General features: G+C 39.2%; 1 protein-coding gene and 4 long non-coding RNA genes across 7 annotated transcripts in view; 3 read left to right on the top strand and 2 right to left on the bottom strand.

Annotated features, from left to right (window-relative positions):
* Nucleotides 1-5,563: 5,563 nt before the first annotated feature.
* On the top strand, nucleotides 5,564-53,439 carry LOC120802189. Its single transcript, XR_005709206.1, has 4 exons — nucleotides 5,564-5,910; nucleotides 37,947-38,010; nucleotides 52,248-52,285; nucleotides 52,817-53,439. It is a non-coding gene; the product is annotated as an uncharacterized LOC120802189 (long non-coding RNA).
* A 9,095-nt stretch (nucleotides 53,440-62,534) lies between these two features.
* Nucleotides 62,535-75,761, top strand: LOC120802770. The gene is made up of 5 exons (XR_005709265.1): nucleotides 62,535-62,636; nucleotides 65,619-65,664; nucleotides 72,068-72,175; nucleotides 75,009-75,099; nucleotides 75,526-75,761. It is a non-coding gene; the product is annotated as an uncharacterized LOC120802770 (long non-coding RNA).
* Nucleotides 75,762-79,490: 3,729 nt separating this feature from the next.
* Nucleotides 79,491-92,757, bottom strand: wscd1b (WSC domain containing 1b). Its single transcript, XM_040150907.1, has 8 exons — nucleotides 92,367-92,757; nucleotides 86,425-86,539; nucleotides 85,144-85,328; nucleotides 83,243-83,364; nucleotides 82,439-82,628; nucleotides 81,692-81,856; nucleotides 81,385-81,585; nucleotides 79,491-80,391 (listed from the first exon to the last, which is right to left on the bottom strand). Exons 1-8 carry the CDS (start codon nucleotides 92,755-92,757, stop codon nucleotides 80,039-80,041), a joined length of 1,722 nt encoding a protein of 573 aa, XP_040006841.1. The 3' UTR covers nucleotides 79,491-80,038.
* Nucleotides 92,758-122,253: 29,496 nt separating this feature from the next.
* Nucleotides 122,254-125,580, bottom strand: LOC120802975. Its single transcript, XR_005709276.1, has 3 exons — nucleotides 125,477-125,580; nucleotides 123,312-123,386; nucleotides 122,254-123,188 (listed from the first exon to the last, which is right to left on the bottom strand). It is a non-coding gene; the product is annotated as an uncharacterized LOC120802975 (long non-coding RNA).
* Nucleotides 125,581-136,008: 10,428 nt separating this feature from the next.
* The window catches only part of LOC120802938, an 11,453-nt gene continuing 3,282 nt past the window's right edge, over nucleotides 136,009-144,179 (top strand). The window contains exons 1-5 of one of the 3 annotated variants that reach the window (XR_005709271.1): nucleotides 136,009-136,043; nucleotides 137,860-137,902; nucleotides 139,192-139,293; nucleotides 140,641-140,803; nucleotides 142,520-143,107. This is a non-coding gene — a long non-coding RNA (uncharacterized LOC120802938). Of the gene's footprint in view, nucleotides 136,044-137,859; nucleotides 137,903-139,191; nucleotides 139,294-140,640; nucleotides 140,804-142,519; nucleotides 143,108-144,179 lie in introns of those variants that run through there. The other 2 variants (XR_005709273.1, XR_005709272.1) reach the window with 2 other exon arrangements.

Genomic DNA, 144,179 nt, shown 5'->3' on the forward strand with positions numbered 1-144,179 from the left:
ACCTTCCCTTCTCTTTTAAATAAGCACATAAGTTATTCTCTAATGTGCTTAATCTCAATAAGGTTAGATGTGAAACAGTGCGACATCAAGCATGACATGAGCATATTTGGTAGAGAGTGCCTATCCTGCCAATGTAAGATCACATGTATGTCCATTTATGCCCCAAATTTAAAGTCTTCTCAAAACACGAATTCTTAGAAGCATGCCAATAGGACTGAAGCTGCTACTTAATGTTTTTTTTAAATAACTGATCTCACAGAGAAAATACACTGATTCTGAAATGCTTTGAGTTTTCACAATTTGGTACCCACTGAACAGTAACTGAATAGGTATGTCTGTTTATTACCTGTGGAGGGCAGCAGCAAGCCTGGGATGCATCTAGGCTGTCTGTGGTGTTAAAAGAAGAATAAGAATAGGAAGGAGAACAACAACACACCAGCCCATTTGTATAGACTGAAGCTGAAAACCTCATTGCACATCTACTGTACCTCAAGCTCAGCCCTCGCTGACCAGGCTTTATAGAGTCATATTAGCCAGTTTTGAAGTTATAGAGCTTGAGAGGATTTATTTTAGGCAGACTCTGAGCAGATTGAGATTTAACATTAGACTATATATAAGTGTCTTGATCTAAATGAAGTTCAAAAGGAGTGGTAGAACGATAAACACATTTTGAGGAGCAGCATTCAGTAGAAACAGTATGAAAATGAGAACTTAAAAGAGATTGCTAAAGAAGTATTTTCCAATAATCTTTAGTTGAAGTATGATGGGACTGGATCATGGTCAGATTAAAGTGTCAAGCCTTTCTGTTAATTTTATTGGGTAAATTGTTGTATGTACAACTTCAGTGTCTTTCGTGATGCGATCATTGACATCAAGTTTAAATTATGACTGGTGCTGTTTATTGTAGGCACTGTAACAAAAGTTTTTTGTACAGAGGTTGATGAGAAAGACTTCTTACAGTTACAACATTGTAAGCTAGGTTTATTTAAATTATTATTTCAGCATTTGTAAATATTTAATTTTTAAGGCTCCTGAATTTCTAATCGGTTAACATCAGGCTGGTTTTAAAACAGCCTATTAAGATTATCAAAGTAGCCACTGGGCAGATAATGATTTTCAAATTAAAAACCATTTTGCAATTTAAAGCATACAAATATAAAACAACCACAGGTGTAGCTAATAACATTAATGATGTTCCTATTTTATCTGAGTGCCCTAGTAAGCCATGCCAGTATGCAAATATGCATATTTTGTCACAGAAGACATTTTCCCTTGTCGTGGTAGGAAAAGCACAAGTATAAATAATAAAATTAATTTTAACTATTTTTTTAAATAATAATTAACAATAATAATAATAATTACTTAACAGTCATTTTAATTAACAGATACAAGACTTTTGAGGCCAGTACTGATATCGATAATTGGTAGTTTAAAAAAATAGACTAATAGTATAACATGAATATATAAGATAAGCAACTATGTTTATGCAGATGCCTTAGATTAAAAATTGTGACCAAAATGCAAATTCAGTGAGACATCTTACAGTTAAGAAATTAGCTTCCTCTGTGGTGGACGAACCATGTAATGTTTTTCAAAGTTTCCAAATGACCTCAAACCTAGTTTGGCATCCCTGTACTGCAGTTTCTTTTTTACTTATCCGCCAACATATATACTGATATATCTGCAATAAGCTAATTTTAGCCACTTTGTCGATCTAGCTCTAGTATGATAGCCTCATTCCACTTAATGAGTGGACACAGGTTGTGTTCCCACATCATTTATTTCCCAAAAAGACATTTGTAGAATACTGCCAGCTTTCCCAGATGCTGGTCTAGTGAAAAGGATAATCAGAAGTCATGCCCATAATTCACGCAAGATATCATGAGGCTATTAAAAAGCTAAGGAACAGCCAAATAAAATGTATCCATCGTTAATAACACCTGCGCTTTCCTGCTTTGATATGACAAAATTTGAATTGTGAAAAAGAACTATAGCTAACAGGAGTTAAACTTAGAACTGAGTTTTTTCCTAGCAATGCAGTTACAGTGAAACAGACCTGATACTGTATATTAATATGGTAAAGTTTATCTCTGAAGGAGATATAATATTAAAAGAAATAGCATGATCTGCACTGTTGTGGTCAGTGGCCAAAGCATGATAGTTTTTTAAGTTGAACAGAGTATTTGCACACATTGTTTGCAAGCTAAGTTTTTAAATGTTTACATGCAGAAAATTCAGGAACTAAACACTGAGCGTGTTGTGAATGACTTGATTAATAAACAAGAGATGGAGCTAGTAGGTTTTACTAACAATGAGATTAATATGTTTTTTTCCATTAGGTTTCTGGTAAAATGCATTGTAATTTGCATTGTAAAAAGCAAACCTTTTTTATCAAGAACTTTCCCTCTGTAACAAACATGGTGCATCCCAAAGCCCTTTACCAGAAAGGAATGGAGAGCTTTGTTGTTGTCTGATATAGGTATGAGAGTCTGTCCATTCATTCAGTTTCCATGGTTCATGGTTGTCAGTTTGGTTTATAGGTGAATAGAAGTGACTGTCAGCAGAACAATACAGGAAAAACACATGCTTTTTGTGAACAAAATAACCTAGAGGAAGCAGCTAAAGTCAGGACAGAATGAGGCCCAAGATGGAACCCTGAGGAATTCCCCCCTCACTTGTGGCAACTCTGGTTTTCTAAATGAATTTTTAAAAGTTAGTCGGGTAGAATAACCAAATTGGAAATTTGATCCAAAAGAATCACAGATAATCATTATTGGTGAAGAATGTATTAACTACTCTTAAATATCAGTGAAGTGATATGACTTGAAATTCAAATAAAAAAGCATGTATTTCTGTGAGAAGACTCACTAACAGTGTAGTTACATATAATATATATGTATGCTTATACATCAGATAACTACTTATATTTTTAGACATTGCAAAAACTTAAGAGTAGTAATAGGAGGGGACTAGCTTGTTATGAGATCATATAAATGAAATTTAGTAGCATGGCTCTTAATACTCAGTGAATGGCAAATTTAGAAAGAGTTATTAGTAATTAACTGGCAGACAGCCCTTTGCCCTGTGTGGCTAATACTTTAGCCACACAATTTATTTATTTTATAAATACATTTTATATCTTTTAAGTAGTCATTATTCCCTTGAGATGAGAAAAGAAACATTAAAATATATTTACAAATATATTAGTACTGCATAGTTTTACAAATTTTAAAATAAATCTTCAACAACTGCATCCAATCGCAAAATACAAAGCATATACTAAATTTAAACATGATCTATTTTTTAAACATTGAAAAATACATATCTAAACATACATCTTCTATCTTCCGTCACTAAAACAACATCTAAGTCTCTGTGTTATACAAGCTTAATCACAAATGCAAATATATGGAAGCTTGGTTTTATGTAAGCAATTGGGAGTCCATTTGACAAGGTATCTCCTTTTTTGTGGGGTCTATCACCTCATTATATCTCATTTCATGATATAAGCACAGCTGGGTCCTGGAAGTGGATGCATAATGTATATTATTCCTTTAACAGGATCTTCCTGTCAGAACTGCCCTGCTGGCTGGAGACCGACTGAATTTCCAACTGGTAAGTGATCTGGGTTTTTGGTTTACTTTTTACTGCCATATTATTGAGTTTTTAAAGCGGATGTGAAAGAGTGCTTGTTTTCTTAATGTTATTTTTTGTAACAAAATGCCTAGGTATAAATTTAGGCATTTCATTGATTTAAAATGCCTAAATGCTGTGAACATGGAGGCATGATTTCAAACTTAAAATAAAATATATATATATAAATCTGACTTGCAAAATAAAATGACATAATATATTAAGTCAGTTGAATCTATATTTCAAGTATAGGTCATAGAAAAACAAAGGCCAGAAGGTATAGTGTAATTGTAGGTAAAGAGCTCACTTTGCTGAAAGTTAAGTACTGATGGGGAGTTTGTGTGTGTGTGAGTAGGAGAGAGAGACAGACAGAGAGCAGGAGGGACCCGTATTAGCTGAAACACTTGAATGAATTTGAAGAATAGGTTTTTACATGCAGAGCAGTTACAATACTGGGCCCTGACTGGCAGACAGCACCAGCTTCTCTGATTCGAATGACGCACACCTGCCTGATTTGAGAGATTTAAACACTTGTTTCAGGCGAGTGGCCTAACAAAACCAAGTCTAGTCGCATTGCTTTAACTGCCACAAATTTGAAATCTGGACCCCCACCCCCTGCCCAAAAAAAACAAAAAAAAACAAAACATGGATAAACATTTGAAAGCTTGGCAACTTAAGCTCTAGTTGTGTCTGACATTATGTCTGAAATGCTAAAATGGACCCTGTTAAAATTTCTTTTTTCATAGTATATTGAATGCAGTGTTTGAATGCATCAACTACATCATATGACACAAATGATGTTAGATGGTGTTAGTGATGTCCTCAATCTATTGATCTATAACAGTATTATTTTATTTTTCCTGATATTTTTCTTGTGTAGCTCATTTCCTACAAAATCATTACATAAACGTAAAGAAAATCCCTCAGCAAGGCAGCACAGAGAGTTTTTGTAAAAGAGTATGATCGGGCATACCTCTATAATGTTGCACACACTGCAAGCTTCCTCTGAGTCTCTATATTGTGGCACATTTACATAGGATGACTTCAGATTAATTCAATCAAACAACTGCTTTAGCAAACCACCACAAATGAATAACATAAAACCACAAACAAACAGAAAATACATTTTAAAAGTGAAGAATGAGGGTAAGTTAACTTAATATTCCTTCCCCGACAAAACCAGTTTAGTACAAATACTCTTATGGAGGGAAGGCGGCCATTGTGTGCATGTAACAGCAGTCTGTAATAGATTGATTGTGACTTACTACAGCGGTGTGAATGTCCGACAGCATTAACTCTGTCAAGTGGCTGTCCGGGTATGGTTATGTGATCTTATGAGTCAAAGCTGGCCCCACAAATTTTAGTATAAACAGACACAACTAAAGCTCCCCACCTCTCCTGCACACGCACACACACACACACACACACACACACACACACACACACACACACACACAGACAGACATACACACTGTGTCTGACCCAGGGGTCAAGGTGCAGTGACTCTGAGGGTTGTCTAACTGGGCCTCCTGAAACTCTTGCCTTGCATTCCATCGCCCCAAAGGAGGGGGTTGTTGCAGCCAGGCTTATTACCAGAGAGAGAGAGAGAGAGAGACGGAGAGAAAGAGTGATAGAGAGTGAGAGAAAAGAAAGAGAGAGAGGGTGGGAGGGAGAAGTGGGGGTAGAAAGAAGCTGGAAGGTATTATGCACTATTTCCTTGCCTTCCTAGAAGCTCCCACTTGTTCCCTCCCATTCAGCCGGCAGACTTCTCAGACAAAGTAAAGGAAACACTGAAAACTTCAACCTGCTTTTCTCCAGCTGCTTCGGCCCTCTAACTAGCTTGCTTGTTTTCTTTCCCTGCCGGTTCCTATGCATGTTACTCTCTCTCTCTCCCTCTCTCTCTCTCTCTCTCTCTCTTTCTCCCTCCCTCGCCCTCTCCCTGTTCGTCTCTCTCTTTCTCTGGGCTGTGTGTAAGAGGATCACTTTGTTTCCGTTGCCTTTTTCTGCGGTACTGCAGACACATTGAGGGGAGGATTGGATTTGAGGAGATACTGACGGGGCTGCACAGCTGCAACAGTCCCTTCCATCTCCACACCAGGACTAATGCCCCCCTCTCTCTCTCTCTCCCTGTGTATTTGACTCTTCCTCTGTCACACTCTCTACTTCTGCCTCTCGGAGAGGTGGGGGTGCCATATGGGAGTTCAGAAAAATGGAAGTGGATCGGAGATAGACAAGAGAGGAATCTTTCATTCTTGGGCTCGAAGTGGGATCTTTGTGGTAAGTGTTTCTCTCTTCTCTCTTAGCACTTTTTGGAAGTTCTGTGCTCCCAAAGAATCCCCAAATGCCTGAATTTTCTGCAGTGTGTTTGTTTCCTCTTTGCTTTTGATTCATATATTCCCAACTGTTACCTATTATGAGTTTTTATTGTTGGACTCGCAGTGTTGTTTTTTCTTCTACTTCTCTTCAAAGGGTTCAAGTTCATGGTTCATTGTTACATTTAATTTGTAGCTGTAGTGATAAGAAAGGCTTTGTGCTTTTGAATTTGTAAATTTTGAGGGTCAAGGTAAAACGAAAAGGGAGGTAGAGTGGAGGCCGACTGGGGGAAGGGAATTTGGAGGGGTCAAAGAGAATGGCACTTGGCCCAGGCAGCACAATGGCTCAGAAAACTTTCTTAGTATGACATTGTCACTGGGAAACTTGTGCATGTTTCAAATCCTGGCAACTGCTACACATTTCAGCTGTCTTGCTATGGCCTTTTATTTCATGAGCTTGGAATTTTTAAGTTTGGGTGGAGTGCAGTTTGGAGACATTGAACATTGAAGTTTTACTTACCATCACCCTCACCATCTGACAAAACAGATTGATTACTGTCTCAAAACAGTCTTATTATATATTTAAAATGTACTGTTTTTTACAGAAATAACAGAAATAGCATAAAATAACAAGAAATTTGATAACTTAGTTTCGATAAAGAAATCTGACAGAACTTTAAGACTCCAAGTTCACATTGTATCTTGTAAACTAAGCTTTGATACAGATTACTTCAGCCTAGTATATTTTGCTTCATGAATTCAGATTATGTAGATAGTGTTGTTGAAAGGGCACTTGCTGCAGATTATTAGCCGTTGGCTCATCTACGTAGAATTTTTAAACAGTTCATTGAAGAGGTTGCTGCTAGTGTAAACTAATGCATTACTGCAGGCTCACTGAATAACTCCATTATATTCTAAATGTGAGATTACCTCTTGAGCACTAGACTTTCATATGGATGTTAGAGCTACACTTTTGCATTTCTTTCTATTGCTGTAGCTATGTTAAACTGTACAATAATGTAGGTGATGAGGAAATGTTTCAAGTAAGTTTTCCCACGAATTTTAGTTAATCAAACAATTAATAATAATTCATTTATTATGTCTTGAATAGTTTGTACAGGCAAATCATTGTATATTCTAATTGACCCTGTCTATTCTGGAGATAAATCTAGACAAAAGAAGTAACCAATCACTCTAATTGCTTAACAAACTTCAACATAAAATACCATTTTCTTTCATTTAAATATACTTGTATGTCTCTTCCATAAACCACAATTTTCAGAGGGACAAAGGTTATTTACAATTAAGTGGTATTAACTCTGAGAAACTGCAAATAGTTTTTTCACTGGAAGTTAAAACATATTTGCACCCAAAACAAACTTGGTGTTTAACTCTGGGAAATGAGCTGACTTAACTAAGTGAGTGAACTCCTTTTAGGAAGCTATTGAGCTTCAGAGCTGTGAAATCTTTATGTGTCTCACCTTGATGGTTCATTGGCAGGTTGGGGTTTTGACCTCACTCCCTCGTCTCTTTGAGGAAATCAAAACCCGTCTCTCTGAATTACTTATTCTGTGCCTCCCTCGATCCCTCCGTTCATTACACATCTCAGTAACATGGGAATAAAGTGTGTCAACCAGCATTAATGGACTTATTTCTCCTGTGAAAGGTGGTTTTAAAGCAAGATTTTAAAGGGATGAAGAAAACGTTGAGTTGTGCTTGTATGAATATATTTTTGGACTGCTCTCTGTGCAGCATAATGTCTGTTTAACTGATAGTATGTGGGGAAGCTTTGCTGAATTTCAGTCACTACTAGTGCACTACTAGACACACAAACTGTGTCTGCTGCAGAATCTAGTTCTCTATTTTGGGCATGTGGGTCACACTCTAATGAAGCACCAGAACTGCACACGTTAATGAGGACTCATAAAGTTTCTGTCAATAATTTGGATTCTTTGTAAAGGTGGCTTCTGTTTCAGCGTCTATAATATAATACTACTGCATATAGAAATATAAATTGCCTGCTCAGCACTGGGACCTAGAGGATGAACTTGTGGATTACTTCCTTGTGGATCAACAGCTCATTCACATCTTTTCTCTCATAGTCTCAGCACTTTTTAGAATAATTAAAAAAAAAGATTTAGAACAATCTAAAGATTTGAATTGAACTCATCAACATATTTGTGGTCTGCTGTGTGTGCTTTGTTCTGCTATAAGAGGTTGATAACAGTTTTTTTGTGTTTTCATTTTGAGCACCAGAATTTGCTGTTGTGTATATAATTTAGTTGCAGTGATATTCATCTTTTACACCACTATATATCACACTATAAAACACTATTGTTAAATGACAAAGTTATTTGTGAGCCTGAATAAAAACAACATATTTTTAATGAGTTAAAAAGATTCTGAATTCTTAGTAGTACACGCTCCTAAACAAAGGCTACAGTGTTTTGTGGGTCACTATTAAGTCAGTTGGTATGGTACAGTTCATCCTCTCATCAAGGACCATGGATTATTTGAGTCTGGGAGGTATTTCATGTTTTTATTAATAGTGCTCATCTGGTGTATGTCTATAGATGATCTAAGTTGTTTGTCGTCCTTTATGCCAGGTGAAGACATGTCGTCAGATAACCTGCCTGACCTCCAGAGCCAATTTTAGCCTCTCCCTCATGCCTACTCTGGTTATAAATTAGCCCGGTTGTTGTTTCCAAGCAGTGAAAGGAAAAGCTCACTTAGTAGCAGTGATTTATTAGTTGTGAGCCTGATGCTGCCATGTGACTGACAGAGGTGCCAGTTTGGATGAAAACAGAAACTCAGAATGCCTGCAGGATTGGACTGCTTCGGGGAATAGGAGGTGGTTTCTCTTTCTGCCACTCAACTAGGAGAGGAGTTGCATGATTTAACTTTTAGTATTCCTTCCAGGGTAGTTTTTCATCGTTCAGAGAGCTACTAATTAATAATGCCATGTAATTAATCTACTATTTACCAGATTTTTAATAGGGGTATATCTGTATCACTCCCTACTCCACAAGTTGTTTGATAGTTAACTATCAAGTACACTAGGATCTGTGAAGACCTATAGTGAACCAGGAAATAGGAATGTAAAAGTAAAATTGCAGCATTTATGTGTTGATTATTTTACACATCACCTCAATGCAACTTGTGTTACATGCAGTGGGACTTGTAATTAGAAATCTGTTTGCTGTTGTCCCAAAAAGAATGTTTCATTTTTCCACACCTGCTCACCTGGTGGCTCTTTCTTCAAACACATCTGGTTCCCTCTGTATTTTATGTGGCATATGTGGAAAATCAAAAAAGCAAAAAGCAGGCTATATTGAGTATGCATGCTGAGTCATTTGAAAGATCAGTGAGCAATCAATCTCTGTAAATTGAGTTGTGCTTACTTCGATTATGACCTAAATGCAAGGAAGATAACTTTGTTAAGATGTTTGTATGACAGTCACAATAACCTGAGTATTGCCTTACTCGGGTTATGATCAAATTACCAGAGTGCATGTAAACACAATGAGTGGCAAACCTGTTTGCCTCTCCTCTTCTGTTCGCAACACTCTCTGTAGAAAACATACACCGATCACCCACAATATTAAAACCAGTTAAGAGTTTTGATATATTTTTATAAAATACATATATACTGTATATATACAACGGGGCCCAAAAATCTGAGACCACTTTCCCATATATATACAGTATGTGTGTGTGTGTGTGTGTGTGTGTGTGTGTGTGTGTGTGTGTGTGTGTGTGTGTGTGTGTGTGTGTGTGTGTGTGTGTGTTTGTATATAATATATATGTATCCATCCGAGAGGCTTTTTCTTATGTGAAAGTGAAGAAAATGTGAGGTACCCTTAATGATTCACCTCAGTTCCTTGCTTACTGTAGGCCGATGACAAACAGAAGTTACACTCTTGAGACTGGGCAAAGGACTATGCCTCTAGTTGAATTTTGCTGACTAATGTTGGCACACTGAATGTCTATGAATCCATGCTGTTCCAGTAGGAAATATGATGTGGGTTGTTATCAGAATTACTGCTCCAACAATGCAGCTGTTCTTACAGCCCCCCCATAACCCTGGGGGCCAAGAAAACAGAAGCCTGATTGACTACATCTTGTCTCAGCACCCTTGCCCCTTTCAGTGCTTAGACAGATATGAGTGGCACAATTATTACTTCTGTAGAAAAATCTCTTCAGTTTGTTGAACAAGCTTGGATGGTGGCTCCTTCATTATCCTGACAATATCCTGCATTAAGATGAGTGTGCAGGTAATCTCAAACAGGAGGTCCAGCTCCAATTTGGATGGTTCAGCCCCAAAATGAATGGCTAACTCTGTCTGTCATGAGGGAGGAGAAACTGTCATGTTGTGCATGTAACTGTTAGTGGTACAGTTAATTAACATAATGTGCTATTTCAGTCTGGTTTTATTCTGCTCAAAGCTAGTATAATCTTCTGTAGTTTAGATCGTTGACAGCAGCTCCATGGAAGTTTTAGCTGATCGAAGATCACGTCGTCATGTCTCTTCAGAGAGTTTTTACTCCTAACAAGCTGTGTCAAGTACATGAATGAACTACATATGTTCTCTGTGGTTAATTAAGTGGAAAACTGGTTGTGTATTTTTTCCTAAAATACTGTGCAACTATGCAAGAAATAATGATTTTGAGAATAGGTTTGTTCACTTTTTGGCCAGTCAGAACTCTCCAGTTTTCCATCATGTACCCAAACTCTGGTATGCACTCCCACTTAGTTTTTGTGTACCATGCAGATAATAAACTAAAATTCTTTCCCACTGACTTGTTAACATTTTTACAAGCTTCCCTGGCCAAAGCTCTCAAGTCCTGAGCGGTTCTGTGGCTCACTCCACCAGGATGGAGGCCTCTTTGTGTACTGAGGATTCTCCATAGATGCAACATATATGCAACCTCTGAATAAATCACTTATGGCCCTTCACAATTTTGGACATTGTGGCACCACCACTGAGCTGCCATGATTTGAATTCAGATGTCAAGTGATATCCTGAAGACAGAGACTTAATTTTTCACTCATCATCCTGTTGGCAGTGATTATCACAAGACAGTAACCTGGTGTAACCTCAACATGAATCTTGAAGCTGTGCATGGAGCTTTGAACCTGACACCCAGGGATGACCAAGGGAAAGTGACTAGGTGGAAGTAATAGAAACAGCTTAAACTTTGTTCATATAGTGAAAGAAAGTCAAGACTTCATGGGCCATTATCATGGCTTATTTTGATGAATATTATGAAGGCCACATGGATGCCATTCAACACTTAAGATAATGATGACAAATTACATGCATCATAAGTCAAATTCTTGAATTCTTGAATTATTAATGACTTGCGCTAAGTCTTGGGCCTTGCTGGTGGAAAATAACACAGATGTTTAGTGTTCATTGTTTGCAGTAACAAATTAATACTCATCGCTACATTTTCAGTTTAACTTATTATTACCATATGAATAAAAAAACTAGGAAAACATGTGGGTCTTTGAACTCAAAGTAATATAAAACAAGATATTGCAAAGACAGCTAGGTTACAGCTTGCATGCATGAATCCGCACACATACACACAAACACTCATACACACACAGAATTGAATTCTAGCACAAATGGCCCCCAATGGGTTGGTTATAAAGGGGGTGATGTCATGTCTGTGATGGAGACTTTGTGTCCCTTTACCAGTGATCCATTTCTTATCCAGCTGTCCTTACTGATGCAACACAGTGAGAAAGAAAGAAAGAAAGAACAAAGGAATGAAAGACAGAAAGAAAGTACAAAAGTGGGCTTTTTTTTTCTTTTCTTTTTTTTCCCCATCCATGTCCAGCCAACTTTATATCTGCCATTAAAATGTCCCTTTCATTAGCTGAAGTTGCTGAGACTAAAATTGGTTTCGGCTCTTTAAACACCTTATTTCAAAAAGTGCTGATCTTTGTTTGTACTTTGATGCATCCAGTTTACATATTATTGCCTGTAAGTAATTATCTTATTTTATGTTTCATTAATTGTAGAGCAGTCCATTTTGTAGAGTCACCAGCTTCTCAGGTCAAGAGATCATAGGCAATTTTTTCTGCTTGTCTTTGAGCTTACAGGAGCTCATCCTCCCCGCAAGCAAAGAGGGAGCAGGATGTCTTTGTGGAATCAGCTGTGTGCTCGCATGTGCGTAGGACCCAGTGTTTCTAGCCACATGACACCATTTTAAACAATTTGGCTTCTTTAACCATCTCAGCCTGTCAGTGGTCACACAGATGTGGGGGGTGGGGGTCACGGGGGAGGGGAATCCATACAGAGCTCAGGGGCACAATGGGAAATGGCTTCCATACATTTAGTATTTCCTCTTTGGTGGCAGTCCAGTGTGGTGCAGTGGGGTTGTCGCGTCAAAGCTGTGCTGCGAGGAGGGGTGGAGGCTCTGGATAATGCAGACACAATGGGCTAAGGCAAACATTAGGAGTGAGACAAAGGACACTCCACTCAGGTCACAGGGGGGGCAACTTTTCCCATTATCAGAGGGAAGTGTTCTTAACTGAGGGACTTTTTAAACCCATCAGCGAATTAGGGGCTGTGCTGAGTTGCTGCTGTGCATTGGTTCATGATCAAAGCCTTGACAGTGCGTCTGTTTACAGAGGAAGGCTGTAAAGCATAGGACAGCAGTCACAACAAGACACAACATGGGGCTGGGTTAGCACTGAGCATGCTATCATGACCATGTTATCATTGTCACAGCCAGGGTATTTACTCATGGGAAGCAGAGGATAAGTTCTTTCTCATCTACATTAAAAACACCACAAGCACCATATGTCATAGGGTCAGCTGAGGGTTCCTACACCATATGCATCCACTTCTGTTTTCAAATTAGCCAAAATACAATCATGGTATCTCTGGATTCAGAATTACAGTTAAGGCTAAGTTTTGGAGGAAATCATTATCTTTTTAAATCTGCCCGTTAATATTCTGCACTCATTTTAAATGAATAACCAACTTACATTTTGGTTCCCGTGGGAAAAATGATCACTAACATTGTTGTACTTGTGTTTTCATCAGTTATGAAACAATATTAGGTTTTAACTATCAGGCATGACTTTTTTGAATTTGCTCTCGGGGCTGCAAATAACAATTATTTTCATCATCAATTAATCTGCCAGTTATTTTCTCAATTCAGCGATAAATCATTTGGACCATAAAATGTCAAAAAATACTGAAAAATATCATTCACAGTTTCCTATTTGATGTCATCGTTTTGCTTGATCAATAGTCCAAAATTCAAAGATGTTCAGTTTACAGTGATATAAAACAGAGAAAAGCAGTCTTGCCATCGGAGAAACAGGAAACAGAGAATCTTTGGTATTTTTCCTTTAAAATGGCTTAAATCATTAATCAATTATCAAAACATTTGCAGATTAATTTTATGTTGATCAACTATCTATTAAGTGATTGTTCATTTTAGCTCTACAAATCACTGTAGAGCTCAGATGAAGGTTAGCTTTTAGCAGTTTTTTATTAGCTTAACAGCTTGTCAAGTTGTGCTCTAATTTATTACTTGAAACAAGGTGTCAATTACATGGTAATTACACCCTCTTACAGCTACTGTCTAACTGCTAGACATTATGAACATTATTGTTGTTCTCTCTTAGTAGACATACAATTTACTTTAGGGTTGTTTAATCACTAGGAAACAGTATAATCAAAACAATTAACCATTCTGCATCAAAAAAGAAAAGATCACTTAACATACCACTGAAGAGAAAAACTAGAAAACAAATGTGGGTAGGCAAACAAACAGAACTCTCTAGTTTTTTTTAGGGATTCCTCAAAATGGCTCAAGCCAATGTCTATATATTCACATGTGGTTGTCCAACTGTGTGTGATGTCCAACTGCTTTTCTCTATGAAACCTTATGCGTGTTTGTGTGACTGAAGGGCCATTATGGGACAGGCTTTTAAGAGAGATCTGGGAAGTGGAAACCTAATACTGCCTGACTGCTGCTCTTGTGTACATGAACCCCACAGCTGCTGGAGAGAGAGAGGAACGAAGAAGAGAAAAAGGGAGGAAGAAGGGAGGAGGGGGTAGAGGAGAGTGTGGTGTGCTCTGTAATTAGTTGTCTGGTTTTGTATTGACCAGTCTGGTGCTTAGACCTCAGGGACTGTTAAATTTGCTATTGAAACTGAAAGGATTATGCACCCAAAAGAAATTAAACGGGAGCAATGAATAGATTGTTGGCCACATGGTCGACTACTGTTTTTTTATTTCCCTCTTTTTCCTTCTCCTTCTTCCACCAACCTTCACTCTTCTTTGGTTAGACAAGGTTGTATTTTTCTCACCAGAAACTGTTGTTTTTTTTATGTTATCGGTAAATTGAAAAATGCACCACAGGGTCATGACAGTTTTATGTTGTGATAATGATACCCCATTTTGAGACCGACCCATTAAAAAAACTATACACTTGTGTTTGCCCTTTGCCAGCTGTAGATTCTAGAGTGTTTGTTGGGGTCCGTTTATTAAACAGAGACAAAAACCAAAATCATTTCCGCATGTTAGCTGTTGAAGGGTGTGATGTCGCGATGGTGTAATGAAATCTGTTTGAATGTAGACGTGGTGATTGCAAGCAGGAATTGATGTCTCCTGCCTGGGCAGCTTCGCTAAGAGTGAAGAGGGATTTGTGTCTTTGTTTACTCCTGCGGAGGTTGGCTGTACATATTACAGTGGGCACAGTCAGGAGGGAATATCCTCCACATGCCTGCAGAGGCATGTGGTTTTCTTTCCCTCTGTCATCAGTTTAGTGTCTTTTAGGATGGGTGTAAGGACAGAAAAAAAATCTACTTCAGACCAAACCGTAACACAATCCCCTTGTAATGACTTCCAGCATCTGTTAAGCAGGCCAGTACTTCGGGGAAAGTTTTAAAAAGGTGGCTGTAATACGAAGGATCTCTTGCTTCAGTGAGTTAACATTAGCCTCCATCCACATCAAGCATTTGAACCTGCTGAACTGTGAGCCTCAAGTGTATCTACTGGATGATAGAGGGGTGATGTCATGTTCTCTCTCACTGTTTGTGTAGCTGGCAGAGGCCAGCATGCTGCTGGAGAGGGTCACACACTATGACTCAGTCAGGACCAGAACAGCCCAGTGGGACATTGTCCAAAAACTAGGGTAAAATCGAGTCTCCTTTTTTTTAAAACCCTGCTGCCACAAAAACCCATAGTCTTTTTATGAGTTTCTCGTTTTTTCCTTGATTTTATTTTGACATGATGATTTGAAATGTTGTACCAACAATTCATCTTTTTAATCTGTTTCAGTTTCTTGTAACTTTTTGATCTGGACGGGAGTGAGCACTCTTTGTAGATAAGACATGCAATCTGGTCGAGATCCCCCTTTGTGATTATCAAAACATAAATACAGAAGGGCCTGTGCACAGGTGGCTGGTGCTGGGCTGATGTTAACCAGACCAGACTGATGTCTGCACGCAGAAAACAAATCACTGCTATATCACAGAAAGCATGACAGTTTAGATTTTTTAAACTATGCCAGGGTCACACACACATACAAGAGAAGTTTTTCACAGTAGATATCACAGTAGAAAACAATGAGCCAACTCCAATGTAGCAGCATAGTTAAACTTTGTTAAATATCATCAGGTTGTGTACACTGCAAATCAAAAGTTCTCACAGTGGTCCTGACAAATACTGCCTGTGTCTTTCGAGGGGTAACAAGGGGAGGCAAAGTCCTTGCTGTCTGATTGGCTCTTTCTAAATAAAATCATGCACTTACACGTCTTTCTGTCCCCCATTGATTAGCTGTGACAGATATTTATGAGTAGCATGATTCACTTTTCAGGAGACCCCAACAATTTGTAACGGAACAGCGTTAGTCCCCAAAAGAGGACAAAGTCAGGAAAAAGGAAAAGAAAATGCCCAATGAAGGAAAGCTGGAGTGAGAATCGTCATTCTGCCAGGACGGTTGGACTGACTGTCACTGACTGAATTTACATTAATGCAGTTAACTTGCACATGGGATGGTTATAATTAAATTACTGTGCAATGTTGTTGCAAAAGAGCGGGCTGTTTGCCTTCCTCTGTGTCGTAGAGTTAGGGTTTGAGTTTGTTTCTGGTGTTTTTATTATGATTACTGCACCGCAGCTAGCAATGACATTAATAAAACTGATTTGGGATATTTTTACAAAGCTTACACAAATAGTAATTTTACATGCACATTACTGGTAATAAATATAGGCAGAAACACATTTCCCTCATGCTCTTCACATGAGAGTGGTTTCCTCTGCAGTTTCTCTTTTTGTTTTGTGACTGTTTTATTAACATCACTGTAACTCCTTTAACTAGTGCATGATTGCATACAAAAAAAATCTACATATCCTTTGTAATGTTTTTCAAAATTTAATACTGTTTCAGTTTTTTAGCGTTTTTATTTATGTTGTTTTTATCAAGACTTAGCTGGTTACTGTTATCAGTAATAACTACAAAATGGATTTGATAACCAGAAGGCAAAGAACCAACAATAGAAACAGAAAATTATTATGATTATGTTTAATGTAAAATAATCTATCTGCTGAATTATCCTTTTACGTGAGTTAAATTTGTTTGATTCCCCCTACCATGTTTTTCCATTTGTAATTAGTTTATATAAGGAATTTTTCTGATAGCCTAAAAAGGTTGGTAAAAGCTATTCTGATAATGTAAAAGGTAATCTTCCATCACATCCCTGACTCTACAGCTGAATTAATGTGAAAATATGGGATATATTGTGTTTTTATTTCTGGCCTCTACGCAGTAAAAAGCAGTAAATCTGAAAAATTGTTTTGACGTTCATTGTATCTCTGTGTTGCTGTAGACGCCATAGACGTCCTCAGAATGCGGCAGGAGGCTATGGACTCCCGGTGCTCACCGACAGTTATAAACCTAGCTGACTGAGCTTTCCCCCCATTTAGGGGTCTCTTTCTCCCCTCCCCTCATCCCTCCTGGTAATAGATGGCCTCATCGCTCTGGGTTTGAGTCCACCTTTAAACATTTAGACAGGACTGGGGTTTGTCTCCGGTCAAATGATGGAGTGGAACAATGGGAGCGTGTGACATTGTCTGTGTGTATTAGGAGGCCAATGTCTGTCCGAAAAACATGTATAAGCAGGTGATAGCATGGTTTTGATGCTTCAGCCAGCTACAGCCTGGGCCTGCCAGGTAGCAGAGAGGATACAGGACATCCAGGGTATGCAGATCTTTGCTATTTGTTCATTTTTACTCTCACATCTTTTCAATCCACAGCAGTTTCTCCAACATGGCTTAATGGGTCTGGAGGTTGCTTGATGCATATGTCTGTGCATCACATTCTTTACTGTGTCTGTGCTTCCTGCTGTTTGTCTTTCAGGACAAACCCTTTGTCTGGCTAAACCCTTTATACAGAGGGGCTGGGATCTAGCCTTCACAGAGCTGTTATTGTGTATGTGTATGTGTGTATGTGTCCAGTCATGATAAAGAATCTCTATATATGAGTATGCAATTGTATTTTGATGTCATAAGGTGCTAGGCTGATAGCAACATTGACCTTGGCTGGGTTCAAATGTGTGTGAGTAGATGGAGAGAAAGAGTTTGTGTGTGTGTGAAAGCTTTTCCCTTTTTTATTATTCTATCTGAATGTGCTTATGATGCCAATATTTCTGTTATTTGCCATGGAGGAGAATGTACAGTCCTCTTTGCAAATGGGTTTTTTCTCACCCTGCGGTGGCTCTCTGGGACAAGGATCTTGCTTGTTTTTTTTCTTTAGCATATTCCACATTCATATGGAAATGGAGGGCAGAGGAGGTACAGAATCTCACATCAACTTGATCTGGTCATGAATAGCTGCCAGTGTTTGGTCTGACCCAGAGCTGGCTTAAAGATACTGCCCAGCCTCTGCCCTCAGACCACGGAGCTGAGAACCGAGAACAGTTTCAGCTGCAAGACAAGTGTATATGTCTTCAAATACATCCGCTTACACTAAAAATGAAAAAAACAGATGCTCATAATTGCACTCATGCAATTAGATACACTTGAGCACCTGGGAACACTGAACGCCATCTCATTCTCTGTCACTTTCTCTGTCTTACACATACACAGACAGCCATGCTAAGTCCCAGGGAGACGCCAGGGTTGCAATATGCTCTTCTTTTTTTCTCTCAAATTTTTTCTTTATTTTTTTAACCCTCACTTCCCTCTTTTGCCCACCCAAACTGTCACCATAACCCGATGATGGTGCTCCTATAGATATAAGGAGGAATTTAGACTTTTAGGTTTAATTTATGATGTTGTTGTTGTTGTTGTTTTTTTTTTAATACAGTTTAATTGTTGAACTGGCCAAGAAATGATGTAATACTCAAATAATGAATTGCTTAAAATTTAAAGAGTGTTTAGTGTTTGAGTTTTATTTTATTTATTCTTTCATTACTTTCATTTTCATATTTCAATCACATTTAACAATTAAATGTGACTATTATTTTTTTATATCTGCATTTGGGTTAAAAAGAGAATGTGTTACCAGAATGCACAGTCATGAAAGAATTTCTATATTATATTAGAATAGCTGCAATTAAAATAGAAATTTTTGTGTGAAACAAAAAATGTTTGATATGAGAAAACCAAAGAATTAAAAAAAACATTTAGGTTGTTTGTGCTTTTGTGTGAGAATACTGTAATGAGAATATTCAAATTGTGCTTCACCACTGAGAGAATGCACGGACCTAGGTTGGATTAAGATAATTTGCTTTTACTATACTCTGGGAATTAATATTGTATTTGAGGAGTCCCATTTCTAATAAATTTTTAGTGTGTTTCCTTCTGAAGCGCCTCTTATACAATGGGCTTCCCAGACCGGACCGCTGCGGTTGGATCTAGCAGCAGGGATCCATCAAACAAGATTTGTCTTGGTGGATATGCTGGTTTTGTCCTTCAGGATTAGAGCCCACCACCCGAATTCAGCGCTGGTCTGAGTTACTTTGTCTTTTATACATCTAGACAGTTACCAAAAGTGTGCCTATAGAGTTTTAATTGATTTAGTAACAAATCATCCTTTTTTTTGTTTGTTTCCAAGCATTTCATAATTAAGTCTGTAATTTCGTTTATTTCAGTGATCCCAAACATTCCAAAAAATTGAAAATATAAAATATGATTAAAATGTAGATACAAATTTTAAATAAATAATAAAATATAAAGTGCAAAAATTAACTTCTTATTCAGTCTAATTAAATACCAAACTGCTGTTTAAAAATTCGAAAGAGTATTTCAAAAAACAGATTTTTGTTTATTTATTTGTTTTATTTTTTTTGTTTATTAACAAAGATTGCAGGACTTTTTTTTTTTACATGTATTATAGTAATATATTGAATAATATTAAATATTGAATTCAACACTATTTTTCTAGCAAATTTCTCTTCATTGTTTTTGATATTATTTTCATTTTAATTTAACATTTATATTTGCTATTTTTCTGTTAGCTGTTTTGTTACATTTTAATTGCTCATTGTTAAATTCAGTTACACTATACAATCTAACAAGCTGAAGCATGGTATGTCGTCCCTCAACTTAAACACAGTGTCCAGTCTCTGTCTATAAAAAGAGCAGTGTGTTGCAGGAGGGCCTCAGTGTGTGTGTGCTGTTTTGTCTCTCCATTAGCACCCATTCAAGAGACAATGAGTTAGAGAAGCAGACGATGGGCTTGTTAACACACAGGCATTAGTGAATCAGTGTGTGTCTTTGTGAGGGAGGGGACACTCCTCTAGTGTTATGACGGGAGTCTTTCACCAACGATACACTCCCCTCCAACACCACAAGTGTCCAGCCACTGAATAGAGAGGATTTGTTGCTCTACACCTAATTAAACAGCGCTTTGAGTAGCAGTTATGGTGAGGGGCCCTTTGTTCCAATTCACCTTATAAAGCACCTTGGAAAGCTTAAAGTTTGACTTTGGTCAGAGTGATGGTGTGCGCCTGAAACCCAGCCTTGCTGTGAAAAATTTAGGAACTGCTTTTCATACAAAATGATCATAGCTCTTCACACTGTTTGTGATCTACAGGGGCGTTCAATGTTGTATTTTTCATAGAGAGTTTCATATAGAGATAGTCTTCTTAAAATCATCACTCATGTCCACAATTATTATCAAAACTGACCCATTTAGTTATGCTTTCATAGTCGAAAACATTATTTTAATTAGTAGCCATAATTAAAATGTGAGTTTTTTTTAAAAAAGAAGTCAAATTCTAGTCAGTATGAGGTAGATAATATAGTGAAGATGTTTGGGATCTGCTTAGCATTGTGGATTTTGAGCAGGGCCAACTCCAGGGGGTTTAGGAGATTATGATGCTCTCTGTGCTTTGTGCAGCAGCCTATGGGCTTGACCTGAGGGAGGGAGACACATGCCTTTGTCGCCCTGAGACGGGACAACAGATCATGAGTAATGGTGTCTAAGTTAATTCAACTCAGAGTTTTTTGTGTGTGTCAAGGACGTTAGTAGCAGTGTTAGACTGGTCTGTTGGTGCAGCGGTAGCCTGGGATGAGATTTGCCTTTTATATTGCCTTTTAAATTTATTTTAGCCTGTCATTGTATCCAGAGGATCCTCCTTGACTACAGCTACATTAGATCAATTTGTAAAGACTGCAATGAAATTTTATTTTCTTCTCACATTTCTTTATTTTGTTTAATCATTTATTTTGTAAATTAGTTCTTAATTAAAGGCATAATATCTCCAAGGATTTTCACACCTTTGAGGACTGCCAAGGGACGCTTAGTATCTCATGATGGTCTAAATACAGTTTGAGAGGCCTTTAATAGATTTATATATTTATATTTATATCTATATTATACATATATGTGTATATATTATATATATATAAATGTATATATATGTGTGTGTATATAAATATGTATATATATATACATATTTATATATATATGTGTGTGTGTGTGTGTGTATACCCACACATATACAGTATATAATTTAGTTTTTTTTTTTGTTGTTGTTTTTTTTTACATAAGGGATATTGATTATTGTCAGAAATGTAACTGCTGACTTTAGAGTCACTAAAGTTTATTCCTATATTCATAGCAGTCAAACTCTAATTACCAAGAGCAGTGACTTGGTCTTCTCCTATGCTCAGCTAGCATTAAAATGAATGGTAGTTGCTCAGATATGTCACATGTAAGCTGTAGTCACACGGTTTGCTGGCTGCTCAATCTGCGTTCAGGAAGCCGGGACAGGATCAGTTCAGACACAAGGGGAAAAAATCAGAAATCAGAGAGTGAGAGCTGGAACTTCTCATCCCTTGCAAACTCTCCCTTGTATTCGGTTAGCTTCGCTGCCTTGTAATGATGCGTGTGTGCTGCTGACACTGGGTCGTGTCTTTGCGGCAGGGAGAGCAGACGTTGTGGAGCTGCACTTGGCATTCGGCTGCCACTGTTTCCAGGCAGGATGATGGTGATGATGGGACGCTGGTTTACTTGTATGTCCCAGGGAACATCTGCCAGAGCTGTCGTTCGAGGGTGTGTGTGTCTGTGGGTCTGAGGTGCAGAGACAGTGAGTGGTGCAGTGAAATCCAACACTGTTCCAAAATGTGGTTGTGCTAATATGAACAATACCAGATCTTTCTTTCTGTTCCACTCCTCTGCAGTACTCAGGGATCATTTGAGATGATGAAAAAAGACATATTTCATTCAAAGAAATTAAAATTTTATTTCTGTATTTATTTTACCATATGGTATTTTACAACACATTCAAGAAATAAGAACATTTTGGAATTGGTTTAAAGAGGTAAAAATGATTTGAGCTAGAAACTGTAAATATATAAAAGTCTTCCCTGCTGTATTTTATTTACCACACATAACACATCATTTTATAATTTTATTTTGTATATTGTATGTCTGTAAAATACTGGCTTGTGCTAGTGTGTAATATGAGACAGAAAGGTTGAACGTGTCTTTGTGGCAGATTTTGCCAGCCCGTCCCTGTCAGTTTGTTGTATGTTGGTTCAGTTGAGACCCCCCCCGCCCCAGCCACCCACCTACCCCCAACCCCCATCCCTGCCATTGTTCCTGTTCAAATCAGCTAGCTCTATTTCAACATGCTACTTCTGTTGTTATTATATCACAGGTCTGTTTTTTTTGTAACCAAAAGAATTAATGATGTTCTGCAATCTTTTGGGGACTTTATTTTATATATTATCTTTATTTTTAGATGTTTCCTTTTAAGTAGAGGAGATTGCATTAAAAGTATATTCATGTTAAACAATCTCACCATATTCAGTATGTTTCTTACTCTTATTAATTTTTATTAATATTTTTGTTCCAAATCTGCATATAAAATGGTAAAAATGATAATTTCATGATTTTCTGGTTTTATGACACTGTATGTACACGACATAACGGCACTGATACCGTCAGTATTATTTAGATCAAGATTTGTCAGAATTATTATTTTGTGAACATGTTTCTCACATTATAATCTTACTGATTTTTAATCTCATAAAACCCAAAGTAATTAAATACTAATGTTAAACTGTTGCAAAAGTGGCGTTGATTGGCTGTTGGCGACACTGCTTTCTTGTCTATTTAATTACATAATTTATTTTTACGTAAGACACATTTTCTAAAACAAGTAGCAGAGCTCCTGCCGCAGCCCTTTGGTTTTGTACTGTTTGGATGTGGGTTATGGCATTAGCAATACGTTCGGAGGCAGGCCTGGTACTCACTGTGAGAGCAGCCTTGATTGTTGTGCGAACACAATGCCTTTGCCTTCTTACCTCACTGGTTCCTTTGCTTTCCTCCTCTGCCTTTGAATTTGCTCATTTTCTGCCCTGTTTTGTTCCCCCTCCAGCCCCCTTTGATTGGCCCCTGCATAGCAACTTGTCACATGGAGCATGGAAGCTATAACTGCTCTTCTTTGCAGACTTTGCTTTCTACATTTTATTCTAAGTAGTACGTATGCAATCTTAACAATTTGTTTTTCACCTCATTTGTTTGTGTGTTTTATTTTTAACCTTCATCATGCAACTAAACACTTTTGAAATATAACTGTTTACCTCTGGCTGTTAGAATGCATTAGATTAATTTAATTTTCTTTTGTCAACATATTTAAAATATTATCAAGATTACATTGAATTCATTCACTGTTTTTTTGAGTACTTAGTAATTAGAATCTGTACATTTACAGAATTTAATGTATAAAATAAATCCTGAAAAACATATCAGGGAAGAATTTAGCTTTTTCTTTCCACACCAATTTAAAAAAGATGTTTATGAGAAACAAGTGGGTGCCAAGTCATAAAATCATTTGTCAATTTAACAACGGGAAGAGTTTTGCTTTATGAATCAGACTGAAAAAAAATACTCACCTTATCTGTGAGCCTGTCCCTGATCGAACATTATTGATATGTAGACATTGATCGTTTCACCTTTTACTAAAACTGTCATCGAAGCTCTCGCCTGCCTTCTCTCTCTGTCGTCCTGTCAAATGCACCTATTCTCGCCCGTAACCATTTACTGCAAGAGGTCAATATGTAAACACACACACTTTATGTGTGTATATAATTTTAGCTGCCCTGAAGTAATGATTATATCTAAGTAATTGTTGTCGATTGTCATGACATGACAAATCATATTCTGATTTACAAGGATTATTTATGTGAAATATTGTCTACACTGTAAAATATTAGTTTGGATCAGATAATCCAATAATTTAAGCATTAATCTCAATTTATTTATAAAATGATGAAATGTTGCTTAGGAAAATAAGGAAATAACAAAGCACTTGAGAATTTTCTACCACAAACAGAAACTTTTCGAGCTTCACTTTAAGATTTTTTATCTGTTTAGCTTTTGTCCCCCCAAAATTATTTCAGTATTTAATACAAAGGGTTTAGATTTATTTTAGGAGTGTAGCAAATGCATTCAAAATTAAATACATAATTGCTTTACACTTCTGGTTGCATATAATGTCATCTAATGCTCATTTCTTGATCCATTATAATTCTCAAAAAAATTGTTGTTGTTGAATTTATTGCACAATTACACGATTTGAGTTTTTTTTCCACACATTTGGAAATGTGTTTAATCAATAAATAAAACATCAAAAATGTACTCTAGAGTCAAGCTCATTAGATTATTCAGTGATCAGTGAAGATTGATGAAATCTACTAAACCTAATTTCTGCATTAATAACTTATCAAGATATCAGACCACATTAAAATCGAACTTAGCAGGAATTATTAAAGAGGAAAAAAATTTTTTTTAACCAAACTGAAATTCTTACAAATAGTGAGAAAAGGAATCACAGCTCTGGGCCCACAACACAGACCTGAGAAGAGAGAGGGAAAAAAATGCTTGCTAAGCTATCCGTTTCACACACACAGGGACAGAAGGTTCGATATTCATTCGATCGATGAATGAAAAGGCACAATGGCAAAATCGGACGGGCTCCTTTTCAAATCCACGTCTCCAATGTCCCCCCCGCCACCCCTCCACAGTCTGCAGTCGCTGGGCGGCTGGTGTGGCAGGCAGAGAGAGAAAGAGAGAGAGAGGAGAGCAAGGGTTACATCAAGGCTGCTCCCTGGACCGTGCAAACAAGTCTAGACCAGTGACCTGTTCAATGGCTCCTTTTGAGGAGCGGGGCAAGTTCGGTCAGAGCGAGGAGAAAGGCAGGCATAGCCTCTTTTCACTGCCGAAGCAGCTCACAGCCCGCGATCGACAGGAGGTAAGGAGGGCCGGGAGGGCAGGCATCTGCTTCCATGGTTACGGGCCGGGTATGGGGACCCTACTATTGAGGAAGCTCCGTTCTCATGCTCCCACAGAGGCAATGTCACGCATTTTAAAAATGCGTCAGGCCGGGGCGAGGACCATATCCACCAGCGGCCGAGTCGCTCTTTGAGAGGGGAAATAAAATGATGCACATCAGTTTGAGGAGGGAAAAAGGGTAGGGAGAACGCTTTGGGATGGGGGTGGCAGCATGTGCTAGAGAAAGAAAGAAATGCGTCACATGATCTTGGCAAATCCTAATTCAAAGTAAAATAATTTTTCAACGAACCTCAATGATGTTCTCAAATTTGCTGGGTCTACATTTTGGGCTGCTCTTGTGTGAAGTTGTATTATTCTGTGGAAGTCAGTGGCTTAGATGATTTATTCTTGGAGGGAGCAAAGGTCAAGGTTTATGTGGTGAACTCTTTTGTTGAGAGGCAGAGATATCATCTTAATGAGGGTTCTCCCCAATCAGCAACATTCATGTTTGAAGCATAAAAAGAGGAAGGAAGGAATGGAAACAATGCAATGAACACATTTGACTTTTTCTCAGGAATTTATTCTTTACATTTATTGCTTTTAATAAGCAGAACACTAACCTGGTAAAAATGTTGGTATTTATAGGCAGGTGTTAACAGATCAGTTGTGGAAAACTGTGCATAATTGTTACAATAACAGAGAATGTCTGTGAGGGTTTTGGATTAAAAAATCTGTCGAATGTGAGGAGTCTGTTTGTTTGTTGATTTGTTTGTGTTTGGGCACAAGCTGTGTGTGTGTTGAGATGAATGGATGCTTTGGGCTTCTCTTCATGAAGGAGGGGTGTGTTGGAACGTTGAATTTGGTCATGCAGCTGACGCTTTACCCCCTAACATACTCCAAACAGAATGGACAGATGGCCGGCCCTCAGGAAGGGCTCGGGGCGTTGGATTTGCTCTCAGACCGTGGGAAAGTCTTTGGCTGACTTCACCTGCTCAGGGAGCTGATGTGACTGGATTAAACGGCAATGAAAGAAGTGAGAAATGACAACTAACATGGACTATGGTGCACAAGGCTTTGTGCAAGTGCGAGAATCTTCTCATATCTTGTTTAAGAGAGAAAATGGCACAAAAAGAGACCGATAAAAATGATTTACAATTAGAATTTTTTTCCTCTTTTGTATTTATTGTTTTTATGTTGTACATTCAAAATAAAACAAGTACATAAAATCAGAGCATACAACTGCAAAGAGAGGGGTTACATTATAAAACTAGTAATTTTGTTTACAGTAATGTTTTCTTATTAAAGCTCTTATACAATAGTTTTCTTTTTTATCAATAAAAATCATATGCTGCTGATGTCTTTATTTCTAAAATTAATCAATTTTTCCCATTTTCTGTTAAACTCATTCTTCCTTCACCCTTAGAGAATAAGTCATTTTCTCCATCCTCCTTTCCTGTGCTATATCTAACCACTGTCCATGTCTGTGTGGATCCGCATCAAGCCAGTTTCTTGTAATGGCCTTCCGACCAGCTGTGAGTAGAATTTTAACCAAACGATTTATTATTTGAATTTATTTTTTTTTGCAAAATATTATTTTTTGTGTGTGTGCAAACGGAGACAGGGTGGATGGGTTCATTCTGTTTTTTTGCATGTGTCTTTGTAATCCTAATTGGAAACAGTTGATCCTCAAGTTTGTTGGGACATTAGACATGATGTTTGACTATCTCACTCTCTGCTTTTGATTATCTCAGTCTCAGAGAGTCGGCCATGTGCGCACTTTGATTTATTGTTATTAAAAAAGAATGGGTCATTTGTCAGGCTTTCATCTGATTGATGCTAAGATGCATGCATACTTCAAATTAATACTCATAAGAAACTACGGGCCATGCATTTAATGGGTCATTAATTATGAGTTTGAGTGTGCGATAAAGTTAGATAGATTACGTGCATTGAAACATTGTGTTTTGCTCATTTCATTTAGCATCTGGATGTTGGAGTTTATGAAGATGCCACTTAAAGGGATGCTGACAAGTGTGAAACTCCATTGTAAACCATTCAAATGAATCATCAGAAACAAAAACAAAGATCGCTGTCATAGCTGGGATAATGTCAGTGTAGCATGAAGTCCAGACAGGTAGATCCTTATGCACAACTCAGGATTCCCTTCTGTGATCTGGGTGCAGATTTCAGCAATAGGAACAGAAAAAACACAGATATTCACATTCAAACACCATCAGCTGTACTGCTGATATAGCAACTCATATTCGGCTTTAATTTGATATTATTTTTGAAGGCTAGAAATTCCTGTAACCATGTCAGTATACTCACTTTTAACATTTTGAGGATGGCGGTGTGTGTGGTTCTGTGTATGTTGGTGATTAGTTACTGGCGGTATTGTCCAGTTAATTTGTGCTCACTTTATGATCTGTTACACATTTTAGAAATAAGAAAAAAGCTATTTTTTTCCATTGTTTTAGATTGTTATAAGTGGTTTAACTCTAGCGGAGACTTAGTGAAAATGCATAAAATAAATTTGGCAAGTGTCTTTGTACACTGGCAAATCACTTAGTTGTTATGTTTATGACACCAGCTCAGGCGTCTCCAAATGTTGATTCATAACCACAAGAATCCCTGATTGCTGCTACTCTGAGTGCCATTCTCTCAATGAAATACTCCATCGCAGTTTGACTACAAAAAGGCATTATCTTTCATAGAAGTAGAGTGCATAAGAGTTCAATTTGGGTACCAGTCAAGTGCTCTCCATCTGAGTAGGGTGTGTGTGTGTTTGTGTGTGTGTGTGTGTGTGTGTGTGTGTGTGTGTGTTGTTGCGTGGAGGGGGCTGTGGAGAACTAATCAAATGTGGTTATATGCGGAGCAGTGTACTTGGTGTTTGACAAGAAATGTGAACTTGACTCTACAGTGCTTAATAGACCCTTCAGGAATTTTGTGTGGAGCCGATTAGTCATAGGTGTATTTTGATCTTCAGATTCAGCCAAAGCTGCCTTATTTCTGGGAATGGTTTGTGCCTAAAGGATTAGGCCATAACATCGTACATTTGATATTTATTTGCACCGCATTCTCCACCAGAGCAGGGACAATGGTAAACATGTCTTTTTTTTCTCTTTTTCTTCCTCCCTCAGCTGTAATGGCGTTACTCAGACTAACTAAGCACTTCATTCAAAGAGACATGATTTTCCAACTTTGCCTTTTTTTTTCCTTCTAATTTTGTGTCTGATTTCAAAAACAGACTTTTTTGTATGACTGCAGAACTGTGTAACATTGATATAGTTGGAGCTGGTGTCTGACAGTGGACGAAGACTAATTGGGTTACTAGAGCTTGTTACCCATTCACTCATACAATGTATATAAATACACACTAAGAGACATTTTGTGCTCTGGCCTCGCTGACCTGTTCACATCATGGTTTATTTTTATAGTGGTAATTTGCTATTGGCCCGGTGGTTTGGTTTCAGAGGCCAACATCGTTAATCATAGAGGGCATTACTGCTGTATAATTACGCTTTCTCTCAGTGAACCCACAACATTTCCCGCGTGTGCGCTCTCTGTCTCTGTCTATAGTTCAAAAACATACACATTTTAGGAAATAAGTCGGGACATAGTCAGCTGTAAATTATGCTCAACACAACAGCAAAAGAGAAGTGCCTGGTCTGTAATGCTGAAATACTACATACCAGTGTGTATCCAGAGAGTAATAAGAAGTATAATATCCTCATATAAAATGCAAAAATCATTATCCATATTAACCACATCTGTGAAGAAGGGCTGAAAGAGTTGTTTTAACAGTGTGTTGTTGTTGACTGACTACACTGGGACCTCCTCTTAAAGTATGTCGTCTGAAGGTGTTTGCAAGAACTTAAGACAAGAGTTGACAATAATTGAAAGTACAAACACCCCAGGAAACAAATGAGTGTGTGTGTGTGTGTGTGTGTGTGTGTGTGTGTGTGTGTGTGTGTTTGGGGGGGGGTTCATTGGAATCATGGGCAATGCTGTGTAACCTCTTTAAGATGATTATTCCACACAAAATGCACCCCCGGGGTGTGTGACACATTTCTGAATGGGCTCTTCCGCGGGATTTAACGGGTTAACAGCAGACAAAGGGAGCTGGGACCATGTAGCCCAGCAGGGGAGACCCCAGTGGAAACACCAGGCTGCCTTATAATCCCTGCTCTGTCCCATCCTGCTTGCTCTGCCTGCAATCACGGCTGAGTGACATGTGCTGTGTAAGGCTACATGGCTGTGGGGTGAGAGGAGCCACATGTTTTCAACTGGAGCGCATCTCTGCAGAATTACGTTCAAGACCTCATACACAAACACACATACACAGACACATACACACACACCCCTCCAGGCCATGTGAGGATATTTCATGCTTTTGTACAAGATGGCTAGAGAAATGATAATCTAAGACACATGGTTTAATTTAGAATTTGATGGACATGAATTTTGGACACGTGCCCGACTTTACTTTCCTGGCCAGCTGCATGTGATTTCATGTTGTACGTCCTGCTCTATACATTTAGAAGTACCATACAGTAAACTGTAGGTCTATGCGTGTCACATGGATATGGGTGTATGCTGGAGATCAGAGAGGTCCAGCAGAATAAAACCAGTACATAATATAGTGTTGCACAGTTGTCAGCTGCACTGGTGTCTGCAGTAAGTCTTTCATCTGTGTTGTACTTGGCCAGTCACAATCTGGCTTGCCATTTTGTTTTATGTAATATCATAGTCATATTCTCTGAATTAGCAGTTGCATTATTTTAAAAAATAAATCAAAGCAGTTTTATTTTCTGTCATCAGAGTTGACCCTTGAGCTCTTTCTGTATATCAGTAAAGGATTTGTTCATTTCATCCAGTCGTTTAGGTTCAAAGCCATATTCAAGCTAATAAAATATTTTTATGTTACTTGATTTAGATATTCAAAAGTATGCCATGTTCATATTTTTACTTCCCTGTGGGAGTCTGAAACAGTTTAGGTCGGCACACAATTTAAATTGCACATGAAATCCAAATAAGCTTTTGCTTTTTTCTTCAAAATATTTCCTTTAATTCAGGCACATTGTAATGAAAACTCATTACACGGAATATAACTCAATGATATTTGTGGGAAGGCTGGCGTAACATCAACATGTACAGGTGTTCAGTTACAAATCTTCTACTTCGATAGCCATCACTTTTTGTGTTTGAAAATGAAAGGTTCAGAGCAGTTTTTAGATATCAAGTATTATCAAAACTAATGTGATAATATTTTTTTAAAAACACAATTAATTATTCTAAATAACAAATTACCATAAAGCAACATCATGAATATACATTCCCTCTTTTTTAATTAAAATTGATGTATAGATAGAAACTAACAGTGCTCCAGGGTTGTCTTCTAAAGTATAATAGTTAGATCAGCACTAACTTTGCCAGTTAGGGTTTGTCTTCTACTTAAGCCAGTCTTGGGTAAAACTTTTGCTAAAACATTTAAGTATTTGTGGGTCTTCTTCATGATCATCATGTTTTCTGCATGTAAGAAGAAGATAAAACTGAATTTGGGGCAGTAAAAAAACACACGGCAGTAGTTTGAAAAGGCAAGAAATCATTTCCTCAGTGGCCCTTCTTGTGCACAGCCGTGTGTTTTAAGTGGGAAAAATGCATAATAATAATGCATAATAATAAACAACTGTTCAGCTTGTAATGGTCGCTCATTTTGGGATTATTCTTGACATCAACATGAATGGATGGAAACAGTTTTATTACATCTGACAGTTTACCAGGTTTGGGTATAACCCAAAACGGTTTGGTTCTATGAAAAGTTTAATCTTTAAAGTTGTTGTTTGACCTCGCTGACATCTGTACAGTGCACTGTGGATTTCTTAAGGATTCAGAGCAAGTTTCTAGACCTGCTCAGACAGTGCTTAAGAAGTCAATTAAAAGCTAACGGTTGTTTTCATTTGAAGGCAGTGCTGATTCACCTGCTGATTTACCTACAAGTCACCTGCTTTATTAGCTGCAATAAGAGATGTGGAGACTTTCCGCTATCTAGTACCCAACTGTGAGCGAAAGGCATCTGAGCTCAAATAGCCATTTAAAAATCATCAAATATTAATTCATCTCCACTTGCTTATGAGTTTTAGCTTATTGACTGGTACCTCCTAATTGTGTCTGATTGTTTTGAAAGAGCCCAATTAAAGTCTTCAATCGGCAGTCATTTTTTTCATATTCATACACTAATTCACGCAATTTCAAGTGTTCTTCTTCCCATTGTCAGGCGATTGCTTTGATAATGAGAGGTTGTGCAGAGGCATTATCTTTGGGAAAGCATTTGGTAAGGACACGCTGAGAAAAGGTATCATTATGATAACTACTTTCTCTGCCTCCTAAATGAGAAGTCATCCTTAACGTTGTCAATTACGCGCCGCTTCTCCAGAGATAGCCTGTGGAAAATGATTTGTGCCATGTAGTGTTTCTTAACTTTTTTCGAAATTTACACACCTGTCATTAAGATCTTAGATGGCAGACGTAAGCATAAAACTGTCTTTTAGCTTGGCTTCATTACTGATGTTGGGTATAACTAGAGAACAGTATTGAATGTGTACTGATTCCTCAAATAACCTTTAGCGATGAACCAGATTCAAACTGAAGGTATTTTTTGGAACCTTTTACTAACGACTTTTTTTTTTGCTGCATAAGGCTGTTTAAAGAATAGTTCCTTGTACTCTTTAGGTAATAATAAAATGGAAAAGAATTTTATGCAGAATAATCACATAAACTCAACCTACGTGTTGAGCATTTGTAGTTGAGTTGTATTTCTGAGCACCTTAAGTTTTAGCTCACTTGCACTACTATGCTGTTTTATCCTATCCTGGTTTATTATTTATTATTTAAAATGAAGTACTAGCAGTAATGCACTGTTCTGTAACAGCTTCCAGATTAAATATTGTTTTGCTTTATAATGTCAAGACCATTTTTCAGTTCTTTCCGCAAGTATTTCTTCTAATGGCAGACCACATGAATAAAAGCAAATGTGAAACCAAAACCATGCATCTACCTACTCGCATCACCAATGATCAGAGAATTTATCTAAATATCACGGAAATATTTTTAAAGCGGTTCTGTCTGTTTGAATCATATTTTAGCTTGTTAGGTGTTAATGTGGCAAATTATAATATTAAAGCACCTTAAAACAACTATCTCCTTCTAAGAAAATAATCATGTAGGCAGCTCCTAAAGGCAGCATTCTGGTATCCATATTTTTTAAAACTGACTCAGCCATGAAAACATATAAAAAGTTTTTACGAGATCAAACAAAATGTTTTAAATGTTGACAAAGATTCATCCCTGGTTTCTGTTTACCTTTAGTTAAAATTTCTGTAAAGTAGCTGTGTACTTTAAGTACATTTGATTTGATGACAATACTAACCTTTGTTTGGTGCTAATTCTATCACTATGTAAATGCTAAACTAAGCCTTTCATTCCACCATTGTTTTTGTCGTATTGCCTGAGCTGCCTGATAGGAGACAGTGGTAATTAAAACACAAGGCCAGGTCAGAAGGTGAGCTGAACACACAATAAAAATCTCTCCAAGATTCCAGGACGAAGGTGCCACACAGTCCAATCCATTTTAATTGTTGTTTGAATTAATTTGAAAATGCTCTGGTCAATTAAGAAGATGCATTCCTCTGGCTGTGTTTAATGTCATATCCATCGATCCATAGAGGTTACTTTATGCACTCATGTGTAGGATACATTTACGTTTCTGAAACTCCACCGTTTGGAATTCATTAGGTATTGATCCCTTTTAGCGACGGTAAAAGCACAGTCTGATAGTAGCCTTGTCTGAAGCCAGGTAATCAATTCAGTGCCATTCAGAAACAGATGCCATTTTGCTTTGCTATTGTTTTGCATCAACATTTGATATCTCAGCAAAAACCGCCAATATCTCTATCGCCAAGTGTCTTTGAATTAAGATACAGCATTTTTGTCTATTTACCCCAAAAGACACTCTTTGTGTTCGATGATAGAAAATGATGAGATTTTTCTGTGGAAAAAGTATCGACAGTTGAACTTGTTGTGTCTAGCTTGTGCACTTTTTGCCTTGGCGTCCTTTCATGTTCAGAGTTGGTTGTCTCTGCACAGTTTCTTCCTCTCCCTTCTATTCTCACAATCCGATTCTTGCCCTCCCTCCAATCCTCCCTGTGTGCTGATTGGCTGTTGGTTAGTCAGCTGCAGCCAATAAGCCTTGTTGAAAATCTCAGTGTTTAGTCTGGTGCTAGGCAGCAGGATCAACAGACAGGTGGGTCAGGCAAAGTCATCGCCCCGGTTGGCTGCACGGCAAAGCTCTGTTAGCTTTTAAAGCAACATTACACCCTGGGTTAGCAGTCACAAAACATTATGTCTGTCATCTTTAGTCAATATTTGTGAGCATCAAAAACTCTCTTCCAAAACCAGAATACTGAGAAGCATCGCTGTCATTTTGTCAAATGCTCAACAGGACGGACGTGGCTCTGTTCTCATGACTGAATTTCTATTTTGGCCTTTGCACCCAATTAAGCTGTATTTTATTGTACTGTTTACACATAAAACCTTGTATGCCTGTGACACTCCTCTGTGTACATCAAAGGGCTCAGAAGTAGATTTCCAAAATTAATGTTAATAGTACAACAACAGAATTTATCTTGTGCAATGTCTGCGAGTGTCATGACTTCCTTGTTTTGAAATTACCTGTTCCTGATGAGAAGTTATATTTGTTCTCGCACTAAAGTAATATTATTTCTTGGTGAATCATTTTTTGCAAGTGGATGAACACTAAGAAAGAGGGGCCAGACCAGGGCACAGTAAGACTAGGCCTCTCTACAGGGGAAGCAGAATAAATCGTATGTGCAGCCTCAGCTCTCTCTTTCATGGCCAATCGTAGTCTGCAGTTTCTTTCCAGTATGCACAGTAACTCAGGAAACTGACTTATCCCAAATATTCTGTGCAGAATGTCAAATTTCAGCATTTAGGGTTTTTATTGTGTTATTCTATCCTTGGCAAATCAAGTCACATACCCAAACACTACGAAATGGCTGGGTGGCTATGTCTCTCATTAGACGGAACTGTATTAAATTCTGTCTGGATAAACCTGTTGACTGTTTTTCTGTCATGGCTTGAGGCAACATTAAATTAATGGAGATAAGAGCTTTGAGCCAAAAATAACACCCTGTCTCTAGTGTGCCTGTGGAGAATAAAATAGCACAAATTATCTTCCTTCAGACTTTTGGCTGCCAGTATGCAGACTTTTGGTAAAGATAACAAAATGTGTAATGTGTTATACTTTTAAAAATGCCAATTGTCAAATGAGCAACTCCCAGTTGATACATAATTTATTGTAATTTTTTTTAAAAAGGGGTGCCTTCAAAGAACTACTGTGCATAGTTTTTTCTTTCACATTGTTATTGTTTCCGGATATATCGTTCCCTCCCCCACTGACTATAAATATTTATCGCGTCCTATGTATTACCAGGTTGAGAAGTCTGTCTGATTTTTCCATCCCTGTCTGGTTCATAATGGTATATCCCATCCCCAAGGGAAGTCCTTTACCCCACCACCCCAAACCCACACCACCCCCACCCTCTAATTTGAACTTTGACCCTGGCCTCCTGCCTTTCAGGATATGAAATGACCCTCTCAGTGGGGGAATGTTTTGGAACTGTTTTAGCTGAGTATGTTTAATGTAGGCTAATGTAGCAGAGGAGCTCAGAGGGATTCATGGTCATTTTGTTTAGAGGTCTAGTTCAACTATGTGATCACAATGACTAGCACAAAGTAACTTATTGTATATATAGTGAGGATGTATGTAATTGCACTTCACTGTCTTATATACAGTGTGCTATATGCAAAAGGGTTGTGTGACGTGGCATATAAAGTGGGTGTGGTGGTTAATCTTTGTCTTCTCAGCCAGTAATAGCACTCACCTTATATTTAATAAGCAGATGTGCCAATCATGGACGAAAATGGCTCATCATTGGAGAGTACAGAATGGTTTCTCCAAGTAAAATTACTTTTATTGTTGGGGAGTGCAGAGCGGCAGTGTATACCTGGGATGTCACTGTTTCCTAAACCTGCTGATTTGCAGTACATAGATATACAAGTCGTAACTGACCAGTCTGATGTGCAGGATAGCACGGACATTTGTGTTGCTATATTGCAGCAGGAAGGTGTTGAATGCATATGAGTTCCTCAATGTAACCACAGTGGATTTTCCCTTGTGTTGGCACTGTGCTTTGGTACAACACTTCTAGGCCGCGGGTTTAACACGCATGTCTGTCCCGCTGCCTTCAAATGGCTGCAGGGATTTAATCAATTTAAGGTGAAAGTTTTGTTACAAGCAGTTGCTGATGATAGATAATAGTAAGAATCAGCCATTAATCCTCAGGTCAGTGTGGACTGCTTTACTGGAATTATAATCACATTAGGCCTGTATCTTTTATGCCGATCTAAATGTGTCTACTGGTTGGAGAATGTGTTTATTTACATTATTCATTATTATTGTGTACTGTAAAAGCCGTGCATTTCTGTCCTGGTTTCATTTGCCTGTGGGATTACCAGATTATCAAATGAGTGACACTGAAGACTAAATCATCTCTTGGTATTTTGATGATTTGCATACGTCTCCAAACTTTATGCACCTCTCCGCCCACCTTTGTACTTATGTAATTTTGCATCATGAAGAAAAAACAATTTTACTACCAAGATGTAGTAATGCTGTTTGCACTATTCCTTCTACCACCATGAAAAATAGATCTTACTCTGCTTGTCCTGGCCACTACACCAGCCTGACAAACTGGCCACAGTTAATATTGGATAAATATTCTATGTTTTTTGTATTTGATTGACTATATTTTATTGTCTTCTCTAACCAGTATTATGTGACGGAAGTGCTTAATATACATAAAGTTATGCTATTATTGTACTATCATTATACTATTATTAAGTTTGGAAAAAAAATATGATTTGATTGTCAGCTATCAAAAAACCTTTCTACACATGCTATATAGACACACACAAATGTAATAAAACACACACAAAAAAAAAAATCCCCCAAAAAACCAAAGAAACACAAAAGCCTGTGTCACAAAACCATCAAAAAGCCCTTGCCATAGCTTCCTGCTCCAGTCACAAATTGAGCATCTTCTTATTTAATCATGAACAGAGTTGAGCAAGCACGGCAGATGCTCAACAGTTAGGTGTTAAATTAAGTGAGAGCTGGTGTATGAAAGGCTTTCGGGGCAGAACTCTAATCTTGTGTCTGGTGGATACCTTGCTCTTTAGTGAGTCACAGGTTCCCGACATACGCTTGTGTTATTGTAACAAACCACCTGACTGTGTTTGGCTACTGTTCTGGCTAAATTGCAGAAGTATGCAGCGTGGGAAAACAGGTTTGTTCACTGTTGATGAATGAGAAATTCATACTCAAATTCTGGTTGGAAGTCAGAGCTTATCTACCTGAAATGAATCTCTCTATCGTATTTATTCCGTCACTGAAGAAACAGGACTTCAATGGGAATTTAATTTTTTAATTATTGCTTATACAACATACACATGAAGTTCCTTATTTCCTCAGTACACCCATTTTTAGACTCTTCAACAAAGCCACATTACGTGACTTATGTGGTATATCATAAATCTGGCCCACTGTTTGTGTTAGCTGAATGGGCTCACATGGTTTAGATGAACTGTATTTAAGGAAAGAAGCATATAAACTTTATTTCAGTCACATTTGAATCAGGAGGTAAAGTACGAGTTTATCATTATTTTGTCATGCATCCAGTCTTTTGTATTTACTTTGTCAAAAAAATTCTGGCATCTGAGCTGAAATCTTAGGCAACCACCACGCCCATAGAGTTGACTTTGGAAGGCTCTAAGCATTCCTGCTCGACACCACATTGGCCCCTACTTCTCCCCACCTCGGGGTGCTGGGCAGCTTGCCAGGTAGAGGTTGCCATGACTCCTAACACCACCCTTTGCACTGCCTCCCCCCCAGAAGGTGCCAGATTCTGGGAGGGGGCAGGCCGGGCTAACGTTTTGATTTAGACAAAAGATGTCAGCAGATGTCACAATGTCAGCAGAATACTTACTGGGAATGCTGTGGCTTTCTGGTAGGAAATCATGTGATCTTTTCTGCCAAGATTTTGTAATGGTGCTAGGCGAGAGAGAGAAAGACAAAGAGGGAGAAAAGGGGGAAACTTTGAATAAAACAAATCTTTTTTATCCAGTTTTCCTTTTCCTGTTCTTGTTTGTTTGGTAGAAAATGGCGGACAGCGCATCGCTGAAATGAACCCGTATTGTCAGTGAGCTCAGTTTAGAAGTGCCCGTCGGTCTTTTCATCATTCCTCTCATTACCAAAAGAAAAAACAAAAACGGTTTTAACGCTTGTAGCGCATTGCTCACATCCAGGTAGACAGTGTGGATTGAGATAAATAGAGATGATGAATCAGATCGGACAGTAGAAATCTGGGTAAGTGGCTTTTTCACTGTCTTCTCACTTCAGACTTTCCTTTTTCGTACTGCAGCCATAGGAATATTCCGTTGTTTGTGGCTCTCTGGCACTGGCACAGTTAATGGTAGCTGACCGTGGCATGCTTGATTACACTGGCATCCCTCTCAGGCTCTGCTCTCTGCTATCTGTGGTCTTGGCTAAGTTGAGCTAACCTCTCACCACAGCCACATTGCTGCTGGCCAGGAAGAGGACTGCTATGGCAATTCTGTGGGCTAGCTTGGGATAGCAGTCCACAACAGAGTTTTGGTTATTATTATGGACTTAATTTCATATTTAGGGACTGCTGAGGCATGTGATGCTCCCAAACCGCGGCACAGCAACTTAAGAATGTACAGTAATTTGTGCGGAAATATTTTTCCCCATGTGGATCTGATGTTGTCAGAACACTTACTGGTGCGTTTTGTAATGTAATCCTCCTCTTTTTCTTCTCTCACCATCATACCATCATACCACTCATTGGGTCTGTGAAGATTCTCAGTCATCCAGGTCATGGTATTCTGTAGTATTTACAGGATACCACGCATTGGTTACTTATGCAGTGTAGTGATGTAGTGTAGTGTTGCTAGTATTTCATAAAGCACTGTAGCTGTTCATCCAGTGTTACAAGCAAATTTAAATATGCACTAATAGCTTAAAAAACAGCGATTACCTAACATTGTGTGGTATTTAAAAACAATTCTCTTTGTCCTGTTTTTAGAGAGGCGAACTAAAAATTGACCCCAGGCAACAAAAGCCCCATAAGCAAGACACATCCATGAAGGGTAAGTATCACAATTCTCTCACCATCTGTGTGAAGAACTTTCATTTTTTCGGGTGAATCTCTAAAAAACCATTGCTGCAGTTTCTCTAAATGCCAACTGAACTGAACCTACAATCCTTTAATTCCAGACTTTCAATTCACTGTTACTGTCATGCTCTGCATGAACACTGAGAGACACAGGGGAAGTTTTGAGATCAAGTCTTATGTTTTTTGATTGGAATCTCTCTTTAAATTACATCATCTGAGACTCATCACACATACATAGTTCTTTGTTGCATTATATGAAACTACAGCGCACAGATTTTATTTAATATTTTTAGCCCTTTATTCGATTGTTTTGGTACTTTGGCCATAACCATTTGGCACAAACCCGTAGATCCGATCTTGTGGCAAATCTGACAGCACAAGCTCGCCTCTGTGGGTCTTTGTCACTGTGGTGTGAACGTCGTCTTTTAACTTTTTTTCTTTTTGTTTTAGAAACTTTGGTTGTATAGGTGATACGTATAGGTTTTTTATACACAATATAATCCGATGGCAGTATTTATTAAAAAAAGTTTTGTTGCTCTGATGTCCCAGCAATTCACAAGTTTTCTATTACTTGTAAAACTTTTTGTTAGCTTAAACTGAAATATGATGATGGTGATGAGGCTTTGTGTTAGATAAGGAGGACAAGGAGTAAATTAAGCTAGAGGATGATACGCTTTGCTTAATAAATAGAGGAGAGGAACCCTAGTTGAAAATGTGTGCATCCGGGTTGAGGTAGTAGGTTGTATGGTTTAGAATTACACCCTGGGAGTTAACTGTACAACCTTCTAGCTTTCCTTGGAGTACACGTATGACATCAGTCTGTACAGAAAAGTGCTTTGCTTATAGTGCAGCATACAGTATCGAACTTTTCAGTAGCATTTAATTTTATAGTGGCTCTATGCAGTGTTAATGGTCTTCATATAAATGTAATTTTTGCCCACCTGCGGTTCTCATTTTATAACTGACCTTGAGCAATGGTCAGCCAGCCTGCTGCAGCTTAAGACCTTCAGTTAGTTTTAGCTTGATGTATGCTGTATTTTTAGACGTAATGCACTGTGGTTAGTCACAGTAACCGCTCTGCATCGATTGTAATATGGTGTCCCTTTAACGGCAAAACATACAGCGCAAAAAAATGAGCAGTCAGCTGTTTTCCTCTATCTGTTTCTAAGTTCTGATATATCGAGCCGTGTTAATGACAAATCTTTGGAATAAGCGCAGGTTTATGCTACTAAATAGGCCCAATGACATGTTAAACTCTTGAATCAACACTGTGGCACTTTAATAATTAAAATGTTTTAAATATTCTTTAGTTATTGTGTTATTTGGGATTTCCATTATCTCGCTAAGGTGTATTGTGTGGTGGAGCTTATTTCACACAGTGATGGCTTCACTTTTTAAACTGCCGCTCCATCTTTGCAGCCTGGAATTACACCTAAGCCTGTTTAGTCAGCATGGGGCCGTGGCGTCTTCCTATTCAGTCGCATGTGCCAAACATTATGATGCACAGATGGTTCGACATAATCACAAAATATGAAATATACTAATCAGAATAAATCTGACTTGTTCTGTTCAACAGATTCTTCCTGGTGACTGTCATACCCTGTGGTTTAACAGCATTGCCATTTGCACATTACATTTTAATATTTTTCGGCAGCTGACTCTGGTTAGATACATTTCTCAGGGATTTAGAGGTTTGATTATCATACCTAAGATTATTTAAAGCTGTTTGCCCCAAGCTGCCTCCGTAGACCTCAGTAATATTCCAGGTTTCCCAGCATGGGAAACGATGAATGTTTTTACTTTGCTTCTGAGCTTTGTGATATATTGTCTGCAGTTCCATACAATGAGCATTTGTGATACGAGGTTTTATGTTCAGGTCAAGGCTTGGCTCGGTCACACTGAAGTCTCTGCTTACTGTCGAGTTGTCCACTAGGCTGAATGCATCTGACTTCATCTCTGTCTGGCACTAAGCCACGGCTTGTAAAATGACTCCAAAGCAGCACACAAGAGAAAAATGGCCTGGCAGATCAGCTCAAGATTTACCACAGTTTGTTACTCTCCAGCACAACTTGATTTGAAATGCAGCTTGAATAGGGAGCTTTTGTTGTAATTTCTGCTGTAGTTCTTTATCACTGTGATAGTTTTTTTTCGGTTTGATGGATGACACTCCTTTTGCTGGGTTTAGGGCCAGGGCTGAGTGGACCACCTTTCTCCAACCTTTGTCATTTATGCAATTAGCTCTTTGTTTTCATGTGGTTAGGATTGCATATTTTTCAGTGGTCTTTGATTCTTAGAGTTTCCATTGAACTGGCCTCATACTAAGTCAGATGTGTTTTTATACTTTAAAATTGATATTATGCTTTGAATAATTTACAATAATCTCTGATGGCTGTATTTGTTCTTTTGATTCCCTTTGTCTTAATAATTGTGTATACATTAGATTTATAATAATAAATCTATTATTCATTTTACAGAAAAAGTTAGATATTTAGACCACAGTGCCAAAGCTGTACAAAGAGAGTAATTTAATAGACAGAGTAGTCTTTGAGTTTTTTTAAGTTTACAGAGGTATTCAATTTCCCCAAATCATCTTGGACATGTAGAGGACACTGGAAAATCCCTTACCTGTTTCCTATCCATACAGATATTGAATGGGATTAATTGGAAACAGCTATTTTTAGATCATCACTAATTAAATCTGGAGTGATACTAAGACACTAAGGCCAGAGATCCTGTTTAGCTTTGCATTGGCAACAGAGTCACTGTCATCAAACAGGTTTCTTTGAGGGAATGGGACCCTGGTAAATCCCTTGAAACTCAAGAACCCCTTTTATCTCCTATTGTGTAACCCCAGTGTCAGGAAGATCATACCTTCTCATTCTACCAAACATTACCAGGGTTCACACCACTGCTGTTCTAACCCACTCACAGAAAATAATCGGAATAACTCCTGAAAAGTGTACAGTGTACAGAGCAATACAGAGAGGATGTAATGCTTGTCAGCTTGAAATGAAGAATTACTTGAGGCAAGCTGAAATCTAACTGCTTTATTTAATCAGAAATATATACTTTATTTTACTGTTTAGCTAAAAAGAAGTCTTTCCTCTTCCTTAGCTTTCACAAATTTAACAGAGCATGGAGAGTCAAGATGTGCCTTGCTAGAGTTTATTTTAAGAACTGCGATTTTCTCATCTTTCCTCACCTCTGAGCCCCAATCGTTCAACCAGATGTGTAGAGGAAAGCGTCGCTGCTGAGAATCATGCTGCCTCAGCACTCCCCTCTCCAGCTGCCCCAGCAGCACAGCTAAAAGTCATTGGTTCCAGCTGGGCCTTCATTTATGGGATGGTTGAACAAATAAATTATGGGATTAGACAGTTCAGGCCACTGATTTTTATTTTTTTTATTTTTTTTTGGGGGGGGGGGTCCCCATTGCTATAACAGCCTCTGTGAGAGGTCAGTTGGCCAGGGGACTTTAAGAATTAATAAAATAAAGATTCTCTGTATTGAATTTGTTATGCTGCAGTCCAAATTATGTATAGCAGAAAGTGCTGGCAATGCCATGTAGTTTGACAGTGACTCAGTTTCAACTTTACACCAAATTCTATCAGTGAAAAACAACAATAGCAGCAAATTATATACCTAAACTCTGTCTATTTTGGGCAAGCAATTATAGTATCTATCACAAAGTTATCATATCATATCTGCCTCATTTCAACACTTTCTTGTTTTAAAAAAACTTCTTAAAAACACAAAGCTTTGAATCAATCATTTGAAATCCTTTGCCAGTTTAAAATGCATTAGTCAGCCTTGAAATTAATTGAATGCTGTTTTTACTACCAAAGCCAAAAATGCTGATTCTGTTTCCTATCGTGTACAGCTAAACAGAGAGAGATAAAAAAATTGTTGATACTTCAGAGCTCTTTATATCTGCAGTTCAAGGTAAATCGTACTGAGTTAGAAAGCCAAAAACACACAGCCCCCATTGTCAGTGGAGTGGATCCAGTATATACATTATGATCAGATTGCAGATTTTGTTTAGAGATCTAGGAAACAGTGTATACAGAGGAATTGGCCAAGTGCACAGGGGCAATATACTTTGATACTTTCTCTTTCTCAAGTTTTTAAGAGCCACCCTAATCTATCACAGGGAGTGAAACTCAGGCACAAAATACTGGTTAAATCAGCCAACTGCATCTGTAACCACTCTGAGAGCAGTGATTGGCCTTTTTTTTCTTGACGTCACTGACGGGTAGAGACCTTAGTAACAAATCGTCTGAGAACAGAACACTGTCAGTTCTGGCCAGACTGGTACTTTAGCTCCCCAACTCATAAAATCCCACTTCCCTATAAAAACGAGCAGCCTCGAGCACTATTTCTTCCCTAGGAAACATATTCCCTTAATGTGGTCGGGTTAATGGCAAATGAATAATCATAACACACCGATGGCAGACGGGGGGTGTCATTGATCTGTCTGGAGTCAGCCCTTCTCCGCCTGCTGCATCAGCCACTCTCCTCCTATTGATACGCTCTTGCCCTTTGACCCCTGGGACAGATCAATGCCATTGATTGGAGAAGGGCAGGGACAAGGGCAGGATCTGCTGACTGGCCCGACAGCTAGTGTGACAAGACATGATCGTCATTAATGTCCCGCTGGCATGCTGGCTGGCTGGCTGGCTGGCTGGCTGGCCAGGCGCTGTGCATCGCATATTCCCTGCATCCTGCTTCCCCCCACCCCCACCCCTCCTCCTCCACTCTCCTCCTTATTCCCTCCTACTTTGCAGCTCCATGTTCACATTCTGTGCTGCTTGCTCTGACTGAGATAAGTCCATTGTATGCATACCTGTCTGATGCTTGCCTGGCATCTTTGGTACAGATATGCATCTCTGGGCTGGATGGAGATATTTTGAGCTTATTGTAGAAAAATGAATGGTGTCATTACAAGTGTCTGCCACTTAATGTCTTTTAGCTCATTCTGCGTGCTACTTAACAATCACAATGGAGCCGGTCCTATTTTTGCATGCTTTGTAAAGCTTTTTCTTGGCACAAATCAAAGAGAGTGAATTAGAATCTGCTTCAGCTCTGTCACAACAACTTGGTTCTGTATTCTCTGATCAGTGGCAAATCCCACCCTAATAAGACACCTACATGCCCTGATTCCCACCGATTCTCTGAAAATGTGTCATTGGTCCATAACAGCGACTGGATTGTTTATCTGCCATTGTATCCAGTTTGCTCCTGTGGACTAATTTCATCACGCCAGTGGGTTCTATTTCCAGTCTAGACTAGAAACTAAGCAAGAAACGTTTGTGTGCGTGTGTACAAAGAGGGGTGATGGGCGGGATGCGGCAACAGCTCCACACTCTGCGGTGACATGGCTGTAATGGAGCTGATTGATCACCTATATGGCCGCCTGCTGGCCCTGCTGGCTTTAACATACAGAACATTCCCAACCCCCCGCCTCTGCGTCACCACCGCCATCACTAAGCCAATCTGAGAAAACAGACCATCCCCCATAGACTTCAACCTGGCCACGGTTTTGACATTGGCTGCAGGATTTACTTCTACACCTCTTCGGCTCTTGGCTCGCCCTGCTTCTGTATGTTTCTGTAGGATAGAAAGGTAGTGACACATTCGCCATTGATGAAGTGACATTTTCCAGTTCAGCCTTTTCTGTATTGCAGCAGAGTTGAAAAGCTGCTGTTTTCCATTTGAATTAAAGGGCATAATCAATCAGTGATAAGATTTGCAGATCTCTTTCCCTGCCCCCTCTGTCACACGGGGTCATAACCCTAATCTATCCAGGGTGTTGAAGGTGATTAAGGTCTGAGATTAGAGCAAGCTGTCAAGGGCAGATCTCGTTCAGACAGAAAAATGATGAGAAAAATGTCTTCTTTAAATTTTTTTTTCTCCTGCCTTGACCCACAGTTTCATAGCATTCATCATATAAAGTATCTCATACTCTAAAAATGAAAACATTTGTAGTGTTTACAATATCTGAAAATAATAATAATGATCTGAAAATAAGGGATTGTTGCTATATCCGTAAGTGAAGCAGTTGTTAAACATTAAAACCTCAAATTGATATTCCCGCTGGGGTTGTCCATCTGGAACACGTTTGATTTACAGGACAAGAATATTTACTCCTGAAAAGTAAATTAAATTCGAAATGAACATATTTCACTTACCGTGACCCTGCAAAAATTTTTCGATACAAGTTTAAACACTTTTGCTTTAAATTGTGATTGCAGAGTTCAAATGCATATTACAGTATATTTAATAGTTGGATGTCTACATATAAAGTATGTATAAGTATATATGATAAGTATAGAGCTGGTAGTCCACAGCAGGTGACATCTTTCTATATGTGAAGGTCATTAGTGTGTCTCTGTGCTGCTTAACTGGCAGAGAGACACAGGGGGACTGGATGAGTACATGTAGATAGTTTAGAGGAAGATACTTTGTGCGTTTGTACTGTATGTCTGCAAATGTGGAACCATGCAACCATACTTTAAAAATCCAATGCTTGACAAGCAGAAATTATAAGACCACTCTCCAGTGATGGAGCAGTTCTTTGACACAATATTAGCCATTGCTTTCCCATCTGACCTGGGCAAACATGTGCCTTACGCTGCTACTCGCTGCTTTTAAGTCTCAGTCACAATATTGTGACAGTGACTGTTTGTGTTCATGACCACTTCGCTGTCTGTTTGACAGTTTGTGTGTGTGTTAACTGATCTGAGCCGCTGTAGTGTCACTGATTCCTGTGTCTTGTCTTTCCATTCATGCCATGTTCGGTATCTCTGTCCTTTTTTAGGGGGTCTTGCCAGTTTTTTTGCTGTCACCTGTGCATTCGCTTGTAGTTCTGTCCGTCTGAGGGTACCTGTTCGTGTGTCGTCTGTCTCAAATGACTGTTTGCACTCAATTTTGTATCAGCGGTTGTATCTGTTGATTAGTGTTTTTTTTGTTTGTGTTTGCACAAAAGAGTGCAAGCTGCATTCATGTTACAGTCCATGTTACAAGACAGCGGGATTGCTACAGTGCAACCACAGCCATCCAGTTCACTGCAGTGTGTGTGTGTGTGTGTGTGTGTGTGTGTGTGTGTGTTTGTGTGTGCGTGCGCCACTGGAAAAAAAGAAGAAATTGATCAGCACAGGGAGGAACGTGTTCACAAGCAAAGGCTGGATGGAGGGTGTGAGAGAGAGAGAGGGAGAGGGAGAGAAAGAGCGAAGGCTGTCGCTGCAGACTCCTGCTGCAGTATCTCACTTTGGGCAAGCAGATGCAGACAGGGAGTAACAGACAAGCGAGACAAGCAGACAGGTACAGACCTGGTGTGATGGGATGGGATGGGTGGGGGTTGGGGATGTGGAGGTAAGGGCAGCAGATGCTGGAGAGGTAGGGCTTGGGGAGTGGAAGGGTCAAATGGGGGGGGGGGGGGGTGCACGATAGCAAGTTGCGGTGGCAGCTGGAGGAAGCAAATGTTTTTTTTTTTTTTGTTTTTCGGTGATGGCAGCCTATCGTGTTGGACCTGTGATGGTAGAGAAAAGAGGGAAAGGTGGAAAAATAAAAGTAGAGGGTGTAGATGACAGTGTCACGACATGGCTGATGTCCCAGTGTCTGGAGCAAAGAGGAGGAGGAGTGCTGCTGGTGGTTGGTGGGTGGGTGGGGGGGGTAAGATGCTGAGGTGGAGCTGACAATGCAAACGCTGAGATGGAGTTATGGTCTGTGCTGGGGGGGGGGGCTCCTACCTCGCTGACCTGCGTCTGACTGCAGCTTCCCCCAGACATCTAGGCTTGGTACCCCCCACCATCTCTTTTCTTTCACCCCCTTTTTTCCCTTCTTCTACTGCTGCCCTTTTTTCCCTCTGTTCTTCCTCATCCTCAGCTCAGAGGCGGATCACAAAAGGCGTAGTCGGTGGCAGACAGAAGAGTGAGCATGCGAGGCAACGCGTCGGGTGGCGCGGAGCATTCATTTCCGGAAGCCTCCACTTTGCCTGGCGTTCCCCAAAGAGAAGGAGACAGTCAGAGACATCTATCCGATTTTTTTTTTTTTTTTTTTTTTTTTTTTAGTCTGAGGGGAGGAGTTGTGAGGTGGGTGTTGGGATGGGAGACAGGGTGGAGGGGGTGGGGGCAGTCAGTGGTGTGTTTGGGTACATGACAGGCAAAAATGACATGGCAATGTTTTTATTATTACTCGGTTAATCTTTACTGCAGTTTGGTATTTTATGCTCCAGCTGTGCCTGGAGCTTTTTGTTAGTTAAATAGAAGCTGTTTTATTTCTGACTGAAGCTTGTTGCCTTTAACACTGACAACTTATTGCGTGCCAAGCTTGCCGCCATGGCGGCAGAGTTCGGCAGGTGGGTGGAAGGATCTGGCGTCGAGGGTGTTGCAGTCAGTGGTGGAGAGTTTGGGGGGGGGCGTGGAGGGGGGGTCATCTTGCAAACCTGTACCTGCATCTTGCAAACCTGTACCTGTGCTGGAGACAAGCCTGTTCTATTCTGATCCTGCTTTTGTAAAAAGCTTTTTATGTGGAATTTTATCTGCGCTCTCATCAGTGCCGAACATGCACAGAGCAGAGCCACAAAGCTCTGTGGTTTTTTATTAATTTATTAATATCTGACCGAACACTATCAGTGCTTGCCCCTGTGGTGGAAAGCCAGAGGCTGAGGCTGCTAGGTGGCTCTGTGCCTCCATCAGTCAGTACAAATGGACGGATGGTCTAACAGACGGATCTGGGTCCTGCCATCCTGGATGAGAGAAATGTAGACTGATGATCAGCCGACGCTCTTTAGGACAAAGAGGCGAGCCCGGCTGCTTGGCTGGGGGGCTTTTCCTTTTCCAGCACAAAGGCTAGTTAGCACAGAGCAGGCAGTGCAGGCTTGTCTGTTTGTCTGATCCTCTGCTTCTGCTTCTGTCTGGGTGCTGCGATGAAGATAATTTAAGTCTGGCTGTCTCCACCAAATTTACCGCTATGTCCAACTAATTTACCTCTTTGTCTTCCTTTGTTATCTCTGTTCTCTTCTGATGCTGCTGTTGTTGTCTAGTGTTTTGCGGTATTTAGCGCATGTAAGCGTTTGTCTGAAAATGTTTCTACCCTTGCATGTCTTTGTGTGCACAGGAATCAAAATGAGCCTTCTGAACAAAATAAGTTATCCGCGTCGGGGGAAAGGAGGAACATGGGAACCTTTTTCTCTGTTCAGGGCACAGAGCTGTTTTGTTTTTTGACTGCAGCCCATGCCTCACAAGATAGACACTTTGTGGCTATGGGTGCCTTTGGGAAGAAATTGGGTACTTTTAAGAGGCAGCGGTTGAGGAATAGCTAGTGTATGTGTATGTGTGTGAGGGAGTGAGCGAGGGAAGGTCGTGAGTGACACTCAGTACCCTGCAGCTGACTGCGGCTCCTCAGTAGACTCTGTCGTACTTCACCTGCTCCCTGAGACCCTAACTTGTGAGCTCTCTTGATAAAAAATCACGGGTTAGGCTCTTGGGACGCGGGCGGAGGGCACAATCAACTTTCTACCGAATGTTCCCAGGGTACAGTCGGAAAGAAGCAGCGACTGATTTATTGTTAAAAAAAAATACATACATGGTAGGGATGGTGTAGATAAAGGAAGAGAGGTTGACACATGAAAAGGAAGTTGTTGAGTACAATAAAGAGCAAATGTTCTTAGGATTTTTGTTCAGTCTGCTCCTCCATCACATCATTTATAAGTGTTAACTAAACTAAAGCATTGATGAAACTGCGTATGCAGAAGTGTGCATTTGGTATAGCCAGAATTTTTTTGTTTTCAGATAAATTAATCAAGAACACCTTATGTGATCGCAGCAGTGTCATTGGCATAAAACTGAAATACCCGTCAACACTGCACTGCGTTGTCATCCAACATTATAATGGCTCTTTGTTTGAATACCATTCAAGTAACACATGATCTGATTAGAAATGAAACAACACCAACCACTCCAAACCACCACACCCCAGACCCGTGATGATTAACCTCTGTCACCACCACAGCACAGTATCGCAGAGACCCAGCCAATATATTTGATCCACCATTACCAAGACAGTCGCTCTGAATTTGATAACTCCAGCTTCATTTTGACGCTATAGCGGCAGTCTGAGACTAATGCCACATCTGCTACTGCTGTTTTCTGATTTTAATACACCTATTTTATAGTTTTGTTTTTATCAGATCGTTAACTTAATCGTTTGTCAACAGCAAACTCATTTATTTACTCCTTAATCCTTTTTTAAAGACATACATGATCTGTAATTTCAGTTATACTGCTTCATATGTTTCTATATTTCTGCGCCAACTATCAGCAGGTGTTAAAATATTTTACAGTTATAATATTGATTTTCAAAATCAATATCAGAATATGATATCTGATAACAATAAGAAACAGAGTAATTTAAAAAAGCAAGTTCTAACGATTTTACCCGCTAATTTATAAATATATGCATACCCCAGACATGAAAGCCAAATACATTGTTTTCTACGTCATAGTAACTGGAATGGTTCAAATAATTTCACATGCATTATGTCTATGATTAAAAAAAATGCATTTAAATTGTCAGTGAATCAGAGAACAGAAGAAAGATATCTTACAGTATGTTAAAGAAAAATCACTGAACACACTTTTTAAATATGTAATTAGTTCCACAGGAATCTTGTCGCTTTCTTAATTTGATCATTTCTGTCAAAATTTGCCATTGTCATGAGATGTCACAACCAAATTGGTTAATGGTCTAAATCAGTATTTAAAGTGGAGGCGCAGTACAAATCAGTCAGACATTGTAATTCAGCAAGACGGCATGGTAAAAAGACGGACTGAACATTTAATAGAAATTGAAAACATTGGACTGGTCTCTTAAGAACATGACTATAGAAGTGCAATTACAATAAATTAGGCCTGCTAAAAAAATGTGTTCTTTCCCTTTATGCTATTGAAAGGTATGAATTCATTCACCATTACAGCTTGACCTGGTTTTTAAACTTTCAGTTTTACCCAAGGCAGCATGCTTTTCTGAAAACCTAATTTCTGCTAAATTACCCATATTAGGAATGCAGTTCAAAACAATTGATTTTCTCCCTAATACCCTCCTCTCCATCTTTCTCCCAGTCTCCAGTCTCCAGTCTCCCTGTCTTCCTAATTATGTTTTTTTTCTTCCCGTCCCCCCATTTGGTTTCATAGTGAACAATGCCGATGCCAACTAATCAGTCTGTGCCTATGCCACAGAGCCCCCAGCAACAGCTGAAGGAGTGCTGTGCCCCATGAATACCAAACAGCCAGGCACAGTGCGACAAGTGCTGAACAGTCAGACGCAGCACAGCCAGAGCAGAGCTGGTGCCCACAAAACAGCCAGACAGTTTTATTAGGGTCTGTCTGACACGCAGCAAAGTCTGGCAGCACCCAAGCCCACTGATGAAATCCTCACCGCTCTCCCAACAGTAACAAAGCAGCATGCTCAGAGCAATCCGCCAAGGATCCAATAAATATCACCCCGTAAAAATCAGCTCCCGGCTAGTTTGTAACTCCACCGAATGGGGAATAAAAACTTTCTTCAAAGTCAAACCAGTTCTCAATGAGCAACTTCTAAATTGATCTCTTTTGTGCCATCTAAACATTACACTGCTTCTGACAGAACAGGGAAAAAAGAAAAAATATCCTTCAGGGAAATTCTGAGAAAAGCTTTTTCTGTAAAAGCTGATTTTTATTGACGTAGAAAAAACGGCAGCTTAATGCACTTCTGCATCATGACCTTTTGAATACAATTTTTATGTTGCTAAGGTTAAGTTTTTTGTTTTCTTTCCTACCAAGTTGATAATTAATATTTTCAAAGGAAATGCAGATTGAGAAACCTGCTTAATTTTTTTTATCATTGGCTATGAATTACTGAAGTGTATGAAATATGAAAATATTTGAGATAAGAATTCATTTAAAGTAAGAGCATTGCTTTTAATTTGGTTTGATTCTGAAAATGCTCATTTGATCTTTTAATTTTGATATAATAAGATGCAATCATAATAAATCTGGAAGTGGTTGTCAAGGTCAAGTTACGTGATAGCAATGTGCAATATTAGCTTTTTTGGTCTTTCAATAAAAGCATTTATGTACTGTGTTTACATAGTGAAGGGCCCATCTCACTATTTTACTAAAGTAAGAATTATAAATCAGTGACAATTTAGACAGAAAAAATGTGAGATGTTAGAATTTGTTTAAAAACTGAATTCATGAAACTGATCAAAAAGCAGAAATCCAGCTTTTGCTTTTTATTTTGTGCATAAGTAACCAATGCAGTGCCTCAGCAAAATGCTGAACATAAATATGGTGTAGTATGTTTTTATCAAGACTTGTCCTAAATAAACAACATTCAATATGTGCTTTCTATACTCAGCTGGTCTTCAAGTTCCTGCGGCAAAGATTGATTCAGACCTTGAATAGATTTAGATAAACCAAAGGCTCCAGCTGATGGACCCAAGTGTGTGCAAGAGATTACACTCCATTGTTCAGAGGTGGTCTTGTAACACACTGCACCGCCACATCGCTCCCCGATAAAAGTAATAAGAACAGATTAACATTTATCCGCCACATTTGGATTTGGGCTGACGTGGAAATCAGATGGATTTAGTGAATTAGAGGGCCTGTTTTTTTTTTTTTTTTGTATTGATTGTCAGGTTGTGTTGTCTGGTGAAGCAGCTCAGTGTTCAGTGGATCTCTTATCACAGCGGGGTGGGGGAAGAGGTGCAGGTGTATGTGTGTGGTTTGGGGCGTCAGGTATGCCCGATAGTTGAGCAGCTTGGAATGGAGGGGGGCGGGGGGCGTCTGAGTTTCCAGACACTGCGGCAGGAGGCCAGACAGTCACCTGAACACACTCACATAAAAGCGTGCCAATGACACCACACAAATGCACCTGTGCAAAAACATGCAGACGCATTTTATACACAAAGCCCCCCCCCTTATAGTCTGCACTGAAGCCAAATTAGTTTTGTTTTTAATTCAATCGAGAGTATAAATCGTATTGCCACTTGTAATGTAATTATCCCTGTGCATCAAAAGCACAAAAGTTTCTCTGTTATTCTCAGGGCAACAGGGATGAGAGATAAACTCCATTAACTTTTTCGGATTACAGTAAGTGCTGTGGGAGGTGGGGGTGTCTATTGAAAGGACCGTCAAGCTGCACTGAGACTGGAGGATTTTCACATTGGGCCTGTGGGCACAGAGCAGGAGTCTGGAAAGTGAGGCTGATGATTGAAAACCAAACAACAAAGCTCAAAGGGAGCAGACTGACGGCCTGGCAGGCCAGAGGTCTCAGCACAGCCAACTGGAATGCTCTCAGACCTGTTTTGTTGTGTGTGTTTGTGTGTGTGTATGTGTGTTTGTATTGTCTAAAGGTCCACAGTATTTGAGGGTGTATCCCCCCTCAGTCCTCTTGGCCTTCCACGGGTCCCGTGTTATCTCCCCTTCTCTTTCTGATCTGTGAGTCACTTCAGAGGCGTTGCCAGGGAAACCTGGTATCTGGCTAGCAGCTTGATGGAGTTATTGAACTGTAACAGGCTGGGATAATTATGCTCTGTCTTGCAGGTTGGCTATCCAGTGGCTGGGACTTGAATGTGACCTATAGCTGGCCTAGCATTGTTGCCACAAGCAGAAGCTTTTAACCCATTGGCCACCAGATAGTTAGACTTCTGTCAATTTAGCAGAGCTGTCCAATGAGAGTTCAGACTTTCAGCCAGTCTTTGACCCATCCTTTTATACGCCAATGCTGCAGTAGTGCCAGACTCCGTTATGTTGTAAACTGAAGACTCAAATGATTTGACTTCTGGTTAAACTTCTCACTTTAGCTCACGCATGACACACGTGCACCTACGCATACTCACATGTTCAGCTAGCTAAGTCACATTCAGGTTTGCTTTGTGTCCTTGCTGAAACGGGTCATGACCACAAATTCCTAGTGTGTCCTCAAGTGCATCCACTGGTCTCCTGGGCAGGTGGACACTTGGATAAATCGCAAGTGACTTGAGTGATTTCACCTTTGATATTGCACCACGAAAGAGTTGATGTGTCATGGATTCTGCTACATTTAGTTTTTTAGTTTCAACTTTTCCTGAGGCTCTTCCCATCCTTGTAAAGGCAGTGGTAATGGTCAACCCCTCTCTATTATCTGTTTTCCCACATTTATGCTAAATTGCTATTATTATCTCTTTTTGTCTAGGAGCCCTGGCAATTGTCTGTCATTCCCCGTGCTCAGAGGTAAGACAAATCGCAACATGCATTTGTAATACAACAACAAAATCCCAAACCTTACTTTCTAGTATTTTTCAGTGTGATACATTTTGTTACCAGACAATAGAAGGGGATGGTGTTTGGGTGTATGACTGCCTTGTTTTGCTTGCGCACTTGCACTAGAGGAGTGAGTCCGTAAAAGTGTCAGACTGCCGTAACAGACGGCCTGTGCAAGATAATTAGCCTGGAGTCATTTGGAAGCAGCTCAGCTCTGCCCAGGTGCCCACTGTGCATAGAAAGAGACCAGATGACCTTTTACTCAGCTCCATCCCACTGTAGTCACTTAAAACAGTGATGGATGTTTCCCTTAACACCCTGCTCCCTACCAGCCCTCTTCCTCCTTTTCCCTTCTCCCTCCCTCTTTCTCATTTCACCATTTTTCCACTCCTTCTCTCTTCTCTGCACCGCTCCAACACCACTCTCGCCATATTTGCCCCCTCTCGTCTCCTTGTTTTCCTACCATCTTTTTACAGCTTCCCATTCTCTCTGTTCCTCCAGAGTGATGAGGAGGAAGAAGAAGAAGAAAAGTGAGGGGGGGCTGAAGTGAAGTATAGGAGGCGTTTCCTTCCAGCGCAGAGCAGAGCAGAGTCAAGCTACCCCCCACTACCCCCTCACTCCCTTCCCGCAGCTCCTCATTAGTATGCAGCGGCTGTTGCTCAGGTGACATGGCCGCTGGATTCGGTCCCGACTGCAGGAACATCAGCAGCATGGCGGAGGGCAGGATTGCAGGTAAGGACAATGAGAATAGGAGGGAGAAAAGGAGGCGAGAGATAGGGAGACGGGCAGGGGGGAGGACGAGAGAGGCAAGGAATGGACTTAACACCCCCACACATACACACACTTACACACTTTATACTGCTTTTTTATTGTGTAAAACATACAAGTTCAAGTCCAGCATCCCTCCCAAAGCCATACAGTTAAGGACAGTGGAAGTGTGTGTTTTATATCAACCATCACTATGTGTTGAGCTGTACTAGTTGAGTTATTGTAGTAATTGTAGTAAACTTTGTCTTGTGCAGTATTATCTGTGTTAATAATATGTTATGTATTTTACACGGTGTACTCTCCAAAATGCATTAATAAAATTTTCCCCCTGCATTTCATGTCTTAAAAGAAAATGTAATAATTGTGAATTCTACAGTTTCTACTTTTTCATATTGTAAATACTGATTTCAATAAATGTCTCTGTTGAGTATGTTCTGTGTGTTTGGTTATTTCATAATATGTTTTATTCCATGTAAGCAAACAATGAAGGAATCCTGCAGTTTCCCCTCACAACATTTTCATTGTTTTCACTTGTGAGGTTTTCATTCCCCTTGATATGTAGGATATTGGTTTTGTTGCCAAAGGCAACAAAGGGAGAGGTGTATTAGACAAATACTCGTACTCTCTGTAAGTGAGTGTGTGTGTGTGTTAGAGGAAAAGAGAATACAAGGAAAGGGAGCGAAAGGGAGGAAAGAGAGTCTATGTGTAGGTGTGTTTTTGTTTGCTCTATTTGTGTGTGTGTGTGTGAGTTGTGTGTGAGAACTAGAGACGGACTGTGTGTGTTTGTGTGCTTTGGGGGAGCAGTGCGGCCAGGCTGCAGATATCATCCATCTCCCTGTCACCGGCCCAAGGGCTGCTGGGAAAGTGGCAGACAGCTCCCCGGCTCTGACAACAGAGGCTGCATCCTAATTTTCCGACACAGAATGCTTGAAAAACCTGCGCTGCTCCTCCCTCGCCACCCAGTATGGAAAACCATTAACCTCACGATCTGGGAACAAAGCACGGAACTCAGCCCGAGCCTCCACTTGCTGCGAGTCATATCAGCTCCCATCATCCCCCAGCCGTAACTCTGAGCAGCAACACTTTGCATGAACTCCACTCTACAAAACATTCATTCAACACCTCAAAGACTGCGGAGGCAATGTTGGACGTATCAAGGAACACCTCAAAATGAGATCATTTCTTAAATCACATCGAACTAGGAGGTCATATTATGGACTGATACTTCATGACATTGCAGTGATTTCATTTGTGAAGCGCCTTTTTTTAAAATAACAGTCCTCCTTGCGATAGCTGTAATAAGTGGATTACATGCTGTCTGCTTAGCCATGACTAATTGTGTTATAAAGCTGTTGTCAGACATTCTACAGCTTTTGTTATATATGCAGGAGCTTTGAGTTGCCGTCTCTCCAAGTGTTTTTATTTCTCGTCTCTGGTTCCAGGCATCAGATAAGCGTTGGCATGAGGATTAAATTAGTACTCATTAATGTGTCGTGTGTTGCAGTTACAAATTTCGTGCTCAGACTTTTACAATTGTGCTATAAGCCAGAAATCATGTACGTTTTGCCGATTAAGTTATTTGAGTTTTGTAGTTTCACTAAAGTAAGGAAATTAAAAAGCCTTGAAAAAACTTACAGGCATGAAGTTCTCATATAGACATGAAATCAAAAATGCGCATAATTTTCCTGAGCACTCATTACAGTCTAACACAATATAGAATAGTGGAAAAATTCCATAAATAAATGAATATGGATACTTATGGGAATAACCATTTCCCAGTGGGGGTAAAATAATATATGATCAAATTTATATGTAATCAAAATATTTTCAGTGTAAAACATTATATTTGGTGTCAAGTTACATGTAAATGGAACAATAGATTAATTAAATCGTTAAATAACATTTTTAACAGATTACAGAAATTAGGGCTCCAATTAACAATTTTTATTATCGATTAATCTGATTATTGTCTCGAATAGTCATTAGAGAAAATAATCATAACACATCACAGACTGCAGAGGCATTGATATATCTGTAAACCAACAGGTTTATGGGATATCAGAAAACAGCCCAACAATATTCATTTTATTATATTGTTGACCCAACAAAAAGCAACAAATTGTGAGTTGTTGGCATTTTTTTGATTGGAAAATTAATCTAGTCTTAAATGATTAATCAATCATCAAAATAGTTGATTAGTTAATTTCCTGTCTATCAACTACTCAATTAATCAACAATTGTAACAGAAATGCATACAGAAACTACTGACTTATGAACACAACCCTTAAAGGTTTGACTGGTATAAACCTGAATGGATATATTAATGATGAATGAAGCTTTTTATATCAATTTCAGCTATTTCAATTTGCTCATTGATCTTGGAATTAAATTATCACATTCTACTGTCAAAAACTGAGCTGATACTTTACTTTCTGGCAGATGATTACACTTGAATCCTGCTCCCAAATTCAGCAGTACAAACATCTGTTCATTGTAAGGAACGTAATTGTTGGAAATAGTCCACCAAACAGTAATTTTCCTCTCATAAAATGACAACGCAATAGAGCTGTTACTAACACAGAAGTCAATTTATGATTGCTTTTCCACATTTTGTGCAAAGGCAAGTAGTAGAATCTTCTTCCCAAACGCATGAAGCTGTGTAGGTCATGCTGTTTTGGCATACAGAGGTACCATCTTTTGAATAAAGCCGATTAGGCCATAAAAATGGTTTGCTGTCATAAATAATGTTTATCCTGCCAAAAGAAAAAAAAATCTAGATATATTGACAGAAGACTGCACCTGAGTTTGTAATAGGATGGTAACAAACAATGTAAAATTTGAGACAGTACAACACTTTTTTCAAGGTGTCAATACAGACGGGGTTTCATTTTGTCCCAGATTAGGGCTGATATGGGAACAACTGCTGTCAGGGCATTAAAACCCATGAATTTATGATCAAAGCTGTGTGGACAAGGCCTGCTTTAAACCTTTGATCATTGTTAACAAATCAGTAGAACACACCGGTGGGATCAAACAAATTCAGTACTGAGCAAAGCATCCACATGTTGGGTGGGAGGTAATGTATGGTACACAGGGGAATTACACTCTTCTGCATACTTATGGAAACATTAAAGCAGAAAACAATCCACTGAAAAACATGAACATCTACTGATTATTATAGTGTCTTGAATGTGGAAACTGAATACGTGCAAAGTGTGACATAACAGAATCTGTTTCAGTCAGTGACTTAACCCAGTACTGCAAGACAATGTTATCACACTCTCAATGCAGAATAATGTAGAAAATTTAGCTTTTATTGTCAGAAGTAGTTAGCTAATTGGTAACACTTTATTTTAACCCCACTATTTAGAATTTATAAGCCGTATATAACTATGATGTATTTGTAACATCTGAGCAAACTTCATCTGCTGACGAAGGCCACCGGATGCAGCTGAAAGCCCCAGAAGAAATTTGGTAAGTGTTCCTTGAGTTAAGAATTTTTCGCCAAAACTGAATGTTAGAGCTCCTCATGTCTTCATGAGTTTTGAACACATTTATAAACACGTCTAAACTTGCCTATGGATGATTTGTACACGTCTTAACAATTAATAAATATTTTAACACAAAAGGATTTGTTTGAAATCATATCTCAGTAAATGTGGTTAAAGCTGTATTATCCTCTGTTATCAATCATTCATTAACTGTTGATACACCAGTTACAGAAGGCAAAGGTGTCCTTATATCGTCTGTGTTATAGACAAGTAATTAATTCTTAATGTGATGTCAATAAATAAATGCTAAATAGGGATTGAAGTAAAGTGTTTGTTGAACAAAATAAATTCAAATATGCTGTTTTTTGGAGGGTCACTGGTCAAAAATAGTACTGCTAAGTGGTCTACCGTGAAATCCTCTTCAGCATTGATGCTACATTTGTTAAATGGTAAATACAAGTCTCCTACAGTTGTCGATAATACCATTCAGCTGAGCTTTTGAGTCATGTGAAATTAGTTTCGGGCAAGCACACTGATACTCTCCTGGTGTCACCAAGAAGGAAAGCACAACGTGATACATTCACCTTCAAATAAACCAAAAGAACTGCATGACCTCAGTCTTTTTTTTTTTTTTTTTGCTGACATGTAAAAATACCACAAGAGCATACAACTTGCTGGATTTGTCATTTGTGGTTTACAATACTATGTTTGGCTTGCTGTAAAACATGAACTCCATAACCAAGTGCACATGTGAAAAAGATTATGTGGAGAAACTAAAATCTACAGACAGCTGCAATCACTGTGTCATTATGGCTTCAAAGTACATCACATAGGAACTCTACCACTTCTTTGCCTTTTACAGAGAAGTAATTTCTTCAATTATTCCCACATGACATGAACACAGCATGGTGCTGAGGGATAGTTGTGGATGAGGTGGTGTCTTTAGGCCAACATGTCAAAGAAACAAATAATCAAGAACAATTATGAATATAGTTCAGTTCATGTGTTCTTGCCTTTTCAAGAACATTAAAAACATCAATGGCAAACAGCACCTAATAAATGAACTGTAATCAAAAAACATGTCAGGACTGAAAAACTAGTGATCTTTGATTAACCCTTCTGCCACACTGTGTATGAGGGTTTTGAATGGAGCTTCCCAGCTGTTTTGAAATCCCTGTGCCTGTGATTCAGCCACAGCTTGGAAACGCTATGCTGAACCCAAAGAGTACCTCTCTGAAACCTGGGAATCCAACCCTTGCTCGGCACAAAGACGACTTTGATTTCTGATGAGTAAAATAAACATCATGCTCTTACATGTTATCAGAATCTGCTGACTGTGCCTCTGTTAAGTGGCCTCCGGGAATCTCACACTAAGGGGGGGAAAAAAAAAAAAAAAAACAAGCTTCTCAAATGTTGCAAATGAGGCTTGAAAACACATAAACTCAGTCACCACTATGGCTGAAAGTATGTGTGTGAGTGGTGTGTGTGTGTGTATTTGTTTACAGCCCACAAATTCATGTTAGTGTGTGTGCGGTTTCAGCAGTAAACGTATCAACAGATGGATAAATGCACTTTGTAGTTTTTATGCCTTTAAATATTCACATGCAAAAGAAATGTATATGTATATATTGTTGAAATATAGTTTGTTGTAGTTCATATCCAACTAATTTTGAAATGAATTCATTGATATTTTTTCATTTTCGCTTCAAACCAACATGTGTCCATACCACATGGGACACACACTAGCGCCACATACACAAAGATCTCCATTGGTTCAAATTCATGTTCCAAAGAAAAACAAATCATTTCTGCACATCACAAATGCTAGAGGTTGTTCCTAATCCACAGAGAAGAAGGTAAAACATGCTTTAGAAAAACAGTATAAAAGCTACCTGTACAGCACAGACATAGACATACATGCTAGCTGCATGGGTCTATACTTGGCAATGTTGATCCATCACTTCGGTCCAGGCTGAAATATCCCAACATATATACAGGATGAATGGCTATGAATTCATTCATTCATGGTCCCCAGAGGATGGATAATAATGACTTTGATGTTCCCCTGACATTTCCTGTAGACCCAACATGAGGTTTGACACATTTTTTGTTCTTGGGTTAAATGTCTAGTTAGTGACATTCCCATCAGCCTCAGCTGTACTTTGTTTTTAGTGCTAATTTGCAAATGTCTACATGGTAATATGCTTACAAAGATGGTTAACACGTTAAACATTATACCTGCATAGCATCAGCATTTTAGCATTATCATTGTGAGCATGTTAGTATACTGATGTTAGCACAGCATGTTCTGAGAGACCATAAACCGAGCCTTAGTCTTGATTCTTAATAGCAAGGCACTGTCTGTTTCAATAGTCTCACTTTCATCGAGGCTTTTTGCACAATTTCAGTATCTTCTGGTAAAAATAATCTTTTTTAGTTCTACTATGTTACCTCATTCTTCTATCGTGAGACAAATGGCAACGTCAAATAAAATACACGTCATTTTTTTTTAGGTCATTAAATTCACATACCCTATTTTGTTCATCAGTTCTAACATTGCGTACTGTTTTCAGATAGTACAATACCACACCTGGGCATCCAGGCAGACATATGCTTCCTCACACCCTACTCAATGAAATTAAGTGAGCATACTCTGCCCAAGCACCACAGGAGGATTTTCTTACAGAGTCCACTGTTGTTCAGTCATACTAGTCTGTGCCACAGTCTGCTAATACAAACAGCCCAACGTACTCACTGGGTTCCCATCACGTCCCTTGTCACAGCTATTGTTGCAGCATATTTATTTATTCCTAGAAAGTACCTCATGACTTAATTGTGGACCTGCTCACATCCTTTGTTTGCTTTAAATCCCCACACCCAAGCAGCATAGTCTAACACAGGACAAAGAGAGTTTAATGTATGTATATCAATGAATTTAGTTTTAACTATGACTCTTCTAGCTGCTATTTGACTGCTTATGCCCATTATATTTGTTTTCTTGATGTTTATCCTGATAGATTTTTTTCCCTTTTTACAACATTAACAAGTTGACTTAAAATACATTGACTACCAGTCATTAACTCCTTCTTCTCAAACTTCCTCAAATGTGTTAGGCCTCTGTATGCCCTGGTACAATAAACTGCCTATAGGTCTCTACACTGAACACACACACACACACACACACACACACACACACACACACACACACACACACACACACACACACATATATGTATATATATATGTGTGTGTGTATTTATATACATATATATACATATACACATATGTGTGTATGTGTGTGTAGTTTATTGATTCATCTTTATTTCACAGTCTTAAACAACAATAATGGCAGCTACGGCTCACCACGCAGCCAAGCGAGCATGTACCTCCTCATGTCCTGCCATATACCCTAAGCAGCGCGTTGCAGGAGTAGAAAACCTGAATATACAGATGTCTCCGTCCCTCACGGGCTCAGTGGTGCCTGCGCACAAGACAGCAAACATACAGGGCTGCCGCTGCTGCTGCTGCTGCTCAGGCCTGTCAGACAGACTTCCATCAGCGCAGAGACGGAGGATACAGCCATTTCACTGCGGCTCCGTCTCAGGGATGTAAATGACCGGAGAGGACAGGCTTGTGTCAGAGTTAGCTGCTAGAACAGAGACTGCGGAAGCTGCTCCGTTCTCAGCGTGTTAAGGTGCCAGTGTATCATCTGTGAGAAGCTAGTTCAAGTCCAAGCATAGAGATTGAAACTGACTGGCAGCTCCTCAGAGGCCTATGTAATAACTAAACACATGTATAGTTTGTAAACCTCTGAAAATACATTTTGAATAAGACAATTGTTGACCACATTCAGTGTCCTGTCTAGATGTTACTCCACTTTATCTAATTAGAAATATCACAGTAACAATGAGTCAGAAATGTATCTCTCTGGTCCAACATCCTCAGGTCTGGTACTCTTCAAGCAGACTGCACTGTTAGATCAAAGACCTGCAGTGCTGTCTTCTAGCCAGAGAGTGCTCTGGTGCCATCTTGTGGGTAGACTTGAGGGCATCGACAGTTAAATGCCACATGTCCTATCACCTACATCATGACCGTTTAACCACAATTATACACCATTATTTATCTGCTTCCCTCCTTTTGAAGTCTTTTATAAAGGAGACCCATCTTGCAGTTATTCCACATAATTTACAGTTTAATTCTAAATGGAAAAAAAAGGCTAAAACATTCATCTTTTTTGAGAAAAAAAAGACATTTTTCCAGAACGTGAAATTATTCTTTTTACAAATGACCACAAATTGAGCATTCTGCTGTTTAAATGAATAGTTTGACAATGTGGGATACATGCTTATTCACTTTCTCAGCAAGAGTTAGCTGAGAAGTTCAGTACCACTGTCCTGTAGTTTAGTTTAGCATAAAGACTGGAAATGGGGGAAACAGCTAACCCGGACCTGTCCAAAGGCAACAAAATCCACCTCTGAAGCTCACTAATTTCTTGGCCAGCTGTAGTAACTTCCAGTTTCCAGTCCTTGTGCTACACTAAGCTAATCAGCTGCTGGCTGTACCTTTAGTGCACAAACACGAAAGTGGTATCATCTAACTCTCAGGAAGAAAACCAAATAATTATATTTCCCAAAGATGTCGAGCTGTTCCTTTAACATGACAGAACATGCAGAATTGTTAGACAGAATTAAAACATTCGTCTTCGTTGCGCAGAGTTTGACAGTTTTTTTTCCCCAGTTTTTTCTCATCATGTCTTTCTTAGGACTATTTATTAGGAAGAGTAATTGTATAAGCTCTAATCAATACTGCTCTCTGGACAGACCTTTTCCACAGCAGATATTTTGACTTGTCGTAGTAGGAAAAGTACATGTGTTACTAATAACATTAAGAATGGCTCCGTTCTATTCAGGTGTCTTTGTAAGTCATGACAGTGTGACACTGAGCCAGAAACTGAAGCAGCTAAATGGAATTCAGCCATCATTCATTTTATTATTTACACATGTGCTTTTCCTGCTGTGACAAGTCAGTATGCCTTCAGTGAAAAATACCTTCCATCCAGAGTCAGGGGGGTTGCTGATTCTGGACAGATATCTTGCTTTAGAATTTGTTTGCTTTGTTTGTTGTGGGCCTTGCCCTCACACAGGTGTTTTTATTTGTCCTCATCAGTCTACATGACATCACCACATTTTTTTTAAGTATTAATAATGTAACAATAAATATGATTATATGACAAACTTTATTTATACAGCATCCTCCAAAGCAAAGTTACTAGCTACTACTCAAGTTCAGTAATCGAGTTTAGGACAATTATTATATAAATACTATGAATTATTTCAGCAAAATAATTCAATAAAATCAGGCGATGAAATGTACAAAAAAATGACATAGAGCATGGAGCTGTAGGTTGTTTAGTCCAGTGGTTCCGAACCTAAGGGCCACCCCTCCTCAAAGTGTCACAAAAGAAATCTGAGGGGTTATGAGATGATTAATGGGAGAGGAAAGAAGCAAAAACAAAGTTCTGATACACAAATGTCTGTTCAGTTTGGACTTTGGGATGAATCTTTGCTTTTATAGGAAATATAGAATCATTTTACCTAATTTTGGCCTCAAATGTTACTTAATGAACCCATCTGACAAGTTTAAAGAGGAAATCTCTCCTTAGTTGAAACATGACTTGGGACCCCAGTCACACACTGCTTTTTTGTAAGGGGTCATAAACAAGCCAATGCAGTTAGTAAAAAATACATCATTCCCCTCTGAAATGTAGTGTAGTACAAGTGGCATAATGTGGAACTACTGAAGTGAAGTAAAAATATTAAAGTAACTCAAAAATGTACTGAAGTAAAGTACTCTAATCAATGCATCTAGCTACTTTCCACCACTGCCTGAGATGAAGTGAAAACACCTGTGGGGCTTTTAAATGTAATTGTCCAATGCTGTGGGCAACACAAACAAAATGCTGCTCAGTTCCACTGTTTTGTGGTGGAGGCGGAAAAGACAGATATCTCAAGGCCTTTTACAAATATAACCAAAACTATCTGCGTGGCTACAAACCACTAGAAGTGAGTGTGTTTTTCTATAATGTGTTAGTCACTAAATATTGTCTGCTCTGCTCCTCCTTACATATCATCAGTAAACACTGCAGTGCTGACATTTTCTCTCATATAAATCAAGCTACATTATCATATAGCAAACAGTTCCTGTTATTATGAAACAGCTGAAATTTGGTGACTGCCAAACAGAAAATATGCAACACATCCCTGCATTAAAATGTGGCAGAGTGAGCAAACAAACATGGTGAGATTATAACCTGTTGTGGGCTGAAGTGAGCAACCCCAAAAACCTTTAAGACGTAAATGAGGTTAATGTTCAGAAAGACTGTGTTTTCAAGTTTAGACGAAGAACAAGCTCCACTGGCTGCCATGCTGCCATGCCATGTCAGTATGAATTACTGACATTACCCACAGAGATCTACCAGCAGGTGCCAGTAATGCACTTTTGTGTATCTTTCCTTTTTTTTTGGTAAATATATTTTATTGATTTTCAAATTTTCTATTATACACAATTAGAAGATACAAAACACATATATTTGACTTCCAGTCACCTACTCTAAATACAAAGAGGCACTATTCATCAAATATGCTGACAAACTGAAGTCCCCATTCCCATCCCTACCACCCTGCACAACCACTCAGGTGCCCAACCACCAAGGATTATAGGATTACAGGTTATGATCAAATAATTGCATTAATTATTCAAACTAGAGGAAGAAGAGAGAAGAGGAGAAAGGGGCCTTTAAGGGGTCCACTCTACTCTTTAGAGTAGAGAGTTATTAAAAGAGTTATTAAAATCCAAAAAGGGCCTCCATATCTTAACAAAGGTTTGAGAGGACCCTTTGAGTGTGTATTTAAATTTTCTAGCTTTAAGAAATACACAACATCTTTGAGATGTCTAGCATGTTATGTATAACATCTTTGAGATGTATGGAAATACATTTGTTTTGAGAAAAGTATGGAGGAGTGCACTGCTTCCATTTTAAAAGAATCGAACATCTCGCAAGGAGTGCAATGAAAGTTATGACCACATAGGCTTTATCTGGTAAGAGAGCATGGGATTCCTTTTGTGTTAAACAAAAGTGGGCACAGACTGAGTCAGGGTTAAATTGGATTCCAAACATCTCACTAAAGGTTTTAAAAATACTTATCCAGAAGGTGGACAGATTTGGACACAGTCAGAACATGTGCATAAAGTCTGCTAGCTGGCCTCTACATCAAGGGTATGACGGCTCAGTGTTCAGATAAATCTGTGCCAATTTAGCATTAGTTAAATGAACTCTTTATACCACTTTGAGCTGTATTATGTCTAGCGGGCATAGATGTGTACAAAGTCTAAGACAGAATCCCACTGGTCATCTGTTAAATCTACTCCAAGATCCGAGTCCCAGGTCATTTTTACAGTGGAGTGTGGATTGATGTTGTTAATGAGCTCATAAATCTGGGAAATCAGTCCTTTACAGTCTGAATTAAATTCAGGGATATGGTCAACATGTGATATTATGGGCTTATCTGGAAATGAATTGAATGTACAAAGCTCCTGATCTGAAGGTAACAAAAGAAATGGTTCTTAGGTAGGTTATCAATTTGGGATAGTCAAGAGAAAGATGCAAATATGTCCTCTATGTATAGATTGTGGATTACTCTAATCCCTGTATTAAAACATTAAGTAAATATGAAGTGTGTACAGGAGGCAATGAACATGTGATTTGACTTAATGGGGGAGTGAGTAGAAGCCCCTTGCAGCCCAAAATATCTTCTAAACTGAGACCACATTCTTACTGAGTGACTAGTATATTTGAACTCAAATTATTGGCAAGAAGGGGCAAGGCTGCAGAAACCACTGAGCCCAAATGGTATTGACATGATGATAACTAATTGCACTTTATTCTGCCTTTCCTGCAATTGGTAGGTCTTCGAACCAGTGAATTAACTTCTGAATGTTGCATGGCCAGTAATAAAAAAGGAAATCAGGCGATCTCCTGACCACTTTGGTCTTTGAAGATGAGTCTTGCTGATCCAACTACATTTATAATGCTTTTGTCAAGTGTTTCAAGAAAACTTTTTTTTAATTAGAATGGGTTTTGGAGGAGATATAAAAACTTGGGCAACACTATCATTTTTATTAGGATAAGACGCCCTGCTACTGATAATGGTAAGGAGGCACAACGATTCATAGCCTGTCTACACTTATTAAGTAGAGTGGTGAAGTTTTTGTAAAATCAGTTAGGAAAGAGTGAGTGACCTCGATACCCAAGTATTTAAAACAATCTTGGACCATTAGAAAGGGGAAAAGGCTAGAAGGAAGTCAATCTTCTTCAGAATTTAAAGTAAAAAGTTCCCTCTTTTGTACTTTTAATTTATACCCTGAGATTTTTTTCAGGATTTCTAGAATAGAGGGGAGTGATGAAGCTGGATCAGAGACATACAAAAGCAGATTATCTGCATAAAGAGATACTTTAAACTCTAGTCCAGTCCGATGTCTACCTTTAAAGTCCTTACAAAGTCGCAGTGCTATCGCTACGGGTTCAATGGCCAGTGCAAACAAGAGAGGGGAGAGGGAGCACCCCTGTCTTGTCCCCCTTGCAACAGAGAGGTAACCAGACTGATTATTATTAGAGATTGCAGCTGCGAGGGGGGAGGAATAAAGCAGTTTCATCCAGGCAATGAATTGATCTTTAACGCCAAACTTTTGAAGGGTTAAGAATAGATATTTCCTTTCAACCTGATCAAAGGTCTTCTCAGCACCAAAGGAAATCACTACCTTAGGGCACTTCGACAGGGCTGAGTGGAAAAAAATGAATAGTTTTCTTAGATTTGATTAAGAGTGCTGGCCTTGAATAAATACTGTTTGATCGGGTGAAAACAATATCTGAAATCACACTCTGGATGCCTAGCCAAGACCTTGGATAATACTTTAAAATCTAAATTTAGAAAAGAGAGAGTACAATATGTTGTGCATAACAGTGAGTCTTTATCCCTCTCTTTCAGCAGAGACATGGAGGCCTGTCTCAGAGTCATGGGAAGAATGCCTGAGGTGAGTGCCTCTTTAAACATAGCTTGAAGAATTGGTACCAGTTGAAGGGGAAACTTTTTATAAAATTCAGTCATAAACCCGTCAGAACCGGGTGACTTGTTATCTGCATAGATTTCATGGTCATAAATATTTCAGAAATCAAAATGTCTGCACTTAAATTGGTATCTTGCTCCTCTGACATGGTGGGAAGAGTCAAGTTTTCAAAGAAAATGTGAAGGGGACCAAGGTCTTCACCACATTCCGATGTATAAAGGTTAGAGTAGATTTCAAAAAAGCTTTATTTACGTTGTCATGATCTTTCAGCATCTCCTCTGTATGTGACTTCATCTTTGTGACTGAGCAGTGGCAGTTGCGGTGGCAGTTGCTTGACAAGCTTGCAGATCCTATAAACAACGTGCACTATCTTCAAATTCATAGACATTGTGCCTGGAAGATAAGAGGCGTTGCCTTGTCAGTGGATAAAAGATTGAATCAGTTTGTAGTCTTAAACGCTCCTTATAAATATCTGGAGTCTGGGATTGAGCGTATTTTGATTCAATATCCAGGATTTGTTGGGAATATCATATTATTTTGATTTTTTTCCTTTTTGGATTGTGAGAGAATAAGCTATGATTTACTTTTGGAGGTATACTTTAAGAGTCTCCCATAATGTGGCTTGTGAAGTCTCTGGGAAGGCATTTGTCTCTAGGAAAAATTGTATTTCACTTGAAATGAACTTTACAAATTTGTCATCCAATAATAGAAGAGGGTTGATTCTCCTATCCAATGTTCTGAGAACCTGTAAACCCCTTTCTTTGTTCTAAAAATAAAAACACAGAAAAGTGAATGTAAACTTGGTAAAACGGCTAATTCTTAAGTATCTAATCAACAATACAGTGAAAAATATCTTCCAACCAATGTCCATATCAACAATCAAGAGTTCTGTATGTCTGTATATATATATATATATTGTACAACTAAACTGCAACAGCAAATTCATTTTGTACGAAAACAAATTTTGATCGGATTGGGTTTTTATATTTATAACGAGAATATGTTGTTATTTTAAGTATTTAGCAAGTTGCAAATATATTGATATTGAATTTAAGAGTAAAATGTTCACGGACAGTGTATTTGTTTTCCACCAAAATATCCAACCTTGCAGTACAATATCCATTTGTAGTGACTTCAGCACTATTAAATCTTTTTATGGTTATGGTTAAGGTTAGGGAAAGATTGTGGTCTGGTTTAATATGGAAAAAAGTGATTTAGACACAATATGTTTACTTATAATTAACCAAAACCACCATCTTTTCCACACAGATAGGGCTGACAGTCATGCTCTTTGTTACCCACCATCCACCCCAATCACCTCCTTGTATTTTGCCCAAGGACAATTTAGTAGTAGTTACTTATAATTAACCAAAACCACCATCTTTTCCACACAGATGGGGCTGACAGTCATGCTCTTTGTTACCCACCATCCACCCCAATCACCTCCTTGTATTTTGCCCAAGGACAATTTAGTATTGATGGCTTTGCCTTCAGTATGTGTGATTGTGTATAAATGTGTTTGCAAATGGGTGTATGTGGCATGTAGTGTAAAGCGCTTTGAGTGGTCATTAAGACTAGAAAAGCACTATATAAGCGCAGTTCATTTACCATTTAGTGTAACATTCAAATTGAAAAATTATGCTAAGGGGGTACCCAGTGCATAAAAAAGTGATGCCAAAGGGGTCCTGACCAAGCGTCCAAATGTGATGAGTTGGGAGTGAGAACGTATTGCAATAGTGCCATGTTTGGATTAAATTTGTGCTGTCAGTTTTGCAATATTTTGCCCCTCCATGCCGTCAAGTAATCTTTGTATATTAGCAAACAACCCAGATACTGCTGGGTTGTTGCCTTTGTCATGTGTGGGTGCAATGCTAGCTAGAAAGATCAAATGCTAGGTCGCCACCTTTTCTGCCGTCACTCTCATTTTCAACTTTTTTGCCTTTGGTTAAAGTTGTTTTGCCCATGTTGAACTGAATATAAAGTGCATTCAAAAAGTAATCAAACCCCTTCACTTTTTTCATTTTTTCATTTTGTTATTTTGTAGCCTTATGGTAAAATTGTTTAAATTCATATTTTCCCATCAATCGACACTCAATTTAGCTCCGGTGCCTCCCATTTCTCTTCATTATTTTTGAGATGATAAGATATGATTTATATAAGATCTCACAGCTGACAATGCATATCAGAGGAAAAACCAAGACATGAGGTCAAAGGAACTGCCTGCAGAACTCAGAGACAGGATTCTGTCAAGGCACAGATCTAGGGAAGGCTGCAAAAAAAATTTCTGCTGCATTGAAGGTTCCCATGAGCACATTGGCCGCCCTAATTCTTCGACGGTAGAAGTTTGGAACAACCAGGACTCTTTCTAGAGCTGGCTGTCCAGCCAAACTTAGCAATCAGAGAAAAAGAGCCATCGTGAGAGGTGATCAAGAACCTAATGGTCACTCTGCCTGAGCTCCAGAGATCCTGTGTGGAGATGGCAGAAACTTCCAGAGGGACAACCATCACTGGAGCATTCCTCCGATCTGGGATTTATGGCAGAGTGTCCAGACAGAAGCCTTTATTCAGTGAAAGACACGAAAGCCCGCTTGGAGTTTGCAAAAAAGCACCTAAAGGATTCTCAGACAAGATTCTCTGGCTGGATGAAACAAAGATTAACCCTATCAAACATCTCTGGAAAGATCTGAAAATGGCTGTCCACTGACGGCCCCCATCCAATCTGACAGAGCTTGAAAGTATCTGCGGTGAAGAGGATCCCTGCCGAAGTACTGAATAAACAGTCTGAATACTTTTGTCAATTTGATATTTCAGTATTTCCTTTTTAATAAATTTGCAAAATATTTTAAAATTCTGTTTTCAGTTTGACATTATGGGGTATTGGGTGTATATTGGTGAAAGAAAAAATGAATTTAAACATTTTAACATAAGGCTGCAACATAACGAAATGTGAAAAAAGTGAAGAGGTCTGAAATGCACTGCAATGGAAACCAAATCAGAAGTTTTAGAATTGGGCTCTCCAAGTCTTAGATGTGTGAATAATCCAACAAATGTCAAATAAATGTCGAGTAGCGACTGAGCTCTTCTGACTTGCTGTCTACTCCACCATTCACCAAACTGGAAGTCGCTCTTTTTGTATCTTGACAGACTGCAGTTTTTGTTTTGTTTTTTGTCACTGCAGCTGAGTTTGGTAAGTTGCTTTATGCACATACCCTCCTTAAGAGCCCATGCTCAGCCTGATGGGCAGTATATACTCTCATGAAGATGTATCCCATTAACTTGGTGGTTCATCACTGTCTATTTCCAAGAGCAGCCAGTACCAGGACTGGCTGGGAATTAGCACGCAATCAACACAGCCGCATTGTGCAAAGTGAGAATGGTGTGTATGCCATTATTTCATTAATTACTCAGTAATAAGGCAAAGAGCTGTTAAAAATTGGATCAAACAGTCAATTACTCCAAGGAAATGACACTGGCAATCTGCAGTATGTACTGTATGTATAAAAATGACTAAACAGCCCTTTTCCTGTAGTATTTTTTTAGCCACTAATTACATGGCTCTAGAGACAACAATGTCGACTGAAATATATAAAAGGCTATTGGATTGATTGCCACCAAATTTTTTTATTTCACAGTTGCTTAAGGATTAATTTGAAAGACTTTGGTGAAACGCTAGCCTTTCTTCTAGTGTTTAAGTTTTAAATCAAACATCTACTGATTGGATTGCCACAAAATGTTGTACAGGAATACAACAGATGATAAATCCCACTGACTTTGGTGATCCCATCTTTTGCCACTACTAAACCACTAATGTCAACATTGAGGTTGACATTAGTTGTTTAAAGTGACATAACTCAACAACTATTGCAATAGATTAGTATGAAGAGGCACTTGGTGCACACATTCATGTTCCACTCAGAATGAATTGTAACAACTTTGGTGATCCCTGAACTTTTCATCTAGTACCATCTGATCAAAATGACTAAATACTCACAAAACTAATGTAAGATGAGATTTTTTTTTTTTTGTAAAGATTTATTTTGTAGATCAATTTTAGTAATGTTTGTTGGAATGGTTTACATTATTCCATTAGTTGTTTAAGGTCACTAATTATTAAGTTTACAGTTAATTACAGTTACAGCTAAGGGTAACCAGTGTTACACTAATGACACTCTCATTACCTTCAGCTATACAATGTATAAGAGCTAAGTAGCAAATGTTAGCGTACTAACACACTAAATTAGGACAGTGAACATGGTAAACATTATACATGCTTAATATTAGCTTGTTAGCATTGTCATCATGAGCATTTTAATGTGCTGATTTTAGCATTTAGCTTAAAGAATTGCTATGCCTCAGTGCACCTCACACAGCTGCTAGCATGGCTGAAAACTTAATAATTTTGTTGTTGACCTAAAATGCTGCCCTAGATGTAACTTGCTATGGTGATGACACTAGACTGTGTTGTGATCACATTTATTTGACTGCAATATTGCATAAGTACTACTATGTTTAATCAAAAAACAACACAGGGCATATAAAGTATTTTTTCACAAATCATTACTGCACAGCAACTGGAGTATGTGCCAAGTTTGATGAATTTTAGCAATACATCATTGTCATCATTATTAAAATGAATAATTACTCTTTCACTTTCTTGGGTAACAAGCCAAATATTACTAAATGCATCTGTTGTGGCTGTGTGGAGCAGCAATTTGTTTAGAACCTTTCAGTAACTCCTCCAGGAGAGAGGTCACTTCCAGCAACCTTTAAAAGTCAGACTTTGGAATGTGGGGATGAATGATGATAAGTTAGTTTTCACATCATTGATAAATTATGCCTGAAAGTCATTTGAGGTGACATATGTCAGCCAGAGGGAAATGAAATACTTGTAGTATGCTTGTTTTTGTTTTATAGTAACATTTTTCCAGTCACAGTAGGTGTGTAGCTACATTTTGTCCAGGCACGAGTTCTTAACCTTTTACACATGCTGGTAGATGTCAAGGACTTAAGGGAATTCAGAGGAAAAGGCCAAGAGATTACGATTTGAATAGGTGGGCTTGTGTCTTCTCTCTTTCTTTTTCAGTGAGTGAAATGGGAAATCAAAGTGACCACGACAGCACTGACATCCAGCTCACAGTAAGAAGAGATTACAGCTCAGTGCCTATCCAGACATGTTATCAAAAAGTTTTGAAGATACTTTAAGCTACAACTACAAGGATCTAGTCAACATCTGAAGTTTTTATGATTTAGTTTTTTTTTTGGCTTATCCCTCCTGTAGCACCTGCTGATTCATCTTCACAGCATAAAAGCAAGAATAACAAGACTATGTCAAAACCTAGTATATGGTTGGTCCACGAATGGTCAATGTGCGAAACTGAGCACATAGTTGAAAACTGGAAAGTAGTTAAAGCCTCCCCGAAAAGTTGCTTAATGTCACTAGATGATGTCTTTCGCTAATTAACATATTCATGACGTCAGTGCATCGTACTTGTATTCTGCCTAGTCTAGGCCGGTTTCAGCCGTTTATCTGTTTGCTTCTCTCCTACTCTTTGTGCTCACATATACAGTAATTTAATAAAGCTGAATTCCCAATAAAGCTAATCTCATTTACATGTTTTTCTCTTTCTGTTGTCGGTAAACGAACAAGTATGAAATAGTGACTAAATGTGGCACATTGAGACTACATGTTAACCAAGAGTCACTTCCAAGCCAATTCCAAGCTGCTGCTCTGCTCTGCTGAAATCCTGATTTTATTACCGTGACGTCGTCTGACAGAATCACCATAAACATAAGTTAAAGACATCTGTGCTGTGATTTCAGCTATATTTACTTGTAAAATGATCACTCTGGGGTTGTTTAGAAGCTGATTCTAGTCAATGCAGCTGCTGTGCAGTCAGTTGAATGCGGAGTGAAAGCCTGACCTCATGCTCACTTGGCAATACTGGCTACTCTCTTCTATGGAAAGTAGCAAAGGTTTGTACACAAAGTCATAAGATTCGTTACTAGGCGCTTTTGTAAAAAAGAAGTTGCTAGAGGTTGTAAAAAGTCGGTTCATCTAGCGGCGGTCAGTCATGGACATTCCCATTTCTTGCAATCCAGCCAAAGAGAAATGTTGGATAGCTGGGGCATAGTGGCAACCAACAACACAGCATCATCTCTGTACAGCCTGTGGCTCTGTTTGTCCTGAAGCCTGACTCTGCTGTTGGTCATCATATATTTTACAGCAAGGTTCAAACACTGTATTTGAAAAACAGCCAGCCATGACAGAAATTGTAACATAGCCACATCAGTCCTGTTTTATGTTTTTTTTGCCAAGCATTGTTCTCCTTTTCATCAAGATATGTGTGAACTTCATGTGTCCACATAGCAGGTGCAGAACGAAGATACAGCTCCTGCTGATGAGAAGAGAGGGAGTGAAGTCCGGATCAGTGAGAACCAGAAGAAATGACTGCAGTGTGCTACCTTCACCAGACTACAGGTACAACTTGTTAATACTTCACCTCCTTCAGGGTCAGCTCTGTGTTGCTTCTATAAACTAAAACAGCGTCCGCTGCTGAGCTGCAGGTTTTTATTCCAACCAAACACTGATGATGATAAATATATCTTTAAGCAGCTTAGAGAAGCAGATAAGAGGAATCAGTGTATTGTGTTTGGTTGGGATTCAAACCATGGTACATGACTTGATATCCCTAAACTAGACCGTCGATATAACATATGTAGTTTCAAACTGACTTGGAAAAGTAATTAATAACTGGAGGAACTGCCAGTATGTACAGTATAAAACTTATAAGAATCCGAAATGAGAATGGTCCTAAACTTTGGCTTACGAGTCAAAATGTTCTCAGAAGAAGGTAGAAGTTAGAAAGTTTGTATAAAGAAGCCAAAAATAAATTTTAGTGAAGTCTAAGTGCGATTCTTCAGTGCTGACTGGAGTGACTTCTCAGTGTTTTAAAATAAGGAGTAGAATTATCCTTACCTACCATTGCCCCACCCAAACATTCCAACATAATGTATAAAATTATGAGGAAATGTTTATATTTCCTCTTATAGTCATGTTGACAGTATCGAAATACAATATTTGGGATATTTTTCATAAAAATATTACATTTCATAGAGAGGTATACAGATCAGTTATGTCCAGACTGACAGATATTGGATGGATTGCCTACTGACTCCAGTCATCCCCTGACTTTTCCTCCGGCGCCACCATCAGGTTGACATTTTTGGTTTTGAGTGTATTCCTGTTGACTCTATTATGTCATGAACATTTTCATGTTGTATAAGTAGTGTGGGTACTGGAACAGAGTCTGTGTCTTTTATCAACTCATCAGCAAACATTTCCAAAACATGTAAAATGTTTAGCTGCTCCCTCTGCTGGTCACTCCCAACCGAGGCGACCCTTCGAGCCCTCTGAAATAATTCGGGAGCTGAGACCTCGACTCTAAACATTCAGGAACATTTATGCACGACACATATTCTTAATTCTAACAATAAGAGCAAATATACTGTAGTTCATCCTTCAAATGAACGTTTTACTCTGAGCGGCTTTATGCATGGCTGCACAGCTGAGTTAGCACCACCTTTTCCCCTTTCTTACACCGATTCATCTGGACTTCTACTGTCTACTTTCCCAAAAGCATGTGCACAGTGAGACAGTGCTGCAATTCAAGACTCAGGGTATTTATAATGTTTTAGAGGGATTCACTGCAGCTGTGCAGTTTCTGTGATAGCAGTCAGCACTGGTCAATTTTGTAATCCACTGAGGAGGCGAGGCCTAGTCATATTAAAGTCCAATGTTGACCAGGAGACCTGTATTGATTATGTTAGCTGTAGTTCGTCTTGATGCTGTGGAGTTGACCTGCAAGGCCATGTTTTGTTCTTGCTTTCACATGAATTCACAAGATACAATAATTACAAACAGTCAGTGCGTCTGCTTTATAATGATCTCAGTGGTTTAATTAATTTAACAAGGGATGTGATCTTTTTTTTTTTTAATTAAACGCCCATGAGGGAACAGAGGGATCCTGGCTTGCTAAGTGCAGTCAGTTTGATTGAGAAATGTCAACTTCACTTCTGACAATAAGGACTATTCATTCTGACGGTCCTCTCTGCGGGGAGAATTAAAATGCTGGCAAAGCTGAATACATCATGATAATACGTGTATTAATACTTAGGGTACCTCGACTACTAGAATCAGAAACAGTAACACTGTAAAAATGGTACAAAACACAAGTGTAAGTAATGCATAACTGATGCATGAGTCATGATGATTTAATAGAGTTGTATCTATCACTATTAAGAAATGGTCAAGTCACTATGAGTTTATGTGACTAGTTAACACTTAGTAAATCATCAGGTAATTATCGTTAACTCACAATTACAACATGCATTATTCCCCCAAAAAACCAAAACAATGAAAAATGCTAAAATGCTCTGTAGAGCCGAGGAGTTGAGGAGTCAGGTGATAATTACCAACCACAATTTCATTTTTTAAATGTTAATTATTACACACATTTCTCAGACTTACTTAGTTAGATATGTGCAGGCATCCTATAATGTTAACTTTAATGGGAATTAATGTAGTCACTGGCAGCTTCCAGGCTTTCCCCTCATTCATTATCCATCATTACAAACTGGCTAAACCTGCTTCAAATGCAACCAAATGACAAACAATAATAGAATCTGGGTGATAGTTGTTATGACATTATGGGTTTTGTAATCTGAGTTATTATATGACTGTAGAAAGAAAGAAAGAAATATGTAGAAGCTTTCTACAGAAGTTACTGTCAAAATGAATCTCTTTTAAGTGATGAAGAGTGAGACTGACATTAGTCCAAGTCTGAAGGACTGATTCCAAATACCATCTAGTTCCCATTAGAGGCAATAGCAGCCGTCATCTGTTTACTCCCAGCATGCACTGAGATTTCCAGAGAGCAGAGGACTCCCAGCTCACTGTGGAGGACAGTGTGAAATCCATTGACCACTCGGCTTCTCATTTTGGTGTATTAATGCAAACCTGCAGTTAGAGCAGAGCGGGCTGAAGTGAATGGACTGCATAAAACTAATGATTGCTGTTAAAATGAAAGGAGACTGTATTCATTTTGGCCATCTGTTTAAGTAGAAAATCTACAGTTTTTAAAAAAATAAACAATTCCGACTTACAATAAAATGAAATGTTTTATGAAATAACACATTTCATTATAGATTATCATAAATTAGATATTTAAATGTACAGTGATATGCTGGTTATGACCGCCTGCCTAAAAATGATATACAGACAAGTTAAACCCCAGTTTTTCCTCATCAAACAGGAAGTGAAATTTGAAAATGAACATGCTCTGAGATGTTGAAAACCTAAAGGAGTACCAGTCTGAACTGTGTGGGTGTTTGTTAAGGACTGGGGTAAATATGCTATTTTGGTAACACTATATTCCAAGCTTGATCACAGGGTGGCACTGTCACTCAGTACCCACTACAGTTAGAAAAGTAGCTTCATTAATGTAATACTGGAATAGACATACAGTTTTACATTATAATAATGTTTGTGATGTTGCTCAGCCCACACACACTTTTAACACATTTTATATGTAAAACTGCACATTTTTGTACTTACAATAATCAGCCATGGATAAAATTAGATCCCTAAACCATTTGTCATTGCACAAGGAACAGGCTTGGATACAGTTTTTTTTATTTATTTATTTATTTTTAATAATTTCAAATACTAATTTAAATTTTAAGACAAATTATTTTAGCTTTGCGATTTCAAATTTGCAATGTGAAAATCATGTGATTGCCGTATATCATTAAGTGATTCTCTACACGCAGAACTCCTCCAAAACAATGAGTAAGGTGTCACAAATAACAAAAGAAGAGACCAGACACCTGGCAGGACCACCCGGAGCCAAACCATGCATTGGTAGGACTGACGAGTACAGGCAGTGGGTGAGGGAGCATTCAGATCCTTTACTCAAGTGAAAGTAGAAATACTACACTATGAAAATACTCAATTAAAAGAATAAAACCTGCTTTGACATCCAGTAAGTATTATCAGCAAAATATAATTTAAGTATCAAGTACAACATAACAATTGAATCTCTAACATTGCATCATATTTTATAAACTGATCCTGTATGTCAAATATTTATCTGCAAAGTAACTGGTAACTGTAGTTGTCAGAGTAGAAAACTAAAGTGGCTTATAATAGACATACGCAAGTATAGGAATGTAAGTGCCTAAAATTGCCCTTCAGTGCTGTACATAACTGAATGTACTTAGTTACTTTCCACCCCTCAGTACATAATTTTTGGACTTTTCTTTTCCTTCACACAGGTTTGTAGTGGTCAGAGGACTTAAAGTTTTTTTTGTTTTTTTTTGTTTTTAACTGTAACATATTATAATCCAACCCTTTTGCTCCCTCCGTTCCTCCCTTTGAGATAAGACTAAAGCCTTACTGTCAATGACATCGCATGTCCTTTGAGATTCCTCGTGAGTTATCAGGACTGGCTGAAGTAAGAAGCTCGACTTTTGTCCAAATGACAGGAAGGAGAGGAGGCTCTCCCTCAGTCTGAACATCATCTGAAGTCTGGCTACATCCTTCATTTCTCTGTCTTCCTCTGGTTTCGTCCACTGGAACTTTATCCTTGTAGTAAAATGTATATTCTCTTTTTTTCGCCTGTTCATTTTCATGTTTGCAAATCAACGACAGAAAAACCCAGAAAAGACATCTCTTCAGCATCACATAGTGTTGAAGCAGATGGTGTTGGGTGTCTTAATATAACCCAGACTAGCTGTCACGTCTATTCAGTTTTTAAGAGAGACACCTGACTGTGAGGTCTTATGGCACTGCTTCACTAATTAAGCTTAGTCTCAAACTCATTCTACCCTCTGGGAATAACACAACTGTTAAAAACAATCAACATGATGAGCCCAAATGCCTGTCAGCCAGCCTTCAGTGAACTACTCTCAGTTTTAGCAACTGATAACGTTCACTGCCAGATTTACATTCTATATTTAATGATCATGCCTAACTGTTTGTCATTTCTTTTTAAAAGACATTTAATTCAATTAAACTGAAAGATAGCTGCGCTGGAAAACTCCAGAGATTTTGCACAAACGTTCTCCTTCTCCCCTGCAGCAACGCAAATACTTTTGTTTTGGCCACTTAGGGGCAGCACAACACGCTGACATACCATCTTATAAAGTAAATATGGTGAACTATTTACACATCCAGCAGACATAGACATTTTTGGAGTCAAGTTTCTGTCCATCTGGCAAATAGAAATCAAATCATTTCTTTTGTTTTAGCTCTGTTTTTGGTCTCTACCATCTCCTGGGGGAAATATTCTGCACTTAAGCTGCGAAATAAACCATTCTGTTAACCAGCTAGTTGCTAAACTTGTCTGTCATCAGGTGCTGGGCAGGTAGTGGAATGAGGGTATTTCAGAGCTTGTTTGCTGAAAACAGCTGCCTGCTGCTGCTAGAAATGACACAAATAAAAGCAGGAGACTGAACCAGAACAGTAAAGTTGTGTCCCAGATCCAAAACAATGAGCTGAACGACAGTAACATGCTCTGTAGAGCTGAGGGGCACTGCAGAGCCAAATGGTAATTTTTTGTGGATTCATCTCTATGAGCAGCCCCTTTCACATTACATTTTAATATAAATATATTGATAATAGCTGCTTTAACTCCCTGATATTTGGCTATCCCATGAGTCACAACTTCTTTTCTGATTATATATTATTCTGACTATGCTATTTCTTTAACAAATGTCTCAACACTTTAAAGCCACTACATGTAGAATTTGCATATTATTATGGAATCTATTACATTATTTTGATGGCATTAGTTTTGTTTGTAGAGAAAATAAACGTTCCCAGTGAAATGGTGCTGTCTATGTGTTGCTTTCAGCCCTTTATATTCTATCATGTCGGATCTGTGAGCAGGGGGTGGGTTATACTACCGCTAGAGTCACCAGAGTCAGATTTCCAAATCTTACATACAGGGGCTGTAATGAAGACGTCAGATTTTCAACCACACTGAATTATACTAAATTTTTGTTACTCTCACAAAGAATGACAAAGTAAAAGTAGTTTCAGTTTAAAGTCACATATAGTTTAAAAGGACAAGCTGGTTTTTCTATTTTGTGTCTTTCCTGTAATAAAACAGTTCAGTCTAATACTTCTGAGATATATTGTACATACACTTTTACTTGAATTGTGATCACAGTTCTTCAGTGTTATCGATAAGGACCAAGTAGCTAAGTAAGGCTAATTAATCCCCCTATTTATGTAGTTTTGGTGTCAACGGGATGGAGATTATATCATGAATTAATGTACAAACTATGTTTTTGTTGTGAATAAGATGCCGGCTGAATTCCATGGTAGTTTCTTGGGCTGTAATTGTGGTGTTGCTGTATGAGCATAGTATTTTAGAAAATAAAGCATTTCACGGCGGCATTACCCCCTGCATAAATCTGCTCATGACACTGATCACAACCACATTACACTGTCAGCCAGAAGAGTTAGCAGCACTGTGTCCACCCTCTTGTTCAATATGATTTTTATTCTGATACTTGACCTTTGCTTTTGAGAAATCATCTCCATGAGAAAAGGTTTCTAGATTAAAACACTGCTCCCAATTACCATTCTCTCTGCATTCATGTGACGGGAGTCGGTGCTCTGTTTCAGGTGTTTCAAACAGGTGTGCAACAGCTTGTAGCTGGAAACAACGGTTTGTTGTGTCTCTGCAACAGTGGGTGTACAAACATCATGAAAACCTGCGCAGTCCAATACAGCAATCGTGCAATAAATCCTACCATTGTGAAACTTAATATTCAGTTTTAGTTGGTTGATTTTACTATGTGGTTAATTTTGAGACCAGAGTTTATGATGTTCTTCTGGAATTTAATGTATTTAAGCACACTTGATATATTTTTTAATAAAACCTGATACAATAAAACAGTCTGAATCACAATTTAAAAATTCATGCTTAAAAAATGTAGACGTTGGTCGCAGACTACTGCACTGTATTTGCATTAGTCTGAGTTGTTGACATTGTGTCTCTTTTCACACAGTGACAGACCGCTGCGTTGCAGTGCTCACTAAACAGTGTCATTCAAATATCAGTACTGAAGTCTGGTCACAGCATCATGAATTTCGAGAAATTAGTCAATTTGTCATATTTGTGTCGTCGCTGTTTTCCATAAAATACAATTAGACTGATTACAATTAGACTAAAATACAATTTAGACTGAGGCATGCATGCCTCAGTCTAAAGCTTGTTTTACTGCAGTATCTGCGATTCAACCATCAGGTGGCCCTATTCCTCCTGTCAGTATTGGTGATAATTAAAGTGGAAGGTCTTCACATCTACAATGTCTGAGCAAGTGAGAGCAGAGGTTCTAAAATCAAGTTTGCACAGTGCACATGAATGTTTGCTTTCTTCTAGGTAGTTTGTGGTTATAGACTGAGTGCGCAAACCATCTGAACATCATCCTGTCAATTTGGAAGTGTTGTGACAAACTGCTGACAGCTAAATACACAAACCTGTTGAGATAGTGCTACGAGCCTCACCTTGGTCCATTAAAGTGAAACACTCCTCAAGCAATGCAAGTGTAAACAAACTTCACTCAATTCAAACTGAATGCAATTAATAAAATAAAATGCTCATAGATGAAACAGCCGGGTTTTAAAGCAGTTTCAGTTTAATCAGCATATTTCTTTGTTCATGTACAGTCTAACCAGTTGTCTGGAGAGTCCATTCGTTCTTTTGTCCATCGTGATCGTGAGATGCAGCAACCAGTGGATTCCCACAGAAACACTATAATCTGGGCAAAGCTTCTGCCTTTATTTGTTAGTATGACAGGTCATTTTTATTAACATGTGCATATGCTAGAAACACAATATATGTACTAAAAAGAAATTATAGAGTCAAAGCAAACCCCTCTTTAACCAAAATGACTCCATCCTGGATTTATACACCCATATTTGTACAGTTGGGCACACTGCTGGATAATCCCACTGCTGCAGGCCAACAAATCATCTCAAAGCCTCTCTGAGTATTCGTCATATTTGCTGCTTTCAGAGAGGCAGTACCTGGCCCCGAGGCTTTCATCACTATTCACCATTGGATTCTACAGCGAACTGTCATGTTTCCTTCAGTGACCTCCACTGTGTTTCCATGACTCTAAAGCCATTCACAGCGCGTCTGGCTTATCAAAGAGTCAGGTGGTCGACTTACATTAGCCAGTGTATGTCTATTCCCCGCAGAGCACTCGGTGAAAAACTTCCCTCTCACAAACCCCTGCTGGACCAGGCATTTGTGACCTTTTCAGATCATCATCTGGGGAGGTATTCCTGTGGAAGTCCACTAAAGTTCCTGCTCTGCAGTGCCTGGTCAACAGTACGAATGAAGGAGTCAATCATCTGCTTCATGTCAGGGGTGAATGGGTCAAAGGAGGGCCGCTGGGCCACCGAGCGTTTGAAATGCCCGTCCTGGTTGCTCTGAGCACAAAGCAGCCTCTCCTCAGTCATAGTGACATTTAGAAAGCCTGTGATGAGCTGGAGCTGAGGGAGAAGAGCTCTCTGCAGCTCCTCATAATGCACCACCAGCAGGCGGCGTCCAAATTTCAGCCAGCTCAGCGTGTGGGACGCCCACCAGGGGGCGTAGCTGGAGACAAATTCTGGCCATTCTGCAGGTGAGAGAGAGCACGGTAGAGAATTATGTACACAACAAACAACAGTTAAAACCAGAATTATGTGATGCGCAGATATAATGGATTCATACTCAGAATTCCCTTCTTAGCAGCTCAGTGTTTATCTAGTTAATCTGGGAGCAGAATGAAAGACTGTTACATCAGTAGAGCTTCAAAGAACAGAAAATTAATTAAGGTACAGAAATTATGCCAGGTCTAAAGGGATGCACATTAAAGGGTCAGTTAACTCAAACTACTACTGCTACAGAATAAAATAAACTGTACTACTGCTACAGAATATAATAAACATAATAATAAAAACACATTTCTAAACAATGTCCCCATACTTTGGATAATCTAAAGAACACACTTTGCTTCTTCTTTTTGTTGTTCATGGTCTGAAGCCTACGTCACCAGGGCACCCCAGAAGATTTCATGGGGACTATTTCTTTGGTAAAAAGTCATTCCAAAGTAAGCTGTTTACAGTTTCTTGTTGCTGTTTGATAATATATATATATATATATATATATATATTTTTTTTTTTTTTTTTTAGTGCCGTGAGCATTACAAATTCAGTCCCTTTCACCTTCACTATATTTTGTTGGAGGCAGAAATGTCAATGTGCAGACAAAAAAAACCCCAAAACTATCTGCCTGGGGTAATACTGGTCTAACAGAAGTACAGAAGGTAAGATCTGATTTTTTTTCCTAAGCTGTAGTCTTTCTTTGTTACAGATTCTGATTTTGTTTTTAAATGAATTATATGTACTATATGCTCCTGACCATGGTATAAAAGCTGCAATACTTAAGAGCGCAGTGTTCACTGTATATATGAGGGCTTAACTGCTTTGTGGTACACTCTCATTCACAACCACAGAATGGCCTTAGGTCTATATCAACAGCAGGATATTATGCAGCAGTAAATACAGTATCCTTCAGCAGAGCCATCAAGCACTCGACCATTATGTCTGTGTGGATTGGGCTGTATTACCTTTACTTTTCCACTGTGTGTCTGTGGCGTGTCCTAAATGTCCCGCGCACTTTCGGTTGAATTCTGCCATGAGGGAGCGGTAGGGGTTTCGAATCAGCAGGATGGCAGAATCGAACATCTCAATGTCTTTCTGACCACTCTCGTGGGTCTTTACACAGATGCTGCGGCCACTCTTCCAGTAGTCCTTCTCTCCTTTGAAACCTGGTACCAATGAATAAATGAATGGCTAACGGTCAGCTGCAGGGTAATATTTCACAGAGCGCTCACTCAAACATTCATTTGAACGGTGGTGCGGTGCTCTCCCCACCTCTGTTGTAGAGTGTGCCATCGAAATAGAAGCTGCCAGTGTAGTAGCCAGTAACAAGCTCGATCAGGTGCCGTACCCAGGTGTTGCCGGCACCAGGAAAACTAGAAAGAGCCACCAGGGAGCTGGTCCTCTGAGGCAGAAACATTCTCTCTTTGCACCTGGAGTCTAGAGGGACAGAGCTTTTGTTGTCAGTGTCAGTTATAGAACTGGACAAGAGTTTATCACAGTAGTGTGGATTCATAGAAGCCAAAATGGATTCATATGCAGGACAAAGGTAACACTGAACAAGGCATATGTGACACAAATTGCAGCAGGGCTGCAAGAGCAAAGAAATGGATCAGAGTTGAGATTTATGGTCTGATCTGAGTCTGAGATGAACACTGCTTTCAAGTGCAGTTTCCTCCTCATCAATCATGCACTAAGTGTTCTTTCCCCCATGAAAACGACACAATATTCACGAACAGTGTCAGGGAATAGAATACTTTGGCCCAGGTTATTTTTACAGGCCCTTTTACAGGAGGAAAGAGAGGCAGGAACTTTAACTGCTGTGTGTGATGCGTAAAATTTACTGACATAGCAGAATGGAACAGGATTAAAATACAGACACGGTCTGGTAATTATTACATTGTCCATTATCCGTCTGTAAAGCCAAGCAGAATAAGGGTTTACATGATTGGAGTTTTAAACATGACCCTGTCACATGCAGATGACTGACACAGGGTTGTATCTATATAACAAATAGCTCACCTAGCACGGGTGTGTGATACACCTGGTAGTGGTCATGCTCAGTGGGTGCTGTGGGTGTGGAGTTGCTGGTGTGGTTCAGAGGAGTGTTCCCCACACACTGCTGGTTGTCAGACTGCTGGGTGAGACTGAAAAGAGACGATGTCCATGTACAGAAACAGTACAGCTTCTTGAACACAGCCAGCGGGAGCTCCTACAAACCAAAAGCACAAATGTTCTCCATGGTTTTTCTATGACTCATCATATTTATTTTCCACTCCAAGTTCTTTTATTCTATCCGAAGCTTTTTTGTCAGCTCAGTTCAACAGGAAAGTCTGCATGACATCCCCATTCCACGCTTCATTTTTGCTCATTATTTTTTCTCACTATCCCAGTTCCAGGAGGTCAGAATGCTCAATGTCAAAGCACAATGAGACTGCAGTGAAAATTTTTAGCAAAGTTCTGCATAATCAAACACGCAGACATACATGAACACACACCACACAGTGAGAATTAATCACACTGCAGACCAGATCATGTGCAATATTTCTAACAGCCACTTCTCTTTTCGGAGGAGACACAGCTGCATCCAGTAAGATCTCAGTGCAGGATCCAGACTACCTCTCATTAGAGGCACATTAAACCTTAAATATTCAGCAGAATTCACGGAGCTCTGTGCTCCCACACGTGATCTCCTGGTGGAGTGGAGACAGCTCTCTGAGCTCGAGCGTCTCCTCTCCTGGGAGTGGAGAACCGCTGGTACACTACAGAGAGCTATGTGCAATAAGTTGATCATCAGGTCTGTAATTTCAGAGAACTGATTCAAACCTTATCAGTGCAGGTCTCAATGCAGGACTGTGTTGTTAGGTTGGGCTGAAAGGAGTGGACTGGGAAGGTGCTGATTGTGCTCTTTGGAAGCTTGAAGCAACCGCGGTAGTGAACATTTCTGACTGGAAAGAGAAAATACACGAGGAAATAGTTGATAATACAACAATGATTAATTGGTAGGATTCACCTGCATTGTCCAGCATTAGGAAGTATTTTTATCCATCCATCCAATAAAAAGAGGAATAAATGATCAAAAAATGTGTAATCTGGTTTCAGGGTTAAATTTAAATTACCAACCATTCCAAAGCATTTCTGCCCCTTGCTATATTCCTATACTTGACTGAACTCCGGTATATAAGACATTCACAATTCAGCTGCAAACCTCCAGAGACACCATCCAATCATGAATATTAATACTGTATATGATATAAGGTCCTTTTAATAGATGTGACCTTGCCAACAACAAGAAGAGGCGCATATCTTTAAAGGAAAAGAAAACTGTTTTACATGAGAAATGTTCATGGATAATCAGTGTTGTTGATTTTACCATGTAGCTATAAATAATAGCTATATATATAAATAATAATAATAATAATAATAACTTTATTTAAACTAAACTAAAAAAAGTAAGTTACAAAGGGTTTGACAGTACAATAAAATAAACAATTAAAATACTGAAATAAAACCAAAACAGGTCAAAAAGAAAAGGCTGTCGGGTAAAATGTACGGTATCTTAAATCATGGCGCATCACAATCTGTGTCATAGTCTGTTGTAAAAATATTTATCTTTTCTCCGTGCAAAATAAACAAGGAGATGTTGCCTATCCCCTGACACACATTGAATACACTCTACAGTTGACACTGTACTGTAGTTTTAGCAAACGTTACTCAAACAGAAGGAAACATTGCATTTGTTGTCTGGGACTCTTTTCATTCTCGGATGAATACATATTTAGTGTTTCAGCGGTTCCCACAGTAGATACTACAGCAGCCTGGGGTACCTCTGGGACAGGATGAGGGGGTCGCAACATAGGTTTCCATATCTGCAATGTACAGTTTTGAAGAAATGAGGCAACATTTAGACTAACTACATTTTCATACTACATTTTCAAAACTCTTTCCCACAGCTTCTGTACGACCGCTGACGACAGCTCACAGTTGTCAGTTGTCGTAGCTGTGCAACATGCTTTCCTGCAAGAGTTTTCTGGATGCGCTGCAGTCAGATATGACGACTGTCAGCAGTGATGGAAACACAGGTCGAAGGAATGCTGATATATCAAGCCCTCAACACAGACTGAGATGACCAAAAGATCTAAAATTAAACTATTTGGCGTATAGCTTTGAGAAGTTAGCTGTCCAACAACAGAGCAAAAGAAATGCTTTTAACCAGATAGCATAATTTGTTTTTATCCATTGAATTGCTTAGTTAAATTTAGTACTGCAAATCTGCCATATTTGGGAATATCACCATACAGTGTATGCGGGATTGTGTCAAAATACAATACACTAACGCCCAGGTTCATCATAATGAAAGGACATGTCACCCAGTGCAACACTGTGACTCAGTGTGACTCATTGATATTTTTTTTGGATTATTTATTTATTTATTTATTCTTGATTTTGTTTTGTTTTTTTTGGGGGGGGGGGGTTCAGATACTTGTTAGAAGGATTAATTCAATATTGGTTCTGGTCTGGTTTTGGCCAGACTTATCCTTTTAGATTGTTATATATTTAGAAGTGGAGGAGTGCACAGTCTTTACTGGAATAGCAGTTTTCTTTTTTTTTTTGAGACTTAAGAAATTCAGTTTTTTTCACTTGTCTGTGAAGTCCCCCACAGTGCAGCTTGTGCAGAGAATAAATAGCAAGTGGTCCTGTTCCCTCCCCGAGGGAAGTTGACTCACATTTTCTGTGGCCTGGCAGCTGCTCCTCCACCTTGTAAATGGAGAGTCGGCCCACGCCGCCACACGGAGACCCTCTCTCACCCCGACAGACCAGACTGCAGTCCTCCTCAGGAGCCCGTGGGCTACTGATCCGGTTCCCACAGTGGCATTCTGCTCCATACTCCAGACCTGCAAACTGGTACCCACTTACCACACACACACACACACACACACACACACACACACACACACACACACACACACACACACACACACACACACACACACACACACACACACACAGAAAGACACACTGTCATTGCCCTAGACAAGGGCTATCCCTAACCTCAAGCTATTGCCCTCAGGCTAAGCCATCCCATAGGACATTACTTAACATTTCAAACTTCCCAGCATTATTTCTACAGTAGGGTCCACCCCCTGTGATATTGGTCAGTACTCTTCCTGCTGCGCTCATTTGACTGTTTACACCTTTTTCTAGCTGAACTGCGGTCACCACTGATCTGTACTTTACATATCAAGGCTGTTGTGACTCATCCTTCTTCCTCTCTCTTTATCCGGCCTCCTCAGGAAAGACAGAGACCTCATCAAATTTGACCTTTTCATATATGTCCTTTTAAGCTTCCTCATAAATCGCCTTGACTTTATACTTTTTCTCCACGTTGTAATTGGTCTGCTCAGGTAACGAGCACATCTTTTTTCCAAGTCGATGGGTGGGTGAGTGGGGAATGGGGGGAGAATGCTCAGTGGGCTTGAGATGTGAGCACCAACTCTCAGTGTGACTGCATCCATCTGTCCTCTGTTGTTCTGTTTCAGTGGGGCTAGACTGCTTCCTCACTGCTAAAATATTAAAAGGAATAATAAGGGTCATTCCTTGAGTTTGCTTTGAAAAATCCACCCACCTCTCCACATTGTCTTGCAGGTTTGGAGAGTGACTTCAATGCTGCTAACTATGGTCACACTGACCCAGTCAGAGATTTTCACACGGCGGCCACAGGAAAGCACATATCCAACTACCAACTGCTGTAGTCAGCTCATTAAGCTTTCTAAAAAATACACGCCTCCCTCCTTCCTTCTTCTGCAACAGATCAAGCCTTCTGTCCTGGCCTGCTCTTCACTCTCCCCTCCCTCGCCCCCCTCATCTTTTACTGTCATCCAGCCACCTGGCTCTCCACTGGCTCCAAACACAGGAGGCATTCATGGCGGAGACTGAGATCCAAAGCCTTTACTCAAACAGCAGGGCTTCTGTTGTCCCGTCAAAGGGGCACGCCACCAACGCATTACCTTTCTGAGCAGGTGTCCTGACACAGAGAACTGGTCATTTTGCGCAGGTCATAAAGCATGGTTCCTCCGAGGGCTCGATCACTGGCATTGTGCATAAAGCAACCGATGTAGGTTCCTGCATGTGTCAAGAAAAAAAGCAAGCAAAAAAACAGAAAAAAAACTTCAGTCTGAAAAATTCCTTTTAAAATTCCTTTTAGCAAGTGCCCTGACAAAACAGAATTAGCTGATAGAAAAATGTGTTTGTGTACATTTTGTGCTGAAAGGATTAGTCAATTAATCAATTAGCTGGTCAAAGAAAAATTGAGCAATTTATATAATCAGTTAATTGTTTAAGTAATTTGCCAAGCAAAAATACTAAACCATCTTTCTTTCCAGCTTCTGAAATGTGAAGGATTGCTTCTTTTCCTTTGTTTTGTATGACTGTAACTTTAATATCTTTGGGTTTTTGATTGTTAGTTGGACAAAATAAAGCAAGGTGCCACCATGGGAAATAGTCATGGGAATTTGCTCTGACATTTTACTGACTAAATGATTCATTAATCAGACTAATTACAGATTAATTGATAATCAAAATAATAATCAACTGTAGCCCTAATGACATGAATTACACCAAATAGGGTTGTTCTTTAAGCTACATTCTATTAGGATAAAAAAAAAATTTCAAATTCAATTTTTTTTATTCTAAAAAATTAGAATAAATCCCTATAATTATAATTCTAATGATTCCGAATTCCCTTAGTTTTTGCATTACACATCTCAGATCAAAAACTGCATGCATGTGCTTAAATATAATGCACTCACCCTTCAGTTAGCCGTATTTGAATCTTGACACACTCCACATTAACTTGATTTGGACATAAACCAGACTTCCTTTGTCTTTAGTCTGGCACTGGTATTTTCCTCTAACAGTGCCAAGGCAGCCTTTGCGTCATCACTTACTCATTACTTATAGTAATTATACACACCGGAATGTATTGTAAGTCATAATATCCAACTAATTTATAAGATGACTAGGCCTAATGTATCATCTGATATCAATTATTCTTACTCTTACATCACTGTGAACCTATTTACTTGCACTAGAATAAAAAATCACCTCTGTAGAGAGAAGAATGTAACACATAATAGGCTATGACAGACTATTATGATGTGCTGACAAGATTAAGGCTCCATATAAAATGTCACCCAAATTCAGTCTTTGATGTTATCCTTCCTGTGCCACATTGCTACATCAAACTCAGCTCAGCTGACACATAAAAGTCTTCTTTATAAATACCAGTCTCTGTGTGGAGGGTAGCATATGCACTCCTTTTGTGTGCTGACTTCATTTACATCGTGCCCCTTGGGTCTGCGACTGGTATAAATTTAGGTTATATGCTGGATGTTTTTAGTCATTCAGGAACTGTATACTGTGAACAGGTTAAAGTCCGTCTTGTGGTGCAGGGAGTGTATGCAGATAATCCCTCAGAGTTGGCTTTTAGGTTTATTTCAGAAACCCTGGTATGAATTTGTATTCATAGATGTTTTAAAGGTTTCAAGGACACTTGGGATTCAGCTTGTGTTTTTTTATGCTTAGTAAAAGGATAGAAAGTAGACTGATGCCAACTGGTCAAAGAGAGGATTAAAAAAGTGTTAGAGGAGATACATGCTACTAGGACTGAAGAGATGCTGCAGCAAGGCTCACAGACAAGATGGAAGCAAGCAATGGACCGTGAAATCTCTGGCAGGCCAAGCATCACCATTTCGAATTCATGATTCAATCAGTCTGCGATGTCCTCTGAAGCCCATCCAGCCTGTTGTGCTGGGGCGAGGCTGAGTCACCAGCTGCCTGTGCCTCGGGAGACTAACGCTGGGGAACACCAGCAGCAGCTGCCTGAAAGTTCTAAGAGGCCGGGGCTAGCAAAGTCCGTGGAAGCATCTCAAGAGGCATCACCTAGAGGCCCCCCTGCCCCATTCACTGAGCAGGGCAGGTCATTGTTTTAATCAAAGTGAAGGAGAAGCCCCAAGCAGCTGCTGCTGTGGGTTAATGGAGGGAAGCAGCTTGAATTCCCAGAAATGATAGAAATGACCGCACCTCGGTCTGACACTGTGTCGCTTTCTTAAACACTAAGACAGATGGTTGTGCTGGAGCTGATTGTTCCCCACAGCATGGGATGGAGGAGGCTAATGACGGAATGGCTAAGTATGAGGACATGTGCCACTGCCACGGGAAAGATGTGCACTGTGTGTGCTCATTAAAGTGGGCTGGAGACAGTTCACAGTCTCTCTGCTGGGTCTATAATATCCTCACAGATGTGAGGAGAGCCATGAAAACCACAGCAGAGAGGGTCTCAACATATGGTTGGCTGTCCAAAGCTGGGGTCAGACAGGATCTTCTCACTGGAAAAACTTAAATACCCATTGACTGCAAATAACTCCTTGCTGTATCAGAAGATGTATGTACACACATATGGCTTGCATTTCCTGATGACTTAAAACTTTACAGGGGAATCAACGCAAACTTCATCAAAATCAAATACCGTGACATATCACCACAGAGATTGTGGCTCCTACTATGCAATCCCTGTATTATTTCTTACTTCTGATCCCTCTGCGCATCTCTGGGCATGTAATACATCTGATATATACTTTACATATCAAGGAATTTGTGACTCATCCCTGTAAGGTACAAAGGTTCCAGCAGCAGTAGCAAAGTATTGTGCATCTCCCACTTTTCTTATAAAATGTTTGAATAGGTAGGCAGGCTCCTGAATCTATGAATATCTGAAACTGGAAATAAATGGGCAAACTTTTCCACCTGGCAGTGTAGTGTTAGTACTGCTATGTACTGTGTTTGAGATTGGTCAGCGAATAAAGATCAATTAAAGAAAATTAAATAGTGAACAATAAACATTTAATAGCAAACCATAGACCTAAAGACCTAAAGCTCAGACAAGGGAGTAGACGTGTGATTAGAACTGCAGAATTTTTCCATTCTTCTCTTACTTTCCAATCATTTGGTAGTCCAGAGTAGAGCCTGACAGATTCATTGGCATGTAAAAAATATATAGGTACTGACATAAAGTATGCATCAGCCAATAAATATCTAGTAATTACAGTACATAAATAAGTTTAAAGTAATTTAGAAACATTTTTGCAATTACATAGTTCACCCAACAGAGAGCATTGACAAGTTTATTTTTAACACTGTAAAACGGGGGACATTTTACTTTTTTAAAATTCAAATATCATATCACTATCTGCCTCAAACATCTGATATCCATTGGACTCCAATCCAGCGACTTTGGCTGTGAGATTTGGATAAGAGTATTGCGTTTGATTGATGAGTTACGGCAAACCTTGGAACACATCGTGATAGTCCTGACGTGGCACCTTATCATTTGTACTTCACTCACTTTGAATAGAAACATTTCACCAGTAACCGTCCTCTCCAGCTCCCTGCCTTTATTCTACTAAGTAAGAAAGGTCTTCTTAAATCATTTTCGAAAGACAGAATTGGCATGTGACATTGATATGACATTGAAATTATGGCTGCAACTAAAGATTTCATTAAATTCATTTCATTAAATAGTTCAGTTCTAATAGTATTTTAGTCATTTAGTCCATCACATGTCAAAAAAAATGGTTTGTCGGAGCTCAAGATGACATCTTCAGATTTCTTCTTTTGATCGACCTCTTGTCCAAAACAAAAGGTCGATCAATTTACAATTACATTACACATAGAAAAGAAAAAAATCTTCGCTTCATTTGAGACGCTGGGACCATCAGATTTATGTGTTTTTGCTCGATAAATGATTTGAAAAAATAGTTTGACATTTTGGAAAATACAATTATTCTTGTTCTTGCCGTGAGTTTGATGAGAAGATTGAAGATGAAGATGAGATCATTCTCATCTCTCTATACTCTAAAATCTTAAATATAAAGCTACAGCCAGCAGACTGTCATCTTAGCTTAGCATAAAAACTGGAATCAGGGGGAAACAGCTAGACTGCCATCTTAAAGCGAACACGTTACATCTTCATTGTTTAATCCATAAAAGAACCAAAGCATAGAAATGGCACATTGTGGTTTTATGAAAAGTTAGTTGCCGGACTATTTCTTGATCGGTAGCAGTGACTTCCTGAGGTCTCAAAGTGATGACAAGGCTCCAGCTAATGGATTAAACAAACAAGATATAAGATTTTAATGAGTGATCTTTAGAGGTGGATTTTTCAACTTCAGACAGAGCCAGGCTAGCTGCTTTCCCCTGTTTTCAGTCTTTATGCTAAGCTAAGCCAAGCAGCTGCTAGCTGAAGCTTTATATTCACTGGACAGATGTGGGAGGGGCATTGATCATGACATCTAACTCACAGCAAAAAAGCCAACAAGTATACTCCTAAAAATATCTATTGCTTTAAAGAATTAACTGACCATCAGAATACTTGTAAATTAATTTTCTCTCAACCAATCAACTAAACAAATGACTAACTGAAAGTGATAAATACACATACAGTACTTGATGTTTACAGGTATAATGTAGAGGTTTATGAATGATATCACAAATAGTGGTCCAGTGCTTTTTCTCTGAAACTTTCAGCCAGTTACTCCTCCAGGACATGTCACACAACAGACCAGGGTAATTTAATTCTGTGTCCTGGATAATACTTTTTAAAAGGAACCTTTGCCAGATGGCTGTTACTGAAACTGATGTCATTCCTGCCTCCAACATTTTTCATCCGTATTACCCTGCTTAGTGACTGAGTGGTTATGTAGTGTCTGTTTAAAAAAAGGATTAAGAGCTCTTGTAGGATGCTTTTCAAGAGTGAGCTGGAAGAACAAATGCTCCAATGGAAGTAATTCCAATGTATTTATCATTTCAACAAAATGGCAAAGGCAGGGACAGGCACTGTTAAACAATAGACTAAATCTCCAGGGATATCTCAAAGTACTCAAGTGATGGTGCAAGCTCCTTGGTTTTTATCCTCACAATTATTAATTTATTTTCTAGAAACTTCTCTGGTTTCTGCCTGCCTTTTCCTCTCCCGTTTTGAGAGGATCAGTGAGCACTATCCCTCATCTACAATAGCTGAAGCACCCATACGTAAAATGTCATATAAATGTATAATGAAGCTCCTCTAAATGCTCTAAGGTCATGATTTTCTGTTCATAAATGTAGAGTGAAACCTGATTTGCGCGTGCTATGGAAGGCCCGTGCAGAGAATGTATTACCTCGCCTTCAGGCCATCTCAGCTAAAAAAAGTAAATCACGAATAGAAAATAAATTTGTATATTTGCTCCTTCATATATTATTCACCAGGAAAGCTAGTCTCAGTCAACACATCTTCACCAGGATATTTCAGTTTCACATAGCCTCTGCACTCTTTCAGATAGCTTGATTTTGCAATGATATCTGCTTCGGTTTAATGGTAACAGAGGAGCACAACAGATATACAAGGGCAGTTAATTATTGACTAAACCACATTAGGTTCACGACTTTTGGAAAAGCAACTGATCAAATTGGTTAAATCAGAACTTTACAGGCTGAAGAGAATTAATTGGACTTGGTTTATTTCTGTGCAGTTTGTGGGGAGCAATTTTAATTTTGGATTCACATAATACTGCCCAGCTGAAGTATCCAGTTAACTATCACTGTCATGTTGTTAACACCTTACTTGCACACTAATTAATGTAATTAGGGCAAGCAGTGCCCAGTGGCCCCATGTTAATATTAACACTGGTTGCCTTGCTTCGTTTGCCGGCTGGCAAGTTGGCTATAAGGAAAGCTGCAGTGATGCTTATAAAGCTGTTACTCTGAAAATGTATTAGTAGAAACCTATTGTAAACATAGAACATTTTCAACTCAATGTGGAGACAATTCTAACTCTTCAGACTAACTATTAAGTTTTATGTATTGAATGGATTCACAGAATCAGCTCTAGCTGATTGTCTGTATAGTTATTTACCTTTGTGTCTGCTGCTCCTGTGGAGAGAGACTCTCTGCTCTGGACTCTCTGGCAGCAGACTGTGAAACCAGCGGCGATGCAAGTGTTGCACCCCAAGGCTCCGGGAAGCGGGCCAGTGTCGCCCTGCCTTGGCTCCCCCTCCGGACACAGACTGAATGGTGGCCCATCTGGAGCGCGCCCTCACGCCCAGGCCTGCAGTCCTGAGGGTGGTAGGAGGTGCTGCGAGGGACAGCATGGGCGGCAGGCTGGCGAGGTTTGGCTGGGTGACTCGGATGCTGGAGCGCTGCAGGAGCAGGATGCTGCCTGCCATCAGATAGGCGATGCCCAGGCAGAGCAGCAGCATCTGAGCCCGCTTCAAGAGGCAGTGCAGCTTGTGGAGAGGCGCCACCATTCCCACGCTGTTTACTGTCTTTCACCTCAGTGGAATGCCATCTCATGGATTAGGAGCAAAAAGATAGATCTGTAACCTACTTACAACTTCATAATCTTGGAAAGTCCGGTAGCATTTGGCAGCGGTATAGACATTGTGTCTTGGTCCTTCATTGCCCCAATGTCCAATAGCAGCAGTGGAAAAATAAATGTGTTACGACAGAGAGGGATGTATATCCAAGGCTTTGGTCACTGACTCCAGGATGATCCTTGAGGAAAAGGTGAGGCACAAAATCAGCAAAGAAAACCAAGCAGATGGATTCAAAGCACAAGTGTATTTCTCTGTATGTGAGAACAACCAAAGGAAACTGAAGTATATGTCTGTCGGATTAGATGCACAGCTCATGGTGACATATGGGCTTGTGTTTTCTGTCTAGCAGCATCTCGCAACGCATCCCTTGGTGTCTGCTGCTTCGTTGCTTCCATTTGTGCTATTTGGTTTTAATTCAAAACCCTGCCCGAAATTGTGTTCTGCAATTCCTCTTTTGTCTGTGTGTGTTTTTTTAAAATTAGGAAATAACATTAACCTTTAGTAAAAGGACTTTTAAAATGGATTCTCTTTCAGTGCAGAGATTTCATTTAATTCCTGCACTGTCAGATTATATTTCATTTAACACTGGCAAGATCTCCCAGCTTCACAATTTAAGTCTCAGTTATCACAGTGAAACGACATCATGTGATAAAAAACTGTCTGGAAAGCGCATTATGAGCGCTTATGAAATGGGGATTATCATAGCAGTATGCAGACCATCTCTGGCCTCATCTGTGTAGAGATGGATAAGTGGTGAGTAAAAAACATGCAAAGATGGGACGTTGAAGATTTCTGAACAATTAGGACGTAATGCACCCTATTCCCAGTGTATTGTGAAGCCTGATACTTTGACTGAAGAGAGGGGCAGTGAAGTGCAGCTGACCTGCTCATATGTGTGTTTTTTAGCCCGTTTTTTTTCTGCTCTCTTGCAAGCCCCTCTTTGATACAGCTGATTGTACTTACAGCCTATAGAAGTTCCCATGTAACACCAGCTAGTGTGTTTGTACACCCTTCAATGGACGCCTCGCAGGCTGGGTCTGTCCTCCTTCACATGATACCTACTAATGCCTGGTTGTCTCCTTTGGCCGTCACACACCGTCATGCCCTTCAAGCTCTACTTTTCATCTCAGGCCTCTCGTATTCTGTCTTGTGAAGCGGACCCCACACACTGTACGCCCCCCCCCCCGCTTCAAAAAAAAAAAAAGAGTAGGGGTGCGGTAGAGCTCCAGAGGGTTGAAGCAACAGTTTGCACAATGAACAGTCTCTGATCGAGTCTGAGTGCCCAAGTTGTGTTCAACTCCAAATTTTTACGCAAAATATAACTCACCGCACGCATTTTATCCTGAAATACCCAAAGCTGTCTGCTTTGTTTTAGGGAGATGATGGGAGCTTGAAAGATAAATGAATAAACAGCGAATAAACAAGCGTCACCTATATAAGAAACCGAGGTCTTCCATCTTAAAAAACCCTCACTGTGCCTCCACCATTTACAGTAGAGGATGTTTGAGCAAGAGGCTTACCTTCAGCAGTGGAGTGGCACACACTGCATCCTCGTATGGTGCGATCTCTTTTCAGTTTACGGCCGTTGTGATCGCTGTTTTCCCCGCTTATTGTCCAGTAAATGTTCCCCCGGCTCTCCAGCGTTTCCCAGAGCTGGTGTTATATAAGCTCTCTCTCTCTCTCTCTCTCTCTCTCTCTCTCTCCGTCAGCCAGTGCTGATCTCCGTCGCTGTGAAACGCTGGCACGGCGATATAAAGCACAGACAGTGTGTGTGTATGTGTGTGTGTGTGTGTGTGTGTGACGGTGAGAGAGAGGAGCTGATGGGGAGGAGGAGGAGGGGTCGTCAGTCTCATTTGCATTGGTGATCTAAACGCGTCACAGCTCCTCCACTGTGGAAACGAGAGAATCGTGTCCAGCAGTCCACAGCTTGCATTGCGCATGAGGGGGGCTTATAATAAACAGGGGCTTCGCCAGATACACACCTACACATCTTCCGACACCTAGCGTGCCTTTACCACCGGGAACTCCACTGGACCACGAGCTTGCGGTCTATGAACGCTGCGCGTGACCCAGCAGTCATTTGAGGGACATTTGGCTATTTGGTAAAAAAAAAAAAAAAAAAAAAAGGCTGAGTGTGGCCAAAACTGATCCTGCAAGGTCCTGCTTTTCTATAAAATCGAGAGCAGGAATCAAGCAAAAAAAAAAAAAAAAAGGGGAAGACATTTATTCCGTCCCATCAGGACTAAAGATCTTGATCCAGAACTTTGTCACGATGAACCATGTATTGCCCACATGTATAGCTGTCCACTTGACTTCGCCTTGAACGCTAGTTTCGATGAAGTACTTAAATGAATGGACATCAGTCAGCCGTGGTTGACTGTGCTGACGTCCCTGCATTTCAGCACCGCGAACAGCGCCTCGCCTGCGCGTTCCTGCCGTGAGCGAGGCCTTCACGTACCGCACATGATCTGGATACGAGTGCTGGTGTGCTCAAGGGTGCGGAGTGCCAAAAATATGCATATCCAGTCTTTTAACTCTTAAAAGTTAATCTGAACTGGAGTCTCCAAATGCTAAAAAGTTTTATTTCATAAAACATCTGAAGAAATATGGGGGACCTTTGAAACGACTTAACTTTTTTTTCTAGTAGCCTATAAATTAAGTGGTTTGAAGAAGTTTCTAAATGTGGGAAGGATGATGGGGGAGGGGGTGGCGGGATTATCAACATTTCAGAGCATACAGTAGGGATGTGACACTAGTTTTTTTCAGCCTTGTTTTTTGTTCTAGTTCTATTAATATACTTGCCCTCCAGTCCACCATCTAATTATGAATTGAGGATGTCAGAGGGCAATAATTTCAGAATACTCTTACATTATATATATTATATATAAGTGGTTTACTTGTACTGTAGATGCAAACAAGAAGTTATCCAGAAAATATGCAACCTGCTGCCCCGACTGGTAAAGAATATCAAGTATATACTTTTCAGCAAATGCTGAGAGTACTGACAGTACTGAAACAGTCCTTATCAAAGTAATAAATGCCCTTGATTATTCCTAATGAATTTCTATTTTAGTTTTGCTTAATCTCACTGCTGCCTCACTGTGATAGGACATTCTGCATGTCCCTCAGTGGTTTTAAATCTGCTCAGACTAAGATTTACACAGGGGGTTCCACAAGGATCAATTCGTGGTACTATTCTTTTTGATTTGTACATCCTCCCACTTTGCAGCTTTATAAAGAAACATATCCTATCACGCATACGCTGATAACACACAGTTGTACATTTCTCTGTCTTCTGAGGATTTTAGGTTAAACTAGTCTTGGGCCCAAAATGCAGAACACACTCTCAGAGACATTAGTTTGGTAACAAAGGATTTTAATGTAACAGGTTGTGATAGTGTTCATCAGAGATCTGGGAGTTGGGAGGTTCTTGTTTGAGGAGTAGATGAGCGGGGTATAGGAATGAGGATTCACAGGGATTGGCGAGCAGAGCAGGGTGAGCTGATCAGGTGAGGGAGTCTTGGCCGTAATCCACAGAGAGAACAGGTATTGACGATGTGCCGGATGCAGGAACTGGGCAGGAGCAGGTGCGATGGTTCAGAAGATGACTGGCAACGGGGAAGGAGCTGAGCATGACTGGAAATGAGTGCTGGCTGCATGTTGATACCTGAGCACATGGAAACTAGAAGTTAGAGGAGATCACAAGAAAGACACACAAGGAGCACGATACTGAGGTTGGACTTAGCATCTGTACGACAGTGGTAACTGAACGATGTGGCGAAGATTGGAGAGTTGAGCCAGGTTCATATACAGCTGTAGATGAGGGAGTCGATGAAGCGCTGTGCAGGTGCGTTGGTGGGAGAGGGACCCACGTAGCCACACTCAGCTCCTTAAAGGGAGACAACACAAAGACAAGTCAATACACGGACAGGGAGAGCCACCAACGTGAGGGCAGACAGACACATGAGGAAGGGAAAACCAGTCCATTCATAACAGAAGATCTTAGTTCTATAAACTGGTAAAATGCTGAATATCAGGAAAGTTTTTACAGCTGAATAAAGACAAAACTATACCACTAGATACTTGTAGCAGGTTTGAAAAAACGGAGACAGGAGAATCACTGTCTGGAGGATAAGTCATCTTTGCCCATTTAATTCGGAGGAATTGTTGGCAAACTCAGAACTCAGAGCCATGTTTCCACGGCAGCAAAATAAGTGACACCTGCTGACCAGTATTTCCATGGTAACAAATTAGTGACACCTGCTGACCAGTGACCCCCAAATGACAGAAAAAGAGGAAAGCATGGCTCATAATCTGTGGCTCGCTGACAATGTTGTGGAGTGAGTAATGAAAAGGCAGAGATCTTAGAGAGCACCGTAACCTGTTAGAGATATACAGCAGCCATTTTCTTTTGTCTGACCTGACTGATGAGTTAGCAGAAGTACTGCCACAGAGTCCTGCCCCATTAAGAAGCCACAGCAGCTCAGCTCTGCTACAGGTCTGCAATGCACTGGGACTTTATTCTGCTGGAAGTGTTTTGTATTGTTACACTCTTTCCTGGATTCACCCAATAACATGTCCTATAACTGTTGAATTTTTCCACAAGGCAAAACATTTCTACCGGAGAGAACAGAGCTGAGTTGTTTGAAGTTGTAGGTGGTCAGATGTGTTTTTTAGTTTGAAAAAAGTCTTAATCTACCCAGAATTCATAGCAATTTAGTAGTTAAGATAATGAATAACTAGACAACATTGTGAAAGAGATGAATTTAGAACATTATCTGGAGTCGGACAGTTAGTTAGAGCTAAACCATAGTCTAAGTGTGTGTGTGTGTACGCGTTTTTCTTACTTCTTTGGGACCTTTTCCTGTATGAATACTGACCTTGTTGGGACCAGTAGTCCTCATGGGGACCAAAGCTTAGTCCTAACGAGGCAAAATGTAATTTCTGCGGCCCTGGCTAAGGTTAGCGTTTGGCTTGTTGTCCACAATGAATAGAAGTCAATGCAATGTAATGTCCTATTTTTTCCTAACATATTCTCACATCACTCGTTGCTGTCTGCACGTTAATGTAAAGTACAGTGAATTTTCTTCTAAAGAAATGTGCTATATAAATGAAATTCCCTTGCCTTAAAACTATTGTGTGCTGTCTGGGCTTGGTATGTTGCCTTGTGGGAGTTAGCTGTTACCTTGCTGTTTCCCTCAGTTGACAGGTGCCTTGTTGCAGGTTTGTTTCACATCCAGTTTACAACGAGTGACACTGCCTCCTGACCTGAGCTTAACACTCCTGTTATTATTCTCGTCAGCATTAATATCACTTTTTTCTCAGCTTTTTTTCTCTTGTGGTTATATTGTAGAGTTTTAGCCTTGTCTAAGATGCCCTCTTTGCACAAACAGCTGCACAAAAACACAGCAGTTTATCCACAGGAGTCCGCTGAGGAAGGACAGAGTAAATCCACACCAGTCTGCCTATTTGCTTTTATTACTCTTCCCTTCACAGTATCCTCATCTATCTCTCCTCTCACCCCAGCCTTGCTTTTTCAGAGGACGGGGGCCATCTGTCCCCAACAATGTAGTCAATTTCAGTTTGTTCAACCCTTCAGGCCAGCTTGCACTCAGACCATTGTAGAGACAGGATGCTGGAGCTGTCAGTCAACAGTCCAGACACCAGAGCCCATCTCTGTCGTCTCTGCTTTTCTGTGCTGCCTCCCACACGTTGATAACCTCAGACAAGACAGAAACACTTGCTGCTGTCTGTATGCAGCACAGTGTTTTTCCTAAATCCTATGTTTCTGCTCGTCTCTCCTACAGTATTGTAATTCTTCTTCTTTCTCAATTAGAGAGCAGCGGTAAACTAAAACTATAACTGCCTTATGATCATGGAGTCCCTGGTCCAGTTTCCTACACTTGAGACACAGACTTGCTGGGAAGCAGGGATATTTTTAAAAAATGCAAACATTTTTAATCAGCTCTCCCTAAAAAATACAGGATAAATAGTGCATACACACATAATGAGTTAAAAAAGAGGATATCAGTATTTTAACTATTCAGCAGGCTGAGTATTGTGATCAGTGCTGAGCAAAGGGAAACGCTGGAAGGACCTGGAATTCTGTTTTTAACTCTTGAAGTCTTTGGTGTGTCCTGTTTCACATTATGCTTCTGGCATTTTGGGGTCCTGTCGACATACGTATTGTAACACAATTAATAACTGTGAAATTCAATTGTTTCTTTGAGTTTCTGGCAGCTTCTGGCAGTTGTGGCCAGTGATGGTGATATGGGATGGGAACATAAATGTAACAGACTTGTGGATATGAAATCTTTATTTTATATGATTCATTTATTTAACAGGTCTGTTGATGTTTTGTAGAAATCACAAAAAATGACCATCTATGGTGTGGAGTCTTATGTGAAGCAGAATCTTGCACACAGAAGATCTGTGTGTGGACTGATATGTTCAGGTACAAGCTGGGTTTCTATTAGAATGCCTCAACACAATTATTACAAAAGCTTGGGCCTGTCCCGCAGTGTATATGGCTTCAATGGTGTCCATGAGAAATAATAAAGCTGTTTACTGGTCTCACTAAAGAGAAAAACTTTGTTATGTGATTTTCATAAGATTGAGGCTGAAGTCTCCCCATGTTTTACTGTTGATTAAATGATGATTTCAGGGCTACACGTTTCTGATGCTCATTTCTGATGAGTTCCTCTAGATGTTTGATTATAAAACTTGAGTTGTGTTTTATGAAGGGCAGCTTTTTTTGGTAACAAATTTTATTTGGTGAATTTGAGACAGAAGACAGACTTGTTTATTATGTAATGTTTGATGTAAAAAGTTGTTTGTTGATGACACAATAAATAACATTACATACCTACAGTAACTATAGCATACCCTGCCTCTCCATACAGTATTGTCCTCTATGATCCCTCTTGTCCACTTAGTTGCTTATCCCAAACGTGGTACGTCTTTGCTTATCTTATCATCAGCGCAAAGAAGTTGAATTCTTTCATTTTCCATCCTTGTTTAACTCTATTAATATTACATATATCATCCTCCATATTCCTACCTCAGCTAACCCTTGTAATTTGGTTTCACTTCACACTAACACTGGTTAGCAGAATCTGCAGTCTTCAGTGTGTACTATTCCTTCAGCAGCTGTCCAATGTTTTTCTCTTGACCTTCACTGTCATGATTTCCTCCTACAGCTTGGCTGTCTGAAAACCCTGCAAAATTAATTCTAAAATCCTCCTTGCTGCTGACAGAAAGGGGCATAGGTCTGCTTTGTATGAATTTGTCTTGCATTTTCAGTTTCCCCTCTTTTTTGCATCTGTTTTGGCTGAAAATTCAACCGAAACAATTCACTGAAATCACATCTCGTCAGTGGAAACTAGCCTCTATCTTATCAGGTTCTCTCTCTACACCCATGCATTCCGCTCTGATCAAAATCTCTCGCACATCTATTGTACATCATAGGTTCTTCCACCCAACAAACCCCTCCCCACTTACTTCTGCTCCCTCCTGACATCCTCGTCTGACCCCACTGATTCTAAATTATAAGTGTTTGTCTTCTAATTTGAGGTCTAGAAATCTTTTTGCTCCATCATGGGCAGCAGGTCCTCTCCTGAACCCTTCCAGCCCTTCAGACTCTCGCTGCTAATCAGCTCCTTTTCCATCAACTTGCACTATCAACTCCCCCTCAGTATGAGTCGACGTAAAATCAGCATAAAGGTTACCTGGAGCTCCTCCTCCTGCTTTTCAAAATTCTGTCCAAAATCTGAAGAATGTACCACTTATGTATCTGTTTATTATTTTTTTAATTTTATGACTTAATTTCCAAAAGACATACCTCTGAGGAGCCCAGTCAAGTTTTCGTGCAGCAGTATCACCTTCAATAGCAAGGTAGAGGATATGGGGGGAAAAGCAGATTCCCTTGTTCTGTTAGAGGGTGCTCTAAAACAGTCTTTGCAAAAAATGCCCAAGGACCCCATGACTGAAGCTAAATGGCTTAAGTTTTTGGGGGACAGTACACCTAATGGCACTTTTATCGTTAGCTTACTTATCAGATATTATCATTGCGTCTTGGCTAACTTTATTGTGCACTGAATAATTGCACTACATCCAACACACAACACCTAATCTGTTATCAGTTTTGTTATCATTATACTAAACGATTCTTTTGAAACCATTGATAATTTGCTCATTGAAAATGTAGAAAGTCTCTGTAGCTTGCAGGTGCTGTCTGACCTCCGTCCTGCAGATAAAAAGCCACAAGAAGACACAGTGCTTGCTGACTTGCTTAAGGAGTTGTAGCGCAGGTTAGTGGTAACATTAGTAATAGATGAATCAGTTGATTTATTGATTGGTTGATCTTACTTTACTTTAATGTTTCATAGCCAGACCTCCACTTCATCAGGTTCATGCAGGTCTGGAGTAAATGTCATTTGAAAAAAATCAATAGACATCTGTCCATTGTGTGAGAGGTCTGGGTTGCAGAGATTACCTCTACAGAATTTTTTCAAATGCTTTGAACTCTATGAACCTCAAATTGTATTTGCCATGTCTGCTCACCAAAGAATTGGTGGAGACCCCTCACTGTTACTTACATCCCCAGCGCTGCAGTCCCACTGCTGCTCCTCGACTCTGCTATCACATCCCACAAGTTTCTCTACCATTGTTAATGCTGGCAGGCAGTGGTGGAAAGTAACTAAGTACATTTATTCAAGTGCTGTCATTAAGTAAAATTTTTAGGTACTTGTACTTTGCTTGGGTATTTCCATTTTATGCTACTTTATACTTACACTCCACTACATTTCAGGGGGAAATATTGTATTTTCTGCTCCACTACATTTATTTGACAGCTGTAGTTACTAGTTACTTTTAAGATGAATATTTTGCACAATGGATAATGTAACAAACAAAGATGAAACCAGTGTTTTTTTTGGTCCATGACATATTAATAAAAGCAGTTCACATTTCAGATGTCTATGAGTTGTTAACAGCTCCACCAAATACTGATTTGTCCCTCTGGTTGCAAGATACAACTCTCAGATTTCCTGGGATGCATCCTCAGTGATGTTCCTGGGGTCATAAGGGGTTTTCGGGTCTTTCAACATCAGACCCCCTCACAGGGGGAGACCCAGCTGGAGTTAATCAAGTCCCGGCTTGCATCCCAGCAGCAACAAGCCACAAGTCTGCCCTCTTTATCCAAAGCCGCCTAGTGGCTTTTTCTGCGTGATGGAACGTATGGTCCCCCTCTTTTGCAGCTCCTGTCAGACCACCCTGCAAAACCCCAGCAGCCCACTTCAATTGGGTATGGCAAGCCTGCCATACCCACTTCAATTGGATATGGCAAGCCTGCCAGCCTTGGCTTCTGCACAGCTCCACAAGCTCCTGGTATTTGGCAAGCTTCCTCTCATGGGCCTCCTCTATGTGCTCCTCCCAGGGCACTGTCAGCTCCCTCAAGAACACATGCTTGGTGGAATCAGAAAAGATGACCAGGTCTGGGCAGAGTGTTTTTTGTGCGATATGACCAGAGAATTTGAGTTGTCTTCCAAGGTCAACTCTCAGCTGCCGGTCTGGTGCTGTGGAAAGCAGGCACGATCTTGGAGTCTATCGTTGGTAGGGCTTCTCTCCAGGTTTAAGAAAAGTGATGGACTTCTTCCTAGGATTGTGTTTGCTGGATTGTAATGCCGTTCTTACCACTTCTTCAAGTGCCTTGAGCACCTGGTCCTGGTGCCAGCAGTAGCCTCCATTGGCAAATAATCCAATATCTCACAGAGAATCAAAGATTAGACAAAAGTCCAAAAACTCAAAACAGGTTTATGTATCAGAGCGTTTTTTGTTCTTTCCTCTCCCATGAATCATCTCAAGACCCCTCAGATTTATCTCATGTCCCTGTATATTAAACTGTAAAGTTCAAACTAACTCCACCTCCAGCAGCTACAACAGTAACATGCTGCTACACACTGATGCTTCAGTATTAATCATCTAATGATCTCATATATAATCATAATAAAAAATCTCAACATTTTTCTTCCTTCTTCTGTAAATCCTACCTTTTGTGGAAGACCTTGGTCTCACTGACAACAAGACACAATCCACCACTCATACTACCAAGAATCTTGACATAAATTCTCACACAATGTAACCATCAACTCCCCTACCTCTTTTCTTGTTGTCCAAATTCTAGTCATTGCTTTCTGTCTGTACTACTACAACTCCCTCCTGGCTGGGCTCCCAGCAGACATTTCTCCAGCCTCTACAACTCATATAGAAGGCCTGTCTCATTTTCATCCACACTAAATTCTTCCATTTCATCCCCTTCTCACCAGCTCTCCAGCTCCTCATTTTGAATTCAAAACCTCAGCTCTCTTGTCCCTGTGTTTCCAGTGGTGCAATGACCTCCCCACCCCTGACAGGAATACACACTCTCTCCCCTATCTCCAAGCCTGAACTGAAAACTCTATCCAGCCAAAACATTGCACATCCATATTTCCCTCTACCTTCTTCGTGTACTTTCATCAGATCTTTCTCCTTTTGCATCAAAAATTCTTCATGCATGTTTTTTTTAAACTGATTCTTTTAGTACCAATTGCCAATTCTCTATACAAGAACAGTTAGCAAGCATGAATATCAATGTGTGGGTTGAGCTCCAGCTTTGAACATAATATATGTAGTTTCCACAGCAGCCAGAACTTTCAAACAGCACTTCAATAAATTATATATAGATTTGTTTCTATGGCTGATTAATGTGGTATTTGAAACAAGCAAAGGAAGACTCTCACTGTAAACATGAATGAAATATATGAGAATGTAAAGGTTTCCTCACTATACACCAATGCAAATCATAAAGTAGAAAACAGCTATGTTGTTTCTCATGGATACCATTTCTACTTTGGGAGAGGTCTAAGCTGATTGTAATAATCACCTTGAGAAATGCTAATATTGCACATTTAAAAACAGCCCTTCTCTAAATGCCCATGTTGTTTCATTTCTCAATGACAATGAGCACATGAAATATTCTTCATGTTTAATTCTACTTATCCCAATTTGCTTTCGTTTGGTTTACCTTTTTAAAGGAACCAGAAAGTAGAATTAGCTCAGATGGAAGAACCTGTGACACAAAACACAGCAGTGGTCACAGTTTTAGCTGGCTGACTTCCTGCTGGATGTTGAATGAATTATTGACCTGCCAATATATTCAGTACACCCTACAAGAGAACTGTTACCCTAACTCAGAGATTTGCCAAAAGCAAGAGAGGTATGTTTAAAGAATAATTGCAACGTGAAGCATCAATGCCAAAATCAAAGACTGTAAAAATTATATTTTTTGAACCATAAATAAAACAGAATTTGTCATTTCACACAATCCCTAATCTTTGAATAATTTATTTGACAAGCATTTTCATGTGAGGGTGGCTCACAAGCTGAGATGATTGATTTTAAAATGACTGACATAATATATCAAACTAGAAAGGTATTTTTAGACAAATAGTCAGGAATTGGGTGTGCATATTAGATATGCATCTAGGGCACTAGTGGTTACACAGTGCTTCACCCTGACAAGCAAAACAGAATAATCCATCAGCTCATACACCAATACAACACATATACAATATCACAACCATCAATAATTTTATGTGACACGGATTTTAATTTGTCATATTTAAATCACACCTCAAACACACCAATTACTTAAAAGAAACTCTTTATATATGAATTTGATCTTAATCAGTCCAGGCATCTAATCAATCCCTCTGATGATGATATTGCATGTAAACAAATAATTTGAAAAAAGTCCCTCAATTCCTTTGCACTTTCATGTTAAAAAAGTAATTAAGCTGTTTTTATTTACAGAAAATGATGCTAGAACTGATCATCAAAATAAGATAATGCAGTAAAAGGCAAAGTGCTTTGTGGTAATGATAGAAATAAAACATTACTTATCAAGTTTGAAGGTTCACTATTGAAAATTTTAATTTTTAAACATAACATAACAATATTTATTAAAAAGGGCTTATCTGTCAAGGGAATTATAGGTGATTATTGGGTTAGTGCATTATAATTTAGCAATTTCTGTAACTTTTCTTGGTATAATAACATTATTATGGAAAGTTTAATTATAATTCATTATTGTCTTGATTATATAAATGTAAATAGCTGAAGAAAATAATTAATATTACTTGTATATACTTTTTTGTTTTTGTTAAAAAAACTCTGATTTCATTGTGTCCCCCTCACCTCTAAACCCAAAACTATACCCTTGGGATTAAACAAGCAAGATAACATGTACCAGGCTTGAACAGAGCCAGGCTTTCCCCCCATTTCAAACCTTAATGCTAAGCTAAGCTAACTAGCTGCTGGCTGTAGCCTCATATTGGCTGCACAGACACGAGGGTGGTATCAATCTCATCAAACTCTCGACATGAAAGTGAGTAAGCATATTTCCCAAAATGTTGAACTATTCCTTTAACGTGATGGTCATTTTTGTTTGGTGGTGTTACCACACTGATTTCCAGAGGCAAAGCACATTTCTGTCATAGCTCCAGTGGCACACACACTGTGTGCAGAAGCCAGCATGTTCACTGATTGAATGTTTGGCGAGGCGTAGTCTCTTCGGGGTTGTGTCTGTCCATCCCTCTCCCCTTCAGGGGCGTCAGACTGGTCGCAGCAGGAAGACAGAGAGGCAGTGAAGCCTGTAACAACAAGAGAGAATGAATAGTTGAGGGGCATGCTTTTAAAGCTGTGAACTAATTGTAGAATAATGATCCCTCAGCAGTACTTCACCTAGCAAATACATTGTGTTAAAGTCAAATATATCTGAGAACAGATTTAGGTGCATCAAAAGGACTCTAAATTAACTGACGGGCAATAATTCAAAAACTCAAAGCACACCTTTGCTTATCATTTTTTATTCTATGATTTTATTTTAAATACATCAGCTTATGTTAAAATGGTATGTTGCATCGATAGTTACTCTCACAGTGTATAGTATTTGTTCACCAAAAAAGAAAATCCCAAAACTCCTATTCGAATGCAGAGCAATAAACTTAGGAGATGAAATACTTTGCAGTAACACTGCATTTTATGCTCCTACCTATTTACCATGCCAACAACTCATTTGGGCCTCTCTGCTACAACTTGCTTTGGCATTTTGTGTGTGGGCAGAATGTGCCTCCGTAAAGCTAAACCAGCTTTGGCAAGTTCTTCATGCAGATGGCTCCCCCATCTTTCCACTTTTCACTGGCTTATTAAATATTCCAAGAGCTCTCCTTTGACAGAGAATGAGTCATTGAAGAAGGAATGCATTTTGATTTTCTTATCATTTTGTTTAAGAACTGAACAAGCATTCCTCTCATATAGACCACATTTACTAGCTGTTCCTAGTACTTCATCACTCCCTGACTTTGCCGTGGAGAGTAAATAGAGTAACTATAATCAATGAATTCAATATTCTCTGTGAATCAAGCTGTGTTTTTATGCATTCACTGTACAAGTAGCTCTTTGTTCAGAGTCAGGTTAACAGAGCATCAGTGCAGTAAAGCCTACCTACTAAAAAACACTTGATTTTATGATTTGCGCTATGCTGATTTTCGCGCGTACTGACAGCTTCAAGTCTACAGCGAGTCTACAGCCATACTAGTGAGTGTTAGGCATTCATCTCAAAGAGCAGTGCTTTCATATAAATGCTAATGTTAGCAATCACAATGTTAACATGCTGATGCTTAGTAGGTTTACCATCTTCACAATTTTAGTTTAGCCTGTTAGCATACTAAAATTTGCTGATTAGCACTAAACACAAAGTAATGCTGAGGCTAAGTTTAGCTATTTAGCCATAAATACAAATTGAAGATTTGACCACGAGATGGCACTAGACAAAAAGTAAGGGGATAACCAATACATTTCATCCTGAGGGTGACATGACTTTATGTTCAAACTTTCATGGCAAGAGTTGCTGAGATGTCTCAAAACTGCAAATGTCAAACTCATGGTAGCACTAGAGGAGAAGTCAGTGGAACACTAAAGTCAGGGTTTTCCCTGCATTGAGAATTACGGGGCAGCCGCCTCCATCAAATTTTTGTGCCACCTTCAGCTCTCGACAAAACTCTGTCAGTTGTCTTCATGAAAAACACTATTTTCTAACAAGCCTTGCACTTCGTGGATTTCTGTCATTTGTAACTGCAATTGTGGCATCAGCGCTGGTGGTGCTGTATTGTAATCAGCACAGTGCACCAGGAGAGGCACTGCCAAAACTGCCAAAGAGGAAGAAAAGAGCTGCAATTTTCCGCAAGGAATTTCCTTCAAAGAATGTCTGTTTTTTTCCCTGCAGCAAGAATGTGTCAAGCAGCGATGCCATGATATTATGTGGCTGTTCAAACAGGTAATTTGCACAGCACATCCAGTTTCTAAAAAAGTTTCCTAAATGAACACTACATCCCCTCAGTGTAATGTTTTCAGTTTCGCAGATATGGCTTGTAGAATCAGCTATTTCCTTACAAGGCAATTACACGAGGAGGAGAATCATGAGGGCAGGTGAAACAGCACAGAAATCATCCATAGTCAGACTGGCCATCAGGGTCACTGGGAGAAATCCCGGTGGACTGCCACATCAGTGAGCCAGTGGACCATCAAAAAATCCATTACGTTTTCACCATCCCTGTCAGTCTGTTTGTGTCATTCGGGATTCGCAGAGCGTGCTTTGTGCGTCTTCTGGGACTGGGCTCACTGGCCCAATATAGATACATATACATATACATATATATCAAATTTAAATGTAAATATATAAAAAAATATTTATACTGGGATATTTTGGGTTTAGTGTAAGACTCAGCAGAGATGATGGAGATTTTATTATTTATGTTTGATTTACTTTTTTTCAAAATATGTATTAACCAATCACATTTGTCTTTGCTGTTTGCAATGCTGCACCCACAGATGTACGTTATTCGCATGTACATTCAAAATGTCACAAAAGAAAATTTTGGAGTTTTTCAAAAATCCTAAAAAAGCAAAAATTTTGAGGACGGGCGTTGAGGATTCTCCTTCAACCACTTCGGTGTCCATCCCTGATCACACCAGCAGCGGCCCCAGCCGCGAGAATATCCAGCTGGCTTGCCCAGCTAAACATTAGCCCTTCAGCTAAACCCGCCGCCGTGGTCACAGAACCAACAGAACATGGAGCCTTATTAAGCCTAAGGATTTGAACCTTCCATCCACGTGTTTTGCGACAGAAGGGTTTTCAAGATCATTAAACTCAGGTTGGTTTCAACGATGGAAATGGCTTCATTATCCGAGATAGAGGCATAAAGCCTTGGGCTTCACATGTTGCTATGTTTAGCAAAGAAGGTAATTACTATACAGACAGAGCAGGAAGAGCTGACGCCACACTTGTGAAAGGAGGTTTTTAAAATTGGTGAACGGCATTGGAGAAATTTAGATAGCTTGAAAAATCATGTTTCATCTTGAGGCTCTGAACAAGATAGCTGCTTTAACGAGCACACCAGTCAGTGCTCTGCTGTCAGATATTGTGACGAAAGATCAAAACACTGCCGGGATGGTTCTTGAGCTGGCTTTCAGGTCAATCAAATTTTTAATTTTGAAGGGCTACTTCTAGGAGGCCAGTTTCATTGTGACAGACTATTATGGTAATTTGTGCTTGAGCGCACATATTCACTACCGGCAGCTCACAAGAGGCTGCTCAGGAGAGACAATTTGCTGTCAGACGCAGTGCAGAATGAAGTAATTGAATGCGTTGCACATGCTATCAGGTGCATGATAGTTGCTGGGGCAACTGACTCTCATTACTATGGGCTCACTGCTGACAGAGCAACAGACTTTGGGTCATCTGAGCAGTTCTCTTGTCATTTGCACTATATGGATTCAAACCTTTCTCATCAGGTGCATTTTTGGGATTTTGTAATGCACTTGACACATCAGAAACATTCTTTCACTGCATCAAGGATATCTTCTTGAAACTGAACCTTCCTGGACCCTCCGACATTCTTGGATTGTGTCCCAAGAGGTGGTGTGTTAGAACAAAAGCAATATCAAGGATATGCCATGTCTATGGCCTACTTTTGGAGACCCTGCGTACACTCCAGCAGGATCCAGGTGTTCTTGGGTTAGATATGGGCAAAAGTAGCAGAGCTTTACAAGCAAGCTATGAAGGGGAGAACTGTCTTTGGGCTTCTCTGTTGTGAGGCAGTCTTTGGGCCTTGCGAGGTCATAGCAAGATGTCTGCAGAGTGCACAAGCAAACGTTTCTAGTGCGTTCCAGTGCATACATATGCTCAAAGCATACACACACTAAGAGAGGAGATAGCTTTGGAGGACATTTTGGCTAAAACAAAGGCATGTACATCAGCAAACAACCTGAGGTTGCCACCAAACTCTTGCAGGATCTCTCGTTTTCGTAGCATGACAGCGGTGGAGGATGATGCGTCAGTAAAGGTTGAATCACCTTGGCAACATGAATATTAAGAAGCACTCGATCTAGTGAGATCAGAAACTGAACGCAGATTCGATCAAGCTGGGATACTTGCCAAAAAGAGGGAGCAAATTCTCCTGGATTCCGAAAAGCAGACAGTGTTTGCAGAGGCCGACCTGACTTCACTTCAGCTTCCCACTAAGATGGACAGAGCTTCTCTACACCTGAAACTGAGGATGCTGGGCGACTTCTCCAAACAAGAAACACTCCACACAGTCCAGGAACCTGGACTTCATATGTCAAACTTTCACACGGAAACTCATCAAGGAGGTGGAAAAGCTGCTCCAGTTGTAGTTGTGTTTACCCTTCTACTGCTTCCTCCAAGAGATCTTTCTCTGCATTTCATCGTCTGCAAACTTGGCTCCGTAACACTGTCACTAAGAAGAGATGAACTCATATGGCATTACTAGATGTCCACAGAGACATTTTGGATGATATTAATATTCAGGACCTCATGAGGGAGTTTATCTGCACCACTCCAGAGTGGAAGTCCACCTTTGGCGTGCCAATGTTTTCCTAAGGTAAGATACTGTTTTTTAGCATCTATGACACTGTGTGTCCTTTTCTATATACTTCTGCTGCCGTGCAGTATGTTTGTATAATATTTAGTCTCTGGTTGTGATTTGTAACAGAATCTTGAAAAACAGCAAAGGGGTTTGCAGAGTAGGGCTGTATACCCATTGCTTTAGGTCTTTAATGACTGTAACCTGGTTTAATGATTGGTTTGACCTGGCTTGGCCTGTGTCAGCGGTTGCCATATCTGTCACTTATGTTGAACTGGGCTGTTGTAGTCTGGCACTCCATCTGCTCTCTCTCCCTTTCTCTCCATATCTCAGTCCTCTCCTCTGTGTAATTGCTGTGGTTGCTCTGACATTTACAATTTTTACTAAGTAGTTTAAGTTGGCTGTTGACTATCTGCTGTTCAAAACATTTACCATTACCTATTAATTCAGCAGTTGTAAGAGGTCAAATTATTAGATGCGTGTATTGTTAATGTAATTTTGATAACTGAGTTGGAGATGACTTCTTTTGATTTGCGCATTGGGTAAACCTATATTATGGGTATGCCAAGCCGCGTTTCACAATTTTCATGTCTTTTGGTGTGCATTGTACAATTATATAATTGTTTAGGCTTTCTGCCTTGTGTGAGTTTCATTGGCTAAAATCATATAAATTATCCTGTCTGTTTAGTTCAATGGGGTACAAGTCCATCATATTGTATGATTGTAACTCTGTATAATTCTCAGTTTATCAGTGAAGTGTATGAACAACACTCCAGACTGGAGTCTCTTTTAACAGTGTGATAAATAGTGACAGCTGTCTATGAACCTCTGCGGGGTGAATGCGCATTGGGAGATCCACGTATACACCAATTTCATGTATGAATTGGCTCTTTCCTCACTGTCCTGGATTATTTTAAGCTATAATAACCTGGTTATGGGTCACATCCCTCACCCACATCCATAGACTGCCTCACTCCATCTTCTTCTCCTTGCAGTTGTCATGCATTAGTTCCATGATGTTGACTATGTAGATGCTGTGGCTGCTTCAACCTACAGTATTTTGCTGTTTAAGTTTGCTGTCTGTTGCAGTGTAAAACCATCTAAATCGGTTTAAAATGTTGTTAATAACTATTAAATGTAAATGGTCCCTGCAATTCGAATTAATGCAAAAACCAAGAATGTCACGCAACATTTAGTATGATGTCATTATATGGATTGACTTTCTCTCAGCACCCCCAGATCTGACTGACTCCCTGCATCCCTGTTCTGACAGTAGTTCACAACCACAAGAAGTGGTAGGGACCAGCGATGGAGAAGATCAGGGTCAGAATTGGGGTATTGTTTGTCTTTTCTCAATGTAAAAAAATAAGACATAATTTTGGAAGAAATGACAAAAGCATAAACAAAATACAATTTGAAAAAAACATTTAAAAATTTCTCATTCAGCCAAATATCAGCTGGAAAATATTAATCTGGTACATATTTAAAATATCCTAGAGACACGAACAGTTAATTTGTAACTGTGAGACAAAGACAGCAAAGCTTTGTTGCAGGGCTTAAAGAAAAAAATATTTTCATTATTGATTGATCTGTTGATTTTTTTTTTCAACTAATCATTTAATGTAGTCTTTAAAATGTCATGAAATTGTGAAAATGCCCAAGGAACATCTCCTAAATTGTTATTGTTTATTATTGTCCTTTTGGAAATTCCTCAGGATTCACTAGCACTCCTAAAATTATTAAAATATGTTGCTTGTAAAAAGTGGTTTCTAGAGCCAGTTGAATGCATGGTACACTTGGACGTGTCTGCACATGATCAGGATGGTAACAGGAAAAACCCTGCCAAAGTGATTACGATTTCTCCCTGATGACCATGATTGTCTGTACAGATTTCATGGCAATCTATCCAATAGTTGTTAAGATACAGTATTTAAGCCTGGACCAAAGTGGTGAACTGACCGACCAACCAACAGACAGAAATTACTTATTCTTGTGCCCTGCTGCAAGCACGGCTATAATTTACAAACTGTGCAAGACTCAACACTAATTAACAGGCTAATATATTAATATGTTCCTGTTTTACAATAATAATTTGCTATGCTTTGTTTTTCATCCTTCTACATCCATCTTGCCTTCTGAAGGCACTGCAACGCAGGATCCTGCTCCTTTTTGCCTCCTCTCTGCTCCTCTCTGATTTAATCTGCAGGTTTTAGTTTTAATGAGGGAGTCATTTTTCTCCTCAGGTGTCCATCTCTTTGATATGGCTCTGCCAAACAATGGTCTGCGCTAACTGAGCACTCTTATTATTTGCTTGCTCAAGGTCACTGAACAATCAAGAGATTGACTATGAGTGAGCTTGCTGTTTCTGCCTCAGAGGGATAAACTGGATTAAGGTATTGGAAGGGCCGCACAGTTAAAGCTTTAGAGATGGCAAACACAATCAGCATGTCTCTACATGCCTTGCCTTTTTCAATCATCCACAAGCAATCATGGCACGAATGGAAACCCCCATCCTTTTTGCAAATCAGACGGAGAGGCGACAGCAAAAGATACAATCTTTGTAGTAAGTCTCTTTATGCGCTTCATGTGCATCTCTGTGAGGATTCACATCTGTTCTGCTCAGTTTCCATAATGATGCTCAGTGGATATGTACATAAAAACTTAAACATCCGAACGGCAACACCCAAAATATGACACTCAATATAAAAGGTAATATTCAAATATACCAACTTCAAAACCTTGTTGGCTGTATGTAAATACAGCACATCTGACTCTCCTTGGGGTCTTAAAATATGATTTTAAATCATGCATTGATCACTGTATTGTTGGAACAACTACAGTTTCCAATGGTGAGTGTAAGATTCATTTTTACTGCACCATTCTGCATACTTTTTAAAAAAAAAGCATATCTAAGGAGATTCTTAGTTTTCTAGAAGCTTAATTTTCTATCCAAAGAGGGGTAATGGTCATTGCTGTCCCAGATGAATGAAAACGCTTCTTAGTCAAAAAAGCCTATGCAAAATTCATTGTCATGATTATATATGCTGTTGCGATGTTGACATACATTTTGTAAGGCAAACACACACACTTTCATGGCTTGGTATAGCTGTAGCTTGACTAAGTTGTCTGAATGTAATTATCTTGTAAGTTCCCAAGGGGGAATCCAGTTGGTTTTCCCACCTAGTATAACGCAGTCATCAAAAGTGCAGAGGCATTCTCATGCAACCTCAGGACGCTCCTGTTGCTCATTCATCTCTCCTTGTTTGTGTCCTGGAAAAACATGTTCTTCTCAAGACCCATTTTTCTTCTCTGTTGCTCACAAGTGTCAAAATGCCACTGTTCATGTCAAACATGTTTGGATGCACAATATAGACAACCAATGCTATAATGCTGATATACAGATACTATGCACGGCTACAAGATTTTTGAGGGTGTCAGACATAATCAGAAAGTCATGAGGTTCGGTGCCGATATGATAGCATCTGCATTAAAGTAGTCTGTATATCCGGACCAGGATTATCATTTTTTGATTCTAGTGCTGATATGAGACCTGAAATTCTGTACTCATACCTAAACAACCTTACTTTGAGAAATATAATCATTTGTTTCCATGAAAACCCTTTTACTACTTAACAAAGGAATCCGCAAACAAAAAAAATGTTATCTAAACACAAGCAGTCGTACAAGAACTTAGCCTGAAAAGAATTATGTAAAATTGGCAAAATTTTCAACTAAATCAGGAACTATCTCAAAGAGCAAACAATAAATAAACTTTACGAATCTGACAGGTACTGGATGCCTGCTCTTGTAGTTGACAGTTTGTGTGAATACACAGCACAATACTTGGTGCTGCTGACAATTTTTGAGGATACTGAAAAATCTAGAATTGAATTACCCAACCCTAACTATGACATGAAATCAGAATTTCTTAGCATTATATTCAGTTGTGTTAAGCTACGAAAAGAGTTTGGCTCTGTGGTGGGAACATCAGTCAGTCAGATGGTCCACTTTGGTCCAGATTGAAATATCTCATCATATTTGGTTCAAACATTCATGGCCACCACAGGATTGATCCTGCTGCCTTTAGTGATTCCCTGACATTTCCTCCATTGCTGCCATTGCTGCCATTAGGCTGAAATTTGTGGTTTTTAGTTAAATGTCTCAACAACTAATGGATGGACTGCCATGACTGCCATTTGGTACAGACAGTCATACTCCCCTTGGGATGAATTGTAATAACTTTGGTATACTTTATTTACTTTGGTAAACTTTTAGTTCATGACTGAATACCTGCACAATAACATTCCCATCAGCCTCAGCTGTTCTTTGTCTGTAGAGTTCATTCTAATTAGCGAATGTTAGCATGCTAACATACTAAGTTGTTGAACATGGTTCTGATTATATCTGCTAAGCATCAGCATATCACTGATCTCACATTCAGTATTTTTTAAACTGAACACATAAAAAATGCACTGTATTTATGACGTTGACACTCAAGGAAGAATAGTACAAAATTGTTGGAATACTTTCTAGAGCCACAAGCTCAGTTCTGGTTTCAGGGGAGAGATTCTCAGAATGGTCCCTTTTCTTCACAGGCTTGATTATTACCATTTTGAATATAGGAATATCGATGCTTTTCCTTAGAGCTAGTTTTCACCAAACCAAACTCAGGTTTGTAATCTCATTGTAATCAATCTCGGTCACCTAGGGTAAAAATAAACGGAGTTGTGTATGCCTTGTTAAACCCGAGCATTTTCATTTTTACTTTGATTAACGTTGTTATCCCTAAAGGAAGCAATTCTTGAAGAATCTCTAAAGATTGTAAGGCGAATTATTATGCTACCAAGAGATACGACAGTAACACAACTATTTTGCTTCACATGGTTTTGGCAAGATATAGGCTGGCTTGAAGTAAAACTGGAATAAAACAATTTTTATTTCATATAGTAAAAGGTTCTGAAAGGCACAATTTATCTCACAGTCTTTAAACAGCCTTATTTCTGGAGTGATGACCAAGGGACCTATTTGGGTTTAAGAGTCATGCCTTGACCTCCTGGGATGAACACTGAAGGACATGTTTTGAAGCATGAGGTTACATCTCTCACTGTGAGGCCTTTGCTCTTTTATCCTTGCCTCACTATCCTCCACAGCTCGTCTCTCATGCTCTCCCGAGCTGCAACGATAGCCTCCAGTGTTTATGTGTCATACTGCATGACTTGTACATGAAGAAGCTTCTGCTGTGTCTTCGCTAACCATGTGTGTGTGTGTGTGTGTGTGTGTGTGTGTGTGTGTGTGTGTGTGTGTGTGTGTGTGTGTGTGTGTGTGTGTGTGTGTGTGTGTGTGTGTGTGTGTGTGTGTGTGGGCTTGTAAATTAAGGGAAAATAAACGAACTCAGTTCAAGATCTGGCATGGCCTTAAAAAAGTCTTTTAGGCATGTTACATGCTGCATATTTCTATCAATGCTGGTCTGTTGGTCCATCATATTGCTCAACAATATTGGATGGATCTCCATGAAATTTTGCACAGACACTGATGGTCCTCAGAGGATGAATCCTACTGACCTTGGTGTTTCACTGACGTTTCTTCTAGCACCACCATGAGATTGACATTTGTTCTGAGTGATGTCTTGACTACTATTGGATGGATTGCCATGAAATGAAGAGACATTTATGAACCCCTCAGGATGAACTGTAATAACTTTGTTGGTCTTATGAATTTTCATCTAGTGTCATCATCATGTTTGGTTTGTAACAAAATACTTGCAAAAACTAATATTTCCATCAGCTTCAGCTGTATTTAGTGTTTAGTACTAATTAGGCAATCTTAGCATGCTAAGACACCTAAAAAAAATGGTGAACATGTTAAACATAGCTGCTTAACATCAGTATGTTAGTATTAGATTTAGCTCAAAGAACCTCTGTGCCTAAGAAAAGCCACATAGAGCTGCTAGCATGGCTGTAAACTCTTGTTATGTCATATAGTTCATTCTTTTCTTCGATACATGGATTATATTTTTAATATCAGTGCATGTTAACTTTTTTCTTTCTTCTCCCCAGGCTTATTGCTATAATTGATCTGTCTATACTGCAATAAATAATAAATACACATTACACTATGAAAAGAAATGATTTTCACTTACCCATCGGCTTTCCATTATAAAGAACCTTAGACTACTGATGAAGAATGCATTTTGAAAATCTTCTACCTCAAGGTTCATTAAGTCAGACTAGTCTTTTACCAACAAGTAATTACAGTGATTTCTCTCGAATCTAATACTGTGTATCTTGCAAACTTGATCAACACCATAGCTTTAAATCTTAAATTGTGAGATTTTATCTCACTTATCCTCCTTCCTGAGATGAAACAGAGCAAGACAGAAATCAATTACATTGCATTTGTCATATGATTTTTCTTCACATTAACATTTTACATTTTGTTAGTAAGATATGAAGAGGAGAGGTTTTATTATTCTACAGTGAGTAGGCATATCTTTGGGGGATCCTGCTGGGGTGATAGATTGAAATTCTTTCAACAACTGGAAATAATGTATCACATTTCTAAACTTAAAAGGTATTCAAATATTCTCCCTTAAACTTCTGAAAGTGCAGAAAGTGCACTGGTAAATGTTGAGTTAGACATACAGACCTATCTTACTTACTCACACCCAAACATGTATACAGTACTTATCTTTGATTTATGCTAGGTAGTGGCAGCTGTGAGAGCTTGTCTCATGTGTAGCAATACAGATCAGTCTCAAATTGTTTTCTTCAACGGTGATTTGTCTCACAAAAGCTTTGAAATGTAAAACATTCAAACTGTGAAACTATGCATGATTCTTTTTTTTCTCTACGTTGAAAAACACAAACTGTCTCAAGCATATTAATCCTGAAAGTACATAAAATGTAACCTTTTTCTTTTGCCATGTGAGAGATTTGTGAGACAAACATTTCCTCCAGGGCAGCCATAAACAGTCACTTATTGAGGTTCCAAATATGCTTATATCTGCTGGTTATTTGTATTCTTCTCCTGTCATTGTCCTTCATAGCCATGTTTACCATAACTGAATTAGCAGAAAGAGCCACGGGCTTTTTGTATTTGCTTTTTGCACTTATACCATTTTCAAGTGGTTTTAAGTGTGAGAATAGCGGAATTTCATATTTCTGGACAGTATCTGTTCCATCTGACATGTTTGTTTACCAGTACACTGTGATTAATTGCAATCCCTCTTGCAGAGAGCTCAATGACACTTCTGATGGAAAATTTAGTAATGCTCTGCAGGAAGCATCATTTTTAACTCCCAAATGTTATATAATTTGATAATTATATTAATAATCTGCTTGGATTAGTAGCATGTTGCCACAACTCTATTTATTACAGAGAGGGAATGCCATACTTCAGACTCAGAAACCAAATGCATCAAGTGTCCACTGTCAAAGGTCTTTTGTGTTGTTGTTAATCTCTTAGAGAATATATATAGAAAAAAACTGATAACATGAAGTTCAGTCTGAAGGAAATAAGGTATGTTCTTATTGAGTTAATGAGGAACAGGTCTTGATTTACATCATCAGTGTGAGCTAATTAGACAACACAAAAAATTTGCAAGATTGTGATCACAGCAGGTAAAATATAGTCTGAGTCAACCTTCTCCTCCCCCACACGCTATTACCCTGCTTTAATGGGCTTGTGGTCAAATAAAGAGTCTAGAGGTGCTCAGTGGTTGAAAATGTTTCAGGGCTATACTTATGTGCAGCTTCAGTTTTGAGTTTCAGCAGCCTTTAAAGCAGACCCTAATTCAGCAGACAGCAAAGAACGAGTTTTATTTCATACAGCTTTGAAACTAAAGAGCAAGTATCAACTTTGATAAGTGCAAGAACGGATATTTGTCCCAGTGTCTCATTTCCTGCACATTCACAGTTCTTTTCTGATAAACTCACAGCACTGTCAGTGTTTTGTGCTCAGCCAAGGAGTCCTCTCACTGCTCAGTGTGACGATACCTCTGTCTTACTGTGCCTATGAAAACCACAGACCGAATTTCCCTTGACGTGTAGGGAGAAACTGGGATCAAAATGTATTCAATTTTTATGTCACTTTCATCTGTCATTAGTTGTCCTCTTGCAAATTGCTTTCACACCTGTGTGTGGAACTTGTGTATGATCTGAGTGTGGCTATTTTTATCTGCAGGTTTCCTGTGATGAATACCAGATGATATACCCGATGGGGCCACGGCCTGAGCTTGGGAGGGGTTATTGAGGTCTTCTAAATCAGTAGTCTGATTCATGCCGTGGGTCAGAAACACAGAGATGAGGCACAGCAGATTGAGTGAATCATTTTCTGAAACGTTGCAGGTCACAAAAAGACAAATTTCTGAGCATCCTGCCAGAATCCAATGCAAACTGAATGACATCCTCAGATGATTAGATGTGACTCTAGCCTGTTTTCCACACTTCACCTTTTGGTCTGCAAATGGCTGCAGGCTTAGAAGGAGTTGAGGAACAATTTCCTTCCCTTAAAAGTGGGGTAAAAAAGTCCACGCTTTGCTTTTGTAGTATTGTAGCATGTATGAGAGCAGGGGCATCATCGTGACGGGAATAGCGGAAGTAAGTATTCAGGACCCCAACATGCAGAGGGTCCCCCAGAAGCCTGGAAATTTAAGTTTGTTTTTATCTGCAATTTTGCAATTTTTACATTATTAGTAGAGATGTCCCAAGCCAATCCTAAGGATCGGTATCCAGGCTGATCTGGATCCAGGTTGTTCGGCTAAAATAAAGAAGATCAAAATACGATCCTTTCTTCGCCGTACTCTACAGTACATTGGTTAGGAATCTTTCTTCTCTCAAGCACAGCTACTCATTATGGCTGGTATTGACCTTTGCTCTCATCAGCTGAAAAGACAAAAACCACTGATGGCAGGCCATATCCGCTGCTGCAAATGAATGTGAATTTCATAACTTGTTGACAGAGCTAAATGAAACTTGTATGTTGTCTGGATGGTGTGCCCTCTGCAGCCAATATCTGAACTTGGCCAAAGATTGATTGTGAGAGAATAACCTCCAGTGGACTGAGTGTTTCTCTTGTTTCCACAACACAAACAGAGTTGCCAGCTGATGACTGTAAGTCATTTTCAAGGGTTATATTTAGTATCAGCGTATGCCCAATTTTAAAGGACTTGGACTGGAATCAGGGCCAAAAAGACTTAATCAGAACATCTGTTATAAGCATTACAAGTAAGCTGTTAGTCCACTCCCAGAGAAGCGTGGACAAAAATATTTTGCTTGCGGTACTCCACTGATCCTGACGAGGACTCAGGTGAACTTTTATCATGTCATTTACGGGCTTACTTTGACACAACGGGCACCACAAAATGAGAAGAACAGTTGAGGAGAGGAATGTGAAGGAGTGGGGAAGACAAAAGTCTATTTTCCAGTCTATTTATATGACCCAGGCTGGATTTTATAGCTATTGCTAAAACAGCCTATGATCTTGGGCTACAGCAGTTTTTTACTCCAACAGACATTTTAATTAATCAGTCAGGCTCCAGTGCACATGGGGGGGATGAGTGTAGGGCAAGGTGCTCACTGTTTAAGCAGTTTCTCCATCACAGTTTCAGAGTATCAGAGATAAACTGGGTGCTACTGAAGGGCCACCTGCTATAAGTCTGCTGTCCTGTTTCCGCGATTACATCAAAGCCGATGCATGACTCAAAAGAGCCTATATGGAGGCTGAAGACATTAAATGTTAAATCACATTGAGGACATTCTTGTTACTGTGGGCACTGTCATGAAGAAAAGACCTTGATGTAATTCACCGACAGTTGTTTCATCTATTCATCCAATGTTTTTCTTCATCCTAGGGCTGAATCCGTCTGTGCAAACGCAGTGCATTAGTTGTCATTCAAGGGTATAATGACTCACCATCCACTGTTCCTCCTGGCATCATCAAAGGTCATCCCCTCACCGGCATCACACTCACTCATCGGAATACAAAGACTGCAGGAAAACTTATCTCATCTGCTCTCCCGGGTGCCTTTAAAGAGATATTTCTCCGTGGTAGAACATTTTATCATTTACTGCCCATGCCCACAGTGTGCAGCTATTCAGGAAAACTCAACCTCGAAAACAGGTGATTTGCCACTCCAAAGAAGGCTCAGTGCATTGGTCCAGGATACTACTGTCCAGAAAGGCATTAAAATACATCCAATGTACTTCCTCTGTAGTTGATCCAAAAAACATGGCAAAATTAAATACATTGGGGGGATTGGGGGCAATTTGGACGTTGACTGCTCTTGAACTATGATGACTGTGAGTGGAAAGTGAAATGTCGCTGGACTAAACCAAAAATCTCCCCTTTCTGGAGCACTATGAAATTTTTCCACTTTTATTAAAGATTCTAACTTGTTTTTACAACCATTTTCTTAAACTCTGATTCAGTCTGCTGGCCTATGTCAACTATTTGTCATTTGTGCCATGTAGCGATGGCAGTGAATGCAACACTGTGCTGCTGAAGCTGCTGTTCCACCTGCCAGCTTTAAAGTCTCAGAGGACCAGTTTTGGAGATGGAGCCATACAAACTGTGTGCATATCTCTTTGGGTGGTTTCAATTCCAAATCACACAATGGGCTTATCTCTCCCAGTCTCACCCTGCCTTCTGTGCTGTCATATAAGACAGCCAAACACTGTATGCACTCTGTTCTTTCTGTTCTTTCACACAGATGTGAGATGAGAAATACAATTATTTCATCCTTTTAAAGAGCAGTAGTCATTCCAGTTCTTGCTTTTCGGCCTCCCACAGAACACTTCCTTTGGCACACATGTTTATTTGCACTCGCCCAATACCACCTTTTGTAATGTCTTGTTTCATTGCTGCATCAATCACTCAGTTCTCCCCTTCCTTAGGCATCGCCTACAGATTGATTACCTTTCAGGAGTTCAATGTAATGACAGGAGGCCAAGCTAATTTCTGAAGTGATAAATGGTGAGCTAAGTGACTACAATCCACTATGAGGCAAATGGTCCTGGACCTGCTCTGTAAAATGGCCCAGGCCTTTTCTTTAATGGCATTCTCTGACAATGTTAAACAAAAGGAAAGGCAAAGACTGTCACTAAGCATATATCCAAGAAACAAAGAGATGAAATCGGCCTGAATTAAATTACTGCTGCTTTTCTTTTAAAAGTTTGCTTTTGATATAGAGCCTTGAAGGCCCAATTTGTAATGGCAGAGCAGTGAATGCTAATGAAACAGTGCAACATCAAGTAATACTTGAGAGTGTAAAAGGGTTTCACTCATTTAAAATGATCGTAATTGCTGAATTACATCAGGCCTACATTTAGAATTATGATGATAAAGAGCATCCGTGAAACTCCACATTTCAATCTTTTAAACTGTTGAGGATGTTTTATAAACCCGCTGTATAAACAGACGATCCTTTATATTATGACATCTTAAAATGTCTGTGAAGAATTTTATTGCTCTTCTATCATTCTTTGAGGAAATGGCAAATGAAAAATACAGTTCCAGATTGTATTTTCAAGGCATCCTACTGTTACTTGGTTTATATACTCTAATTTTCGTAACAATGGCAGAGAACACAAACTGCTTGCTAGTGTTTAATGGTAGCCCCTCACTTGCGGCTTATTTGTCCTGCCATTGCACTTTGCAGACATTGGCAGCCTCGCAGAGCTTTCAGGGAAATAAAATGCTCTACATATGAGTCATAAGTAACATTTGTTGGACCAGCACAACCTCTATCCACCAAGTAACCCTCACTACATTTAAGCTGAAATAGGAGCCTCTGAAGACATCAATAACTGTATTCTATTGGTTTCTCCCCATAGAAATGTTTGTGGCCAAGGTCAGATTGTTCACACAACCTTAGGCTCTGCTGTGTATGATGCTGGCTTGATCTCTTGTTTTTTAATGGTGTTTATTTAAGGCCTAAGGGATTTCAGTTTTCTGATTATTTGCCTACTGTATTATTTATCATGTACTAGGAACAGTTTATATTTTCAATAACACATAGTAGCGTTTTCTCAAATGCAGCCAACAAATTTCACAGAAGAGCTCCTTGTATTTGGTACAACATGTTAATTGCTCATTTGCACATGCTGCAGTATTTAATGGAATTGGTTCGTTGTCACGTACGTATGTCAGCTACCAGTGTTAGGTTGTGATATAGCAAACTGCCTCAAGTCATGCTGTTTCATGTTGTACACAAAAATGGAAAAATCACTTAAGACTGGCAAAAAAGGCTGGTATGCGTAAGTGTTTAACATGTTAATTTCAAAGTTTTGCTATGGAAATCCATTATATTTCTTTTTTGCAATGTCCCAACGAAACACTTAGTCATCACTGCATTCTGGTCTTCCTTGAATTTTCAATTGATGAAGTTTGGAGCTGCAGTAATCTAAGCAAAAATGCCACACATTCTCTGGTTCCAGCTGGGTTTTTTTATTGGTCAGACAAAACAAGCCATTTGATGACATCACCTCAGATAATGCAATGGAAATTGTTGAACATTTTCTGGTATTTATGGACAAAATGTTTAATTAATCGATGATGGAAAATTATCAGTAGTCGCAACCCTAGTGAAGATAGATTTTCTGTAGTTGTCAGTCTTTTTGTTATTCATGCAGAGAAAGCATAGCTGACACAGCAGTTCTTCTATTTATTCCAAACAAATCATGAACATAAAACTGACTCCTGTGCATATTTTTTTAAGCAAATACAGTTAAAGCACTTGCAAATGTCAAAGCTTTCATGAACTAGATATAGCATCTCATCGACAGGGAGCACGTGTGACATATATATGAAAATGTAATGTATACAGATACTTCAAACAGAGAAGTAAGCAAATGTCTCATATTTATAAACAGAACAGTGTGGCTTGAATCAGACTTTTTTGTACATATTGATGTTGAAACCTGTGACTCAGAAGAAAAAAGCAATTTTACTGTCACCATGGAAAAGGTCCATCAATGATGCTCTGTGCCAGTGAAAGCATAAGTGTGTTGGTCATTATGTGCATTAGTAGCAAATTAAACAGATTAGTTGCAAGTCCCATTCCCTGGATATGCCAAGCCCTCTATCTGTCTCTGCTCCACTAACAGACTCGCTAGATAGGGTATCAAAAGGGAGCCCAATTTTTGAGCTAGCATTCAATTTTGAAATCTCTCCTCTAATGATGGTTGTCGTCAACTAATGGATAGGCTCTCAGACAGCAATCTCCATTGGCCCACAGTCATCTCAGCCTGCTCCTCAGGGTACGTATACATGCAGGCGGTGCAGAGGAAGAGCTTGCGCTCCACGCCCTCAGCAAACAAACTCATTTCTGTTTTAATGTCGTCTTCTCCATCAAGAATAACTTCAATGGGTCCCAGGCGTTATCTAATAAAACACATCTGATTTAGTGGGCAAGGGAGTTTATTAGAACTCTATTTCTTCCATATGCTTTGCGATTCTGTTGTGCACCTTGATTCAGGGCGTGTGACAGGTGCCATTAGTCCTTACCTGCTCTCTCCCACTCTGCCATGTTCCTCTTCTTTAAATAGTACCTCATATCAGCATGTTTTCTCCCCATGGCATCTTGTTAGAAAAGAGGGAAAGTAAGATTACAAACTCTACACAATTAGTGTAACCTATGATTATTGTGTCTAAATTGCTTAGAGCCTCCAATAAATCTCACAGTAAATCCATCTGACAAGCACACAGTGGTAAAAGATGAAAAAAAAAAAAACATCTGTGTAGAATAAATAAATTGCTTGGTGAAAGTCAATCAAAAGCCATTTTTGTGTTGGTGATGATTGATACTTTTAGACATCTGCCTATTGTGTTCCACTGACAATAGGACTTTCTGTGTGCATCATGCAAAAGACAAAAGGATGCTTACCGTAATCTATTGGCTGCATTGACAGTCATTGTTGCACTAACAAATTAAGAGTATTTTTCAGTAAGAACATATTGTGTTGCAGTATGTCTTTTAAAATAACATTATTTGAAAAAGACAACATCTTGCAGTGCTTTTGCAGTGTAAATGTACAGAAAGGGATTTCTACAATGGATGAGTCCCCTCTTAGTGGTCTGCTTTCCTCATTTGTGAGTATACAAAAACAGAAACTAAACAAAATCTTCTTCACTCCCTAATAATTCTCCTCTAATTGGTCAGTTCTAATTCAAACAAAAGCCAAACAATTACCACTGAAATGCTGTTTCTTCAGGCAACATGTACTAAAAAATAAATAAACAGAGAAATAGTGCAAGTAAAGCAGCAGATATATGTGGGATCTGTGTAATATCCAGACTTAAATCTATTCCTACAAAACCACTTTAATAATACAAGACTGCTAGCCTCTTATCTTCATGATCATGTAAAGTATACCACATTGGACATCTGCTTAGTGATAAATGTTCATAATTTTTTTTGTCATACAGGTATTTCTAATGAAATGCATTTTAATTCAGTTTTATTAATACTATCTTCATAAAAAATGAAATATAAATTAAAAACATATACACAGGAAAAACACAATACATCCACATTTACATGATCATACAAACAAAACTCGGCCTCTCTGCTGTGCCGTGAAAGCTGACTCAGCTTAATCAGCAAACAATGTATAACTGAGTCAGTTTAAACAGAGCTTTGGACAATGATGCAGTTTGATTCTCCTAATCCATGTCCAATGAATCTTAATGCACTGTATGTCACGCTCTTTCAATTTCATGGTAAAATCCTGAAATGTTTCCAAATTCCTCACCATTATTCCTCAAATTACACTGATGTTTATTTGATTTGTGTCCATTTAACTGTACTGACTGATTTACAATTCACATGAAGTTATAAAAGCTCCAAAGTGTGCAGTCTGTGACTTTTTTCTCCTTCCATTGTATAGCATTAGCTTGTTAGGCCTCACTCAAGCCTCAACTCTTGTTCTAATTATGTACCCAGACATCTTATGATAGCACGCTGTCACGTTGCTCGCTGACTGCAATCAGTGATCTGTTCAGAAAAGGTTTAGTCAAGGCCAGATGAGACAAGGGAAAATCCTGATGCGGTGCCATGAAAAGGTTACAACTTATCTGAATTTCAGGCTAGGCTACTTTGAAGTATTAATGAAAGGGGATTATTTGTTAGATTGAAAGATATAACTAACAAGCCGATGAAATACCCATTTGAAAAGTAAATTAAGGGTATAGTTGTCCTTAACTGAGATAAAGATATCTGAGAGAGAGATCTGATAAAGTGCTATATTTCTCTGTTTTGTGTCCAGGACCTTATGAGTCACAAGTCATCTTCAATCAATCTTCAGTCAGTCCTTAATTTTAAAAGGTGTTTATTTCAGATGTTAAGATATTAGACATCAAAAATTCTGAGAGGTCAGGTAAGACTCTTTGCTTTATCATGACACATTAAATTATGGATCTAAACATTTAATTTAATTGGAAACAACTACAAGCCTAAAACCTTACTGTAGAAGCTCCTTGGGGCTGGAGTGTTTAAGACCAGTATATACTTCTGCGTAGACTCGATGGTACAGCGTAGGTACGGCGTAGCTGCTTACCCTACTCTATATCCTGACATGCACATGGTAGCATGTCTTGCGCATGTCTCTCACAGGCTGGGCACAGAAAACTCACCCACCATTTGCCTCAATTGGTTGAATGGTCATACACACCATCTCCTCCGATGTCTTCTCTCTTTTCTGTGTTGCAATAATTTCAGTAAAAGTAACTGTTGTTCAACATTTATCCGCTCCAACTCCAGGTTGATCCGCTCATTTTCAGTTGCCATTGTTTAAAGTACACGAAGAAACTCATCGCAGTGGCCGAGAAACCCCATTGCCAACTGGCGTTTTGGCAGTGTAACTGCAGAGCGACACAGACACACCAGCTGACAAGTAAAAAATGCTCACAACGGTGTAGGCCACTTGCATAGGCTATGGTGTAGGTGTCGATCCTACACAGAAGTATAAACCGGGCTTCACACTCCACAATATGAAAGTAACTTTTCTTACAGCCTTATTGGAGATGCTTTTTTTGGATTTTTTCCCAATATTTTTTTTATATGTTTTATGTAACGCATTTTGTAACATTTGTTTTGAGAAGTGCACAAGTTTTGAAGAAGAAAATTCATCTACTACTGTTAAGCAAATATGAGAAGTTGGCTCATGGAGGTAAACAGTTGGAGGAATTCATTTTCCACTGGGGTGCCATTAAACTGTTGCAGAAGAAGAGCACACTGAGATGACTTAATTAAAGGAACTCCACTCAAAGCTCAAATGGTAAAAACATTTTGTGAAGAATAACGTAGAATGGAAACCTGGCATTTCTATTTGTTACATGTATTCATTTAAGGTAGGTTACAGTCTCCTCAACGCTCCACACAGATCTGACGCTTTTGTCTGCTGCTGTTTGTTATCTCTTCAGTGGAGCGAAAGCTTGAGTGGATGTCTAAGTCACATATTTCATGTACACCACGATTTATTCACTGGTCTGTTTCCATTGCACTCTGTCACATTTTGCTTCTAATGATACACCAACTTTTCCCCCTCAGTCAAGTGTTAAAAACTTCTTTGCCATATTTTTGAGACTTTTTCAAATGTTCAGCACTACAGTACGTTTACCACTGGGAGTGTAAACGTACTGTAGCCCCAGAGTACATGCTCAGGTTGTGGAAAAATGTCATCACCACTTGTTGGCAGGGCAAGACAGATTATTAGACTGGGTGAAGCTATTCTTTAAATGACTAAGAGGTCAATATAATTGATACGCCTGTGCTCAGCAAACTTCATGTCATATATGTATTAGAGGTGTAAATTAGAGCTCCGTTTAAGCATTTGTTGCAACCAGCTATGAAGTTTGTTCACTTTTTTCTAAGCTAGGATTTTGTATATCTGTTGAAATGTACTTCAGTTCATACAGCGCTAAGTGAACACATCACCATTCATACTGTTGTGACATTCAGAGCTGATTCTGCTTGATTTCAGTAGTGTTGTTTATTAGGTGGTGATGACGATGTGAAGAGGATGAAGGAGACTCCGCTGACACCGTCTTGATTGCATATAAATGTTTATTACAAAGAAGTACAGCGTCAAATCAAACATCTGCAGATCTGCTTGTGAGAGGGTGTGAAGCCAATGAGCCACTCTGAAAATCAGCCTTGACGGCCGACTCTTAAATAAGGCAGTTGTCTTCCAAAGACACGTGGCCAACCTATGTTTTAATCATAAAGTGTTACCTCCCTTTTCAGAGTGTGAGGCCCCGTCTGAGTCCCCCCAATCTAGGGCCTCTATGATAACACATAAATCTATCTCTGCATATTTAGCCATACACCTCAGTAATACATTCAGTCTGTTCCTAATTCCTACATTCACTTCAGTACAAAACTTGGCCTAAGAAGCACTGTTTGCAAGGTTAATAGCTTAGTATTACTTACTTGCAACATATATCACATTATGGTTATTTTTAATTTGGTTTTCACGGTCTAGAGTACTCGACAGTATTGTACTGATTCAGTCAGTGACTGTGGTGGTTCCATGTATTCAGTTTGTACGTGTACTGAACACCTTGCATATATATCTACTAGATTTTTATATTTCATTGTTTAGTGGGTAGTTTGACCTTATGTGTTGAATAAAAGGACATCATGTTACCAAGAACATCAAGATTTATCTGCTTCTGCCGATCATAAATATTCCAAATGTCATGGAACTCCAGAAATACATTTTTTATATTTTGTATGTGCAAAGCTCATGAGTTGACTTGATGTTGGTATTAGAGGAAAGCTCCAGATTGTGCTATTGAAGAAAACTGATTGTACAGTTTCAAACATATGTTGGTATGGTTGGGTACAGGTATGCATATGCTGTGGCATTATCCACTTGTAAAGAGACTTTAGACTGATGTATCTGAAAATCTTTTGGGTATTCTTAATATGCACACCAAACCATCTCCAATAGTTTCTTTACTTGGCACAAAAATGAACAGTATACATGCTAAAATGTTACACCAAATAGTCAAAGTGTCAGTATTGTCCACTTGGCCTATTAGCCAAGTGGACAATGGGGGCCGTCCCTTCTCGCCCTCCCCTTGAGGGCCCCATTGACAGCAGTGACTTTTATGTCTGCTGTTCCTGGCTGTTACCATGTGCTACATTAGCCTGTAGTTTTTCTGTATGCATATTAAGCAGCAATAATGGAGTTTGGAGGACCCCTCCTCACAACAGGCCTTTGGGTGTTCCATTCATTTTTGAAGGAACACCAATCCCCTTCCCTGCTGTTATCCTGCAGCAGCTCCTCTAAGATCAACTGCTCAGCTGTCATAGATCCCCACTGCTGCACAGCCCAGTGTGGGGGCTGATGGAGGCCAACTTCCCCCTCTGGCAGCTGTACAGACTTATGGGCTTTTTTGCTTGAAGACTGACTCTTAGCTGCCCAAAATGACAATACATCCTTTTTCACCCCTGTGGGTGCTGTCTGTGCCACTTTGGATAATATCGTTGAAATAGGATGGCTCTGTAGGGTCTGACTCTAAGGGCAGCCACTTATACCCTTTAACACCAAAATTAGTGCATATACGCAGGTTTTTTAAATGTGGGTAAACCCACAAAAAAAAAGCTGATTGACATCTTTCCCATTGCCTGTAGATGAGTTTTCCTTTCTGTTTTGTTTTTTTTTTGCTTCTGGTGTGTCAAGTTCGATTTCACAAACGCACAGGAGAATAGGGTTAGTAAACAGTAGAAAGCAGCAATGAAGCCAGTGACTACGTTACGGTAGTATCTTTTTTATATCCTTTACTTCAGTCTCTTCAAACTCAGCACATGCAGTGTTGCATACGAAGAATAAAATAGCTGTTGCACGTTGTTCCTATAAAATGTAAAAAACAATAAATGTTCCTAGATATTTACGCGTGAACGTCGGGACGGCAACATGCGTCATAGCACTTTACCGGAAAAGAGGCAAAAAAATCAGCGTGTCCACCCAGGTGTCATGGTTCCATCACTGCCGATCAGAGTTGGAGCCAATAAATACCCACGATTACTGCAGAGTCATTTGACTGATGAATGCCGATTGTGCCCTTTCCCACTGAAGACAAAAGCCATATGTTAGAGGGTGTTTGTGTTTTTTGTCATGTGTGAAAGTATTTTTAGTCTGCAACCAGTACATCTGGACGACTTCAGGGAAATGCAGTTAAGAACTGCAGCTCTCAAACTTTTTGAAGCTGTTGCTCCTTTTAAAATAAAACTTTAATCTGTTTCCTAGCTAGAAGAAGCCATGAAATTTGAAAGCCAGGACTAATTATTTATTAATTATTATTATTAATTGTTATCTAAGGGGAAGAAGGAAAAAAACTTATTTGCTAAATCAAAATGCATTATTTCTGGTTCACCTCAAGCTTTACATTATGAATGAAAAAACTTTTTTGTCTGCAAGCAGTTGTTTGCTTTGCTCAAATTTGGCACTTGGGGAAATGTTTATTTGAAAAGGGGTGGAAACAGTGCAGGAAAATTGTAATCACGTAAAAGTACTTCAAAATTTTACTGAAGAAGTAAAATTACTTGTGCAAAAATGTACTCAGATAAAAGAACAAAGAAAGTCAGTTAAATGTACTCTGAGTAAACGTTACTGCACTACATTTTTAAAAGGGGGAAGGGGAGGGGTAAAAACTGTTATATGGTGATAGTAATGATATATGATAAAACTATTAAATAAAAGAACATCTTTAGGCTACCAGGCATATATGCATTGGTATTTCAATGCATATATGCAGGTGAGAACTTCACCAAAAGCAACCAATATATTCCAGTTAGGCACTTTTCAGCTGGTGCATACAACTGATAATAACAAATACACACTCAGTTGGCAGTTTATTAGGTACACTTAGCTAAAACTAATGCAGTCTAATACAACAGTCCTGCAATAAATCCTCCATTCATGAAGGTTATAATGTTCAGTTTTTATTAAAATTGTTTTAGGTGAGGTGTTGATAACCTGTATCATCATTTTAGAGGATGTAGTTTGTGGCGCTGTTGAGTTGTATTACATTATACAGAGAGGTGTTTCTGTTATTTAGCTTCTTTATCTTCATTGATATAAATTAGGTGGACAAAATAATAGAAACACCTGGACACCATGCTGGATGTCCATAGACTTTATGTAGCAACATTAAGCTACATATATATGAAATAGCCTGCCACTTCTTATAGAATTGGCAGCAGAATAAAGCAGCAGAAAAGGTTTACATGTACTGTATAAATGACATAAACTAAGTTAATGTAACACAGACAAAAAGCTGCATTGCTAGGCAACACGGTTGCTGTAAAGTGGGTTACAACAGTTATTTGTTGCATGCGCTTGCCTGAACTGTGAGCCTTGTGCACAGCAAAGTCCTGCACAATCTGCTCTAAAATCCAACTTCTCTGCTAGTTCATTTCCAATGCAAAATATAACCAATCCACTCAGTCTCTCTGCACTCCACAAAGTTTTCAAACATTGAGCTGCATGAGCTCTGCAATCACAACAAGGATTATCAAAAACAGCAGAGTGCACTAAAAAAGTACACTTGCAGCCAGAAGACCAAAACTATGAGCCAAAAGATGCAGTAAAGCTCCTTAAAGCTGAGCAATCCTACAGAGTCAGGTGAGAAGTCTATGTCTATTCTTCACTACAAGTGATACCTTCCACATACAAGTAGTCATGTGATCCATTGTTAATATGAAAATACTGATTATAGCAGCTTTAAATCATGAATGAGTAGTTCTTGACTTAGTATGATGAAATAAGCTCTAGATAGGCTTTATGAAAGAGTTTAATCCAGGATCCGTTTGTTGGGTTCATTTAAGACAGGCTTTTCACAATAAGCCTTTCTTTCCTTGGAGTCCTTTATGAAAGATCACTCTGGTTTTCTTGGAGATTTGGAATGAATATATTTGGACCAATGAAGCCGAACTGCACATAAAATCAGAAGCAGATTTATTTGTCAAGTATGTTAACACACACAAGGAATTTGGTTATGGCTGTTGGTTACTCTCCAGCAATACAGACAATATACAGACAATGTACATATTATTTGCAGAAAATACGCAACATACAAGCAATATACAGATTATATAAAAGACAAACAGTATACACAAAGTGCAAGCATGTTTTGTAGTTCAAACAACAATAATGTGCATCACATATGTGGATGATAATGTGATGTATGAGTATTTGTACAATACAGTATTTGTAGATGTGAAGCAGGGTGTAATGACTATCTGAAAAAACAAGATTAGCTATAGGATAGCAAATTATACTGGTCAGCTATTTATGAGGGTGATAGCATGGGGAAACAAGTTCTGTAGCGCCGGCCAGAGGGGAGGAGTTGAAAAGGGTTGTGTCCAGGGTGTGAAGAATCTGTAATGATTTTCCTTGCCCATTTCCTGGTTCTTGAAAAGCACAAGTCCTGGAGAGTGGGCAGGGGAGCTCTAATAATTTTTTCTGCTGTCCTTACTGTTTGCTGCGGTCGGTTCCTATCCTGTTTTGGGACTGCTCCAAACCAGACCGTGATGGATGCGCACAGGACAGATTCAATGACTGTGGAGTAGAGCTGGCTCAACAGCTTTTGTCCCAGACCAGACTTCCTCAGTTGCTGCAGAAAGTACTTCCTCTGCTGGGCCTTTTGGAGAATGAAGTTGATGTTGGTCTCTGACTTCAGGTCTTGGGAAATGGTAGTTTCTCAGAAACCTGAGGGTCTCCAGGGTTGACATAAGGCTGTTGGATATTGTGAGGGGGAGCAGTGCTGAGGAATGTCTCTTAAAGTCCACTGCCATCTCCACAGTCTAGAGTGTGTTCAGCTCCAGGTTGTTCTGAATGCACCAGAGCAACCGCTGTTCAACCTCCTGCAGATATGCAGACTCGTCGCCATCTAGGATGAGTCCAATGACCATAGTGTTGCATGTAACCTTCAGGAGTTTCACAGCTGGGTCTTTGGAGCTGCAGTCATTGGCTTAGAGCGAGAAGAGCAGTGGGGAGAGGACACATCCCTGGGGACAACAATGTTGACTGGGCATATACCAGAAGTGACTTCCACAAGCCTCACCTGCTGTTTCCTGACTGTCAGGGAGCTGGTGACCCATTGACAGATAGGGTACATTGAGCAGGGAGAGCTTGGAGGAGAGAATTTCTGGAATGATGGTGTAGAACACCGGGCTAAGTTAACAAAACAGGATCCTTTCATGTCCCTGAGCAGTCAAGGCGTTGCAGGAGGTAGTACAGTCCCATGTTGACTGTATCATCCACTGACCTCTTTGCCCTGTAGGCAAACTGCAGGGGGTCCAGCAGGGGTCCTGTGACGCTCTTCAGGTGGGCCAACACAAGTCGTTCGAAGGACTTTATGACCACAGACGTTAGAGCGACAGGCCTGTAGTCATTCCAGTGATGGAGGGTTTCTTGGGGACTGGGAAGTTGGTGAAACGTGGTGGTCTTCTGTTGTTTGTCATGTCTTGCAGGCTTCTCCACACTAGCCCCTTTTATATACATTCCTGCCCAACGCCCAAGGCAGGAATGGTGCGCCTTTATTCCACCTCACTGTTCTGTATAAAAGATATGAACATGGAATGGGGGGGGCATTTCTTCTCCCAGCAACAAGCCAGAAATAGAGATAGGCTCATAGCCGTACGTTCGGGGTGCAATATTTACTTAGTACTGTAACATCTGTAAACCAACCTTCACTGATGTAGAAGCAAATTCCACCACCTTTTATTTTCCCTGAAAGCTCCATTACATGATCCACTTGGTGTAGAAGGAAGCCCAGCAGGTGTACTCCACGGTTTGGGATGGATTCACTGAACCAGGTTTCAGTAAAACATAGGGCAGCAGATTCCTTCATGGTCCTGTTGAGGAGAAGCAGCTCATTGAACAAGGAGCAGAGAGGTGCCATGTGAATCAATGGGAGTGCAGTTTGAAATCCCCACTGTCTGAGATTCACTAACACACTGGTGCTGTTCCCCCATCTGTGTCTCCTCCATGTCCCACAGAGAGCTGCTGTTTCCTCCAACTAAGACCTCCAAAAAGCTTTCGAGGTCCGGAAAACTGGTGAAAAATTAACTAACTTGTGAAAAACCATCTGGGGTGAACTGCCTGATGTTCTTCTCTTCTCTAGTGAAAGTAATCAGGTTTGAGTAACTGAACGCAGAGAGAACACAGAGAAATCATATCCCTCGGTCCAAATTAGGCTTATGCTAGTTAAAGGGCCACTTCTCGCACTGTTTCACTGTTACCACTACTGTGGTAGAGGTCTTTATGCTGTGGAAATGTTCACCTGAAGAAATCTGCATTGATAATTGTTTCAAAGTCTAATTGCATGATTAAATTGTTGTTGTTGTTAAATTGTGTTCACACACATAAATATAATTGATTTAGGAATGTCACTACTTCGGCTCTGTATTACTCTCTGGTTTGATCTCCTTGCTCATCAAACAAATCAGTTACTGTAGTGCAGCAGCATGTGGTCTTGATATCTGACATTTCATTTATTGGACTAGCTACAAGATTATCTCCTCAAAGCTGCACTGGGAAACTTTGCTCATCTGCAGCCAGGAAAAGACAATGGGAGTAGAAAGCGTTTGAATGATTTGACTTCTTGATCCATGATTCATGTGAGGCAATTCTAATTACTGCACTGTATGTTAGTGTTAACAGACAAATATGCAAGAACCCAAGAGAACCACAGAGGCAAATGCTCTAACCCTGATAAGACTGGTTGTCTCTTTACTCAATACTGTTCAGGATACAGTCTGTATTTATTGTTAAAACAATACTCCACCGATTAAGCATTGTACCTTAAAAAAATATCAAAATTGATACAGCAGAACTAGGGATAGTGTGTTTTTTTTACTGCACACATACTTATCTTTGCAAAAGCTGGGGCCTATTTTACCCACATTGCAACTCAATCACTGACCATTCGGTCTGAGATTCGGTCTGTTATGCTAGTAGTGGCTAATCTAGCTTCGAGCTGTTAGCCTCAAGCAGAGATGAGGAGCTGGCTTCAGAGGTCTGGTGAGCTCACTTCTCTCTATCTCCACACTCCCCAATTTGTTTTCAACCGACAGTGACTCACTTGAGGCAGTTTATCAGATTTTCAGATACAGCGTGCAGTAGTACTCCTCGAGACCTGGCTTTGTTGTGTTAAGTTGGTGGACTTCCCCTTTAAGAGTCTCTAAGTGCAGAAAGAGGTGTAGGTGAGACATTATTTGAATAAATAAGATGAATAAACATTTGTTGTCATCTGCTATTAAATTTCAACAACAGTTTTGACACCACAGAAATGTATAATCTCTGGCATCCAGGGGGCTCTGTCCAGGCCTGTCCCCCTGAATCATTTAGGAGTATTCACAAATTAATCTATCTTGTTTGAGTTTCTGTAATTTGACAGATTTTATTTTTTTTTAATTATTTTTCAATACATACAGCTGGCTGTCTGACCTTTTTCCACACTATCCTGCCTTGCAGCGTTTCAGTTTGCTCTCGTTTTAGACATTTATCAATGTGTGTCACTTTGCTGACATGAGTTAATGTGATATTTTAAACTAGATGAAGCTTGCAGTGGCTGATAACACAGTAAATTTCCCTCGTCTTAATGAACCAGTTATGCACTTTATTGTCAAGAGCAATTTATTATCTAGAGAGGTTTCAGCATCGTCATTAGTATGTTGTGCTTTATGTAGCATTATTCAGACTGAACATACAAAAAGGAATTGGTTGGCCAGAGTTGATGCAGGCACTTTTTTACTTAATTTTTGTTCTTTTTGTCTTTTATGATTAAAGGTTAATTAATATCTCATCAATGAAACCACCCACATAGATATACTAAGGTTTTAGAGGTCACTTTATGCACTTGGTGTTATACTAATGTATTCCAACTGCAGATTTAAACTTGTTGTCACAATTCAAAACTGTATAACTCGGTCCCACCACAGGTCATAAAAGCCCTCCACATGTTTAAGACTAAACGAACATTTTCATAATCTAAAACTGACCTCAGCCCTGTTGTGAATATTTGCTTTAATTTAGTTCACTTCAGTCGGCATATAAGGGTTATATGAGGCTAATTGCCCTCTGGGTGAGTGTTCTCCAATTCTGTGGTAATGTTTCACCATTATAATGACCCCCCTGCTTAATTGTCAACCAAGACTCTTATGTAGAGCTGTTAGTGTTCAGGGAATGATGGATGTATTGAGTGTTTGCATGTTATGTAGGTCTACATTACTTGTTTAGAGGGTGGTAATACTACATTCTCTATTTACTTGCTGTGCAACCTGAAATAAAAGAAGAAAAAATACATTTAAGAAAGGAAGCTTACTAGTTCTGCAGCATGTACACTTTTAAAGGTAATTACAGAACAACAGAGGTGAAACAAAGTAAAGTGATGAAGCAGGAAATCTCCATTTGAAATGTTGAATATATCGTGTTAGGTATTGTTGCAGCCTGACTGTTCAGCAACTTGAGAAAATGTTACTTTGTTAGAGGCACAGTGATTTAAATTGTAATGCACAGTGCACAGTGCAATGATAGTAAGAAAATAACAAAACATTTTATGTGACTTCATCTCAGAGCAGAGTTTGAATTCCATGGGAGCTAAAGGGTGCTCATCTCCCCTAGAAGAAACCAACAGAAAAGACCTGAGGCCCCTGCAAACAGTGTTATTGCAGTGGTGTGGTGGTTTATTTGTTTCAATGGGCCATTTTCATGTCATAGCAGGAAAAGCGCAGGTGTAAATAATTAAATGAATGATGACTGAATTTCATTTAGCTGCTTAATTTTCAGGGTCCTATAATAGACCCTTTTTCATGGCAGACATTTACACTTGTTTTAGTGGGAGAAGTGCAGGCATTACTAATAACATTAACAATGGCTCAGTTCCAGCTAGGTTTCATAGTAAGCCTTGCCAGTATGCCAGGATGCATAACACCAGGGTTGTGGTCGAATAGTCCTTTTTGCTTAGGAAGGTTCCTGACTGAGTGAAATGACCTGGAAGTATCCATGATAAGAGCTGATTGAGTTCTCTAAATGCTAAGGAAAGGAGCTTCAGTGCTTCCTGTCTTATCTCCTTTAGCATAGGATACACTGGCCTTTCCTCCATGAAAGGAAAGCAGGTAATGCCGTCCCATAATGCCTTCTGGCAGGAGCATTTAAAGAGACGCACCATTCAACTGGAAGGAAAAACAAACGATCATGACCAACAAGGGACGCAGATCACCACGTAAGTTATCGTTCCTTATCAACTTTAGACAATCTTAAACCCACAGGTGAACTGTGAACGTTACCCTGCTGTTGTTAGATTATCAAAGGGAAGTCAATGTTGTAGCGTAACCTATGCTCAGTTTGCATTAGTTATATACCTTAATTTTGATCTTGTTGTATCTTTAGACTAATATCGTTAGTAGCATTATTATCATTAACAAATTCTAATATCAATAATTAATTGTTCTTTAGCCGCAGATGCTGAAACCCTTGCTTCAATAAAGGAAAGGGTTAAAGTGGATCATCTCTTCAGCGATATATATATTCAGTGGGAGGAAAAATATTAGGATCCTTTACTTAAGAAAAAGTATCCAAAAAGTACCAGCAATGTAAAGAAATACTCCATTAATACTCCACTGAGTAGCTACTCCATTAAGTAAAAGTCCTGCATGGAAAATCACACTTAGTAAAAGTACGTATGAATCAGCAGCAAAATGTAGTTAAAGTATTAAAGTAAAAATACCGGTTTGGTCCGTCTGTCTGTATTTCAAGTAAAAGGGATATCACACGTTTTTAGCCAGACGATATTTTTAATTCAACATGTTGAAACTTAAGAGTCATGATATGCACAGTAGCTGATCTGTGGGCCTAACGTTTTATGCCTGTCTGGTATAAATGTAACAATTATTTTCATACAGTCATACTAATTGAGATTCATGTGAATTAATATGAGTGGACAGGAGGGTGGGCAGCCGTTCTCAATGACACAACCATTTCGTTTCACTTTTGTGACTGGTAGCCTATAGTCCTGTTTTATTTCAATTCCAATCTCAGTAATGAAGTGATATTTTTCACCAGGATGCCCATGTTCAGGCAGCCTGATTTAAACAACAAGGTAAGAACGCACAGGGTGTCGTATCCAAGATGCGCTTTTTGCAGTCCATCTTCAGAACATTCTAGTTTCACCATGGCAGACCCACGGCGATAAAATCCACAGTTTCATACTTACGTAGCTCAGTGTAAGTGCACTCGGATTGTCTTAGCACTGCGATTGTCTTTTCCTAAGTCCTTATGATTTCTCCTTCACATCTTTCCTTGACCTCATGATGTTTTTCATTGAGGGTGAGGAAAAGTGGTTAGGAAAGGAGAGTTTTTTGACTTATCAACTGCAGCCTAAGACCTTGAACTTGCACACTCTAATGTAATGCACTTTTACAATTTTGTTATTAGTACAACTATGCTATTCATACTAAAACAAGTCAAAATGTCTACTGTGAAAAAGTCGGTTGTTCTTCCTGCCTCACTGTCAGACTGTCATGGTTTATTGGGACATTTAAATAGAACAGAGCCATCATTGCTGTTATCAGTAACACCTGTGCTTTTCCTACAGCAATTCAAAATGTCTGCAGTGAAAAGGGCCCACAGATTAAAACACCAATATATACAAAGAAAAAATGTCTAAACAGAAGGCCAGTTCATAATCATTCAGAATAGCTGGAGTAAGAGTTAAAACCTGAGAAGAAAAGATTTGAGATAAAAACTTGAGTAAAATAATACAGAATTTGAAGAAGTTGTCAATTCTTTTCCTACTGAGGATAAACTATCTAAAGAAATTCATCCAAAGGAGATTTGCACAGACACAAAAAATACTTACTGACACAATATGTATTAAAGCTCACGCTGCAGTACAGATCCAGGGGGACTGGAGAGCAGGGTGGTTTGAGGGACTTTAAGCGTGTTTAAGGAGACATTTCAGAATGAGCTTCCATAAAGTGAGTAGTCACAGGATACTCTTGGTCTTTTCTATGAGTGGGACTTGATGTCTTGTTTTCCAGATGTCTTACTCCATGCACAGACCGCACACAGCAAGATTGACAGGTAAAACTTTTAACTAGCATTTTTAACTGTAAAAGGTGTGCAATGTGTTTTAACTGGTATTGCCTTTCAAATATTTACACTCATGTTATGTATGGGCCTATATACTATATCTTGCTTACAAGAGATGCGAAGGTAAAAAATCTATGTTACTGTGTAGCAGACGGAATATATTTACTCTAACACAAGATGCAGGCTATAGAAGAATTTTTGAGGATTCTGGACAAAAATGTAATTGTCGTCCAATGACCAACTGTTGTCCAACGAATGGACTTTTTAAAGCATCTTATCCTGAACTCATTGGAAAGTACAAGGGAAATAAAAAATGACTATTTGATGATTTAAGAGACTGATAAATCCTGATTAGTTATTGATTTCGCTTTTCTTTGAAATTACAATCAAAACGTTTTTTTTTACAGTGTTTCTAATATTTTATTATAGGAACCTGTTATGCTTATTGCGTCCCTCTATAGTAACACAACCACTAGAGGGCAAAAAAGTCAAAACTTTCTCTTCACATAGTTTAATTTGATCTCATCAAATAGGATAAGGAAGGGATACTTGTGCTCATTCAAGTTTTTTAAAGGGGAACAGGAATAAACATGTCCTCCATTGTGGTAGAAAACAGGGTATATTTGAAAGGTAATTTGAATTTATTTTTTTTATTAATTTTTAACTGCAAATGCAACCTAAATCAGCATTAGTTAGCACTTGTCCCCTATATTGCTAGCTAACAATGTTAGCTTAAGTGCATGACAAAAATGTTCTACATGTAGCTATTAGCTAGCTAAAGTTTGGGGAAACTGAAGGAGTCAGGTAAACTATTGGAAAATATGAATCAAACAAAAAGGTAAAATTGTGTGTGTTTTAAAAATATAAATTTTAAATATGAATAAACATGTTTCTTACTCTTAATTATTATAATTTAAATTATTCATTTATATTTATGCCATCCCTTATTAAGCTGTATTTCATTGTTACGTATTGGTAGTTATTGTCATTATTATGTTATGTAAGTGACTTCACACTCGCTTTCATACTGTGTGTAAGTTTACATTAGGTCATTGAGTTCACTGATTCACTGATATTCCGTGTAGAGTCTGTGCATGTAAATCATACCTTGACGTTCTGATGTTTGGGTTTAATTTTCCTTAGCCACACAGTCAATATAAAGCCTGTTTGACTTACCTAACCGAACAAAACTAATCCATCCTCTTTTGACAGTTGAGGTTCAATTCTTTACCCTTATCATATTTTCTCCCTCAGTAACTGCCTTTCTTTGTATTTCTCAGGCCCAGAAAAGGGAATTGATTAATTTGTGATTCTCAGCTGCATAGAAGGAAAAAAAGAAAAACATCCGTCAACGAAAAATACAGTAAAGCCCCAGAGGCCAAGTAAGTCTGGCATATAATGTATCTTTATCTGTGACTAATGACACAACTTATTTGGTATTCTTATTACAGCCGATCCCTTTGCTATCTCTCCCAGAGGACACTAATTTGAATGAGATTATACAAACGTGTATGAAAATCTATGTTGCCCTGGAAGACATCAGCTCAGGTCCAATATTCAGTTGACCTCAGGATGTTGAAGTTCAATCAGTAATGATAATTTTCTTTCTTGTGACTCTAATGAAATGGTTTCAAACAAATGATTAGAGGAAGCTTATGGAATACAAGAAGCTGTAATTGCTTGGCGACCCTGTGAAGGCACAATCGTAAATTTCAGCTTATTTACCTAATTGTCCTCAAAGTCTCCCTTTATGTCTTCACTGGCACTTTTCTTCCAACCCTCTACTCCTTCTCAGCTCACTCCCCTCTCATCTGACATGTTCCTGCCACCCTCTCCTCTCGTGGAGGTTTTATAAACCAATTTCCCCGGAAAAAATCAATCCATTAGAGGTGGATTCCAAGAAGAGTGGAAAATTAAATAATTAAGGTGCAGCAATGAAAATAGCTGCTGAAATGAGCCTGTCCAATCACTTAACAAGGTGTCGTTTTATATTCCTGAGAGGCGGCCCCGTGTCAGAGTACAGATAACCTTTTAAGAGACCAATTTACTTTTCACAATTATTTAGATCTGCTCTATTAACCAAATTACCAACTTTAAGCGATCTAGCCTCTGTATCTTCCTTAATTGTTTGAGCTAAGTGCTACACAGCATGCCAATGAATTTACCTTAAAATTGACATATTGGGAAAAAGTATTTCTGTTGTAATAAATCAGCTCCAACTTTAAATTGGATAAGTAAAAGTAACAAGTTTCTTGCAAAAATATTCTCATTAATTCTCCTAGAAAATTCAACTGTTAATTGAACAAGAACAAATAAACAAATATAGCACACTCTGACATCCATAAGAGCAAATGATTTTATTTTAGTTAACTGAGTAAAATGAAAATACTTTAATGGAAGCGCCAGGAACTGACAGCATCCCAAAATCAATTTAGTGTTGGAGTGAATTTATTGACCTTTGAGTTAATAGGGAATGGACTGTGGGGAAGGGGCACCTAGATGTTTACAAGCTGTCTGTGGGTGAGGTCAGCTTGTGAAATGGAAGTTCTCCTCAGTTTTTGTTATATTATTATTAAGCCCTTCGCAAAGTGTGTGCACACCACTCCACATTAAAAACACAGAAATGAGAGAGGTAGTCATGGGGGAAATTCGTTAAATCACTGAACGCACTCACAGCTCAATGTATTCCCTGCTCTCATAAAATGAACTGTTTGGAATTCTTTAAACAGGTAAACTTGTCATTCCCAAAGATTTCTACAATCCATGGCACCTGAAACATGAGCGAGGGAAATGGCTGCGTCGCTGACATTACCCATCTATTCTGCCTGGCATCTTGACTAATGGTGTTAGCGACTACTTGGGGAAATGACATTCCATCTTAACATTCTTGAGGTGAGGCAGCAAAAAGCTGAAATCATGCTCTTTTGTGTATTATGTCAGTTTGTATATGTCTGTAAGTCAAGCAATGATTGTGTGCTTGTTATGGCGGTTTGTGCAAAACCAACACACCCATATATTTTTTTTAATTAATAATAATAATAATAATAATAATAATAATAATAATAATAATAATAACAACAACATACCTGTTTAATGAAGCTAAGGGAACAGAGTTCAAGCCAATATGGACAAACCCCAGCATGATACCAACACTGGAGTCTTAAGTTTCAGGGCAGACAAGTGAGAATTTATTTTCACCTACTAAGTCAGCTCATACATATGTGTGTGTGTTCCAACAACAGCTTGTCTCACATTAATACACAGTTTCAAAAGAGCTCCTATCCAGTAGAACCAATTGGGGGGTTTCCAGTCACAGGCCCACAGGCTGTCTTCTTCAGATATGTGACTCTCCAAGAGAAACAGCACTTCTACATAGTGCACAGATACTGTATTTGATGGTGGTCATCAGAGCTCAACGCACTGCAGCAAACAAAACAAAACAAAAGACACTTGCAGAGAGACAAAACACAGTCAAAGAAGAAAATACCTTCACCTATTTGACAACACATATGCAGCATAACAATATGTGCAAATATAGACAACACAATCAAACAAAGAAAATGTGTTAAAACAGAAACGTGGCAAGTTGCACAGAACAAAAAGGAACTAAGTTACAAAACAAGAGAAGTTTTCAGCAGACCCTAAAAACTGTGTTGTGTTGTCTGTATTTGCAGAGCATTTCTGTATTTGTATGTATGGTTGTGTTTTATGTCTTTGCTGCATTTTCTCTAAATACTGCTCATGTGTTGTCAAAATGGTGAAGATTATTTTCTTCATTTGCTAATGTTTCTTTCTCACTCTAGCCAATTTAATGTGCCCATTAAAGCCGACAGTTATGAATAGCACATTTCTTATATAGTGTAAGCAGTTACAGCTTTTGCTGAGAGGGCTCAACACAGAGATCTAAGGAGTTCCAGTCTGGACGCAGACATTTTGAAAGAAGCCCCAAATGTTTTTTAGACTGTGTTTTTGTCAGATTCTCTCCTTGCATATATGAGGCAGGCTTAATTGGAACAGGCTGTCCTCAGAGCTGAATTTGAAGAGGAATCAATGGGAAAGATGAAGGCGGCAAGGGAATGAATGACAATTCCAAATAGTTGTTTACATACTGCATGAAAATACATAGCCAGCAGTGAATAAATAGATGAAACATGACACTTTGCTTTTCTCTCTCTCTCTGTGGTTGTGGGTGTATGTTTGTGTACTTACACTTCTAACTATATGAGGACCATTTTGACTTATATACCTTGCGGAGTGAGGACATTTTGGAAAAGTGAGGACATTTTGGCCGGTCCTCACTTTTTGATACATCTTCATGAGCTGTTTTGGGGTTAAGACTTGGTTTTAGGTCTCAGGTTAGAATCAGTTTTAGGTTAGGGTTAGGGTAAGGGTTGGGGTTAGGCATTAAGTGTTGATGGTTAAGGTTAGGGAAAGGGGCCTCACAAAGATAGAAGTCCAAATTTGTGTGTGTGAGTGTGTGACAGAGAGAGATTCTAGAGGAATAGTATCAGGAATACTAAATGTCATCAAATTTCCCTGTCCATTTTTCTTATTTCCTGCTGCATATCTACACAAGGCTGAATAGCTTTTTTCCCCATCTCAAAGCAGATAAACAGCTGGTACTTCACCAGCAGATGAAGAGAGTCTGAATTTAATGAAAAACCAAAGATGCAGGACCCGGGACTGTGACTGTTCAAATTCATAAACCAAAGGCCTCCTCACCTTGATGCTGAATACAGCCTCTCTGATCACAGAGCCACAACTGCCACCCTGTATTCTCAGCTTATCCCTGTATCTCTGTAACCTCTATGTCAGCCAAGCGCGTTATCCACGGTGGATTGGGAGATGTGTCATCTTGTCAGAGTGTCACCTTTGTGCTCTCCTGCCACATTCAGCTTAAGCTCAACTGCACAGTTGCTCCGGATATGTTTGAGGCATCCCAGGTCACAATGTCATTGATTCCTTCATTTTCCCTGTTCACTTTTTTTTTATTTTCAAGATGCTTAAGACAGGATAACACAATTACCTTTCATCTGTGATTACGTAATGTAGTCTGTGCGACATCGTTAGCATGCACGGGGGACAGATAATGGGGAGATGATTTTAACATCAAAAGTCCACTTCAAAGTCACTCTAATCGTTCACATGAGTGTTGAAATCCCTTGAGCTGCCATTAAAAAAACCATATAACCATCACTTCTGCAGCAACAGTATCCCATCTTCTTTTCTATTTTTCTTTATTGTGCCAAGTTATCTCCAACACAGCTGGATAGAAGTAGCTAGTAATCCTGTTCTCTTCCTCTATTTCAGAGTAATCTCTTTGAAGTTGCATTAAAACTAGTCTTAAACAGATGTCTTGTCACTGGAGTACAAGTTGGCCCATATTTAATTAAACAAATTTGTGCGATTGCTATGTCAACATAAAGGTATGTTCTCTGAGCATGTAAATGTTCATATTCCTATCTACAGGCCAATGAGATTGATCCTATCTAACTGACTGGCTTGTCTTTAGACTGTGGGAAGCTCCTCAGAAGCGATCCACACAAAAAAGCAGTGAAGCTGTGTTTGAAAACTCCTCACAGATAGAAGCTGCTGTGATCACACTGGGGTTGTTTTTCCTTTGGTCAACTCTTCACAGCTATCACTGCTTGTTTCATGTTGGCATACCATGCCAATGCTATGTAAATTTTAAATTTTGGAGTCAATCTGAGCTGTCCTTGGTCAGTCTGCATGGAAGATGGTGGTGGAGTTCAGTTGCAAAAATTCCAGCATGAGTACCATTCAGCATGAAAGTTGCAAGACGTCCCTGGAGCAACAGGCAGTTGCGGCTAAACAAACTCTGTAGCCCTCTGAAGTAAATCTGAGATGCGGCTTTTAACAGAATAAGCCGGCTAAAAACAGACTTTATATCCACTCATGAATTTGTTTGGTCCACAGAAGGGATGTGGCACCAGACAGCTCAAGATTTAGAGTTAGATTAATAGTACAATGGTCTAATACACAACCATTGTACTGTTAAAAAGCAGAGGAGTGGTACAGAGGTAAAGTGCTGCTGCAGCACAGAAGAAGTGACTAAGAGAGTCCTGCACAGACCCTGTACAAGTAAAAGGACAAAATTATGTCTTTTTCAGTCAGTTCTAATGTTTCCATGTCAAACACTGAATTATGCATTGGTCAGTATTATTATTAATACACTTTTAATACATTGTGTTGTCAGTGTTACAGTGTTATTTCCCTTGGTGAAATATTATACACTCCATTTTTTAAT

The sequence above is a fragment of the Xiphias gladius genome, chromosome 17 (assembly GCF_016859285.1).
Source record: "Xiphias gladius isolate SHS-SW01 ecotype Sanya breed wild chromosome 17, ASM1685928v1, whole genome shotgun sequence".
NCBI lineage: Eukaryota > Metazoa > Chordata > Actinopteri > Istiophoriformes > Xiphiidae > Xiphias > Xiphias gladius.

What these genes read in the sequence shown, in the direction of transcription:
- wscd1b (XM_040150907.1), bottom strand. Translation starts at nt 92,757, where the DNA reads ATGGTGGCGCCTCTCCACAAGCTGCACTGCCTCTTGAAGCGGGCTCAG. An exon ending in TTGAGACCTGCACTGATAAG is followed by an intron (nt 82,629 to 83,242) that starts GTTTGAATCAGT and finishes TTTGGTTTGTAG; the next exon opens with GAGCTCCCGCTGGCTGTGTT. An exon ending in CACACAGTGGAAAAGTAAAG is followed by an intron (nt 80,392 to 81,384) that starts GTAATACAGCCC and finishes TCTCACCTGCAG; the next exon opens with AATGGCCAGAATTTGTCTCC.